Source organism: Lithobates pipiens, unplaced genomic scaffold, assembly GCF_037356315.1.
Source record: "Lithobates pipiens isolate NorthernLeopardFrog02 unplaced genomic scaffold, aLitPip1_a1.2 Scaffold_8, whole genome shotgun sequence".
Lineage (NCBI taxonomy): Eukaryota > Metazoa > Chordata > Amphibia > Anura > Ranidae > Lithobates > Lithobates pipiens.
In genome coordinates this window covers 8,442,918-8,587,096 of record NW_027507903.1, presented here as the reverse complement: position 1 = coordinate 8,587,096, position 144,179 = coordinate 8,442,918, and the positions used below count along the sequence as shown (strand labels likewise).

The following is a 144,179-nucleotide window of genomic DNA, read 5'->3' as shown; positions in this document are numbered from 1 at the left end:
TTTTAGAATTTAGGGGGGCCAGACTGTGGTAATTGGGAGGAGAAAATGTCCCAGCATCAGTTGGAGTAAACAATGCCCTATCTTTAGTGTCATTGAGAGGAATTGTACCCCATCATTGGCATCTTGGGCCCCATTGTTTGTGCTATTGGGAAGAACTGTGCCCGATCGTTGGTGTCAGTTTTAGGACTTGTGCCCCATCGTTGGTGTCATTGCACTCCGTTGTTGATGTTATTGAGAGGAGCGGTGCCCCATCGTTGGTGTCATTGGTAGGAATTGTGCCCCATCATTGGTGTCATTGCGCTCCATTGTTGGTGTTATTGGGAGGAACTGTGCCCCATTGTTAGTGTCATTGGTAGGAATTGTGCCCAATTATTGGTGTCATTGAGAGGAATTGTGCCCCTTCGTCGGTGTCAGTGAATTAAATAGTTCCAGATAAAAGCCAGATAAAAGCAAGCAAAGGACCGCATCCGGCCCCCAGGCCACAGTTTGAACACCATTGCCTTAGACTGTTCAACACCCACTATTCCTCAAGGAGATTGTCCTCTGATCCTTAATTGCCATTTGCCACAAGTTTTGGAGTATCCCACGCCCTGTTCCCCTCTTCTGTTAAAGTTCCTCAAGCAATAAACTACAAAAAAAATAGACAACTTCTAGACCAGTGTTTCTCAACTCCGGTCCTCAAGGCAGCCCAACAAGTCATGTTTTTAGTCTTACCATTATTTTGCACAGGTGATTTGCAGCTATTTTATCTGAGGGAAATCCTGAAAACATGACCTGTTGGGGCACCTTGAGGACTGGAGTCGAGAAACCCTGCTCTAGACTGGTTCATAGAAGGTGGTGTGTATGGACTGGTGTTTGGGTGACTGACAGCCGCTGTACTGTAAGGGAAGATCCAGCTTTTACCTGCGGCCCCTATGGAGGTAGTGCTACTTATAGCCTCCGAGGGGTCGTATCGGACCTTTGCCACAAGACCACTGCTTCCACACAGAGAGCCTGTCTCTACAACATGCTGGCACGGGACAGCCTTTTATACTCGGGATTTAACTAGTTGCAGACTTTAAGCATGCCACACACACCCAAAAAACATCCTCATTGTACAAAGAGTGTGTTTAGCATGTCCAGTCCTCTGCCATGCTTCTGGGACCCCTCCCAGTATACCAACTCCTTCTCATGGTACAGTAATACCTCGGATTGCGAGTAATGCGTCTAACAAGCATTTTCGCAATACGAGCTATTATTTTTTTAAATCCTGACTTTGCGAGTGTTGTCTCCCAAAATGAGCAAGATTCAAGCCTCTGCAGTACCGCATTTGGCCAGAGGTGCAGGGGCGCCGGTGACGCTCGGAAATACTTAGTTCCCGAGTATTTCCAAGCCTTTCCAAGTGCATCCGAGCCGTCTATGAGTATTTCTGAGTCTCTCTGGCACCCCCCACCTCTGGCCAAATGCGGTACTGCATACAATAGAAGTCAATGTGGAACAAATTATCTTCGTTCCCATTGACTTCTATGGGGAAACTCGCTTTGATATGCGAGTGCTTTGCATTAAAAGCATTCTTCTGGAAGGGATTGTGCTCGTAATCCAAGGTCCCACTGTATATTTAAATGTCAGCATTACAGTATACTGAGAGAAGGTGTCACAGCTCTAGCTGTCAATAAAGCAGTCTGGATCAGTGTTTATAAATAACACTCTTCCAGATTATACAGAGATACAAAGTAACATTTTGTTACATCTGTATCTTTCTGTTTTTTGTTTTGTTTTTTAAATAAAATTCTCCTCTGTTTAACTCCTTTAATTTAATCAGCCCTAATTAACTCCTTAGTCTTCTTCTCTCTTCAGTTATTATTTTCCTGCTGATTTTCTGTTTGTTTCTATTTTATTACCTATTGAATTTTTTTTTTTTTGTTTTGTTTATTAAGGTTTATTAAGGTTTTTACATGTTTAACCACTTCCCGCCCGCTGGCACCGGCGGCCCTCCAGAACGATCGCTCTCTCTCGCACCCGTGGGGGCGCGCATCGTAGCAATTGGTGCTGAGGCGTGTCAGTCTGATACACCGCTACACCGATCTCAGTAAAGAGCCTCTGATGGAGGCTCTTTACCACGTGATCAGCCGTGTCCATCACGGCTGACCACAATGTAAACAGAGAGAGCCGTTGATTGGCTTTTCCTCACTCACGTCTGACAGACGCAAGTAGAGGAGAGACGATCGGCTGCTCTCCTGACAGGGGGGTCTGTGTTGATCGTTTATCAGTGCAGCCCCCCCCCCCCTCGAATCCCCACCCAGGACCACCAGGATGCCACCAGGACTACCAGGGATGGCCACCACACTGGACCACCAAGTATACCACCCTAGACCACCAGGGAAATGCCAATCAGTGCCAAGGCAGCTGCCAATCAGTGCCAAGGCAGCTGCCAATCAGTGCCCATCCTCAATGCCTGCCAGTGCCATCAGAGATGCCTAACAATGCCATCTATCAGTGCCGCATATCAGTGCCTATCAGTGGCATGTATCAGTGCCCAGCAGTGCCGCCTATCAGTGCCCAGCAGTGCCGCCTATTAGTGCAGCCTTTCAGTACCGTATCAGTGCAACCTTTCAGTACCGTATCAGTATCGCCTATCAGTGCCCATCAGTGCCAGCCATGAGTGCCCATCAGTGCCGCCTATCAATGCCCATCAGTGCTGCATATCAGTGCCACCCATCAGTGCCGCCTACCAGTGCCCATCAGTACCACCTATCAGTGCCCATCAGTGCCAACTCATTGTTGCCACCTCATCTGTACCACCTTATCAGTGCCTGTCAGTGCTGGCTTATCAGTGCCCATCAGTGAAGGAGAAAACGTACTTATTTAGAAAATTTTATAACAGAAACAAAAGTAAAACTTTTTTTTTCTAAATGTTTTTACTGTTTAGCAAAAAATAAAAAACACAGAGGTGATCAAATACCACCAAAAGAAAGCTCTGTTTGTGGGAACACAATTATAAAAATTCTGTTTGGGTACAGTGTAGCATGACCGCGCAATTGTCATTCAAAATGTGACAGCGCTGAAAGCTGAAAAATTGGCCTGGGGCAGGAAGGGGGTTTAAGTGCCTGGTATTGAAGTAGTTAACATATATTTACACTTTAACAAAAAAAAAAAAAGCACTTTATTTTATTTGTTAATAACTTTGCAATGCTTTTATCAGAATCATATTCATATTTTAGTGTCATTTTAAACAGGACAAATTACAGAATAAAATGTATATCTTCTATGTGCAGTAACACTATTTATTTAACCACTTAAGGACCGCCTCACGCCGATATACGTTGGCAGAATGGCATGGCTGGGCATAAGCACGTACCTGTACATTGCTTTTTAAGTGCCCAGCCGTGGGCCGGGAGCTCCGTGACCGTGGCAGGTGTCCCGTGATCAGGTCACAGAGCTGAAGAACAAGGAGAGGTCTGTGTAAAAAACCTCTCCCCGTGCTTCCTAATGTGGCTGTCACCGATCGTCTCTTCCCTTTTATAGGGAAGGACGATCAGTGACATCACATGCCAAGCCACGACCCCCTACAATAAAAAAAACGCATTAACATCATACACAACACCTACACTGCCCCCTAGTGGTTAACTCCTTCACTGCCAGTGTCATTCACGTGCATTTAAATAGCACTGATTGCTTTATAAATGACAATGGTCCCAAAAATGTGTCAAAAATGTCCGATGTGTCCGCCATAATGTCGCAGTCACAATAAAAATCGCTGATCGCCGCCATTACCAGTAAAAAAAAAAATATTAATAAAAATGCTATAAAACTATCCCCTATTTTGTAAACGCTATAACCAATCAATAATCGCTAATTGCGATTTTTTTTTAACCAAAAGTATGTAGAAAAATACGTATTGGCCTAAACTGAGGAAAAAAATGTTTTTTTAGATATTTTTTGGGGATATTTATTATAGTAAAAAGTAAAAAATATTGAATTTTTTTCAAAATTGTCACTCTGTTTTTTTTTATAGCGCAAAAAATAAAAACTGTTTATACCACCAAAAGAAAGCTCTATTTGTGGGAAAAAAAGGACGCCAATTTTGTTTGGGAGCCACGTCGCACGACCGCGCAATTGTCAGTTAAAGCGACGCAGTGCCGAATCGCAAAAAGGGGGCCTGGTCCTTTGGCTGCAAATTGGTCCGGGGCTTAAGTGGTTAAACGAACGCTGCTCAAAAAAAAGACAATATAATGAAAGGAAAGCCTTGTTTGTCCTTAAAAAAGCAATATATGTATTACTTCGTTATTATTAGTAATGACAAAGTTATTGCCAAATAAACAGGTCCAAAGCAGAAATGTAAAAATTGCTCTGGCCCATAAAGAAGGTATGAGAAGTGAAGGTAAAAGCAGATGAACTCTAAGCCCCCCATTCACAGCGGTGTGACTTGTCCTGCGGTTTGAGAGGTCCAGGTCGCACCCTATTGTCTGCAATGGAACCGCTCAAAATCGGTGCGACGCTGGCTTTGAGCATCTGAAAAAGAAGTTCCTTTTGCTGATTACAGGCGCGACTTGCATAGACATCTGTGCATAAAGTCGCACAGATGTCAGCCAAGTCGCATCTGAAGCCATGCGGCTTTGAAATTGCGAGATTTAAAGCGAAGTCGAGCCGTTTCAAAGTTGGATTTGGTGTGAATGGGAGGGCAGAATCAGTAGAAATCGGCCAGTTTTCGGCCAATGTGTACAGGTCCTTGTCCGGCAGAAAAGGATCTCATGACCGGCTTCTGTCGAAAGAGCAGGCTGGAAAACCAGCAGCTGATCGGCATCAGATCAACGGTCTCAGTCTCGCTGTGAACGCTGACTGGTGTGTTCTTGCGCGGGGGGGGGGGGGCAAATGCAACACAATGGCCATAGGTATGAGCAGCCTATTGCATTAGGGTGAGCATCCTAAGGCCGCGTACACACGGGCGGACTGTTCGCCCAACTTTGTCCGCTGAACAGTGTTTGGGCGGACAGTCCGCTCGTGTGTGGGCTTTCAGCGGACAGTTTCAGCGGACAGTTGGACGGACAAGGTTTTTCGGAATTTCCGAAAAACTGTCCGCTGAAACCTTGTTTCAGCGAACAGCCCGCTCGTGTGTAGGCTTGTTCGTCAAACAAAGTTGCGCGCATGCTCAGAAAGGATTTTCACGCCGAAAGCTATAATGCAGTGTATAGGACGTCGTATTTTTCGTCCCGTCGTACGTGCCGTTCACGTCATCGCGCACGGTTTCAGCAAACTGTTCGTCCGTCGTGTGTGGCCATGTCCGTCCATGCTAAGTTTGAGCGGACTGTTTGCCGAAACTGTTGGACGGACAAAGTTGGGCGAACAGTCCGCGCGTGTGTACGCGGCCTAATCCTCAAAAATAGGTGTGTGTGTGTGTGTGTGGGTATATGATATATGGCCCTGGCATATTGATCCCCTTGCCGACACGGTGAAAGAGAAGTGCATAAGTACTTCTCTTATGGCAGAGCCGGTAAGAAGGAAATCTTTCCTTTCCTGACGGCTCCATGTCAGCACATATGGGTATAGGCTCTGCCCCCCCCCCCCCCCCCCCATGCCTCCAGGACTTAAAGCGGAGTTCCACCCAAAAATGGAACTTCCACTTTAAGCACTCCTCGCCCCCTTACATGCCACATTTGGCATGTAATTTTTTTGGAGGGGAGTGGGGGCTTCGCTAGGAGGGGGACTTCCGGTCCCACTTCCTCCTTCCGCCCAGGGACCGCCAAGGCGACTCCTTCTTTTGCCTTAGGTGCGCCCTCCCTCTAGGCCAGGGGTGGCCAACCCGCGGCTCCCGAGCCGCATGCGGCTCTTTGCCCGGTTCCATGCGGCTCTTACGTTCATATTGTAGCGTTCTGCCAGACGTGCAAGAATGACGAGAAGTAGTCGAATGAACTGTCATTTATTGACAACAGCAGAACTCCATTACTGTTGGCCGTAACCACGCCAAAACAACACAAACAAAAAACAATCTTCGTTTCTCTTCCTTACTCTTTTCCAGTCGTTCGCCATCCGCTCTCACACACACCTCCGCTCACCCCTCACTCTCACTCCCCCGCCCCCTCGCTCTCACATCCAGGCAGACGCAGTCCAAGACCATGGGAAATCACAGAACTCTAACATAAACATTGTAACACTCAACATTACTACAGGGTCGCTAAAGTATTTTCGTCAAATGCGCATACGGGCAGTTTTTCATGTATGTATTGTAAATTGTTCTATTATTGTTTATGGATTTGGTTAAACAGAGTTTGTCTGTGTGAGAGTGCACACAGTGTTCATTGTTGAAAATGACTGGCCTGTGGTCTTTGTAGTGTTAAAAAAGTGTGTGACATTTACAATAAATCCAGCTGAGCAAAAGTATGTGTGTATGAGGAAGGGATGGGGTGATGTTCATGTGTGCCCATGCGTATGATGTGGCTCTTTGCGGTAACTTGGTAAAAAATGTGGCTCTTGGTCTTTGTCTGGTTGGCCACCCCTGCTCTAGGCGATCTTCTGGGACACGTTACAGGTCCCAGGAGATCGCCTATCCACTCAGGGAGCGCAGCGCGACTTGCGTATGCGCCGTGCGTGCCCGGTCGTGAACCTGAAAGCTGTCACGGCCGGGTGCCCAGAGTGGTAATGGAGGCGCCTGCGGAGAGGAGGGGGAGAGGAGCGACGCCCCGTTCGGCCGCATCGCTGGACCGTGGCACAGGTAAGTGTCTGTTTATTAAAAGTCAGCAACTACACTTTTTTTGTGGCTGACGACTTTTAATAAGCCTGGAACGCCACTTTAACTCATATAAATTTGAGCCCACCTTCCGCCTCGGCATTTTTCTTTTTTCCTCCTATGCCCAGGTGAAACCTCGAATTGTTTCCGAAATGGGATCTCCCATTGCTGTTGGACGTTATTGCATCAGATGCCTTCAATCACCCTGTGGTACCTTTCACTGAAAACTGCTTTACCGGTGGCAATATCATCAGCCAGAAGAGAGTGAGCATTGGTGGCCTTGGGGTTTAAAGAACCCATACTCGCGTACTTCCCAGACAGAGTGGTACTAATGCCAATGCTCGAATTTTGTGCCTGTGCTGACCTTCAGAGTCCATGTCACACAAGAGGTTGTCCTCCTACATTCTTTTTGGGGAGTACTCAAAAAAGTAGCCCATTGGATGTGGGCCAAGCTCTAAAATGTTTAATCAAGGCGACTTCTGTCATCGGGAAGTCGGAGCATCTGTTTGCCATTCCAGGTGGAACACATAACGATTTTATGGCTTCCAGCAAGATTATTGCCTCTTGGTTGGTAAAGCTCATCTCCTTGGCCTACAAGTTGAAAGGGTTGGCCGTCCCAGGAGAATCACAGCACCCTTCACTAGAAGGGTCTCGACCTTGAGAGTGGCAGCAGGCCGAGTGTCTGAAACTTTCTGCAAGGCAGCTACGTGGGCACCAAAATATTCATATTCATGGCTTAATGACAGTTGAGTTTGGCAGAGGCATCCTGGCTTCTGTTTTTTTAGTCAGAATTGAGGAGTGTGTAGCATTATCCTTGCCCTGTTTTGGCTAGGTAGTCCCCAGCTGTGCTGACAATTGAATTCAAATACTTACCGTAATTTCCCTCTCCTGACGAGCTCCATGGCAGCAGATCCCACCCAGCTTGCTAGGACTAGTTACAGAATTCCGAGGCTGTAGGTTGGCTCACATTTATATGAGTTAAGTCCTGGAGGCGAAGGTGGGACAGGCCTATACCCAGCTGTGCTGCCATGGAGCTCGTCAGCAAAGGAAAATTACAGTAAGTATTTGAATTCAATTTTCTGTTATCTTCCCACTGGCACACAAAGCGATAATGCTAATGTGCATAGGTTGATTAGGGTTGATTAGGGTGTGCCCGGGCACATCCGGCACACCCTGTGTGCATGTCTATGACAATGTCATAGCGGGGAGATCGCTATACAAACATTGCATAGTTAGTATATAAAAAAAAAATTGAAATCACCATGTGTACCAGGAATTAGACTTTGAGGCTCCCAAATTTGTATTTTGCCATTGGCTTTTTTTTTATTCTTTATTTAAGATTCAGCTCACAGGTACACAAATAAGCATTTATGGATTTCTCCCAGGTGCAACTGGAGATCTCAACAAAATGTAATTGGGCAAAAGAACGTTCCGTTGTGCACCTGCCATTCAGAGAACACTTTGCATTTTGTAAATCTTTTTCTGCAATGACAGTTATTTTCAGTCGAATCTAACGAGATATGAACATTAGGGCTGTTACTGATTAAAGCGGTAGTAAACCCGCAATTTATTTATTTTTTTAACCACTTGGGATCCGCGCTATTGCCAAATGACGGCATTAGCGCGGACCTACATTTCCGGGACTACGTCTATTGACGTCGTCCCGTGTACGAGCGGCCTGCGCGCCCCCTGAGGGGCGCGCGCAGCGCGCTCTGTGATCGGCGAGTCCATGAGACTCGCCTGATCACCGATCCGTGCAAGGGGTCGATCCCGACCCCTTATCACGTGATCAGCTGTCAGCCAATGACAGCTGATCATGTGATAGAACGGAGCCAGTAATCGGCTATTATTCCTCCTCGCGCTGACAGCGCGAGGAGAAAAAAAAAGCCGATCACCGGCGGCCGTGATCGGGACATCAGTCCCGATCACGGCCAGCAATACAAGGGACCACCTGCCACCTGCCAGTGCCCACCTGCCTCCCGCAGTGCCATCCTGAATAAAAGTAAGTGCCCCCCGTCAGTGCCCATAGTGCCCACAGTGCCACCCACAGTGCCACCCACAGTGCCACCCAACAGTGCCACCCCACAGTGCCACCCACAGTGCCCACAATCTGCCTCAAAGGTGCTGCACCCCAGTGCCGCCCATCAGTACCCAGCAGTGCCGCCCATCAGTGCCCAGCAGTGCCGCCCATCAGTGCCCAGCAGTGCCACCTATCAGAGCCACCTATCAGTGCCACCTATCAGTGCCCATCAGTCCCATCTATCTGTGGTACCTATCAGTGCCCATCCGTGCCACCCATCCGTGCCACTTATCCGTGCCACCCATCCGTGCCATCTTATCTGTGCCCATCTTTGCCCATCAGTGCCGCCTTATCTGTGCCCATCGGTGCCGCCTTATCTGTGCCTATTAGTGCCGCCTTAACTATGCCTATCAGTGCCCACCAGTGCAGCCTATCAGTGCCCACCAATGCAGCCTATCAGTGCCCACCAATGCAGCCCATCAGTGCCCACCAATGCAGCCCATCAGTGCCCACCAATGCAGCCTATCAGTGCCGCCTAATCAGCGCACTTCAATGAAGGAGAAAAATGACCCGTTTGCAAAATTTTATAACAAACTATTAAAACATGATTTTTTTTTTTGTTTGTTTAGCAAAAAATAAAACTCCGAGCTGTAACTAAATACCACCAAAAGAAAGCTCTATTTGTGGGAAAAAAATGATAAAAATTTCATTTGGGTACAGTGTTGTATGCCCGCGCAATTGTCATTCAAAGTGCATCAGCGCTGAAAGCTGAAAATTGGTCTGGGACTGAGGGGGGTTTAAGTGCCCAGTAAGCAAGTGGTTAAACCTGCAAAGCAAAAGGCATAATGAGCTAGTATGCACCACATACTAGCTCATTATGAAATACTTACCTTAGAACGAGGCCCCGACATCTGGCCCGATCCACGCCGAGGGAGCTGACATGGTCCCTCTGCGTTTCTTCCGTGTATCGCGGCTCCGGCGCTGTGAGTGGCCGGAGCCGCGATATCGCATGCGCGCGGGAGATTTCATTCCGGCCGGCCGGCCACTGCTGGATTTTCAGGCCGAGAATCCCCTTGTACGCATGCGCCGCTGCAGTCAGCGGCGCATACCGAGGGGAATATCTCCTAAACCGTACAGGTTTAGGAGATATTTTTTTTACCTACAGGTAAGCCTTATTATAGGCTTTCCTTTAGGTAAAAGTTAAAAATTTGAGTATACAACCACTTTAAAATTTCCGTGTTCGATTCATCGATTTTTATTTTAATAGCTTAACTGACTAATTTTGATTAATTATAGCGCACATACAGATCCAACTACTTTTAGCTGATCTCCTTGCATTTCAGCTTTGCATTAGTCAGTGGTAAATATGGTATACACTTTATACATTCACCAGACACTAGTTAGTTTCCACAATCCATGACTTAACTTCACAGTTCACACAAATACGTTTTAAATTCAAACTGTAGCACTGACGTAAGTCATTTTTTTTTCCCCACAGTAGCGCGACAATCCCTCCACCTCCGGTCTAACTAATCACTCTCACCTTATGGCATGGACCCCTGTGCAAACAGGTGGTCATGCAAGCGGGTATCAATACGGACCATAAACTTCTCACATCTCCTTAGATCTCAGCAAGGATGCCAGGTCAGGGGTAGAAAGAAAAGATCTAAGTGCTCACTGCTTAAGTATAAAATTTCATTTTTGTGTTCATACACAAACTACTCAAATAAAGATGATAAAAACACGGCACGTAAAGCCGACAATCGTGTTAGTTCCATAGGGCAGCAGCGGGTGACGTCATGCGTAGCTCCTCCCCCGTACACGTTACGTTCAATCAGAACTTCGACATCGCCGGACTCCTCCCCCCTTCCCTTCGTTAGCAGACCACTTGGGGAAGGGGGAGGAGTCCGGTGACGTCACGGACATCGACGTCACCGGATCTCTGACGGAACTCCCTGAAGACCCGGAAGCCGACGGAGAGGTGAGTACCGATCAAAAGAATTTTCGTCGATCAAAAAAAATTAATCGATTAATCGAGGAATTCATCTTTAATTTCCACAGCCCTAATGAAAATAAAAGTCGCATTGGCTACAATAAAAAAAAAAAAAAAAAAAAAAAAAAAAGGTTTGCACATTGAACCTACTGTATAATACTTACATTGGAGGTACTGTATATACCACTGAAGGCCTGTGTTAGTCATTACCGTGGGCTGAACTAGCAAGGCCTGGTAAACAGTTAGACTAGTCTAAAAATAACTGGATCTTCAGCTGCTACTGATCACATAGTGGATACTGCATTCTGGTAAGCGGACAGCTTGGGGCGAGATCAATAAATAGTGTATGTTTGGCGTTGGGCTAAGCTTTGGTTTAGTGCCTACACTGCGTTTTATCTGCAGCACACTGACGTGACACGCCAGCTGTATTATTTAGCGATAATGAATTAATTTGCTTTAGAAAAGAGCTGCAAGTCACGTACTCATCGCCCCGCCATAGTCAGCAAATCATGGCAATGTCATTACGAGACATGATAGGAGGCTATTACATGTCACAACAAAACGTGAATACCGCTCTACAGACAATTATATGCTAAACCTGCAGACCTGCATTAAATCAGGGGGCACCGTACCACCTGAACCACGTGAAGTCACATCCGCTCAACATCGTGCAAGCATCGGAGCGGCATTAACCACTTGCCTACCGGGGCAAATCTTCTTTTAACCACTTCAGTACCGGGCACTTTTACCTCCCTTTCCTGCCCCAGGCCAATTTTCAGCTTTCAGCGCTGTCACACTTTGAATGACAATTGCGCGGTCGTGCAGCGCTGTACCCAAATTCCATTTTTATAATTTTTTTTCACACAATACATTTTTTATAAAGTGCTGCGCAAACTGTTGGCGCAATATAAATCCTGTATAATAATAATAATCTGTGTATAGAGCACCACCAGGTTGCCATATTGGGTTTTACAGAAAATCACAACTCTGCAGGAAAGGAAAGGGAAAAGGAAAGGTCATTTTTAACCGCTGCGGCCCCAGAAGATTTTACCCCCTTCCTGATCAGAGCATTTTTTTTTTTTGCGATTCTCCACTGCGTCGCTTTAACTGACAATTGCGCGGTCTGTACACTGCCACAGCACACCTTCTGGCCAGAGGCAGAGCCCCCAGCACAGGGGTCTCCTCCACGCCTCTGGATCCTGGATTCTCTCCCCCCACATGGCGAGGCTCCAGAGCATTTATGGGCAAACTCTTAACCTTCTGAGCCGTCCTCATCCAGGGATTAGTAGAGTTCCCATAAATATTCAGGTTTCCATCTCCATCCCTCCGCCCACTAAGTTCTGGAACTTTCTGGAAGTTTCAAGAAGCCAGTGGGAGACCTATACTGATCTGACTCCAGTGAAGTGTATTTTGACACTTTAACCAGTTCACCCCGAAAGAATTTACCCCCTTCCTGACCAGAGCACTTTTTTTTTTTTTGCGATTCAGCACTGCGTCGCTTTAACTGACAATTGCGCGGTCTCTACACTGCCACAGCACACCTGGCCAGAGGCAGAGCCCCCAGCACAGGGGTCTCCTCCACGCCTCTGGATCCTGGATTCTCTCCCCCCACATGGCCAGGCTCCAGAGCATTTATGCTCAACCTTCTGAGCCATCCTTACCCAGGGATTAGTAGAGTTCCCATAAATATTCAGGCTTCCATCTCCATCCCTCCGCCCACTAAGTTCTGGAACTTTCTGGATGTTTCAAGAAGCCAGTGGGAGACCTATTCACACTATGTACACAGTGGGGGTGCAACAGAACATATTAATAGTATAACCGTTTTATCAGCCATTCCATCATCTGATTTAATCCTGTTACACTGTGACTAAAAGGCCTCTAACCATATCATAAACATTTCCAGGTTTAAAAAAGAAACCTCTCCAGCAAGTAACACTTCCACCCGCATTACAGACAATATATGTTTCACATGTAACAACCAATCAGAATCCATGTTATACTGATCTGACTCCAGTGAAGTGTATTTTGACACTTTAACCACTTTAGCCCCAGAAATAATTTACCCCCTTCCTGACGAGAGCACCTTTTTTTCGGCACTGCGTCGCTTTAACTGACAATTGCGCGGTCGTGCGACCAAAACAAAATTGACGTCTTTTTTTTCCCTACAAATAGGGTTTTCTTTTGGTGGTATTTGATAACTTCTGCGTTTTTTATTTTTTGCGCTATAAACAAAAAAAGAGCGATAATTTTGAAAAAAAAAGCAATATTTTTTACTTTTTGCTATAATAAATATCCCCCAAAAATATATAAAAAAAGCAAATTTTTTTTCCTCAGTTTAGGCCGATACGTATTCTTCTACATATTTTTGGTAAAAAAAAAAAAAAATTGCAATAAGCGTATATTGATTGGTTTGCGCAAAAGTTATAGCGTCTACAAAATAGGGGATAGTTTTATGGCATTTTTATTATTACATTTTTTTTTTTTTAGTAGTAATTGGGGGCGATCTGCATTTTTTTTTTATTGTGACTGCGACATTATGGCGGACACATCGGACACTTTTGACACTATTTTGGGACCATTGTCATTTATACAGCGATCCGTGCTGAAAAAATGCACTGATCACTGTGTAAATGACAATGGCGGGGAAGGGGGATAAACACTAGGGGGCGATCAAGGGGTTAAGTGTGTCCTAGGGAGTGATTCTAACTGTGGGGGGGGGGGGGTACCACTGACATTACAGCAATCACTGCTCCCGATGACAGGGAGCAGTAGATCCCTGTCGTATCAGTAGGCAGAATGGGGAAATGCCTTGTTTACATCTCCCCGTCCTGCGGCTCCGTGATACGATCATGGGACACCGGCGGACATCAAGTGGGGCATGGTCATGCTGTATGTGGTGTGTGCGTGCCCGCTAGCCCCGCCAATATAAAGGGGGCGTACAGGTACGCCCATTTGCCCACCGCTGTCATTGTGCCGACGTATATCGGCGTACAGCGGTCAGCAAGTGGTTAATCACTAAAATCTGACTTGTATCTTAGTGCAGACTTCTGGGAAAATCAAGCAGTAAATGACATTTCTGGGTGGGGGGGGGCGTTCTGTATACCATTTTAGATTGTAAGCCCTAGCAAGCAGGGCCCTCTGACTCCTCTTGTACCAAATTGTAATGTCTGCCTTCACTTTGTAAAGCGTTGTGCAAACTGTTGGCGCAATATAAATCCTGTATAATAATAATCATCTGTGTACAGAACGCCACCAGGTGGTCATATTGCATTTCACAGAAAATCACGACTCTGCAGATTGAAAAGGAAACGTTATTTTTAGTAACATTGAGTTACAATCTGACTTGTGCAGCAAATTATATACACTATATTATTATTATTTTTTTTACTTGATATTTTTTCCCCCACAAAAGTGGAGTTACCCTTTAACCGTTTAAGGACCGCCCCACGTACATATACTGCGGCAGAATGGCGATCTGCCCTGTTTACATAGGCAGATCCCAGCGGACATCGGCTCCACCGGACCTGCTGATTGGCTCCCGCTATGTCCAATCATAGCAGCGCGTGCCCCAGATCCAGACAAAAAAAACTACATGCATAAAGGGCCTCCGACGTCCATCGGTGTCACATCCCTCCCCCCCCCCCCCCCACATTTAGAAATCACTCCCTAGGACACACAGGATCCCCCCTAGTGTTTAAACCCTTCCCTGCCAGTGTCATTTACACAGTAATCAATGCATTTTTATAGCACTGATCGGCGGGTCCCAGCGGACATCAGCTCCACCGGACCTGCTGATTGGCTCCCGCTATGTCCAATCACAGCAGCGCGTGCCCCAGACCCAGACAAAAAAAACTACATACATAAAGGGCCTCCGACGTCCATTGGTGTCCCCTCCCCCCCCCCCCCCCCCACATTTAGAAATCACTCCCTAGGACACACAGGTCTCCCCCTAGTGTTTAAACCCTTCCCTGCCAGTGTCATTTACACAGTAATCAATGCATTTTTATAGCACTGATCGATGTATAAATGACAATGGTCCTAAAATAGTGTCAAAAGTGTCCGATGTGTCCGCCATAATGTTGCAGTCCCAATAAAAATCGCAGATCTCCGCCATTACTAATAAAAAAAAAATAATAATAATAAAAATGCCATAAAAGTATCCCCTATTTTGTAGACGTCATAACTTTTGTGCAATCAATATACGCTTATTGCGATTTTTACCTGCCCTTTACCTGTATGTGATTATTTTTTTTGTTTGTGTCTGGGGCGTGCACTGCCGGCGGCCCGCTCCTGCTGTGTTTGGACATAGCGGGAGCCAATCAGTGGGTCCGGTGGAGCCGATGTCCGCTGGGACCCACCGATCGTTCCAGAGGCAGACAGAACAGCAGTCTGCCTATGTAAACAAGGCAGATCGCCGTTCTGTGACGGAAGACAGAGATCTTGTGTTTCTGCTAAGCAGGATCTCTGTCTTCTTACAGTAGAAGCACCTCCCCCACACAGTTAGAAAGCAGCCCCCTGGGGACACATTTAACCCTTTGATTGCCCCTGATGTTAAACTGATTGTAAAGGTTTGTTTTCTTTATTTTATTTTTTTAAATGACAAACATGTCATACTTAGGGCCGGTTCACACTGCGGGCGATGCGAGGCGATACGACTTGCCTCGCCACGATCTGACAAGTCCCCCCCGTTCTGTACAATGGAACCGTTCTGAGAGGAGCGACTCGAGTCGCTCCGACTCAGAAAAAAGGTTCCTGTACTACTTTTGGGCGACCTCGGGCGACTTGCATTGACTTCTATACAGAAGTCATTTGCAAATCGCCGCTGAGGTCACGGCAGGTCGCGGCGAGGCAAGTCGGTGTCGCCTCGCATCGCCCGCAGTGTGAACCGGCCCTTACCTGCTCTGTGCAAGGGTTTTGCACAGAATGGCCAGGATCCTCCTCTTTTTCTGGGGTCCCCCGGTTGCGCTCCTGGCCCCTCCTCTTCATCGGGTGCCCCCACAGAGAGACGCTTTCCATGGGTGGCACTTGTGCGGGCACGCTCCCGAGTCCTGCTGCTGCGTCTATTGACACTAATTTAATTGACAGCAGTGGGAGCCAATGGCTCCTGCTAGTATTATTAACCACGAATGGCGACCACAGCGTGGACATGAATTTCCGGGAGGCCGTCATAGGACGTCCTCCCCTTTGTGCCCTCCCCGCATGCCCCCTGCAGGGCGCAAGCGGTGCGCGCTGTGATCACCGAGTCACCGAGATTCGGGTGATCACCGATCCAAGTAAGGGGGCGGCCCCGGCCCCTTACCACGTGATCAGCTGTCAGCCAATGACAGCTGATCACGTGTATAAACAAAAGCTCGGTAATCGGCTTTTTTTTTCTGCCTCCTCCTCTGTACACCTATCAATGCCCACAAGTGCCACCTATCAATGCCCACAAGTGGTGCCAATCAGTGCCTTATCAATGCCACCTAGCAGTGCTGCCTTTCAGTTTAACCTATCAGTGCCCATCACTGCCACCCATCAGTGCCCATCACTGCCAGCTATCAGTGCCACCTATCAGTGCCACTTCTCAGTGCCCACCAAGGCCACCTATCAATGCCCTTCAGTGCCACCCATCAGTGCCACCTCTCAGTGCCCACCAGTGCACCCTATCAGTGCCCATCAGTGCAGCCCATTGGTGCCCATCAGTGCAGCCCATCGGTACCCATCAGCGCAGCCCATCGGTACCCATCAGCGCAGCCCATTCAAAGTGCGACAGCGCTGAAAGCTGAAAATTGGTCTGGACAGGGGGGGGGTTTAAGTGCCCGATAAGCAAGTGGTTAATCAATCCAATGAGAATCCGAGACAGCGGCTGAAGCTGCTGCGCTTGTCGCTGGAACAATCGAGTTCAGGTAAGAAAAACGGGGGCTCTGCGGGGCACCTGCAGCACAGAAGGTTTTTTACATTAATGCATTGAATGCATTAAGGTGAAAACCCATAAGACGTTGCAACTCCTTTAACCCCTTCCCTACCAGTGTCATTAGTACAGTGACAGTGCATATTTTTCTGCACTGATCACTCTATTAGTGTTACTGGTCTCCAAAAAAGTGTCACTTAGTGTCTGATTTGTTTTCTGCAATGTCGTAGTCGTGCTATAAGTCACTGATCGTCACCACTACTAGTAAAAAAACAAATCTATAAAAATTTCAATAAAAATATCATAGTTTGTAGACACTATAACCTTTGCGCAAACCAATCAATATACGACTGTTGAGATTCGGCTTACCAAAAAATTTGTAGCACAATACATATTGGCCTAAATTTATGAAGAAATTCGATTTTTTTAAATCTTTTGTTGGATATGTTTTATAGCAGAAAGTAAAAAATATTGTTTTTTTTATTTTCAAAATTTTTTTTATAGAGCAAAAAAAAAAAAAAACGTACACAAACAAACAAATATCAGCCTAAACTCAGGGGAAATTTTTTTTTTTTTTATTTGGGATATTTATTATATCAAATAGTCAAAGATAATGTGTTTTTTTTTTTTCAAAATTGTCGCTCATCTTTTGTTTATAGCGATAAAAAAAAAAGCAAAACGCAGAGGTGATCAAATACCATCAAAAGATAGCTATATTTGTAGGGAAAAGAGGACATAAATTTTATTTGGGTACAACGTCGCACGACTGCGCAATTGTCAAATAAAATAACGCAGTGCCGTATCGCAAAAAAAAATTAAAATGGCCTGGTCATGAAGGGGGTAAAACCTTCCAGGGCTAAAGTGGTTAAGCAAAATACGGTCAAAATTCGGAATGGCTGAGCAAGTGCTTGTGGCATTGGTCCAGCAAGTTTTTTGTTTTTTTTCTATAAATAGCCCCCATCAGTTCCTAATTGTTGTGGTTTGACAAGGCACATCATTTTGTGGACTGCAATTACATTCAGTGGTGTCAGCCCTGCCCAGTTATTTTTTTGCTAGATTAGTAAATCCCTCCCTCTGTCCTCCTTTACACAGCGTAGGGAGTACATATTTTGTATACTCCAAGATCCGAACAGGGAGGGCTGATTGGGCGCCTTGTGATAACCGAGATCAACAAGTAGTTTTTTTTATTGAATACTTTGAATTTAATATGCACTTTTTATTTTGTTATTGTTGCAAAACTACAATTCCAGGACATATCCAATCACTGAGTACTACTGCATCTTATGGGGTCTATATAAAAAAAAAAAAAAACTCACTTGACGAATGTCATAATCATTTACCTAGCCATACCAAATTCTAGCCATATTTTGCCAAATACATTGATTTCTTATGATTAACGGCTCCATCTAGTGGCCATAATACTGTATTTCTTTGACTGAGGTGTTTCAGGAAAAATATCGCATTATGGCCACTAGATGGTGCTGACATTTATAGGAAATCACCATTTTAGGCAAAATACGGTCAGAATTTGTGACATCTGGGGCAAATGCTTGTAGCATTCGTCCAGCAACATCTTCATAAATAGACCCCCATAGTGTATGTCAGCTCCTATTTTTCTGCTGTGGGTCGACAACGCATAGGATCTTGTGGACTGAAATTACAAGCAGTGGTGTCAGCCCTACCAAAAGTTGTCCTTTGCTAGGTTACTAAATCCCTCCCCATCTCCTCCCTCTACCCAACATAGGGAGTAGGGATGGACCGATAATGGTACCGGTGCCGAAAACAAGCATTTGCACCAGTATCTGTACTTGCCCAATTGCTTAAGATAACAAAACCAATACTTTGCGGTGCGATTTGAGTCAATATAAAATGAATGGGCGCAAATCGCACTGAAAAGAATCTCATGCGATTTCCCCCACTGCTCCTGTGTGTATGTCAAAGGGGAAAAGCGCCATCTAGTGGGCAGTTTAAGAAATGTTAAAACTCACAGTACATAACTGGCCACATGCAAATTAATCTACATAGGTGTCCCGATTCGCCGATGATAGTAAATCACAGCCGCTAGGGGGTGCTCACAGGGCTGGAGGAGATGTAGAGCACTGTTAATTTCTTCACTGAAAACATTTTTCGTTAACGAACGAAAAGGAAACGAAAATGTGAGGTAGGAACCTTTACCCTTGTGAACTTACGGTTTTCATGGAGCTTCGGCTCCCAGCAAGTAAGCGAGTCGAGTCCATAGCGTGCTTTGCTTAGCAGCACTGTGCATCCAGCATTACAGGCCTCCGAGTCCTCAGAGGCCCATCCAGAGCAGAGCAGCACTGTGCATTACAGGCCTCCCGATGAGAGTCCCACTCCTGACGATGACCGTCCAGAGTAGAGAGCATTGTGGGTGTGTACATTACAATTACAGGCCTCCTCAGACCACCATCCAGAGCACTGTGCAGCATTACAGGCCTTCTCAGGCCATCGTCCAGATCACTGTGCAGAATTTCAGACCACTGTCCAGAGCCCTGTTAAGCATTACAGGCCTCCTCAGACCCCCGTCCAGAGCACTATGCAGCATTACAGGCCTCTTCAGTCCCCCGTCCAGAGCACTGTGCAGCATAAAAGATCTCCTGGGACCACCGGCCAGAGCACTGTGCAGCATTACAGGCCTCCTCGGATCACCGTGCAGAGCACTGTGCAGCATTACAGGTCTCCTCAGAGCACCGTCCAGAGCACTGTGCAGCATTACAGGCCTCCTCGGACCACTGTCCAAAGCACCCTGCAGCATTACAGGCCTCTTCAGGTCACCGTCCAGTCACTTTGCAGCATTACAGGTCTCCTCGGACTGCCGACTAGAGCACTGGGCAGCATTACAGGCCTCCTCAGATCATCGTCCAGAGCACTGTGCAGCATTTCAGACCACCATCCAGAGCACTGTGCAGCATTACAGGCCTCCTCAGACCACCATTCAGAGCACTGTGCAGCATTACAGGCCTCCTCAGACCACCGTCCAGAGCACTGTGCAGCATTACAGGCCTCTTCAGTCCACCGTCCAGAGCACTGTACAGCATTACAGGTCTCCTCAGACCACCATCCAGAGCACTATGCAGCATTACAGGTCTCCTCGGACCACCATCCAGAGCACTGTGCAGCATTACAGGCCTCCTCGGACCACCGACCAGAGCACTGTGCAGCATTACAGGCCTCCTCAGACTACCGTCCAGAGCGCTGTGCAGCATTACAGGCCTCTTCAGACCACTGTCCAGAGCACTGTGCAGCATTACAGGCCTCTTCAGACCACCGTCCAGAGCACTGTGTTCATTACAGGCCCCCTTTTAGACCATCCAGAGCAACTAAATCTGTGGATGTGAATTTGTTCAAAGTTTAAAACCATAAATAATAACATGATACTATATTTTTTACTCCAGTATATAATGAGTTTGGAAATTGTAGAAAAATACTTAACGACTTCAGCCCCGGGAAGATTTGGCTGATCAATGGCCAGGCCCTTTTTTGCGATACGGCACTACGTCATTTTAAATGACAATTGTGCGAGCATGCGACGCTGTACACAAACAACATTTGCGTCCTTTTTTTTCCCATAAATAGAGCTTTCTTTTGGTGGTATTTGATCACCTCTGCGGTTTTTATTTTTTGCGCTATAAACAAGGAAAGAGCGTAAATTTTGAAAAAAAAAAGCAATATCTTTTATTTATTTTATTTGTGATAATAAATATGCCAAATTTAAAAAAACAAAAAATATTTTTTTCCTCAGTCTAGGCCAATATGTATTCTATTACATATTTTTGGTAAAAAAAAAATCGCAATAAGTGTATATTGATTGGTTTGCGCAAAAGTTATAGCGTCCACAAAATAGGGGATTGATTTATGGCATTTTTTTTATTTGTTTTTTTATTCGTAATGGCAGTGATCTGCGATTTTTATCGGACTGCGATATTGCGGCGCAAAAATTGGACACTTTTAACACATTTTTGGGACCACTGACAATTATACAGTGATCAGTGCTATAAAAATGCACTGATTACTGTATAAATGTCACTGGTAGGGAAGGGGTTAACACTAGGGGCGGTCAAGGGGTTAACTGTGTTCCCTAGTGTGTGTGCTAACTGTGGGAGGGATGGGACTGACTAGGCGAGGAGAGAGATCGGTGTTCATACTTAGTATGAACACCGATCTCTCTCCTCTCCACTGAGAGAACGGGGATTTGTGTGTTTACACAGATCCCGGTTCTCGCTCTGTCACGAGCGATTGCGAGTGCCTGGCGGTCATCGCACCTGCCGGGCGTTTTAAAGGGCCAACGTACAACTACGGCGGCTCGCCCAGGGGAGCTATTCTGCCGCAGTATAACTGCGGCGGCCAGTCGGGAACCGGTTAAATAGCACATCACAATTTAACTAAACCCATTCCATTTTAGATGACTAAAATGTAGTGGGAATTTTAGTCGACTGAATACGACTAAAACAATTGCAGATGACTAAAATGGGACTAAAACTAAAATGCCATTTTAGTAAAAAAGACTAAGACTAAAACTAAATCAAAATTTGCTGCCCAAATTAACACTGATGTAGAGGCAGTCCGCCACCACCACCACCCCCCCCCCCCCCAAGCTGACATGACATCTGCCCTATACTAACGGGGGCTGGAACGTCTCCTCCAGCCCTGCGAGCACCTACAGCGGCCCTGATTTACTATCATCGGTGGACCGGGGCACCTATGTAGATTATTTTGCATGTGGCCAGATAAGTACTGTGAGTTCTAAAAAAAATTTCAACTGCCCCCTAGATGGCGCTTTTCCCTTTCTATACACACACAGCAGGGCGGCACAGTGGTGTAGTGGTTAGCACTGTCGCCTAGCAGTAAAAAGGGTCGCTGGTTCCTATTCCAACCATGACACTACCTGCCTGCAGTTTGCAGATTCCCCCTGTGCCTGCGTGGGTTTCCTCCCACACTCCAAAGACATGCAGGTAGGTTAATTGGTTTCTGTCCAAAAATTGGCCCTAGTATATGAATGGGGACCTTGGATTGTGGGCTCCTTGAGGGTAGTGAGTGATGTGAGTGTGCAATGTACAGGGATATGCACAATAGTAGACACTCACTCAGGTTGAACTGGATGGACTGGTGTCTTTATTCAACCTAACTAACTATGTAACTATGCACACAGATGGGAGCAGTGGGGAAATCGCATGCAATTCAGCCAGAAATCACACCACATTCCTGTTCAAATCACATACGATTCTTTGCAGTGCGATTTGCAGCAATTTCTTTTGTTTTGACGGAAATAGCAGTGCAAAGTATTGGTACTCGTACTCCCCAAAAAAAAAAAATAGTATCAGTGCAACCCTAATAGGGAGTAAATGTTTTGCAGTGCCAAGATGGGAACTGGGAGGGCTGATTAGGCTCCTTGAGATAACACAGGCACAGAACGGCTTTACATTTCTGACAAGATCAACAAGTATTTTTCTTGGCACTCTTTGGGGCAGATATAAAAACTAAATGTTCGCTGGTATATTTAAAAGAGCACAAGGAAGCAAATAGGAAAAGTTTATTGTTAGAGTAGACATGCGCTTTAAATACTTAATTAGAAAACCTCATATAAATGTCGAGGGCTTTGCCAAAAACGCAAAACGTTACACAGCAGCACTTATGGACTGGAGATGAGCCAGGATGGAGGAGCAGGCTTGTGTGAGCCAAATTGTAAAGCGGCTGATCCCCGGGGGTGATATGTAAATTCACCAAATATAGAGATCGGATCTTCTTCAAGAACAAAGATACTGTATGTCCTGGGAAAAAGAGATAAAATATACTGTATATATTATTATTCACCTGTGCTTTGTTCTTTGCTGTACGTTAGTTTCTACGTCTGGGGTTTGAGCAGATTCCTGCCTGTGTTCCTGTTGGAAAAATTTGCCCGCACTTCCAATTCTGGAGACTGGCGCCCCCTAGGACTGGTAGAGAAATTAACCACTTTAAGTCCACCCTATAGCAGTTTTACTGCTGCAGGGCAGCACCTGTGCGCATGATCACATATATACACTATATTACCAAAAGTATTGGGACGCCTGTCTTTACACCAGGGGTCTCAAACTGGCAGACTTTCAGCCCAGGGGCGGATCCAGGGGGGCAACAGGGCAATTGTACAATCAGTTCTAGAAAAATGCACTGATTACTGAAAAAATTTCACTGGCAGGGAAGGGGTTAACACTAGGGGGCGATCAAGGGGTTAAATGTGTTCCCTCTCTGTGTTCTAACTGTAGGGGGGGGGGGGACTTGCTAGGGGAAGAGAGAGATCAGTGTTCATACTTTGTATGAACACATGATCAGGTCTCTTCTCCCCTCAGAGAACCGGGATCTGTGTGTGTAAACTGCCGGTTCTCGCTGTGTCATGAGCGATTGCATGAGCCTAGCAGTCATCGCGCCCGTCGGGTACTCGCATCGGCTCTGGTGGGCACGCTCACCCTTAGTGGCCACAGAGCAAAGCGACACAACATAATGTTGTTTCGACCAGCCGTGCCCTTCTGCCGCAGTAAAACTGCGGCAGCTGGTTGGCAAGTGGTTAAAGTGTGACATGTTAGGTATCTATTTACTCGGCGTAACATCATTGTTTATATTTTACCATAAAAATCAGGGTATATTTTTTTTTTTCCCCCATTAATTAAAGTGTATAATTGTGTTTGAAAAACTGCTGCGCAAATAACGTGTGACATAAAAAAAAAATTGCAACGATCGCCATTTTATTTCCTAAGGTCTCTGCTAAAAAATTGTATAGACTATTGCCATATAATATGATGGGATTTTCAATTCACAGGCCGCCATGACTGGAAGTGATATGAGGAGACTGTATTACCATATAATATGATGGGATTTTCCAGTCACAGGCCACCATGACTGGAAGTGATATGTGGAGACTATTGCCATATAATATAATGGGATTTTCAATTCACAGGCCGCCATGACTGGAAGTGATATGAGGAGACTGTATTGCCATATTATATGATGGGATTTTCCAGTCACGGGCCGCCATGACTGGAAGTGATATGAGGAGACTATTGCCATATAATATAATGGGATTTTCAATTCACAGGCCGCCATGACTGGAAGTGATCAGAGGAGACTTTATTGTCATATAATATTGTAGCGGATGACATTTTGGACAAAGTGTCATTCATGTGTAAATTAAAATTTTTGCCTCAGAACGGTAATGGGGTTCTGAGGGTTAATTATGTAGGTTAACTTTGATATCTGTTTGGCTGGGCTGTGTTAGAGTTCTGCCTGGTCTTGTGTACAGTGGGTGCACATGACAGGCCAGAACCAGGCCTGGTTGGACGTTTTGGGTATCAGCTTCCTCTGGGTGTGCCGGGCCCCGCTGAGGAGTCTGGGGAGGGGTACTTAAGATGTTGAGGTCACATGTTATAGGTTGTTCGTTCATGAGGCCCTAGCGGTCTGTTTCTGATTCTGGACCGGGGTAGATCCACGAGGGGTCCCGGTCACAGGAGCGTTCGATGCTCCGCAACATGCTTCGGTTGGTTAACCCCTCTAGACTCGCCTGGTCTGGGGTAGGGATCCATCTGGTCCGAGGCGCAGTAACTGAAGGAAGATTCAAGGTGTCCGGCTGTGCTCTCGGCTTGGAGGGGCACCACAGCTCGTGAAAGTGACTGGGGGAGGACTCTTCGGAGGAGGGCCAACAAGCTGGCATCCTGAGAAGTGCCTGGTTACTGAGTTGGCACGCTTTTTCCAGTACTACCAAGGAGACAGGGAACGTTCCAGGTACTGAGGAAAAGGTTCCTGTTCATTTTCAATTACAACTTGTTGAAGGTCAGAGATTTCACAAGTTCTGAGTCAAAGTGCTGATTGCCATAATCTCTGGCTAGAGATTTGATCAGCCTTGAAGCACCCAGCTGCGAGTGGCTACTCTCTGGGTGGTACTAGAGACTTTGTTATATCTGCAGTTCAAGGTGCCTGAGTTCTTCACCCTTGCCCTCTGTTCCCATACGAGACTGTGTTGTTGGATGTTACCCCTGCAATATAAAACCTTTTAAAAGGACTTTATTGGTGTCAGCGTCCAAAGTTGTTGGTATCAACCCTGAGAGCCCCTAGACGTGGAGGAACAAGCCAAGCGGAGCTAGCCGGTGGGCCCAAAAAGATAAGGCCGCCCTGCAAAGGGTTATGGCCGCTACAATATGATGGGATTTTCCAGTCACAGGCCGCCATGACTGGAAGTGATATGAGGAGACTATTGCCATATAATATAATGAGATTTTCAATTCACAGGCCGCCATGACTGAAAGTGATAGGGATGAGCTCAGGCGTGTTCGCATGGTCCACGTGCAGAGCCCGCCAGGAAGTCGGAGCAGCGCTGCGCTAATCACAGGCAGTGAGACATTGGCCGATCTCTGCAGCCGCACATCGGGGCAATGTCTCACTGCCTGTGATTAGCGCAGCGCTGCTCCGACTTCCTGGCGGGCTCTGCACGTGGACCATGCGAACACGCCTGAGCTCATCCTTAGAAAGTGATATGAGGAGACTGTATTGCCATATAATATGATGGGATTTTCCAGTAATGGGCCGCCATGACTGGAAGTGATATGAGGAGACTTTATTGTCATATAATATTATGGGATTTTCCAGTCACGGGCCGCCACGACTGGAGGTGGATACTTGATTATTGTCATATAATATAATGGGATGTCTGTGTGGAACACTGGTTCTCCTCGCACACTGTTTTGCTGACACACACCGCCCTACTTCCCGCCTGTCTCTATGGCTACACTTTGTAAGTGGGCATGTCTCATGGGCGTGTCTTCCCGCCACGGACCAGCCGGTGCTGTTGTCGGGGAGCGGATTCAGGAAAGGTCCCGGCTCGGGGGCCTCACATGGGCCGCAACTATGCTGAGGAGGACGGAGCGGATCATCCACCTGAAAACCCAGCGGGGCCGGACCCTGCGAGCCGTCAGGGAGCATTATCTGCGGGATGACCTGAGCTGTGGGAGCCCGCTGTGTGCAGCCTGTGCCCGGGGTGAGGGGGGCTTCCATCATTGTGTGTTGTGTTGGGGGGGTCTCTGACATTTCTGGGGAAGCTGCTGATCAGACATGAGGGGGGCTTATATGTAAAATGTGACGGATAACTGTGCTGCTGTTCACCGCCAAGCTTTTTGTCATGTGATTCCCGAAGTGTGACAACACTAAAGATGAAGATTCCACCTATTGTCACTTTGTGTTGTCACCACCGCTTATGTGACACCCCATAGACTTAAACTCTTTGGCCGCTGTTATTGTGTGCTTCCATGCATATATGTCGCTAATAATAAATATATATATTTATATCTCATGCATAGCTCTCAACTGTCCCTGATTTCGAGGGACTGTCCCTGATTTGGAGCAATGCCCCCCTGTCCCTAATTTGTCCCTCATTTTGGTCTTATCTATATAGCTGTGTATAAAATGCACTTTTTATCTATCAGAAAGTGTTTCCAGCGCTAATCCTTTCATCTGATTTCTAAATTGCTACGTTTGTAAATTCCAAAAGCCAATATAAAGGTACAAAAAAAAGCCCTTGTGGGGTTAAAGTGGTTGTAAACCCTTACAAACCACTTTGACCTACAGGTAAGTCTAGATTAAGGCTTACCTGTAGGTCCAAGAAATCTCTCCTAAACCTACATGGTTTAGGAGATATTTGCCCGAAGACGGGCACCGCTGTCTAGGGCGCATGGGCCGTAGACAGCGGTGCACTGAGCGTGGCATACTCGATAACGAAGATGCCGCGCGTCTCGGCTCCCGTGCGCATGCGTGGGAGTGACGTCATCGCGGCTTTGCCGAATGACAGCGGCGGACCTGCGAGACCCACCGAGAAGATGGATGCGACGGACTACAGGGGACAGCGGTGACTTCGCTGGCTCCTGTGTCAGGTAAGTGACACCTAATGGACTACTATGCGATGCATAGTAGTCCATTATGCTTTACCTTTGCAGGGAATGAAAGAGGAAGTAAACTCATCAGGGTTTACTTCCTCTTTAACTAATCTTGTTTTTTCTTTTTGTACAATTCTCCTTTAAGGGGGCGTGGCAGGGGGGTGTGTCCTATGCCTGCATACTTTTGCTGATAGGTGTTCCTCATTCCCATCTCAAAAAGTTTGTGTGTGTGTACACCCTCCTTGCTCCCTTTTGCCTTCGTTCTTCGTGGCGTAGAAGAATGATGCTTTCATTCCTCCTGGCGGGCGTCCTATGACGTCCTACTTGTTTTCGGCGCTCCTGTGCGCGGCCGACCCGGGACACAGCCCATCCCCGATCAGGGTAAAGAGCCAATGAAAATGGCTCCCAGATTGCCCCCAAAATAAAGCGGACCTGTCTCCAGCCAATCAGAGTACCCGAGTACTTAGAGCTGCACGATTCTGGCTAAGATGAGAATCACAATTTTTATTTTTGATTTTTTTATGCTTAGAATAAAGATCACAATTCTCGCGGCGTAACATCATCTTTCACATTATACACACAAATTGGGCTAACGTTACTGTTTAGTTTATTTTTTTAAATGTATTAACCGCTTAAGGACCGCCTCATGCCGATATACGTCGGCAGAATGGCACGGCTGGGCACAATCATGTACAGGTACGTTGCCTTTAAGTGCCCAGCCGTGGGTCGCGCGAGTGCCGCCCTTGCGACCCGGTCCTGAGCTCCATGGCCGCGGGACCCACGGACCCGATCGCCGCTGGTGTCCTGCGATCGGGTCACAGAGCTGAAGATCGAGGAGAGGTAAGTGTAAACAAACCTCTCCCCGTGCTTCCTACTGTGGCTGTCACTGATCGTCTGATTCCTGTTGTAGGGAAAGACTATCAGTGATGTCACATGCCAAGCCACGCCCCCCTACAGTTAAAAAAACACACACTTAACCACTACAACGCCCCCCAGTGGTTAACCCCTTCACTGCCAGTGACATTTTTACAGTAATCAGTGCATTTTTAATCTCACTGATTGCTGTATTAATGACAATGGTCCCAAAAATGTGTCAAAATTGTCCGTGTCCGACATAATGTCGCAGTCCCAATAAAAATCGCCGATCGCCTCCATTACTAATAAAAAAAAAAAAAAATTATTAATAAAAATGCCATAAAACTATCCCCTATTTTGTAGACGCTATAACTTTTGCGCAAACCAATCAATAAATGCTTATTGCGTTTTTTTTGTTTTTTCCAAAAATATGTAGAATACGTATCGGCCTAAACTGAGGGAAAAAAAATGTTTTTTTTTTTTTATATATATTTTTGGGGGACATGTATTATAGCAAAAAGTAAAAAATATAGCATTTTTTTCAAAATTGTCGCTGTATTTTTGTTTATAGCGCAAAAAATAAAAACCGCAGAGGTTATCAAATGCCACCAAAAGAAAGCTCTATTTGTGGGAAAAAAAGTTTTTGTTTGGGAGCCACGTCGCACGACCGCGCAATTGTCAGTTAAAGCGACGCAGTGCCGAATCACAAAAAGGGGCCTGGTCCTTTAGCTGGAAAATGGTCCGGGGCTTAAGTGGTTAAAGGGTGATTTTATTTTTTATTTTATTTTTTTAGCAAAACAAATACTGATTTTAAATTTGTAAGCAACAAGTGTCAGGTAAAGGTTTAGTCTTCAGGGGAGTTCCAGGCTTTTTATGTTTATTAAAAGTGTAGTTGCTGACTTTTAATAAACAGGCACTTACCTGTTCCACTGCCCAGCGATGTGGCCGATCGGAGGGCCACTCCTCTCCCCCTCCTCTCCACCGGTGCCTCCATTGCCACTCTGGGCACCCAGCCATGACAGCTTTCGGATTCACAGCCGGGCACACACGGTGCATGCGCGAGTCCCGGAGTGGACAGGAGATATTCTGGGACCTGTCACGTGTCCCAGGAGATCACCTAGAGGGAGGGGTCGCCTAAGGCGAAAGGAGGAAGTGGGACAGTCAAGTATTTTGTCAATATCAAAAAGTTCCTCTCAATACTTTGTTATATATCCTTTGTTGGCAATGACAGAGGTCAGACGTTTTCTGTAAGTCTTCACAAGGTTGTCACACACGGTTGCTGGTATGTTGGCCCATTCCTCCATGCAGATCTCCTCTAGAGCAGTGATGTCTTGGGGCTGTCGTTGGGCAACACGGACTCCATGAGTCCGACCGCAGGTCCCGCGGACTCGATGTCTGTGGGGATACCCACGATCGGCTCAAGCAGAGGAAGAACGGGGAGATGCTGATGTAATCAAGCATTTCCCCGTTCTGCCTAGTGACAGGACACTGATCACAGCTTCCTGTAATCAGGCACGGTGATCAGTGTCATGTCACGCAGCCCACCCCCCCCCCCCACACACAGTTAGAATCACTCCCTAGGACACACTTAACCCCTACAGTGCCCCCTCCTGGTTAACCCTTTCACTGCCGGTCACATTTACACAGTAATCGGTGCTTTTTTTTAATCGCGCTGATCTCTGTATGAATGTAAATGGTGCCAAAATGGTGCCAAAAATGTCTGCCATAATGTCGCAGTCACGATAAAAATCGCAGATTACAAAGAATTACCGCTCTAAGGTAATGACTTCTCCCAAAACCGCTGTCTCCACAATCCCACAGGGTGCTGGCTCTGTTTCTCAACAGGAACTGAAGTATAGGGCTGAAACGATTAATCGATATTATCGATAATAATCGATAATGAAAATCGTTGTCAACGATTTTCATTATTGATTAGTTGGTCCGCACCATGCGATCCGCGGAGTGGGCCGCGGCCTTAGGAAAGTACACCCGGCGGCGGCGAGCTGCGCGCTGACGTCACCCCCAGCGCGGCGTTCAGCCTGTGTCAGTCCAAGTGAAGGAATTCTGGAGGAGTCACGCTGGATGCCTTGCCTGCCCTCATTCAAAACTTCTATTATGCAGGTACCACTACATTTATTACCTAATCTAACCTAATAACTAACTACTATCTATTAGATAGTAGTTAGTTATTATCTAATCCTATCTATGCCTTTCCACTTGCTTGACACAGCCACATTGTTGATTTAAATAAAAAGGCACAACACTATCTCTCCCCCCCCCCCCCCCCCCCCCAATAAAATGCAGCTTATGACAAGCATAAAAACATAGCATATCACTGACGATTTGCGCCAATAGGCATCCCAGGACTCATCACGGCGGTCTGTTTGGAGGAACTTTGATCAGTGGTGAGCTTGGCGCAAATAATCAGTGATATGCTGACTATGTTTTTATGCTTGTAATAAGCTGCATTTTATTGGGGGGGAGATAGTGTTATACCTTTTATTTAAATAAACAATGTGGCTGTGGGGGGCGGGGATAGTGTTATTTTTTTTTGCTGATCCGAAAATTTATCAGATCCGTGACTCTGATGCGAGGAACGATCCGATCCGTGAGTTTTTTGATCCGTTGCACCCCTAGTCTGCACCTTCCCCCCTGCCGGTCCGTTTAGAATCCTGTGTATCCTCCCGTGTGCTCCGCATGCACCACGTCCATGACCACGCAGCTACGCCTGCTTGCATTCTCCACCCAGCTGACGTCCCGCCAGCAACGCGCCTGCGATGCTTTCGGCTCCTCCTCCCCCCTCTATCCAGCAGCCTTCCGATAGATCCACCGCAGAGCGCAGGAGTGTTAAGACCTCGCCGGGCCGCTTTCCAGCGCTGCCGTGATTGGAGGTTGTGCTCTGCACATGCGTGCATCCATCTCCCGGCTTTGGGGTGCCCTTCGCTCCATTTGGAGGAGTCGGCCGAGTCACGTGTGGCGGGTCCGGACTGAGACTCCGCCCCACACCACCCCGGCACACCGAGGAGGAGCCGCTGTCGCCATGAAGGGGTGAGAAAACCCGAGACACCGGAGGGGGGGAGGGGCGCACTGAGAGGAGGTGGGGCAGTCTCACCAGAGAGAGGGGAGGAATGTGTCATCTATACTGGGGGGGACACGTGTGTGTGTGTGTGTGTGTGTGTGTGTGTATATATATATGTATATGTGTGTGTATGTGTGTGTATATATATATATATATATATATATATATCTATCTATCTATTCTCTATCTAATCTCTATCTATCCCCTTTTTCAGTTTTGTGTTTTTTTTTTTTTTTTTTATCTGATTAATCGATTATGAAAATAATCGTTAGTTGCAGCCCTACTGTAGTAGAAAAGATGTAGCTGGAGATAGCCGCACTACGAATTCAACTTTATTTCAAAAATGTAATTAAAATCATAGCATCTAGGCTGGGAAAACAGACTAACTGCACAGCCGCTGACATGTTTCACACCAAACGCGGTGCTTAGTTAAAGTTAAAAATCGCAGATTGCCGCCATTACTAGTATAAAAAAAAATTAATAAAAATGCCATAAAACTATCCCCTATTTTGTAGACGCTATAGCTTTTTCGCAAACCAATCCAATAAACGCTTATTGCGTTTTTTTGGGGTTTTTTTTTTTTTTTAGTTTTTTTTTTCAACCAAAAATATGTAGACGAATATGTCTCGGCTTAAAATGAGGGAAAAAAATGTTTTTTTGTTTTTTTAAATATATTTTTTGGAGATATTTATTATAGCAAAAAGTCAAAAATAATGTTTTTTTTTTTTTTTTTTCAAAATTGTATTTTTTTTTTTTTCTTTGTTTATAACGAAAAAAATAAAAACCGCAGGGGTGATCAAATACCACCAAAAGAAAGCTCTATTTGTGGGGAAAAAAAGGACGTCAATTTTGTTTGGGAGCCACGTCGCACGACCGCACAATTGTCAGTTAAATCGTCGCAGTGCCGAATCGCAAAAAGTGCTCTGGTCTGCTTCGGGGGCTGTAGTGGTTAATGAGACACCCAGGATCTAATAGACACCAACCCCCCCCCCCCCCCCCCACATGTCTCCCCTGTGCTCCACTGAATGTAATGCAATGCACATCGCACCGCATTATATTCTTTCCTGGCCTTGATGGTTGGGGAAACTGTCACTAGGGACATGGAAGTGATGTCACATATCACTTCTGGGTCAACAAAAAAAAAAATGGTGTAATAATAAATAAAAAACATCCCCATCGCCTGTGCTTGCATTCTTAATTCGCGCATGCATATGTAAATGATATTCGCGCCACACATGTGACGAGTTATCGCCGTGGACCTTATAATGAGAGCGATAATTCTAGCACCAGACCTCCCGTGTTTTTTTTTTTTTGATCTTTTGCTTTTAAGGGTAAAGGAGGAGATTTGGGGTGTTCTTGACCCCGATCTCCCCATAAAGAGGACCTGTCATACTTATTTCTATTACAAGCAATGCTTACATTCCTTGTAATAGAAATTTACGTGATTTAAAAAAAAAAAATTAAAAGGGGTTGTAAACCTACGTGTTTTTTTCACCTTTAATGCATCCTATGCATGAAGGAGAAAAAAACACCTGCCAGTGACCAGACCAACTTACCTGAGCCCTGGAACTTCACACACGGGGACGAGCGGTCTCTCTGCCCGAGGGAGTTCTCAGCTCTTGATTGGATAGATTGATATCAGGGCAGCCATTGGCTCCCTCTGCTGTCATTCAAATCCAATGACACGGGCGCCAGGGCCAAGTTATACATTCGTGTCTGTGGATGCCAAATGCTGGACTCGGGAGCGCGCCCGCAAGGTAACTTCCTGAGAGAGCGGCTCTCCTAGGGGGGTCATCTGATGCGGGGAAGAGGTGCCGGGGACCCCAGAAGAGGATGTTCGGGACCACTCTGTGCAAAACGAGCTGCACAGTGGAGGTAAGTATAACATGTTTGTTATTTAACCTCTTGCCACCTGCCATATAACAAAATGACATTGGCAACGTGGTTGGGATTATCCTATTATCCTGACCAGACGTCATATGATGTCTTTCAGGATATCAAGCATCGCGGCCATCCTTGTTGCAGCGTGCCAGTCTGACACACCGCAGCTCTGATCTAGGTAAAAAGTCTCTGATGGAGACTCTTTACCACGTGATCAGCCGTGTCCAATCACGGCTGATGTTGATGTAAACAGGAAGAGCCGTTGATCGGCTTTTCCTCACTCGTGTTTGACAGATGCGAATAGAGAAGAGCCGATCGGCTGCTCTCCTGATTGGGGGGGAGGGGGGGGGGGTCTGTGTTGATAGTTAATTTTCCCATAAAGAAAAAAAAAATCGGCGCAGTCCCTCCCCCCCGCCCCCTCGAATGCCCACCCAGGACCACCAGGGATAACCACCAATCGGTGCCCATCCCCGATGACTAGCAGTTAAATCTATCAGTAAAGGAGAAAACTTGCTCATTTATAAAATTTTATAACAAAAACAAAGAAAAACTTTTTTTTTTTTTTTTTATTATTAATTTAGCAAAAAATAGACAGCAGAGGTGATCAAATACCACTAAAAGAAAGCTCTCTTATCAACAAATTGATAATAAAAAATAGTAGTAGTAGTTTGGGTACAGCGTAGCATGACTGCGTTGTCATTTAAAAAGTGACAGCGCTGAAAATTGGCCTGGGCAGAAAGGTGCGAAAGTACCCGGTATTGAAGTGGTTAAAAAAAAAGTATTTACAATAGAGGTCGACCGATATGGGTTTTTCTCTGGCCGATGCCGATATTTCGAAATCATGGCGGCCGATAGCCGATATATGATGCCGATTTTTTTTGGGCCGATATGTTAGGCCGATTTTATTTTATTTATTTATTTTTTTCCTTTTTTATTTTATTTTTTAATCCCCCTTGATCTAACACACCTTTCCCACTGGGGCGTTTTTCAGGCGCTTTTGGGCTAAAAATAGCGCCTGTAAAATGGCTCCCCTGCAGTCTGTGTGAAACTTTCACACTGAGGCGATGCGCTGGCAGGATCTTAAAAAAAAAAAGTCCTGCAAGCAGCACGTTTGGAGTGGTGTATACCGCTCCTCCACCACTCCTGCCCATTGATATGAATGGGCACCACTGCTGAAGCGCATGCAATGCGATTTGGCAGCAGTGCTTCATGGGCGCATTTAACCTCTTCCTCGGCCGCTAGCTGGGTTATATGTGCCCCACTAGCAGCCAAATAGCACCGCTAAAATGATGGTAAAGAGCCGCTAAAACTTGCGTTTTACCATCAACGCCTGCCCGCTCCAGTGTGAAAGCGGCCTTCATACGTGATACAGAAAATTTCTTACATTTAAACATTTATTAAACAAAACAAACCTCCAATCAGTTTACTTGTATGTATGATTTAGATAAAAAAAAAAAAAAAAAAAAAAACCTATATATTAAATAAAAACAGGTAGTCAAAACTTTTGTACGAAAAAAAAAAATGGGCTAACTTTACTGTTTTTATTTTATTTTTATTTTTTAAATAGTGTATTTTTTTCCTAAAAAAAAATGCATTTGAAAGACCTCTGTGCAAATGCCGTGTGACATAAAATATTGCAACAACCGCTATTTTATTCCCTAGGATCTCTGCTAAAAAATATATATATATAATTTTTGGGGGTCTAAGTGATTTTCTGGCAGAAAATACAGGACTTTTACTTGTAAGCAACAAGTGTCAGAAAAGATTTAGTCTTTAAATGGTTAAACTGAGAACTTCTACACACAGAGATGACTTCATTCATTGAAGTGTAAACATTGTATCATTCTGTTCTTTTCTTGGCAGCCCAGAGAGGAGGAAAGTGTTTCTATGAGGACTCAGGCAACTTACACTGACTGAAATGACTTCTGTAATAGAAAAGTCCCCCTGTAGTTCTAAATCGGCTTTTTATCAGCTCAAATCGGCCGATGCCGATTATTTAAAAAACGGCAAATATCGGCCGATATATCGGTCGACCTCTAATTTACAATCACATTAAAAGGACAGTGTAAAAATAAAATTATAAGAAAATTTAAAGGGGCCACCACCCCTTCGTGCTCACGCGCAGAAGCAAATGCATACGTAAGTTGCGTATGTAAACGGTGTTCGCGCCACACGTGAGGTATTGCCACAAATGTTAGAGCAAGAGAAATAATTCTAGCGCTAAACATCCTCTGTCGGCCCTTGTTCACATTGAACGCGGCTTTGAAATCCTACCACTTCACTTTGAAATGGCACAGTTTCAAAGCCGCATGTGAGTGCGACTTGGAAGACATCTGTGCGATTTCAAACCCAAAATCCGCCAAAAGTAGTGCAGGAACGACTTTTTCAAATCGGCGTGGCGCCGCAAAGTCGGTGTTTTGCGCCGATTTTGAATAGTGCAATTGTCGGCGATGGGGGTGAGACTCGTCGGGTCAAATCGCATGACCAGTCACTCCAATGTGAACGAGGGCTATCTAAACTGGTAACCTGTAAAGCCTTTTTAAAGCGTCGCCTATGGAGATTTGTAAGTACCGTCGTTTGGCACCATTTTAAAGCGTGACAATGGGCATCTATTTCCTCAGCGTAGTATCATCGTTTTTATTTTACCAAACAATTTAGTATTATTTTGTGGGCGTTTTTTTATTATTATTTATTTTATTTTTTTTTTCATTTCAAATTCATAAAAGTGTATTTTATTTTTTAAAGTTGCGTTTGAAAAACTGCTGTGCACAATTTGCAACACCCATTATTTTATTCTCTAGGGTCTCTGCTTAAAAAAGTAATTTTCTAGGAAAACAAACAGGCTTGTCGGAATTGGCTTGGAGGTTAATGAAATGGAGTATAAGAGGATTGGTTTCATAGTAATGTACATCCCCCGCTCCTTGTACTCGCTAAAATAAACGGCTTATTTATTTTTCGCAGCCTTTCTTCTCTCTGCCTCTCAGCCCCCCCCCCCCCCCCCCCCCCACCCCGGTATGTTGGCTGTGAAAGAATTGGCAGAGCGTCCAAAGTACACAGCGTCTTGTTTGACAAGAAATTTACTTCCATTTGTTACTGAGGAGTGCTTGTGTTGTGGAAATATTACAAATAAAGATATTTATGTTTTGGGTCGGATGGAGAAAACGCGTGGCTTGCATTGTGCCCAATTTAGGATGCGGCTTGGATTTCTAACAACCACATTTCCAAGACTGGCCAACATTTTTCATTGCGTGGACTTTACTACTTGCCTCTAGCTGTTGGCAAATGTATATAAATGTCAGCTGTATGGATAAACCCCTATACCTATCGTACCCAATCAGATTCCACCATGCAAATTTTCTATTTTTTGCAAATAATATTTTTATGAAATAATGTTATTTCAGATCCCTATTTTTTTTTTTTTTTTTTAAGACTTGTGGTTAACTTATTTGTAAGTTTTATTAAAAGTCACCAGCTACAAAAAGTGCTGACTTTTTTAATAAGCACATACTCGCCTGTCCCGCGATGCCGAAGCCTCGCTCCTCCCTGCGGCGCAGTAATTGCAAGTGTGGGCTCCCAGCTGTGACAGCTTGCGGGGGTTCACAGCTGGGTGCCCGCTGCACATGTGGCTAGTCGCGCTGCACTCTTAGTGGCCAGGCAATCTTCCGGGACCTGTGACGTGTCGTAGAAGTTTGCAGAGGAGGAGCGGCTGCCTAGGGGGAGAGGAGGAACTGGGTACCCACTCGCTCAAAAAAAAAAAATGACATGCCAAATGTTGCATGTAAGGGGGCAAAGAGTGCTTAAAGGGGAAGTTCCACTTTTGAGTGCAACTCTACTTTAAGCCTTAAAGTGGTTGTAAAGGTTCAATTTTTATTTATTTTAAAACAACCAACATGTTATACTTGCCTGCTCTGAAGCATCTCCCCTTACGTTGGTCAGTGGGAAGTGTCCCCCCCCCCCTTATATTGGGGGTCAGTGGGAAGTGTCCCCCCCCCTTATATTGGCGCTCAGTGGGAAGTGTCCCCCCCCTTATATTGGCGCTCAGTGGGAAGTGTCCCCCCCCCTTATATTGGCGGTCAGTGGGAAGTGTCCCCCCCCTTATATTGGCGGTCAGTGGGAAGTGTCCCCCTCCCTTATATTGGGGGTCAGTGGGAAGCGTCCCCCTCCCTTATATTGGGGGTCAGTGGGAAGCGTCCCCCTCCCTTATATTGGGGGTCAGTGGGAAGCGTCCCCCTCCCTTATATTGGGGGTCAGTGGGAAGCGTCCCCCTCCCTTATATTGGGGGTCAGTGGGAAGCGTCCCCCCTCCCTTATATTGGGGGTCAGTGGGAAGCGCCCCCCTCCCTTATATTGGGGGTCAGTGGGAAGCGCCCCCCCTCCCTTATATTGGGGGTCAGTGGGAAGCGCCCCCCCTCCCTTATATTGGGGGTCAGTGGGAAGCGCCCCCCCTCCCTTATATTGGGGGTCAGTGGGAAGCGCCCCCCCTCCCTTATATTGGGGGTCAGTGGGAAGCGCCCCCCCCCTCCCTTATATTGGGGGTCAGTGGGAAGCGCCCCCCCTCCCTTATATTGGGGGTCAGTGGGAAGCGCCCCCCCCTCCCTTATATTGGGGGTCAGTGGGAAGCGCCCCCCCCTCCCTTATATTGGGGGTCAGTGGGAAGCGCCCCCCCCTCCCTTATATTGGGGGTCAGTGGGAAGCGCCCCCCCTCCCTTATATTGGGGGTCAGTGGGAAGCGTCCCCCCTCCCTTATATTGGGGGTCAGTGGGAAGCGTTCCCCACCCCTTATATTGGGGGTCAGTGGGAAGCGTTCCCCACCCCCCTTACATTGGAGGTCAGTAGGAAGAATGCTCCTTAGGGTTGCACCGATACCATTTTTTTCTCATATCGTCTTCCAGGACAGCCTTTGAGATATAGGGCTCCTCCCTCCGGGACAGGAAACACATCAAGCCAATTAAATAAAAGGTGTGGTCCTCCAGGCCCTCCTCAGTTTTTGTGTTTCCTACCGGACGGGAAGGAGCACGTTTGGAACTGGTAAGGGGAGCTCCTTCTCAGGGGTTTTGCCTGGGGAGAGCACCTTGATGGACCTGACCCTTAGCACCCCTCGGTCCGTACGAAGGGAGGAGAGGGTAGCTTTCAGTCCCCGCTGCCATTTAAAACGTTCGGAGAGAACGGGACCCCGATGCACGGCAATCTCCCCCTCGGAGCGCTAACCGCTCGTACCTGTCGGTCGGATGGCGGCGGGAGACGTTCGTTCCACCGACCGGCGTCCGGGTACTGTGAGCGGTGCGTTCGTAAGGAACGCTCGGCGTCGGGGTGGAGTCTTTGCGCTCTGGCGTACGGAAGTGGGAGAGACGCACTTCCGCCGGATTTGCGTCATCAGGGGGCGCCGCAGGATCTGTTCCAGTCCTTTGGGCGCGGCGGTGTGACTACAGGGTTGCCTGGAGCGGTGTGAAGGCTCAGAGAGACTGAGTGAGACACAGGAACCATGGAGAGTGCAGTTGTGCAGGTGGACTCCGGTTCAACAGGCTCCAGTACCTCTCAGGTAAGCTTGGTGAGGGCAGACCAGGACTTACACTGGGGGGTGGGGGGTCACTCTGACCCGTAGTACCTTCCCGGGGTGGAGAACCTGCTGGTGAAGGGGGGCACTTCCTAGACAGACCCTAGAAGCACAGTGGTGTGGTCAGGGGTGGTATTTTAATGGGACCCTGTTTTTCTTTGTTTTTAGGTTAAACAGGACAGAGCCCAGATACCTTTGCCCAGAAGGAAATGTGCCGTGTGTGGGGCTAAGTTAGGCACCGGTTGGGAGAAGCCGCTTTGCCCGGATTGTGTCAGTAGCCTGGTGAAAGAGGACTCGGTGGCAGCTTGTCACAATGTTTTAACATCCGTAAAGGATGAGATTGCATCCACTTTCCAATCTTTCAAAAACATGATGGATAGGATGCAGGGTCCCTCTGTCCCTTTACCCAGGGCCGTGAGTATGCCTTCCTTATCCGAACCAAGTCAGGAGGAGGAGGTGGATAGGGAGAGGTTACCCAGGTCATTAGCCTCCTCTAGGACAGAGTCTACTTCTGAATCTGAGGGGGAGGAAGAGGCCATTAGATCAGCCAGATACAAGCTGTCTTTGGATGATGTGGGTGACCTCCTCAAGGCTATATATGACACTTTGGAGATCAGGGAAGAACAGGTCCAGCTTTCAAAACACAACATGATGTATCAGGGGTCTAGTGTAATGAAAGACAGGGTATTCCCCGTCCATAAGTCGCTAGTGGAGGCGATTCTGCTGGAGTGGGAACAACCGGAAAAAAGGCCATTTTTTTCAGGTAGCCTTAGAAGGAGGTTCCCTTTTGAGTCGGATGCGGTGCATCCCTGGAACAAGGTTCCCAAATTAGATGCTCCCTTGGCTAAAGTCTCTAAGAAGACAGATTTGGCCTTTGATGATATGGGTTCACTCAGGGACCCTATGGATAAGAGGGGAAATGTGCTGCTTAAGAGAGCCTGGGATGCCTCTTCCATCGGGCTTAAACCGGCCCTAGCAGCTACCTGTGTGGCCAGAAACTTGGAGTGTTGGCTTACACAGTTACAATCGCATATTTCTGCGGGTACTTCTAGGCAACAGCTGTTGAAGTCCTTTCCGCTACTGTTCAAGGCTGTGGGCTTTTTAGCTGATGCCTCTGCAGAATCAGTCAAACTGGCTGCTAGATCTGCAGCACTAGTGAACGCTGCCAGAAGGGCCGTTTGGCTTAAAACCTGGTCAGGAGACACAGCTTCAAAATTGAAGTTATGTGGATTACCCTTTTCAGGGGATCATTTGTTCGGGCCCGGCCTGCAAGAGGCGTTAGAGCGCACGCAGGATAGGAAGAAAGCTTTCCCAGAAAGGAAAAAGAGACCTGAAGGGAAGCGCCTTTTCGAAGCCCCAGGCAGCAGAACCTGCAGGAAAGGGAGGTTCGCCCCAAAAAGCATTGGACAGGTCACAAGGGAAGAGGCAGAGGAGGAATCTTATTCAATCCTCCTCAACCCTCCCCTAAAACCCAGTGACTCCTGCGTCCCGGTGGGAGGAAGACTGGGGAAGTTCCTCCCACAGTGGGAAGCTTCAACCGAAAGTCCGTTCATTCGAGATGTAATAAGGAACGGCTACAGGTTGGAGTTTGGTTCAGTTCCCCTCCCAAATTTTCAAGTAACAAGGTTACCAAGGGACCAAGAGAAAGCAGAGGCTTTGGCTCTTCTTCTGGGGGATCTGGTGGACCAAGAAGTAATGGTGCAGGTGCCTCAGGAGGAGCGAGGCTTGGGGGTTTACTCCCACGTATTCGTGGTAAAGAAACCTTCGGGGAAGTTCAGGTTAATACTGAATCTCCGCCCCCTGAACAGATTTATAAAATACAAGCGGTTCCGGATGGAGTCAATCTTCTCGGTAACCAAGTTCCTGTTTCAGGGCTGTCACATGGCCACAGTGGATCTCAGGGATGCATATTTGCATATCCCGATTCATCTGGAATCTCAGAGGTTTCTCAGGTTGGCGGTGAGGTTGAACACTGGTGTGTTACACCTCCAGTTTCGAGCTCTCCCCTTCGGGCTCTCAGCCTCACCAAGAATCTTTACAAAGGTTCTGACAGAGGCACTGGCCCCATTAAGGCTCAAGGCTATAACAGTGATCCCATATCTGGACGATCTACTGTTCATAGCCCAGTCGGCCCAACAACTGCAGAGGGACATACAGGAGGCCTTGGTTTTCCTGCGCTCACTGGGGTGGCTGATAAACCAGGAAAAATCCCAGCTGACCCCCTCACAGGAGGTCCTGTATTTAGGATACAGGATTTCTTCGGTGGAAATGAGGGTATTTCTTCCGGAGGAGAAGATCTGCAAGCTAGAGCAGGCAGTAGCCCAGCTTCAATCTGGTCGGGAAGCCCAGGTAAGGGAGGTTATGAGAGTCCTGGGGTTGATGACATCATGCTTTCCAGCGGTGGCCTGGGCAAGGCATCATCAGCGTCCTTTACAGAGACTCATGCTCCGTTATTGGGATGGCAGGCAGGAGAACCTGGATCAGGTTATGCCCCTATCCTCGGCAGTCAGGAGGTCTCTTTGGTGGTGGCGGGCCCAGGTCAACCTAGACAGGGGTCTTCCCTGGTCCCCACAAGCTACGGTGGTGGTCACGACCGATGCCAGTGCGCTAGGTGGGGTGCCCACCTAGAGGGAACCTTAGCACAGGGTTCCTGGTCGGACCTAGAGACAGGTCGTTCCTCAAACCAGAAGGAACTTCTGGCAGTTTGGAAGGCTATAGAAACCTTCCAGTCCCAGTTATATGGCAGGGATCTGCAGGTTCGCTCAGACAATGTGGCAGCAGTAGCCTACCTGAACAAGCAAGGGGGAACCAGAAGCCCTGCACTCCAGGTAATTGCGGACAGAATCTTCTGCTGGGCAGAGAAGAACTTGTCCTCAATATCAGCCATTCACCTAAAAGGGAACGCAGAATTTACTGGCCGACTTTCTCAGTCGCCAGTAGATAGGTCAGGACGAGTGGTCCCTCAACAAGGAAGTGTTCGAGGAGATTGTGTCATGCTGGGGAAGGCCAGAAATAGACCTATTTGCAACAGAAGGCAACAGGAAGGTGACGAAATTTTTTTCGGTTCACCCACAGGATCGGGCCAGGGGGATAGACGCCCTTGCCAATCCATGGCTGTTCGGCCTGTGTTATGCCTTTCCTCCCGTAAGGATGGTGGCGGAGGTCCTGCAGAAGTTCCGTTCGGAGACTACGGACCTCATTTTAGTAGCTCCTTTTTGGCCAAGGAGACCCTGGTTTGCCAGCATAAAGAAATTGGCCGTCCATCCTCCGCTGTTTCTGCCAGTCAGGGAGGACTTACTTTCCCAGGGGCCGATCCTGTGCCCTCAGATAGAGAGGCTCAAGCTTGCGGCCTGGTATCTGAGGAACAAATCTTAAGGTCACAGGGTTTCTCAGAAAGAGTGATTAAGACCTTGTTAGAATGCCGTAAACCAGTTACTAGGGCAATTTACGCCAAGGTAGGAAAGAGGTTTAATTCCTGGTTGCAAGAACAGGGAATTGCAAGCCCCGGGGTCCCGGCAGTCCTGGACTTTCTACAAGCAGGGGTAGAGCTGGGCCTATCTATCAGCACTCTAAAGGTACAGGTGGCGGCCTTAAGCGTTTTCCTTCAGTCCTCCCTTCAGCAGAATCCATTTGTCAGGAACTTCTTCAAGGCTCTATCTAGATCCAGGCCTGTGAGAATGAAGTCCTGTCCTACTTGGGATTTGGCCTTGGTTCTTAGGGCTTTGACCCAAGATCCATTTGAACCATTAGAGGGAGCATCACTTAAGTGGATGGTACTAAAGACTGTGTTTTTGATAGCGATCACGTCAGCTAGAAGGGTCAGTGATCTGCAGGCGCTCTCGGTCAGAGAGCCATTTCTGTTAATCTTAGAAGACAGGGTAGTACTTAAGACTGACCCTAGTTTTCTTCCTAAAGTGGTGTCCACTTTTCATAGGACACAGGATATTATTTTGCCAACTTTTTTCTCAACCTCAGACGAGGACGAGGCGAGATCTTTAAGTTTGTTAGACGTCAGGAGAAGTCTATTAATTTTTTTAGAAGCCACTAGGGTCTTCAGGAAGTCGGACTCACTTTTTGTTAAGTTTTCGGGCGCCCGCAAGGGCTGCAAGGCGTCCAAAGCGTCTATCGCCAGGTGGATACGAATGGCGATAGTTAAAGCCTATGAGTTAGAGGAGAAGCAGGCACCCTGAGTTAAGGCACACTCTACAAGGGCGGTTTCTGCATCATGGGCAGAGAGGGCTGGAGCCTCTCCGGAGGAGATCTGCAAAGCAGCAACGTGGTCCAGCTACTCAACGTTCGCAAGACATTACCGTCTGGATTTATGGTCTGATAAAGAGCAGACTTTTGGACGTAAGGTCCTCCAGGCAGTGATCCCGCCCTGACAAGGTGAGCTCCTTGCTTATCATCTCAAAGGCTGTCCTGGAAGACGATATGAGAAAACCGGAGTTAGACTTACCGGTAACTCTTTTTCTAGGAGTCTTCCAGGACAGCCTGGCTTCCCACCCAAAGTTGTTTAAATTGGACTAAGTGGTGAGGATGTGTATTAACGGGATTGTTAGTGTGTTATGTCTTTCAGAGCCTCCCGGCGGTTCTTGGAGTAAAACTGAGGAGGGCCTGGAGGACCACACCTTTTATTTAATTGGCTTGACGTGTTTCCTGTCCCGGAGGGAGGAGCCCTATATCTCAAAGGCTGTCCTGGAAGACTCCTAGAAAAAGAGTTACCGGTAAGTCTAACTCCGTTATTTTTTATCGGCGAGTAGAAGTACTGATACTTTGCATTTTGTGATCTGCATCAATACAGATTATGGTTCCATTCACGCTCATGCGATTTACCATACCACTTTGGAACCCAAAGTCACATAACAAGTCACACCCTATGTTTCCCTATGATAACCTTTCATATCTGTGTGACTTCAAGTTAGTTCCTGCACTACTTTGGTCCAACTTTCAAAAAAACGACCCTTTGGGTCTGGTATGGATTTGGAGGGGAACCCCATGCCAAAAAAAAAAAATCCTCCCAAAACCCTTACCTGAATTTGCAGCCCACTTAGTCAGGAAAGGGAGGGGACGAGCGAGTGTCCCCCGCCCCCCCCCCCCCCTCCTCAATCATACCAGGCCACATACCCTCAGCTTTGCATCTTGGTGATGGGGACAAGGGCCTCTTCCCCACAACCCTGGTCTGTGGTGCCCCCCGTGAATGGGTAGGGGGTGCATAACCCTACCCATTCACCAAAAAAGTGAATAAAGACAGTACAATTCCTTTTGTTTGTTTTTTTAATAATGTCCCCTTTGTAGATCCATTGTCAATCACGATGCTGCCACCCCTGCTGGACCCGAAAAAAAAAATGTGTTTGACAACTGCTCCCACGGTCTGCCTGCTCCGCCGTGACATTTCTTAAAGCGGGAGTCCGCCGGGACTCCGCGTTTTTTTTTTTTTTTTTTTTTTTAAAGTCAGCAGCTACAAATACTGCAGCTGCTGACTTTTAAAATAGTGACACTTACCTGTCCAGTGTGCCCGCGATGTCGGCACCTGAAGCCGATCTCTAGATCGTCACTCGAGTGCTGCCGCCGCCATCTTGGGTATGGGAATCAGGAAATGGAGCCTTTCGGCTTCATTTCCCGGTTCCCTACTGCGCATGCGCGAGCCGCGCTGCGCAATGAGGACGGTCCCCGCTGCCTCTGGGATCTGTGTGTTTCCCAGCAGGCAGCGGGGCACTTGCGGAAGGGGGCGGGCACTTGCGGAAAGGGGCATAATCTACGCCCCTTTCTGCAGAGAGCTAGCCCGGAAGTGGGTGCAGTTACCTGGATTATCAAGGTAACTGCACCCCCTCCCCCCTGAAAGGTGCCAATTGTGGCGCCGGAGGGGGGGGGAGGATTCCGATGAGAGGAAGGTCCATTTTAGGGTGGACCTCCGCTTTAAATAGCTATGGGGCGGGGCCACCCGGCGACGTCACCGGCTGGGAGCAGCCCAGCATGCACCGGTCGATGACTTCACGGGGGGGGTGGGTGTACACCCCACACCATTTATTTTTTTTTTCTACATTTTGGCGTGGGGTTCCCCTCAAAATCCATACCAGACCCAAAGGGATTGAGGGGGGACCCCACGCCGTGTTTTATAAAAAAAATAATAATTGTCAAAAAAAATAAAAATGTATTATTATTGCCGGCAATTCTTGTGTTTACATTCAGCTGTCAGCGAGGAAGCCTGCAAAACACACACAAAAATGCATGTGTGTGAATGCAGGGTAAAGAACTCTCGAGTTCCTCGGAGCTCTGATTGAGAAAAGTTGCTCTACACAAATATGACGGATAACATTTTATTTTTTCACAGAAAAGATCTGCAATTAATAACTATCGTTGGGCACATCGGTTTATTGACTCCTGAAATTTTAGCTGTGAATTAGGATGTGCAAACAGGATTTTATCATGTGAAGATATCTTTCAGCATAGCTGCAGGCATAATCTGGTTTCTTGGACGATCTGAGCATGCGCAGTATGTTTTATGCTGCAGAGCTCAGGCAGATACATTTTAGGTGGAGGCAAATTTTTACCCCAGCACTTGCAGTTTTTTTCAACTTTTTCAATGCTGCTGGCTCCTGCACTCTCTGCTGCTTCCCTGAACTATTCACAGGAAAGAGTTAAAAGTGGGCAGTGCAGTCTCAAGCCAGTCTTGGTTTGGAGAATGTAGGAGCAGGGAAGTGCCTTGCCGCCCTTGGGCTTTGGGGCTGTGTGTTTCTGTTGTTGCACACAGTGTAGGGAGATGAATGCAAGGGTGGTGCCAGAGGACACTGCAAAAGGAAGGAGCCATCCTGAAAGGGGGAAAACTGGGGGCAGCGATACTTTCGCTTAAAGTGGTGTTGCCACCAAAAAAAAAAATTTTTTTTAAATTCATTAAAAAATAAAAAAATAATTGAAAAAAAATATTTTTACTCGCCTCTAAATGCCTGTTGCTAGGGGGTACCTTGTAGTCTGCCTCCTTCATTGCCCTGGGCTGGTGACATCACTTCCCCTCGGTCCCAGATGACTGTGCGGTGTATCACGGTGTGCGGCGCCGCTTGCGCATGCGCAGTGGGTGCCCGGCTATGAAGCCACAGCCGGGTACCCACACTAAGAATGCCGGCGCCGCGAGCGGAGCGGGGAATGAGGGGGGGACTTCGTTCCCCCACATGGATGGACCCTGGGACAGGTAAGTGTCCGATTATTAAAAGTCAGCAGCTGCAGTATCTGTAGCTGCTGACTTTTTTAATTTTTTATTTATTTTTTCTTAGGGGGCACCCCACTGTAAGTACTTGCCGATACCGAGTATCAATACTTTGCTGTTCCGATTTGCGTCAACACAAAATAAATGGGCGCAATTTGCACTGCAGATAAATCTCATGCGATTTAGAGCAGGAGTGCGGTGCAATTTCTGTCTGAATCAAATGTGCTTTTCCCCCCAATGCTCCCGTGTGTGTATAGAAAGGGAAAAGCGCCATCTAGTGGACATTTTATTTAAAAAGGTAGAACTCTCATTAAAGGAGAAGTCCAGCCTGAGCTTGTTTTGGCTGGGCTTCTCCTATGGGTTACAGGAAGGCAATTCGTTTTGCATTCCTGTGACCTGTCTTCAGCTGAAAGCGGTCTCAGCTGACATTGCACAGATCAGTCCAGGCACCACATCAGCCCAGCTCTAGAGGTCTGGATCTGCTAGGTACCTGGACTGATAGTCCTCTCAGTCTCTCAGCGAGCCGCTCCCGCCCCTCCACAGCTCAGTGAGCGTGGAGGAGCAGGAGAGCTGCTGCCTGTCAAATCAGCAGCTCTCCGCTCGACGATCTATGATTATGAGATGAAAAAGAATCCCATACTTCTCTTTTACTACATATCTGGTCAATCTACATAGGTGTCAGCCGAGGCAATCCTACAACATCACTGGATAGAGATGGAGCTAGGGGGGTAAGTATTAGATGGGCTGCTGCACACAGAAGGATTTTTATCTTAATGCATAGAATGCAATCACATAAAAAAAAAAAACTGACTTTAAACACTACAAGCCCCTTTTTGCGATTCGGCACTGCGTCGCTTTAACTGACAATTGCGCGGTCGTGCGACGTGGCTCCCAAAAAAAATTTGCGTCCTTTTCTTCCCACAAATAGAGGTTTCTTTTGGTGGTATTTGATCACCTCTGCGTGTGTTTTTTTTTTTTTTAATAAACAAAAATAGAGCGACAATTTTGAAAAAGAATTCAATATTTTTTACTTTTTGCTATAATAAATATCCCCAAAAAATATATGAAAAAAAATCAACTTATTTTTTTTCCTCAGTTTAGGCCGATACGTATTCTTCTACATATTTTTAGTTCAAAAAAAAATCGCAATTGGCGATTATCGGTTGGTTTGCGCAAAAGTTATAGCGTTTACAAAATAGGGGATAGTTTTATAGCATTTTTATATAATTTTTTTTTTTATTTTTTTTTTTTACTAGTAATGGCGGCGATCAGCGTGTTTTTTTATTTTTTATTTTTATTTTTTTTAATTTTTTTTTTTTTTTTTTGTGACTGCTACTTTATGGCGGACACATCGGCCATTCTTGACACATTTTTGGGACCATTGTCATTTATACAGCAATCAGTGCTATTTAAATGCACTGATTCCTGTGTAAATGACACTGGCAGTGAAAGAGTTAACCACTAGGGGGCAATTTAGGTGTTATGTATGACGTTATGTGTTTTTTTTGTTTTTTTTTTTTTATTGTAGGGGGGGCGTGGCCTGGCATGTGACGTCACTGATCGTCTTTCCCTATAAAAGGGAAGAGACGATCGGTGACAGCCACACAGGGAAGCACAGGGAGAGGTTTGTTTACACAGACCTCTCCTCGTTCTTCGGCTCTGTGACCCGATCGCGGGACACCAGCGGCGATTGGGTCCGCTGGTCCCGCGGCCACGGTCACAGAGCACAGGACCGGCTGGGCACTTAAAAAGCAACGTACAGGTACGTGCTTGTGCCCAGCCGTGCCATTCTGCCGACGTATATCGGCGTGAGGCGGTCCTTAAGTGGTTAAGTACAGTTCAAATGTCACGGCCGCTGGAGGTGAAAATCCGGCAACCCTTGTGGGTATAGGGTGAAAGTGATGTTAGCTGGAGGGTGGACCACCTCTACATCTCCAGTGGCCATGATTTTCTATCATCGGGGGGACCAGGACACCTATGCAGATTTTTGCATTTGAACTGTACTTAAAGTGTTCGTAAAGGTCAGAGCAAGCGCAGTCTGTGCGACCCCCGCTCGCTCTGTGATCAGAGTCTGAGACTCGGCTGATCACAGATCATAGTAAGGGGTCGATCCCGGCCCCTTACCACTGGATCAGCTGTCAAAGGGCGGCTGATCACATGATGTAAACAGAAGCTCGGTAATTGTTTTTTGTTTTTGTTTTTTCCCTCACGCTGTCAGAATGGGGGGCGGGGAAGCCGATCACCGTCTTCTGTCAGAGGGACATCGGTCCCTCACTCAGAAAGCTGTGACTGTGCCCACCAGTGTCACCTACCAGTGCCCAAAGTGCCACCCATCAATGCCTGCCAGTGCTGCCAATCAATGCCCATCATTGGCTAATAATCAGTGCCAATCAGCGCACATCAGTGAAGGAGAAAATTGACCTGTTTTCAAAATTTTATGACAAACTATGAAACTTTTTTTTTTTTTTTTTTCAGAATTTCGGTCCCTTTTTGTTTATCAAAAAATAGAAAAAAAAAAACAATAATTCATTACCACCAAAAGAAAGCTCTATCTGTGTGGAAAAAAAAAATTGAATTTGGGTAAACTGTAGCATGACGGCGCAATTGTCATTCAAAGAGTGACAGCGATGAAAGCTGAAAATTGGTCTGGGCAGGAAGGGGGTTTAAGTGCCCGGTAAGCAAGTAGTTAAAGTAGAAGTCCAGCTGAAGCCTAACAAGTCTTAAAAATGTCTCCCCCCCCCCCCCCCCCCCCAACACTTATGGTGACCAACCTGTGTGAAAAAGCCTGCTGCGGTCCGGTCACATGATCCGGCTCCCCTGTGTCGGTCAGCAGTGGCTGCAGGGGAGAGCAGGGACCGCCAACAACAACTGCACTATGAGAGCCTATGGGTGACGTCATGGCTCCCAGCTCTCTCTCTATCTCTCTCTCTATCTCTCTATCTCTCTATCTCTCTCTCTATCTCTCTCTCTCTCTCTATCTCTCTCTCTCTATCTCTCTCTCTCTATCTCTCTCTCTCTATCTCTCTCTCTCTCTCTATCTCTCTCTCTCTATCTCTATCTCTCTATCTCTCTCTCTATCTCTCTCTCTCTATCTCTCTCTCTCTTTCTATCTCTCTCTTTCTATCTCTCTCTTTCTATCTCTCTCTTTCTATCTCTCTCTTTCTATCTCTCTCTTTCTATCTCTCTCTTTCTATCTCTCTCTTTCTATCTCTCTCTTTCTATCTCTCTCTTTCTATCTCTCTCTTTCTATCTCTCTCTTTCTATCTCTCTCTTTCTATCTCTCTCTTTCTATCTCTCTCTTTCTATCTCTCTCTTTCTATCTCTCTCTTTCTATCTCTCTCTTTCTATCTCTCTCTTTCTATCTCTCTCTTTCTATCTCTCTCTTTCTTTCTATCTCTCTCTATCTCTCTCTCTCTATCTCTCTCTCTCTATCTCTCTCTCTCTCTATCTCTCTATCTCTCTCTCTATCTCTCTCTCTATCTCTATATATATATCTATCTCTCTCTATTCCCCTACAGCCCCCTCACAGGATCACGTGACCGGAGTCGGCTTTAGGCCATGAAGAGGCTGGAGCCTTGTTTCAGGTCAATAACTGTCTACAGAAAAGGATTAAACAAATGTCTGAGCAAAGAAAGAAGTCAGATTCTCCACTCTGCATGGAGGAATAAAGGGAGATCCTGGATGATTTGGGCAATAGGAATAGTTCATCGTTTTAGACTTCTTATCTCTTTCATGTCACCTGTTGTATAACCCGAGGCTTTTTCTTTCTTCCAGAAGGAAAGCTTTTATCGGAGGATCTGACACACTATGTTGTCCCAGACTGCCAAGTGCTGCAAGATTACCAAGAGGTGCTGGAGTGTTCAGAGATCCAGGGGGTCATCATCATGCAGACAGCATGTCACACCGTTCAGCATCAGAGAGGACGCCGGTGAGGTTTCAGCACTTTTTTACTTTTTAGAATGATTTTGATGCAGGATAATGCAAGGCTGTCTGTGTAAAGAGAACCTGTCACTAGTGCCAAAACGAGTTTCTCATTACTTCTCCTTTAGTAGTTCTGAAGCTTTAAAATGAAGTGGAACATTACTCAGAAAATGAAGTTCTGCTGGATGACTTCAGGCCGACCCCCCCCCCCCCCCCCCCCACCCCCTTTTTACAGGTATAGCTGTGTAAAAAATAAAAAAATTAGAGCTGCACGATTCTGGCCAAAATGAGAATCACAATTTTTTTTGCTTAAAATAAAAACATCCTGATTCTCACGGCGTAAAATCTTTCACATTATACAAAAAAAAAAATGGGGCTAACTTCACTGGTTAGTTGTTTGTTTGCTTTTAATTAACCACTTGCCGACCGCCGCACGACGATATACGTCGGCAGAATGGCACGGGCAGGCATATGGGCGTATATATAAGTCCCTGCCTTCCCGCGGGTGGGGGGCCCGATCGGGCCCCCCCCCGGTGCCTGCGGCGGTCGGCATTTCTTCGAGAGCGATCCGGGATGAGGGGGCGGCCATTCATTCATGGCCACCCCCTCGCGATCGCTCTCGACGAATGGAAATCCCCTGTGACATCACTTCCTCTCCTGTAATGTAAACACAGGAGAGGAAGTGATGTATTCTCTCCTCCGTGTCGGTGTTTTCCGTTCCGACACGGAGGAGAGCGGATCGGTGAGTTGCACCAACACTCTACACACACAGTAGAACATGCCAGGCACACTCACACCCCCCCTTTACCCCCCGATCACCCCCCCAATTACCCCTGCCCCCCAGTCACAGTGACACCAATGTAATTTTTTTTTTTTTTTTTTTTTTTTTTTTGCATTGGTGTCATTTGTGACTGTAATAACTGTTAGGGCAGTTAGAGTTAGCCCCCTTTAGTTCTAATGTACCCCCCTAACCCCCCCAATAAAGGTTTAACCCCGTGATCACCCCCCGTCGCCAGTGTCACTAAGGCTGGGTTCACATTGCAGCGGTTTATGAGAACGAATGTGATTCGCACCGCACTGCAGTGCAAATCACATCCGATCTCTGTGCGATTCGAGTTCAGCCATTCGCCGCACCCGCCGCACCCGCCACACCCGCCGCACCCGCCGCAAATTCGCACGGGACCCTTTTTTTGGCCCGCAGCAGAATCGGATCGCATGGGTGTTCACACCATGCGATCCGAGTTTGCAGATCGCACTGCGATATGCGAACTGATCTGGGGGTGTCAGTAACATTTCACTGACACTCCCAGCAGTTCGCATAGGGCAGTGTGAACTGCCGCCGGGAGGCATGCGATGCGGGAACCCGCCGCGGATTCGCGGCGTTTCCGCATCGCTCCAGTGTGAACCCAGCCTAATAAGCGATCATTTTTCTGATCGCCGTATTAGTGTCACAGGTGACGCTAGTTAGGCAGGTAGGTATTTAGGTTCGCCGCAGCTTTTTATAGCGCCAGGGACCCCCATATACTACCGCATAAAGCCCCCTGATTGCCCCCTAGTTAACCCTTTCACCAGTGATCACCATATAACTGTTACAGGTGACGCTGGTTGGTTAGTTATTTTTTTATAGTTTCAGGGCACCCGCCATTTATTACCTAATAAAGGTTTAACCCCCTGATCACCCGGCGGGTGTCATTTGTGACTAATAACTGTTAGGGCAGTTAGGGTTAGCCCCCTTTAGTTCTAAGGTACCCCCCTAACCCCCCCAATAAAGGTTTAACCCCGTGATCACCCCCCGTCGCCAGTGTCACTAAGGCTGGGTTCAGATTGCAGCGGTTTGAGAACGGATGTGATTCGCACCGCACTGCAGTGCAAATCACATCCGATCTCTGTGCGATTCGAGTTCAGCCATTCGCCGCACCCGCCGCAAATTCGCACGGGACCCTTTTTTTGGCCCGCAGCAGAATCGGATCGCATGGGTGTTCACACCATGCGATCCGAGTTTGCAGATCGCACTGCGATATGCGAACTGATCTGGGGGTGTCAGTAACATTTCACTGACACTCCCAGCAGTTCGCATAGGGCAGTGTGAACTGCCGCCGGGAGGCATGCGATGCGGGAACCCGCCGCGCATTCGTGGCGTTCCCGCATCGCTCCAGTGTGAACCCAGCCTAATAAGCGATCGTTTTTCTGATCGCTGTATTAGTGTCACAGGTGACGCTAGTTAGGCAAGTAGGTATTTAGGTTCGCCGCAGCTTTTTATAGCGCCAGGGACCCCCATATACTACCGCATAAAGCCCCCTGATTGCCCCCTAGTTAACCCTTTCACCAGTGATCACCATATAACTGTTACAGGTGACGCTGGTTGGTTAGTTATTTTTTTATAGTTTCAGGGCACCCGCCATTTATTACCTAGTCTCACTAGTGTACCCCTAAATTTAGGGGTGTCTACTTTCCAAAATGGGGTCATTTGGGGGGGGTTTGTGCCATCTTGGCATTTTATGGCCTTCAAAACTGTAACGCCCTTAGAAAGCCTGAAGGCGGTGCTTGGTTTTCGGGGCCCCGTACGCGGCTAGGCTCCCAAAAAGTCCCACATATGTGGTATCCCCGTACTCAGGAGAAGCAGCAGAATTTATTTTGGGGTGTCATTTCACATATGCCCATGGCATGTGTGAGCAATATATCATTTAGTGACAACTTTGTGAAAAAAAAAAAAAAAAAAAAAAAGTTTGTAATTTTCCCGCAACTTGTGGCAAAATATAAAATATTCCATGGACTCAACATGCCTCTCAGCAAATAGCTTGGGGTGTCTACTTTCTAAAATGGGGTCATTTGTGGGGGTTTTGTGCCATCTTGGCATTTTATGGCCTTCAAAACTGTAATAGGTAGTGAGAAGTGAACTCAAAAATTTACGCCCTTAGAAAGCCTGAAGGCGGTGCTTGGTTTTCGGGGCCCCGTACGCGGCTAGGCTCCCAAAAAGTCCCACATATGTGGTATCCCCGTACTCAGGAGAAGCAGCAGAATTTATTTTGGGGTGTCATTTCACATACGCCCATAGCATGTGTGAGCAATATATCATTTAGTGACAACTTTGTGTAAAAAAAAAAAAAAATAATTTTTTTTTGTCATTATTCAATCGCTTGAGGCAAAAAAATAAAATATTCAATGGGCTCAACATGCCTCTTATCAATTTCCTTAGGGGGTCTACTTTCCATAATGGGGTCATTTGGGGGGGTTTTGTACTGCCCTGCCATTTTAGCACCTCAAGAAATGAGATAGGCAGTCGTAAACTAAAAGCTGCGTAAATTCCAGAAAACGTACCTTAGTTTGTAGATGTGACAACTTTTGCGCAAACCAATAAATATACAATTATTGACTTTTTTTTTTACCAAAGACATGTGGCTGAATACATTTTGGCCTAAATGTATGACTAAAATTGAGTTTATTGGATTTTTCTAATAACAAAAAGTAGAAAATATCATTTTTTTTCAAAATTTGCGGTCTTTTTACGTTTATATCGCAAAAAATAAAAATCGCAGAGGCAATCAAATACCATCAAAAGAAAGCTCTATTTGTGGGAAGAAAAGGACGCAAATTTTGTTTGGGTACAACATTGCATGACCGCGCAATTACCAGTTAAAGCAGCGCAGTGCCAAAGTGTAAAAAGACCTCTGGTCATTTACCAGCAAAATGGTCCGGTCTGAAAGTGGTTAAAGTGTATTTTTTTTGTTTTTTTTTTACCAAAAAATTGCATTTGAACGACTGCTGCACAAATACAGTGTGACATAAAATATTGCCACAACCGCCATTTTATTCTCTAGGGTCTCTACTCTGTCACCACTGTCCCCTCTTCCACGGAGCGTCCATCTTCTTTCCGGATATCGTGGCTCCGGCGCTGTGATTGGCCGGAGCCGCAATGACGTCGCTCCCGCGCATGCGCGCGGGAGCCGCCACTAACGGTATCATCGCCATTAGCAGCGGCATGCTCAGTGCGCCTGCTCGCCGATGTATACGGCGCATGAGCCGTATACAGCGGTGCGTGTCTTTTTGCCAATATCTCCTAAACCGTGTAGGTTTAGGAGATATTTCTTGGACCTACAGGTAAGCCTTAATCTAGGCTTACCTGTAGGCCAAAGTGGTCTGTAAGGGTTTACAACCACTTTAAGTTCCACTACTAAAGAATGTTTTTGATTCTTGGCAGGCTGCCTTTTTTATTTTATTCCCTCCCCCCCCCCCCCCCCTTTCTTTTGACAGCTGTTGGCTTCAGAGTAGAGAGAATTCTTTGCAAAGAAAGAATCAGGAAATACTTTGTCAAGATCGCAAGGGGGGAAAAAATAAATTGCGATAACGATTAATCTTGCAGCGCTATTAAATACAAGTGCCTATACTGTTTAAAATCCAGTAAAACAGTGTCTCACCCTGCTCTGCACATGCTCAATCGCTCTCTATTTTTGGCATTGTACCAAAAATCTGAGCCACTTGAGGCCAATCTGCTGACAGCCTAAAGATTTACTGCTGCTCATGGGCTCTGGGCTTCAGCAAAAATGGCGGCCTCCAGGGAAAAAAAGAAACGGGAGCAATGCTGAAGGCAATTTTCAGCACACACTGATTTTGGTTGTATAATTATTAATGTGGAATGTAATTTTCTTGCTAAAGAACATTTTTGTTTTTTTATATCAAGTTGTTATTGGTAAAGTTACACTTTAACCTGTTTCCACCCACGCTATAGCTGAAAGACTGCTACAGTGGGGGCTTGCTTTGCTGGGAGGGCTTCCGTGGACATCCTCCTGTGATTGTGCTGTCCGTGTGCCCCCCTGTGATAGCGGAGTCCTTCAGACACAGATCGGGGTAAAGGGCCAATCACAGCGGTCCTTTACCATGTGATCAGCTGTGTCCAATGATGGCCGATCACGGATGTAAACACAAGCCGGCTATCGACTTTCTGATAGTCAGCACTGATAATCAGGGCAGTCCCAATAGGGCTACCAATCGGTGCCCACCAGTACCACCCATCAGTGCCGCCTCACCAGTGTTCATCAGTGCAGCCTCATCCACCTCATTTTTTATAAAAATAAAAAAAGTGATTAAATACCACCAAAAGAAAGCCTTTTGTGTGGAAAAAAAAAAAATTGTCGTATAAGTTCAGTGTTTCATGATTGCGTAATTGTCTTTTCAAAGTGCAACAGCGCTAAAACCTGAACATTGGCCTGGGCAGAAAGAGGGTGAAAGTGCCCGGTGGTCTTGATCTGCAGCCGCTCTTCCTGCCTCTCTCTGGTATGTTCCGTGGCTGTGTAGAGCCTAAAAGCGGTCCATTGTCTTGAGGAACATTTATCAGAGAGGGGACTAGGGGTGCAATGGATCGTCACGATCCGTGATTCGAACGGGTCACCCTGTTCGGATCGACACACACCGCGGAGCACTCTGCTGCCTCGGCCTTAGGAAAGGCCATGGCTTCGGCCTAGCTCCCGGAGCGGTGGCCATCTTTGTACACCCGGCGGCCGTTTACAATGTGATCGCTCCGTCCAATGACGGAGCGATCACTTGTAAACAAACCGGCGTTATGTTATGACACCGGTTCCTCTCTCCCCTCTGTGTACTAATCTGTACAGTGGAGGGGAGAGATGGGATGGAGGCAGCACTGTGTGGGCTGGATCTGTAGTGACCACAGCGCTGCTCTGTGACAATTGCAGTCACAGCCATCCCTCCATACTCTGCCAATACTCTGCCTATACTCTGCCTATACTCTGCCTATACTCTGCCTATATTACAGTGGGGGAGATTGTGGATATTACAGTGGGGACTATATGGTGGTGGAATTTTCACAGGTTTTTTTGCAAATTCAATTATTTGCTGATCCGAAAAATGATCCGATCCGTGACTCTGATCTGAGTAATGATCCGCTCCGTGAGTTTGTTGATCTGTTGCACCCCTAGAGGGGACTGATAACACACATAGGTTGGACTTGATGGACCTGTGTCTTTTTTTTTTTTTTTTTCAACCTCACCTACTACCCTGTTTCCCCTAAAATAAGACCTAGTGTGATTGTCGGTGATAGCTGCAATAAAAGCCCTACCCCCCAAATAAGCCCTAGTTAAAGTCCTTGTAGGTCTTCTTTTCAGGGTAGGGCTTATTTTTGAGGAAACAGAGTAGGGCTTATTTGGGTGGTAGAGCTTATATTGCAGCCAACACCGACAATCACGCTAGGTCTTATTTTAGGGGAAACTGGGTATGTATGTAACTGACTGTTCTCCTTGGGGGAAAAAAAAGACAGAATAAAAGCATTCTTTATATGTAACTAATCCAGTATTGATGACGTTATTGCAGTCTGCTTAAAACAACTGAACACATATAGGTGGATGCTGCTTGTAATGTTTTATATTGTTGATTTTAGTCTGTGTAGAAAAAGTTTGACTAATCTTTTATTCAATAAGCCCTAATGCGCTTTATATTCAATGCCGAATTAAAACCAGACTGATGGAAACTAAAGCATTGATCAATATGTGAACAGACACTTGTTGTTCATTAATGAAGTCCACAATCTGATTGCAGTTATTTTTTAGTGGCACTCATCAGCTCACTTTACCCGTGTGATTTACTTGTTTAGGTCTCATTCACACAGGCGTACTTAAAGTGGAATTCCAGACTATACCTAACTAATCTTATGCTCCCTCTCCTCCAATAACTTTTATGCTGACTAACCTGTGTAGGAAAGATGTAAAAACTTACCTAATTTCAGGCCACACCAATTCGGTCACCTTATCCATCTCCCCTGTGTCAGCCAGTGGCGGCTGCAGGGGGGGGGGGGACATCACTGTTCCCAGGCATTACCAGCCAGTTTCAAGCGCAGTCTCTCCTATCCCCTGCAGCAGCTGTTGGCTGACACAGGGGAGATCACGTGACCGGACTGGCCTGAAAACAGGTAAGTATATACACCTTTCTTACACAGGTTAGTCCAGGGCTTAACAAAACCAAGGTGCCGGATCACAATGGCGACTGAAAATTGCATCCTGGGCAACACAGCAACAGCAGTCTGGATTCCTCCCATGTGCCCCCCCTCACGGGGGTGTGACCTAAGGTCCGGCTGGACGATAATCGAAGCTGCAGCTTTGCGGCCTGCTGGAGTGAGATGCACATTCCTTTGTGCGAATCCATCGCCCTCCTCTGGTGGGCAGTTCTGTGATGAGCACAGCTTGCTCTCCCTGCTCGCCCACCTCCGACATCATCTTCCCAATTTGACAGCGGGGGTTGAGGTTGCGGGTTTGATCGGTCGCCCTTTCCTTACCTTCGCTGAGTGGATGGGGAGTGCCGCCTATCGTGCCACTTCATCAGTGCCCTCTAGGGTTGCACCGATACTAGTACCACCTTTATCAATGCTCATTTGTGAAACCTCATCAGCACATATCAGTAAAGGAGAAAAAATACTTATTTACAAAATATTTTTCTTTTTTTTTTCTTTTTCTTTTTTTTTTTTTCCAATTTTTCATTTTTTTGGGCTTTGCACCAGGCGTGGCAATTCTTATTGCCTGGCTCACTGGGCAACTGATTTAAAAAAAAATGGCTCCTAACTTCTTCTTCTTTTTTTTTTTTTTTATACCTGGCTCCTAGATTCTAAGCAAATTTGTCAAGCCCTAGGTTAGTCAGCATAGGTGTTAGAAGGGAGGAGGAAGCATTTTATAATAATAGTTAGGTATAGCCTTCCACTTTAGCATTCTGCTTTAAGTGTACATCTGTGGGTGGGGGGGGTGTTCGCCTGCACAGGTGTTCAATGCATCTGCATACAGGCTGCCCCATTCATGTCTATAAGAAAGCGGCTGCACAGACACAGCTGCTGCTCCCAATTTGTGTATAGATATAAAAAAAAAAATATTTTTATTTATTTTATTTTATAAGTGATCACATCCCCTCTGTTCTCAGCTGCATAAGAGCTGGGGGGAGGGGAAGCAGCAGCACGCTGAGCTTCCCATTGAATGGCTGTACAACGGGCATGTGTCAGGAAAAAATCTGATCATTGGAGAACACACAAAGGTCCCATCGCAGCTTGAGAACTGACCATGTTGGGCTCTCCTGCTTAGTGTGGTCAGTTTTTTTTTAGTAGGAGGGCAAAGGGACTGGCAGGAACACCAGGGATCTCGCACAAAGGAAGCAATACAAAGAGAACAGGAGACTTTTCTCATACTAGTACATGGTACAGCAGACACATATCTGGAATATCAAATACTGAGGCAACAAACGCTTTGGGGACACAGTTGGATGGAGGCAACAAATTACAGGTAAGGGGGGGGGGGGGGGGGTGTCCAGAGGCCAGTGTGATCTGTCCATGCAGTGATGGAATCGCTATGGGTTTTCATCACCTAGTTCACTAGAGGGTTGGGGTTGAGCTTGTGGCGGAGATGCAGATGAAGCACATCTTTGTGGCTGGTTATCTTTTCAATCACTTAGAGTGAAGGAAATCAATACTTACATCAAATAGAAGTTAAAAGGAAAAATGAAAAAGGATGGCGACCTCTCCATTCATTTGCTCAGGAAATAGAAGCATGCTGGTGATGGAGGTCATCAACAATGACTTGATGTGCATTAGGTTAGGCTGGGAAATATGGAGACTATGGAGATGAGGATAGCCAGTTTAACATGTAAAACACACGCTGTGTCCTTCAGGGGATGTTCATTATTTAGTGTGTGCTAAATCCCAGGAAGGAATAACATTTCCTTTTTAACAATCAATTGCCTTTCATGTTGATTAACGGAAGTGGTTTAAGATCGATTCTAAGGTAAGAACAATTCTCTAAAGATTCAGATCTGCCACAAAGATACGATCAATCCATTTTTGCATCTAATAAATACCTTGGCAAACCCAGATATTGCCTTTTATAAAATGTAATGTTCAAACCAATAATCACAAATACATTGAAATAGAAAATGTAATGGTGACATCACTGCTGTGCTGTATGTAGCCTGTGCAGAGAACGGAGCTGTGGGAGTGGCCCAGAGGCTCCACCCACTGCAGCAGTGATATGCAATTGGTGGACCTCCAGCTGTTGCAAAACTACATCATGCTCTGCCTCTGGGTGTCATGCTTGTGGCTGTCAGTCTTGCAATGCCTCATGGGACTTGTAGTTCTGCAACAGCTGGAGGTCCGCTAAGTGCACATCCCTGCACTACAGTCTGCTGTATGTAGCCTGTGCAGAGAACAGAGCTTTGGGAGGGGCCCAGAGGCTCCACCCACTACAGTCTGCTCTATGAAGCCTGTGCAGAGAACAGAGCTGTGGGAGGGGCCCAGAGGCTCCACCCACTACAGTCTGACCTGCAGAAACCTACCGGAGGGGGTGGAGACAAAACCGGTCACCCTGCACAAGGAGAGGGCGCAGCAGTGAGTGGTCTTTATTACAGGATATTATTTTTTGCACAAATGCAAAGTGTGTTGGGGGGGGGGAGGTGGTTGCTTCATAATATCTAATTTACACATACAGTAGTACCTTGGATTATGAGCATAATCCGTTCCAGAAGAATGCTTGTAATCAAAAGTACTTGTGAATGTGTGTGTATATATAGTGTGTGTGTGTGTGTGTGTATATACATATATATGTGTATGTCTTCGCTCGCGCTCTCTCTCTTGCTCTCGCCTGTGTCTGTCTCTCGCTCTCACATATATATATATATATATATATATATATATATATATATATATATATATATATATATATATATATATATATATATATATATATATATATATATATATCTCTATATATATCTATATCAGGGCTCGACAAAACCCGGGCGCCAGGTCGCATTTGCGACTAGAATTAGCGACCTGGCGCCTGGGGAAGCACCGCTGAGGATATCCTGTCTCTGTGGACCCCCCCGGCGTGATCGCGTCGGGCCGCGCCGCAGGCGGCCGGTAATTGAGCCGCCGGCTTTGAGGCCTTCTGTGATCCTATGGTTCCTCCTGGAATCTGGCGCCCTCTTGTGGTGGCTGTTGGAATTACAACCAGCAATGCTAAGGCTGGCAGGCAAGCTCCATATCTCCTTCCCTTTACTTAGAACCCCTAAACAAAAAAAATAATATATATATATTTATATTAAACTTTTTTATTTTATTTATTCTAACACCCTAGAGAGTAAAATGGTGGTTGTTGCAATACTGTCTGTCACACCGTATTTGCACAGCGGACTTACAAGCGCACTTTTTTGGGGGAAAAATAATTTATTTAATAAAAAAATAAGACAACAGTAAAGTTAGCCCAATTTTTTTTTTTATATTGTGAAAGATAATGTTACGCTGAGTAAATCGATACCCAACATGTCATGCTTCAAAATTGCGCCCGCTTGTGGAATGGCGACAAAATTTTACCCTTTAAAATCTCCATAGGCGTCGTTTAAAAAATTCTACAGGCTGCACGTTTTGAGTTACAGAGGAGGTCTGGGGCTAGAATTATTGCTCTCGCTCTACCGATCGCAGCGATACCTCACATGTGTGGTTTGAACACCGCTTTCATATATGCGTTCGCTTCTGCACGCAAGCTTGGCGGGACAGGGCGCATTTTAAAATTTTTATTTTATTTTTTTTTTTTTTTTTCTTATTTTAACTTTTATTTTTATTTTTTTCACTGTTCTTTTAAAAAAAAAATGTGTGTCACTTTTATTTCTATTACAAGGAATGTAAAAATCCCTTGTAATAGAAAAAAGCATGACAGGTCCTCTTTTATATATGAGATCTGGGGTCAGAGAGACCTCACATCTCATATTTACACTAAAATGCAATTTTAAAAAAATTTGTCATTTGAAAAAAATAAAACAAATAAAATGTCCCTCTAAGAGCTATGGGCAATGACTTGGAGACAGGTGGGGGGCTGGGGGCGCTATCTTCCCCTCACTCGTCTCCATGTCAGGCCAGGGACAGGTCCAGATCGCCGTCACGGACCTGGCTCCTAACTTTTTAAGCTGGCTCCTAGATTCCAAGCAAATTTGTCAACCCCTGATATATATTATCTATCTCTAAAATATATATGTGTGTGTGTGTGTGTGTGTGTATGTATATGTATATATATATATATATATATATATATATATATATATATATATATATATATATATATATATATATATATATATATATATATATATATATATATATATTTATTTATATATATTATCTCTCAAAGCGAGTTTTCCCATGGGATTCAATGGAAACTCATATAATCCGTTCCAGTGTCACTGCTATTGTATGCAGTACCGCATGTGGCCAGAGGTGGAGGAGGGGCGCAGGAGACACTCGGAAATGGAGTGTCTCTCAGTAACATCGGCGCCCCCGCACATCTGGCTACATGTGGTACTGCACACCCCAGAGGCTTGAGTCCTGGTTGTCTTGCGAGACAACGCTCACAGACCGAGTCAGGACTTTTTTTTTTTTTTTTTTTAACGGCTCATATTGAAAAACGCTCCTAAACCGCGTTACTCGCAATCTGAGGTTTTACTGTGTTTGAGGAAATACATTATTCATTATTTAGTATCTGTCCAAGAAAAGCAATTAACCCCTTGTCTACCAAGGTACATTTATAAACTTCTTGGTACTCAAAAGGTTGCTGCAGTCGTGAGCTTGATATCCATTTTTTAGAGCCGGTGAAAAGGCTTTCAGTTAAGTGATCTGTTCAGTATCGCCGAGCCCTGAAGGTGCGTGCTCATAACCCCCTTCCTGCCAGCAGCACACACGTTGGCCTCTGGGATATCTCATTCCTCCAGGGACCTCTGTAAACTGTCATTCGCCGCCATACCCCCCCCCCCCCTAAAAGACTCCTGATGTCTCCACCGCCTGCTTCCACTCCATGAATCTTGCACTAGCAAGCAGCGAAAGCAAACCTATTCACTTAAATGGATCGCTTTCAGAGGGCGCTATGCTGGCACGGGGTACAATTCCTGCAGCGGCATGCCGCTGGCCTCTGCCAGTTAAAGGTGTAAGGGGGGTAAAAGTGGGACTCGATCACGGGTGTTTACCACTATGCCCACACTCCAAAGGTTAATTGCTCATTTATGTCTAGGGGAACAATAAAAGAAGATCTGCTTTCCCACCCCTCCCTATAGCTAGACTGGCCCCCCTTGCAGTCTAGGGTCTTGATGTCATCAAGACCAGAGCAGGATCCATAGCCCTGCTTTGGATGAGAGGGTGCTGAGGGCCGGTCCACCGGGCGGATCTTCGAGGAGCGCCGCCTGTCGGGGGGGGGGGGGGAGCGGAAGATCAGGAAAGTAAAATGGTTTCCCCTCTCCCCTAGACAACGTGAGTTATTGACTCTTGCTAATTTTTATCTATGCAGAGTTGGGTTTTAACTGCTTGCCAACTATATAACTTACATATATGGTGGAAAGACTGCTCTCCTGTGCCAGATTTTGTACTAGGTACGTGATCTGGCATGTCCGGGGAGGGGGCACACAGGTCGCCAGCAAACAGCGTGTGCTGTGATTAAACAAAGCCGATCAGTAGGTTCCGGCCAATGGATGGCGCCTGCCACCCGCCAATCATCGGAAATTCACACAGGACAGAATGCTTCCTATGTAAACAAGGCAGAGCTCTGTCCTTAGTAAAAGCAGCGCACACAGTACACAAAAACACTGGCTAGACACCCTGTGATTGCCCTAGATGTTTAACCCCTTCCCAGCCAGTGTCAGTACAGTGACAGTGCATGTATTTTATCACTGTATTAGTGTCACTGGTTCCCCCAAAGTGTCAACTTCCCCACCATAATATCGAAATCCCGCTAAGTCGCCAATCGCCGCCATTACTAGTATTAAAAAAATAAAAAAGTTCTAGTATCTATAGTACCATAGCTCAGTGTTTCTCAACTCCAGTCCTCAAGGCACCCCAACACGTCATGTTTTCAGGATTTCCCTCAGATGAAACGGCTGTGGTAATTACTAATGCCGGCCATACATGGTTCGAATTTTTTTTCTTTCGAAAATCGTAACGTAGGAGTTTCGCACCATTAGTGGGGCTGCATCCACAGCCGATTTTTGTGCAGCAATCAAATTTGAGGAATCGGTCATGTTGGAAACTTTTTTGAAAAACTAACAATTTTCTAATCGATGAGAGAAATGTAATAAGAAAATGCGCATTTGCAAGAAAAGAAAATTTACAGAGAGAAAAGAAGATTCCCGGCCACGAAAATTCTTTTCTGTAGCAACATGAGGTGAAATTGAAGGCTTGGTCAGACGAATTTCGAAAATCAATGGTGGCGTCATCAGATCACAAAAAAAAAAAAATTAACTTTCTGATTTAGAAAAAATTATTTGTTTGAGATTCGACCGTGTATGGCCTGCATTAGGCAGTGAAACTGATAAATCACCTGTGCAGAATAAGGGCAAGGCTGAAAACAAGACCTGTGTTGGCATGCCTTGAGGACTGGTGTTTAGAAACACTGGTATCGTTTGTAGACACTATAACTTTTGTGCAAATCAATCAATATTTACAATTTATTTTTTTATTTATTTTTTACACTAAAAACGTGTAGGAGAATACATATTGGCCTAAATTGATGAAGAAATTTTGATATATTTTATTATTATTTTTTTTATTAAATATATTTTATAGCAGAAAGTAAAAAAAAAAAAAATTATATATATATATATATATATATATATATATATATATATATATATATATATATATATATATATATATATATATATATATATATATATATATATATATATATATATATATTTTCAAAATTTGTGTTTTTTTTTTTTTTTGTTTTTGTTTTTTTGTTTATAGCGCAAAAAATAAATACCGCAGGGGTGATCAAATACCACCAAAAGGAAGCTCTATTTGTGGGAAAATAAGGACGTCAATTTTATGTGTTCAGTCGCATGACCGTGCAATTGTCAGTTAAAATAACTCCGTGCCCTGTTACCTGTACATGTACTATTCAAATATTTACAATGAAAATTTTATGTAATAAGAAAAAAATAACTCTGTGCCGTATCGCAAAATAAATGGCCTGGTCATGAAGGAGGGGGGTAAATCTTCCAGAGGTCAAGTGGTTAAAAATCCTACGGTGCTTGGCTTTAATGCAGAATGGGTTAATTTGACAGGTAAGTGCAATGAGCCCCTGTAAGCCAGGACCCACTGGAAATTTTTTTTTTTTTTTTTTTTTTTTTTTTTTTTTTCCTCTTTCTTCCCCCTGAAGGGCCAGAGTCAGACAAACACAATTAACATCCATTATGTACTCCTCTGACAGGGTTTTATCCAAAGTGGCTATAAGAATGATAAATCTGCACTTTATCTCGGCAACAAATTTGATTTGTGTAACGATTTCCATTCAGATATGGCGATCAGCGCACCTCTCGGCGCTCCTATTTCATACGCTTTGATGGACAGCGTCCAGTGTCAGAGACGTGCTCCCAGGAGCCTTCCCTACCCAGCCATTATTGAGCCCTGCTTTCTCTGCCATGATATATATATATATATATATATATATATATATATATATATATATATATATATATATATATATATATATTTTTTTTTTTAATTGATTGAGAGTTTCAATCAAGTGCTTTTCACACAGATTGCCCTATTTCACAATGGGGAACATGGCCGGCTTCCATATTTGTTTTACCTCTGGGGCTTTCTACCCAGAGAAGTGTCAGATGAAGTACAAATCCAGCCTAAACTTTATTTTATTTTATTTTTTTTTTGATAGTTTTTTATTTATTTATTTTTGTCCAGAGGGATTAAAACTGCTGTCCTTTTTTTTTTTTTTTATTATATATTATTTTATATTATATTATTTATTATTTTTTATTTATTTTTACTGCTATTTCCCCTCCTTACTATCCTGGTGACAGCAGCGTCACAAGATGGGAAGTGAGGGGAAAATCTCCAGCAATGACCCACACAGAGGAAAGACATAGAACAGATGTTCAAGGAATGAATATAAAAATGCTGCGCTCTACACATAAAATATAGCAGCCAGCTCTACAATCTTAACCACTTCAGCCCCGAAAGAATTTACCCCCTTCCTGACCAAGCCAATTTTTTTTACGATACGGCACTGCGTCACTTTAATTTGCGTGGTCGTGCGATGTTGTACCCAAACAAATTGGATGTCCTTATCTCCCCCCCCCCCCCCCCTCCACAAATAGATCTTTATTTTCATGGTATTTGATCACCTTTACGGTTTTTATTTTTTGCGCCATAAACAAAAGAGCGACAATTTTGAACATTTTTTTTTTTTTTTTTTTACACTTTATGCTATAATTAATATCCCAAAAAAAAAAATCTTTCTCAGTGTAGGCCAATATGTATTCTTCTACATATATTTGGTAAAAAATAAATCGCAATAAGCGTATATTGATTGGTTTGCGCAAAAGTTACAGCGTCTACAATATAGGGGATAGATTTATGCCATTTTTAGTTATTTATTTTTTACTAGTAATGGCGGCAATTTTTATCGGCATTGCGGCGGACAGATCAGACACTTTTGACACTTTTTTTTTTTTTTGGGGGGGAACCATTGACATTTATACAGCGATCAGTGCTATAAAAATGCAGGGAAGAAGTTAACACTAGGGGGGCAATCAAGGGGTTAAATGTTCCCTCGGTGTGTGTTGTAACTGGGGGAGGAGACCGCTCATTGTTCCTAAGCATTAGGAACAACAGATCTGTCTCTTCACCCTGACAGAATGGGAATTTGTGTGTTTACTCACACAAATACCCATTCTGGCTCTGTCAGGTGCAATCGTGGGTGCCCGGCGGGCATGCAAGGTGGCTATGGCAATTTATGCAAGGTGGCTATGGCAATTTGCGCAGGGGAGCCATTCTGTCACCATCAAGCCGTTTAAAGTGGAACTTCAGTCATTTTTTTTTTTTTCTTTTCATCTTTTTAAATCTTCTGCCCTTGTTTTTATCTTTTGGATAGTAAAACTTTTTTTTTTTTCTGTGAGTAAATACCTTTATATAGACCACTTCCTGTTTCTTGTCTGGTTAGCTTACTACCATCCGCCAATACAGAGATTGAACTGTTTACCCCATCCCCATCCCCCAGGTCGTTTATGAACAATATACATAGGATTGGTCCCAAAATCAGGCATGTGATATCAAAAGGTCTGGATAGCGAGTGGTGCAATTCCTCCTCCTCGGCTGAGCCACCTCAGGCAACTTCGACCCGGCATGTGAGAATATGGATCAGGATGGCAATGTATCACATGGTAACCACAGCACCGTTTGGCAGATTTATGGGTAACAGCATCCATAAACAGCCTCCACATAGTGAAAAAACATATGGTTACAGGTTCATTTGGAATAAAAAGGCTTTACATAGATTCCAAGATAAATTGCTTCAAGTAAAAAAAATTTCTGTGATCACAAAAGCAAAAAATTCAAAAAGGCGAACTGGCATGGAAAGGATTAGTTCAGATCCAACGCGTTTTGTCTACAAAGACGTCAACGGGGGTATCAGATGTTTGCTTATCACTTCTGTCTGTAACCCAGCTTTTCCCTTCCGTCTTCTGTCCGTCTGTTAAAACAACTGTCGACTATAAGTGAGGGTAAAGCTGTCTCATGGACCCCCAGAGAAAGTAAAAACCTGACAGGGTTTCATTCCCCATTCTCCAAAAAAAAAAAAAAAAAAGTGCGGCTTTGAAATACAGCTACTTCAGCGCAATTTCAAAGCAGCACATAAGTGCGATGTTTGCCCTGCTGATTTAATTGCGACTTCATTTAACAGAAGTCTATATGCAAATATATTAAATTCTGGGATATGCAAATCCATTCATCATGTGTATTCTATTTGAATCTCGGTGTGCTTATTGTATTTCTTCCAGATCTGTGCAGTAATCTAGTGTCTCACCTGCAACCAATTTGAGTGGGGGGAATAATTAATGAGTTGACAATCCATATCTATATCTCTATATATCTCTATCTCTCTATCTCTATCTCTCTATCTCTATCTCTCTACCCTCTCTATCTATCTCTATCTATCTCTATCTATCTCTATCTATCTCTATCTATCTCTATCTATCTCTATCTATCTCTATCTATCTCTATCTATCTCTATCTATCTCTATCTATCTCTATCTATCTCTATCTATCTCTATCTATCTCTATCTATCTCTCTATCTCTCTCTATCTCTATCTCTCTCTATCTCTCTCTATCTCTCTCTATCTCTATCTCTATCTCTCTATCTCTATCTATCTATCTCTCTATCTCTCTCTATCTATCTCTCTATCTCTCTCTATCTCTATCTCTCTATCTCTCTCTATCTCTATCTCTCTCTATCTCTATCTCTATCTCTATCTCTCTATCTCTCTCTCTATCTCTCTATCTCTCTATCTCTCTCTATCTCTCTATCTCTATCTCTCTATCTCTCTCTATCTCTATCTCTCTCTCTATATATATATATATATATATATATTATATATATCTCTCTCTCCTGTAGTAGGTGGAGCCTGTTGGGTCCCTCCCTCAGCTCTCTTCTTGTGCAGGGTGATTGGTCTTATCTCCGCCCCCTCCTATAGTTTTCTGCAGGCAGTCTGTAGTGGGTGGAGACTTGTTGGGCCCCTCCCTCAGCTCCGCTACGCTCTCTGCAATAGGCTATGTACAACACAGTGATGTCACTGCTACTTTTTATAATCTGGATTTGCAGAGACCTTTAATTTTTTTTTATTTTTTTATCCATTGTTTCTTTTGAGGAATATATTTAAATGAATGTAAGGTAAGTTCAGCTAAAACTTTGTACTTCTTGACAATAACCCATAGTTTATAGAACATGCTTTCCTCCATATTGGAATGCATTTTTATTGTTATTCCTTTCCTCGTATTTTTACAGGCAGTACAAGAAACTTCGGACCTTACTTCGGGATGCCCGCCATGATTGTATCTTTTCCCAAATGAGTTCCAGCTCGATGCTTATCTCCCCAGGGAGATGGGTGAAGCTGTGGAAGACTGGCAGTCCAGGTACGATCTTTCTGTGCTTCTGTTTATTACACAAATGCGTTTTCGCTGTTAAAAAGCTAAATCCTCTGTTCACTCCAGTTGGAGGAATTAAGCTAGGATTAGATTTTTCCCTACTAGAATTCCCCACAAACCACCAGTATGTTCCCGGGGGCAGGTTAAGAGTTGGGGGGGCCTTGTTGGGGGCAGGTTGAGAGTTGGGGGGTGGGGGGGGCCTTGTTGAGAGTCGGGGGCCTTGTTGGGGCAGGTTGAGAGTCGGGGGGGGGGGGGCCCTGTTGGGGGCGGGTTGAGAGTCGGGGGGGGGGGGGGGCCCTGTTGGGGGCGGGTTGAGAGTCGGGGGGGGGGGCCCTGTTGGGGGCGGGTTGAGAGTCGGGGGGGGGGGGGGCCCTGTTGGGGGCGGGTTGAGAGTCGGGGGGGGGGGGGCCCTGTTGGGGGCGGGTTGAGAGTCGGGGGGGAGGGGGCCCTGTTGTGGGCGGGTTGAGAGTCGGAGGGGGGGGGCCTGTTGGGCGGGTTGAGAGTCGGGGGGGGGCCCTGTTGGGCGGGTTGAGAGGGGGGGCCCTGTTGGGCGGGTTGAGAGTCGTGGGGGGGCCCTGTTGGGGGCGTGTTGAGAGTCGGGGGGGGGGGGGGCCTGTTGGGGGCGGGTTGAGAGTCGGGGGGGCCCTGTTGGGGCGAGTTGAGAGTCGGAGGGGGGGCCCTGTTGGGGGCGGGTTGAGAGTCGGAGGGGGGGGCCCTGTTGGGGGCGGGTTGAGAGTCGGGGGGGCCCTGTTGGGGGCGTGTTGAGAGTCGGAGGGGGGGGGCCCTGTTGGGGGCGGGTTGAGAGTCGGGGGGGGGCCCTGTTGGGGGCAGGTTGAGAGTCGGGGGGGGGGGGGCCTGTTGGGGGCGGGTTGAGAGTCGGGGGGGCCTGTTGGGGGCGGGTTGAGAGTCGGGGGGGGGGGGCCTGTTGGGGGCGGGTTGAGAGTCGGGGGGGGGGCCTGTTGGGGGCGGGTTGAGAGTCGGGGGGGGGGGCCTGTTGGGGGCGGGTTGAGAGTCGGGGGGGGGGCCTGTTGGGGGCAGGTTGAGAGTCGGGGGGGGGGGGGGGCCTGTTGGGGGCGGGTTGAGAGTCGGGGGGGGGGGCCTGTTGGGGGCGGGTTGAGAGTCGGGGGGGGGGGGCCTGTTGGGGGCGGGGTTGAGAGTCGGGGGGGGGGGGGCCTGTTGGGGGCGGGTTGAGAGTCGGGGGGGGGGCCTCTTGGGGGCGGGTTGAGAGTCGGGGGGGGGGGGGCCCTGTTGGGGGCGGTTGAGAGTCGGGGGGGGGCCCTGTTGGGGGCGGGGTTGAGAGTCGGGGGGGGGGGGGGGGGGCCCTGTTGGGGGCGGGTTGAGAGTCGGGGGGGGGGGCCCTGTTGGGGGCGGGTTGAGAGTCGGGGGGGGGGCCCTGTTGGGGGCGGGTTGAGAGTCGGGGGGGGGGGGCCCTGTTGGGGGCGGGTTGAGAGTCGGGGGGGGGGGGGCCTGTTGGGGGCGGGTTGAGAGTCGGGGGGGGGGGTCCCTGTTGGGGGCGGGTTGAGAGTCGGGGGGGGCCCCTGTTGGGGGCGGGTTGAGAGTCGGGGGGGGCCCTGTTGGGGCGGGTTGAGAGTCGGGGGGGGGGCCTGTTGGGGGCGGGTTGAGAGTCGGGGGGGGGCCTGTTGGGGGCGGGTTGAGAGTCGGGGGGGGGGGGCCCTGTTGGGGGCGGGTTGAGAGTCGGGGGGGGGCCCTGTTGGGGGCGGGTTGAGAGTCGGGGGGGGGGGCCCTGTTGGGGGGGGCCCTGTTGGGGCGGGTTGAGAGTCGGGGGGGGGGGCCCTGTTGGGGGCGGGTTGAGAGTCGGGGGGGGGCCCTGTTGGGGGCGGTTGAGAGTCGGGGGGGGGGGCCCTGTTGGGGGCGGGTTGAGAGTCGGGGGGGGGGGGCCTGTTGGGGGCGGGTTGAGAGTCGGGGGGGGGGGGGGGTCCCTGTTGGGGGCGGGTTGAGAGTCGGGGGGGGGGCCCCTGTTGGGGGCGGGTTGAGAGTCGGGGGGGGCCCTGTTGGGGCGGGGTGAGAGTCGGGGGGGGGGGCCTGTTGGGGGCGGGTTGAGAGTCGGGGGGGGGCCCTGTTGGGGGCGGGTGAGAGTCGGGGGGGGGCCCTGTTGGGGGCGGGTTGAGAGTCGGGGGGGGGGGGGGCCCTGTTGGGGGCGGTTGAGAGTCGGGGGGGGGGGGGGCCCTGTTGGGGGCGGGTTGAGAGTCGGGGGGGGGGGGGGGCCTGTTGGGGGCGGGTTGAGAGTCGGGGGGGGGGGGGCCTGTTGGGGGCGGGTTGAGAGTCGGGGGGGGGGCCTGTTGGGGGGCGGGGTGAGAGTCGGGGGGGGGGCCTGTTGGGGGCGGGTTGAGAGTCGGGGGGGGGGGGGCCTGTTGGGGGCGGGTTGAGAGTCGGGGGGGGGGGGGCCCTGTTGGGGGCGGGTTGAGAGTCGGGGGGGGGGGGGGGGGCCTGTTGGGGGTGGGTTGAGTCGGGGGGGGGGCCCTGTTGGGGGCGGGTGAGAGTCGGGGGGGGCCCTGTTGGGGGCGGGTTGAGAGTCGGGGGGGGCCCTGTTGGGGCGGGTTGAGAGTCGGGGGGGGGGGGCCCTGTTGGGGGCGGGTTGAGAGTCGGGGGGGGGGGGGGGCCCTGTTGGGGGCGGGTTGAGAGTCGGGGGGGGGGGGCCCTGTTGGGGGCGGGTTGAGAGTCGGGGGGGGGGGCCCTGTTGGGGGCGGGTTGAGAGTCGGGGGGGGGGGGGGCCTGTTGGGGGCGGGTTGAGAGTCGGGGGGGGGGGCCTGTTGGGGGCGGGTTGAGAGTCGGGGGGGGGGGCCTGTTGGGGGCGGGTTGAGAGTCGGGGGGGGGGGGCCTGTTGGGGGCGGGTTGAGAGTCGGGGGGGGGGGGGGCCCTGTTGGGGGCGGGTTGAGAGTCGGGGGGGGGGGGGCCTGTTGGGGGTGGGTTGAGTCGGGGGGGGGGGGGGCCCTGTTGGGGGCGGGTTGAGAGTCGGGGGGGGGGCCCTGTTGGGGGCGGGTTGAGAGGTCGGGGGGGGGCCCTGTTGGGGGCGGGTTGAGAGTCGGGGGGGGGGGCCCTGTTGGGGGCGGGGTTGAGAGTCGGGGGGGGGGCCCTGTTGGGGGCGGGTTGAGAGTCGGGGGGGGGCCCTGTTGGGGGCGGGTTGAGAGTCGGGGGGGGGCCCTGTTGGGGGCGGGTTGAGAGTCGGGGGGGGGGCCCTGTTGGGGGCGGGTTGAGAGTCGGGGGGGGCCCTGTTGGGGGCGGGTTGAGAGTCGGGGGGGGGGGGGGGGCCCTGTTGGGGGCGGGTTGAGAGTCGGGGGGGGGGGGGCCTGTTGGGGGCGGGTTGAGAGTCGGGGGGGGGGGCCTGTTGGGGGCGGGTTGAGAGTCGGGGGGGGGGGCCTGTTGGGGGCGGGTTGAGAGTCGGGGGGGGGGCCTGTTGGGGGCGGGTTGAGAGTCGGGGGGGGGGGCCTGTTGGGGGCGGGTTGAGAGTCGGGGGGGGGGGGGCCTGTTGGGGGCGGGTTGAGAGTCGGGGGGGGGGGGCCCTGTTGGGGGCGGGTTGAGAGTCGGGGGGGGGGGGGCTGTTGGGGGCGGGTTGAGAGTCGGGGGGGGGGGCCTGTTGGGGGCGGGTTGAGAGTCGGGGGGGGGGGGGGCCCTGTGGGGGGGTTGAGAGTCGGGGGGGGGGGGGGCCCTGTTGGGGGCGGGTTGAGAGTCGGGGGGGGGGGGGCCCTGTTGGGGGCGGTTGAGAGTCGGGGGGGGGCCTGTTGGGGGCGGGTTGAGGGGGGGGGGGCCCTGTTGGGGGCGGGTTGAGAGTCGGCGGGCCCTGTCGGGGGGGGGGGGCCTTGTTGGGGGGCGGAGAGTCGGGGGGGCCTTGTTGGGGCAAGTAGGAGAGAGGTGTTGAGAGCAGGGGAGGGGGGTGAGATGATGGGGGTCGGGTGCAGTGGTGAGAGTTAGCGGTTGGTGGTCTTGTAAGATGCAGGGTGGTGGGGTCGGCTGCACAAGTGAGAGTGCTTGGGAAGGAGTTGTCATGAAGGCGCAGCGGTGGGAAGATTTCAGGCTTGGTGGTGAGAAACTTGTCTGATTCCTTTTTGATTTGTCTGCAGATGCATTTACAATTCCACAGTGTGGTATTATCAGCACTGCCAAGCTAAAATACCCATCATTATGGTGACTGAGAATGAAGAGGCGATCCAAAAGTACATCAATGAGACTGAAGGGGTCTACGTCTTGTCATTTAAGACGTCTTGTCATTTAAGGTCAGTGAGATACCGGGTGACATCAGTACACCCAGCAAGACACTGCGAGGATAGAAAACCCTTCAAATGTTTGTTTAGATTACCGTATTTGCCGGTGTATAAGGCGACCTGGCATATAAGACGACCCCCTAATCTTACAGGACAAAAAGGCTTTTAAAACTGTACTTACTGTATAAGACGACCCGGCTTTCGAGGCTTCCGAGGCTTCATATTTCTTCCTTCTTCCTGTTTCTGCTGGAGCCAATCACGGCGAGCGATGTATTCTATTAATGAATACAAAGCCTGCTTGGATTGGCAGAGGCTGTAACATCATCAGCCCGCGCCTCTCTGACTCTCAAAGCCAATCAGAGGTTATTACTCCAATCCGAGCAGGCTCTGTATTCATTTGAATACATCGCTTACCAGGATTGGCTCGGCGGTATATACTGTATGTAGCCGAAGCTACATACAGTATTACCGAACACCCAGCCGGCATCTGAGGGGCTGACCCGGCGTATAAGACGACCCCTGCTTTTTGGCCAGTTTTTTTTACATGTAAAAGGTCGTCTTTATACGCCGGAAAATATGGTATGAATTTTTTTTCCTAACCAGAGGGTTTATCCGATTCCTGCACTTGTATGTCTGTTATTTGGGAACACTACTGAACCTGAATGCAAAAAACAAAATAGTCATGTATTCGTTAGGAAATCGGTAAACGGATTTTATTTTTATTTTTTTAAATAACAAACATGTCTGTACTTACCTGCTGAATGCAAGGGAACCTTCTCTGCTCTGGTGCTCCTGGCCCCTCTTCTTTGTCCGTTGCCCCCACGGGAAGATGTTTCCCATGGTGACACTGCGTCCATAGACACAGACAGCGGAACTCAGCCCCACCCCTACTCTCTCATCAATGGCTTTGATTGACAGCAGTGGGAGCCAGTGGCTACCCATGTCTCATCGAAGTGAGGGTAGAGAAGAGCTGCAAATTTGCACAGTGCTGGATCAAATGAGGGCTCAGGTAAGTAAAAAGGGGGTGGGGTGTGAGGGGCAAATACTGATGCGTAAACATATTATTATTTTATTTTTTATTTTTTTACATTAATGCAAGAGTTGCATTAGACCCCTTTCCCACTGAGGCGGTTTTCAGGCGTTTTGGCGCTAGAAATAGCACCTGAAAAACACTTCCCATTCACTTTTTACACTTTGGCGGTGCGCCTGTGGGACGTTAGAAAAAGTCCTGCAAAAGCAGCATCTTTGGGGCGGTTTGGTAACGCTGTATTCAGTGCTCCCAAAGTGCCCCTGCCCATTGTGAAATGAATGGGGAGCGCTTCCAAAGCGCCTGAAAAGTGTTTCGGAAGTGCCGCAACACGTGCGCTTTTAACCCCCTCCTTTTGGGGTTAAAAGAACCCAGCTAGCAGCAGAAAAGCGCTGCTTAAACATCACTAATGCTCCGCTAAAATGAGCCGCGGCCTCAGTGTGAAAGGGGACTTGCGGTAAAAAATGTTTAGGCTTTAGAACCGCTTTAAAATGTATCTAAATCCAAAAACAAACACAGTGGGATTTTTACACATGCACACAACTGCTGCCAGCTTTAGGAAGATTGCCACTATACCGTCCAGCAGTGTTTGTGTGCATGCGGCAACTTAGTAGCACACTGCCTTCTGGGATTGCTGTGATGTAGCAATCCCAGGAGACCGCAGGGCTCAGCCTTGGCACAACAAATGGCTACTACGGGAAGAGATAAAGTAAAAAAAATAAAATAAAAAACAGTTGCAGTTAGTTTAAATCCACTATACTCTGTGAAGTGACTGGCCTCAAGTGATACAGAGAGGAAACAAAGTCTCCTACATATGTTGTACCTGTTTATCTGCCTCTCCTCTTCTCTACATCTGTTCAAAATCCAGAATTGTTAAAGCTTGTCTGAGCTGTCAGAAGTGAGGCTGGGATCTGGAATTTGAATTTGCAGAGGAGAGCTGATTGGAGGGGAGGGAGGGAAGGGACACCCCATAATTGCACATAGGAACAGAGCTAAGGCTGTCAACCACAGGCTGTGTGCTGGATCTCCCTCCCTATCACCTTTTTATCTCACGTGACTCATGCTTATAGCAGAGGAAGGGGGCACAAGATAGAAATTACACTTGGTGCTCTGGACTGAGACAAGTACACACTATAGAGGGATACAACCACTTTAAGGCAGTCACATTGTCGGCACAGTGGTGTAGTGGTTAGCACTCTCACCTAGCAGTAAGAAGGGTCACTGGTTCAAATCCCAACCATGACACTACCTGCCTGGAGTTTGCATGTTCTCCCTGTGCCTGTGTGGGTTTCCTCCGGGTACTCCGATTTCCTCCCACAATCCAAAGACATGCAGGTATTGGCTTCTGTAAAAAATTGTCCCTAGTATATGAATGGCGGACCTTGGATTGTGGGCTCCTTGAGGGTAGAGACTGACATGAGTGTGCAATGTACAGGGATAGGGACAATTGTAGACACTCTCTCAGGTTGAACTGGATGGATTGGTGTCTTTATTCAACCTAACAAACTATGAAACTATGAAACATTGTACGTGATGTGATGTTTGCAGGCAGTGTAGCCAATCTGAGGATTGGGCCTCATTCACGTGGGGATGAGGCCTCTGTTTATCAGCCTGCACCTGCCCAGAGCTGCTCGCATGCAACCTATGTAAGTGACTGCAGACGCAGTGGCTGTACAGGTTCCCCCACACAGCAGAGTTTGACAGGGGTGTGTGTGCATACTGTCTGCATTTGGCCTGCAGCCTGTCAAACTCTGCGCCAGGCACAGAAGTAAAGGCCTCTGTCTCTGCGCCCATGTGAACAAGGAAATGAGCAAGCATCAGCTTTATCGACAGAACTTTCTACAATTTTTAACAAAATATTTTTAACTATTCAGTACTGCAGTGGAGAGTTACAGTATTTGAGTTGGGGATGAAAGTGGTGCAGAGTGGGATTGTAGCAGTCTGTGTGATTGTCACAATTCTTGCTGTCTGTCCTGTCTATCGTTGTGCAGCCAATGCCAAATGTTGTGTTATGTGCATCGATCCACATAGAGTTTGAGTTACATATTGATGCTTCCACGTGACATGTTTCACTGAATTTGTTACGCAGCTTCTTCAGGAGTAAAGGCATCAATCTAAAAAGCAGTAGACCATTCATAAGAAATTTTGTACAGATATTTTTTTCATAATCAAACTTTTTTTTTTTTAATCATAAACAAAACACTACATGCATTTGTTTATGAAAAAAAAAGTTTTATTATGTAAAATCAGTACAAATTTCTTATGAATTGTCAACTGCTTTTTAGAGTGATGAAGAAGCTGTGTAACAAATTTGACGAAACATGTCGATTGGAAGCATGAAATGGGATCTATGTGTTTGTTGAAGCCCATCAGTTTTATCAAATGAATTTTAATAAATATTCAATTTCTTTTAACATAATTTGTATTTATTCGCACCTTTTTAACCACTTCCCACCCGGCCAATGCATATATACGGCCGGGTGGGAGCCGTCTACTCCTGATAGGACGTTCAGGAACGTCCTTCAGAAGTAGCGGGATCGCGCGTGCCCGCGCAGCGGCGCGATCCCGATGTGCTCGTGTCACCCGGACACAGCACATCTCAGATCGGCAGGAGGGCTCTGTGATTGGCCCTCCTGATCACATGACGGCCGTGTCCAATCACAGCCGTCATGTGATATAAACAAACAGCTGGTTGCTAGGGCAATCGGCTCTCCTCTCCTCACACGGAAGTCATCGCTGAGGAGAGGAGAGCAGAACGCTGCAGTCGGCTGATGATCAGTGAGTATGAGCTGTTTTTTACAGCTTTTTACTCACTGATCATCAGTCTAGTGTCAACACACAACACACTACACAGTACAAACACAATGTCCCCACACATGTCCCCAAAACATACATGTCCCCAAAACATACATGTCCCCAAATAATAAAAACACATGTCCCTAATAATAAAAACATGTCCCCCACATATGTCCCACTAAAATCACATGTCCCAATGATTATCTGCACACATATGTATGTGATCACCTGCACACATATGTACATGATCATTTGCGTACATATGTCCATGATCACACAAACCAATTATTATACACTTAACAATAATGTTTTTTTCCAAATTTCCGCTTTTTTTGCGCTTATATCGCAAAAAATAAAAAACAGAGTCGTGAATAAATACCACCAAAATAAAGCTCTATTTGTGCGAACAAAATGATAACCATTTCATTTGGGTACAGTGTAGCATGACCGCGCAATTGTCACTGAAAGCGTTAGAGCGATGAAAGCTGAAAATTGGGCTGGGAAGGAAGGGGGTGAAAGTGCCCTGTATTGTAGTGGTTAAAGTCCCCCAAATTCTTTTATATTTTCTCAATTCAAATTCTTTCTTTATTTAGAACTTAAATGGTAGCGGCATTGAGTTACATATTGTACAAGGACAGAGCTGTAGAGCGTTCTCCTAGTGTGAAGCAGACTTGTTTTACTTGGCTTTCACTATTCTGACAGCCACTGAACTCGGGGACAATGACACCATAATATCACTATTGTACCTGAAATAATCATTTCTTACTTTGCATAGAAAGCACCAGATATGATCACCTGGCACAAGTCCTTTTCTGTAATAACAGAGGGATGAACCAGGTGATGACATCGGGCAGTGACTCCTCTGTTGCCTCTCCTGTAAATATGTAGAAGACAGAAAAGTAAAGCTGACGCTTATTATCTTGCATATGTTAGCGTTGGGAACCATGAATCGAAGGAGGCCGAAAATGCAGTTACCCACTTAAGGACTGAGCCTATTTTTTTGCACTTGTTTACAAGTTAAAAATCAGGAATTTTTTTGGTAGAAAATTACTTAGAACCCCCAAATATAGATATAGAGAGATGAGGTGTGTGTGTGTGTGTGAGGGATGCCTAGACGGTACTAGGTAATCCTGTTACCTGGCTTGGGGGCTTGGGTGTTGTATGTAGACTTTACTGTAAATGTTTGTCTCTAATAAACATTTATTAAACAACAGCATCTTCTCGTTCAGCCGGCCCGTGAGACGATCACGGGTATGCCCGCGGTGATTGAGTCCACGGGACCCGCGACCGCACTCACGGGGGTCCCGACTGGCACGCGAGCGTGAGGGCGGAATTTAAAACTGGACGTACAGGTACGCCAATATGCCTGCCCGTGCCATTCTGCCAACGTACATCGACGTGCGCCGGTCGGGAAGTCGTTAAAAAAACACAAATTGCTGCAAAAACGCATTACATGCTTTTCTGTAGCTTCTCCATTGAAGTATATTGAACCAATAAAGCGCCATTTTGCATTTAAAAATCCCTGACCCTTTCAGTTGTGAACGTGTCCCATAGAAAACCATGTAAATGAACTGTAGTGCATTTCTGCAAAAAGCACCAATAAACACATAGATGTGAACCAGGACTAAGATGTTTAGTAACATAATGGGGTTAAAAAAACTAAAATGAGAAAAAAGCAGATAATCGCTACTGTGAGGGGTTAATTTTTTGCAAGTAATATTTACAGTAGCGATTATTTGCTCTTTTTGTACTATAAAGGGCTCATTTTAGTTGTTTTATTTATTTTTTAAACCCCATTATGTTACTGGCGATTAATCGATTATGAAAATAGTAATCGATTCATTTCATAATTGATTAGTTGTTTCAGCCCTTATATATATATATATATATATATATATATATATATATATATATATATATATATATATATATATATATATATATATATATATATATATATATATATATATATATATATATATATATATATATATTTTTTTTCAGACACCCTAGAGCAGTGATGGCGAACCTTGGCACCACAGCTTCTTTTGGGACTACATTTCCCATGATACTTAGCTACTATGCAGAGTGCATGAGCATCATGGGAAATGTAGTTCCAAAACTTCTTGGGTGCCAAGGTTCAACACCACTTCCCTAGAGAATAAAAAGAAAAGAGTAAAGTTAGCCCATTTTTAATTTTATTTATTTTTATATTGTGAAAGATAATATCACGCGCGCATAAATTGATACCCAACATGTCACGCTTCAAAATTGCGCCCGATCATGGAATGATGACAAACTTTGACACTTAAAAATCTCCATAGGGAAAGTTTAAAAATTTTCCATAGGTTACTGTTTTGAGTTGGAGGAGTTGTTTTGCTAGAATTCGATCTGATCATGGCAATACTTTACATGTGTGGTATGAACACTGTTAACATATTCAGGCCCACCTTACGTATGCGTTCACTTCTGGGTGTGAGCACGGCGGGACCGGGCACTTTCAATTTTGTTTTTGTAATACACCGTTGCATTAAAAAAAAAAAAAAAAAAAAAAAAAAAAAAAATATATATATATATATATATATATATATATATATATATATATATATATATATATATATATATATATATATATATATATATATATATATATATATATATATAAAAATTAATTATGTATGTTTTTGGTAACTTGTGTTCCTATTATAGGGAATGTAAACATCCCTTGCAATATAAAAAAAAAAGCATGACAGGATCTCCTTTAATGTGAGATCTGGGGTCTAAAACATCTGCCTTCCACAGTGATCCCTCAGGTATGAGATAATCCATACTTGCATTGGACCTTGCTGGACCAATATAACTATACAATACAGATCCTAACTAGACTTTTGATAAATACACTCTATAGCCTAATACATAATAAATTATCTCTTCTCTCCCCCCCCCCCCCCCTTCACATAGGAATACTTGGAGACTTTTTGGCCACATCTGAAAGGAGCCCTGGAGTTGTACAGCTCAATCCGAGAGGCTCTTCAGGAGCGTGAGACCGAAAGCCGGGAGAGTAATGGCAAGGAGTACCAGGAGCATCTCCCGCTGGAAATTCTGGAAGCTGGAATTAAGTCCGGTAGATATAAGCAGGTAAGTCGGTAACAAATTTAAATGTGTTACAGAGAGAAGCTGCGTGATCACACACTGACCAGTCTTTACTCTGTGCAGGGTGTACTCAGCGTCAACAAGCATCGCTCTCAGCTCGAGGCCTTTGTGCGACTTCAGGGTCTGGGAGGCAAAGACTCCGGTATGAAAAGGCTTCTTGATTCTGTAATATTTTCTCACTCTATGGGGGGGGGGGGGGGGGGGTTACTAAAGTTGGAGAGTGCAAAATCTGGTTCATTGCTGCATAGGAACCAACCCGCTTCCAGGTTTTATTGTCAAAGCTTAAAATGATTGTAAGGGTTTTTTTTTTTTTTTTTTTTTTATAACAAACGTGCCATACTTGCCTCCACTGTGCACCTCGTTTTACACAGTGTCCCTGAACCTCGTCTTCTGGGGTCCCCCGGCGGCTCTCGCAGCTCCTCCCCACATCGGATAACCCCCTAGGATAGTGATGGAGAACCTTGGCACCCCAGATGTTTTGGAACTACATTTCCCATGGTGCTCTTGCACTCTACAGTGTATTTGAGCATCATGGGAAATGTAGTTCCAAAACATCTGGAGTGCCAAGGTTCGCCATCACTGCGAGAAGCTCTCTCCCGAGGGGGTTACCTTGCAGTTGAGCTCCCGAGTCCAGCATTTGGCATCCATAGCTGCCGAATGTATGACTCGGCCATGCCCGTGTCATTGGATTTGATTGACAGCAGTGGGAGCCAATGGCTGCTCTGCTATCAATCTATCCATTTAAGAGTAGATTACCCCCTAGCAGGAAGATGGTGCGTCCCCGCGGGTCAAGTTCCAGGGCTCAGGTAAGTAAAACGGGGGGGGGGGGGGGGGGGGGGCTGGGGAGCCGGTGACTGCCAGGTGTTTTTTCACCTTAATGCATAGGAAGGTTTACAACCCCTTTTAATTGAACAAGCTGAAGTTAGACGCTGATTGGCTACCATGCAGAGCTGCACAGATTTTGCACTCTGCAGTTTTAGTAAATCAGTGTGACTCTGAGAGTGGCTCTGAATGGACCTGATCACAGCCCTTGGTTTGACAGGAAAATTCTATGTGATTGGAAGGATCTCCAGTTTTGGGCTTCCCTAAAGGGTGAGAAGGAGTGCTTATGACACCTGGAATCACTTGTTATAGGGGATTTTCCAACACCTTGGACTTGTCAGCAGTGTCTTATCCCATATTAACCGCTTGCCGACCAGCTGCCATCATTATACTGCGGCAGGTTGGCACGGCTATGTGAATCAAGAGCCAAAACAGGGATCTCTGTAAACAAACAGATCCCTGTCGTTCTGACAGGGGAGGGAAGAGGGAGATCAAGTGTCCAATCTGTCCGTCGCAATGTTGCAGTCCCGCTAAAAATTGCAGATCGCCATCATTACTAGAAAAAAAATGTAAATAATAAAAATGCCATAAAACTATCCCCTATTTTGTAGAGGCTATACATTTTGCACAAAACAATCAATATACGCTTATTGTGATTATTTTTTTAACCAAAAATATGTAGCATATTGCCCTAAACTGATTATAATAATTATAGCAAAAAGTAAATATTTGTTTTTTTTAATTGTCAGTCCTGTTTATATCGCAAAAAATAAAAACCGCAGAGGTGATCAAATACCACCAAAAGAAAGCTCTATTTGTGGGGGGGGAGGGGGGGGGGGACATACATTTTGTTTGGGTGCAGCGTCACACTACCGCGCAGTTGTGAAAACGATGCAGTGCTGTATCGCAAAAAAATGGGCCGTCATTAAGGGGGCAAATCTTTCTGGTCCTTAAATGATTAAATTATTATAATACAGGATTTATTTAGCGCCAACAATTTGCGCAGCGCTTTACTGTGTAGAGGGGGGACAGTACAATTACAATACAGTTCAATACAGAAGGAATGGGAGGGCAAATGGCTCAGTCCACATTTTCACTTCGAGATGAAGCAGTGACTCGGGGCAGGCAGCTACTGCTGTGCTTTCTCTTAACCACTTGGCCTCCGGAAAGTTTTGCCCCCTTCAGGACCAGGGCTTTTTTTTTTTTTTTTTTTTGCTATTCAGTACTGTGCTACTTTAACTGCCACTTCACCGGTCTAGGGGATTTGAAATCCATGCAGCTTTCTCTCCTCTCCTAGCAGTACCCGCTAGATGGCTTCTGATTGGAAACCACATACATTTCGAATAGGAATCGCACCGCATTTCTGTTTAAATTGCATGCAATCTTTTGCAGTGCAATTTACTCGCATTCGTTTTGTATGGACACAAACAGCATTGTATCGGTTTTGGTATTGGAAGCATTTGGAAGTACTTGTGAAAATACTCTTATCGGTGCATCCCTAAAAATTTTGGGGAAAAAAAACTGTAAGGAGGCACTATCATCTGGTCATTCAAAACAATAGTGCTTCCTGATAGCCCACCCCTTCCCCCCAGCAAGGTATACTCCCCTGTCTACATTCCATTTGCTGCTTTTACAGCTGCAGAAGTCCATCCTGAGTAAGCTCAGCTGTCAGAGCATTTCTGGGTTTATGGTGTAGTTGCCCCCTCCATTCCCCATGACTTAGCTGTGTGGGTGGAGTGAAAGGCATTGGGGGCGTGGCCTGGTTGGAGCTTGGGCTGAGGCTGTCGTACACCACCTTACGAGGTTTTGCACAGATGTGCGACTTCCACGACTTTTCCCTTTCTCATTAGTTAACGAGAGCTGGGAGAAGCTCTGTCCTTGTCTGCACTCCAAAGGGTTGCCAACATAAGAGGACCCGGTGGAGCCTTGAGTGGCACCTTTCAATTTGGTTTGGGTCACAGTTGCCCCCACCATGTCACAGTGATTGGGCCTGGCGATTTTAGCCATTTAGACCATGGGTGTTCAACCTATGGCCCTCCAGCTGTTGCGAAACTTCAACTCCCATCATGCCTCTGCCTTTGGGAGTCATGCTTGTAACTGGTAACAGCTTGCAATGCCTCATGGGACTTGTAGTTCTGCAACAGCTGGAGGGCCACAGGTTGAGCACCCATGATTTAGACAATCTCCTAGATTGTAAGCTCTAACGAGCAGGGCCCTCTGATTCCCCCTGTCTTGAATTGTATTGTAATGTCTGCCATAATGTTGTAAAGTGCTGCGTAAACTGTCGGCGCTATATAAATCCTGTATAATAATAATAATAATAATAGACCCAAGCACTTTAACATGGCGGATGTCACATTGTTCCCTATACCCTGAAGCCATACTGCATTAGGGGGGCAAATGGAGCCAGGGGGAGGGGTGAGTTGAGGCAGTGTGGCTGGGTGAGTATACCTTGCTGGAGAGGTAGGCTGTCGGGAGGAGATTTCATTTTGCCCTCAATGGAGAAGGATAAGGCTGCTTTACAACAAAGAATATGTTTCTTCTTTGTACCTCCTTTTTGTTGCACGTTGACATGCATGCTAGTTGGTGTTGGTGTTTTGAAGACCATTTTGAACATTTTATTCTTGCATGCCAATACAGACTTACAGAGCGATGTTCTGATCCATGGCACCAAGTCACGGAACAGAGCGATCCACGGAGATATAGTGGCCGTAGAGGTTCTGCCCAAGTCTGAGTGGAAGGGGAGAACAGGAGCTCTGTGTGAGAACGAGGCGGAGGAGAGAACTGGAGAAACACAAAGTGAAGTTATGATGACCGGTGAGCTGCACGGGAGGGACTTTGTTGTATGGTGTGCGCTGTATAGTTGCAGATCAAAGTGTGCTCTATGAAGGGTGAGCCTTCGGATCTGCATTCATGTTTTTGTCTGCACCCAGGTCGTGTGGTGGGAGTGTTGCAGCGGAATTGGAGAGATTATGTGGCTACTTTCCCATCCAAAGAAGATACCCAAACCCAAGGAAAGAACGCACGGAAGGTGCTTGTGACACCATGGGACTTCAGAATTCCCAAAATCCGGATCAGCACGCAGCAAGTGGAAGCATTACAGGTACGTCCATGGACACATTTCTATTCTTGTATACCGTATTTTCCGGCGTATAAGACGACCTTTTACACCTAAATTACACAGCCAAAAAGTGGGGGTCGTCTTATACGCCGGGTATGAAGTGGCCGCAATGGATTTCAGCCCGCCGAGTGCTCGGTAATACTGTATACATACAGTATGCACAGCTCAACCAATCCCGGTGGCCGATGCACTCTGTTGATGAATACAGCCTTGCTAAGCCTGCTCGGATTGGAGTAACAACCTCTGCCAATCCGAGCAGGATACAGTACAATGAGAGCGGCGCGGGCTGATGATGTCACAGCCACTGCAAATCCGAACAGGCTTTGTATAATCAACAGATTAGTAAAATACATTGCCTACCATGATTGGCTTAGCGGTGCACATTGTATGCACACTGTATTCTGCAGTGTTCCTGGCCCTACTGTACTAAAACAGCATCATATACTGTGTACCTGGCGTGCTACATATTAACAAAGCATCCTGTACTGCACATCCAGCTCCAGATCTCCCCAAAAATACAGGTATGATTTATGGTGCTTTGGAGGAGAGGATTCATTGTTGCTGCCTGCCAATTGTGGGATCTCTGGGACTTGTAGTTCACAAGTTTTTTCTGATGTTAAGTCTGATGTGTTTTTTTTTTTTATGTTTCTGATGTTTTTTTTTAAATGGTGTTGCCTCCGAAGGGGGGTAGTCTTATATGGTGAGTATAGCCCAAAACCTAAGTTTTCACTGGCAAAATAGGGGGTCGTCTTATACGCCCAGTCGTCTTATACGCCGGCAAATACGGTAAGAAATTGAATTGTACGGTACTGGCATTAAAAACTGGAGTTTGAGGTCTGTTTTTAATAGGGCCGAAACAACTAATCGATTAATCGACAACTAAATCGATTATGAAAATAATCGATTACTATTTTCATAATCGAGTAATCGGCCACTAACATAATGGGGTTAAAAAAAAAAACTAAAATTAGCCCTTTATATTACAAAAAGAGCAAATCGCTACTGTAAATATTACTTTCACTGTCCCATAGTAAAAAATGAACCCCTTATCCCGCGTACACACGATCGGAATTATCGTCGGAAAAAGCTCTGATGGTTTTCCCGACGGAATTCGGCTCAAGCTGTCTTGCCTACACACGGTCACATTAAATTCCAATCATTTATATCGCGGTGACGTACAACACGTACGGCGTGACTAGAAAAAGGAAGTTTCAATAGCCAGTAGCCAATAGCTTCCGTCTCGTAGTTGAATCTGAGCATGCGTGATTTTTGGCGTGTCGGAGTTGCATACACACACGATCGGAATTTCCAATAGAAAGTTTTTCCATTGGGAAAATTGAGAACATGCTATCAATCTTTGGCTGGCAGAAATTCGGACAGCTAAATTCCGATGGAGCGTACATACGGTCGCATTTTCCGATGAAAAGCTCTCATCTGTCTTTTTCTGGCCGGAATTCCGATCGCGTGTACGTGGTATTACAGTTGCGATTATTTGCTCTTTTTGAACAAATTTTAGTTTTTTTAACCCCATTGTTAGGCCTGGGTCACACCACCTGTGTTTTTTTTTTTGGTGCTTTTTGCAGAAACACAGTTAATTTACATGGTTTCCTATGGGACATGTTCACATCCATGATTTTTTTTTCAGCTGCTGCGTATTTGGAAAAGACATAGACTTTTTTTTTTTTTTTTTTTTAACGCAAGATGGTGCTGTTTTCGTTTTCCGGTTCAATATACTTCAATGGAGAAGCTGCAGAAAAGCATGTAATAACACAATTTGTGTTTTTTAATCTGCCCAACAACAAGTTGGCCAAAAAAATATGTAAAAAATGCAAATCGCAGCAAAATTACTTTTTTTGTTTTTTTGTTTTTTTAAGGTTATTAACCGATTAATCAAAACAATCGGCCAACTAATCGATTATGAAAATAATCATTAGTTGCAGCCCTAGTTTTTAATGCTCCTTAACCACTTCCCGCCCCAACCCTCATATTACTGGGCAGGAGTGGCGGTTTCCTGGTTACTGTTGCGGTGATCCCTGTGATTGGTCACAGTCATTACATGGCGCACACAGGGCCAATCACTGGGCACTGTATCATGTAGCTGCTGCCAACCAGTAATTCCAATAGTACATAATGGCGATGAATGGATACCATTCATAAAAGTAATTACTTACAATAGTGATCATCACTGTTGTAAGCAATCGTAGGGGGAGATTTACTAAAACTGGTGCAACTGAGCATGGTAGCCAATCAGCTTCTATCTTCTGCTTGTTCAATTAAACTTTTGCAAGAACACCTGCAAGTTGATTGGTTTCTATGCAGCGTTGCACAAGATTTTGCACTCTCCAGTTATAGTAAATAACCTCCAATCCTCTCCACAAAACAGCTACCAGATATATTTGCAAATGTGTTCAACTAAAAATCTCTGTTTTTAACATTAATTGTTTAACCACTTGCCGACCGCCGCACGCCGATGTACGTCGACAGAATGGCACGGGCAGGCATAAGGGCTTACATGTACGTCCTTGCCTGCCCGCCGGTCGGGGGCCCGATCGGGCCCCCGCCCGGTGCCTGCGGCGGTCGGTATTCGTTCGGGAGCGATCCCGGACGAGGGGACGGCCATTCATTCATGGCCACCCCCTCGCGATCGCTCCCGACGAATGAAAATGTCCCGTGACATCATTTCCTCTCCTGTAATGTAAACACAGGAGAGGAAGTGATGTATTCTCTCCTCCGTGTCGGTATTTTTCGTTCCGGCACCGAGGAGAGAGGTTCGGTGAGTTGCACCAACACACCACACATACAGTAGAACATGCCAGGCACACTCACACCCCCCCTTTACCCCCCGATCACCCCCCAATTACCCCTGCCCCCCCAGTCACAGTGACACCAATTGCTTTTTTTTTTTTTTTTGCATTGGTGTCATTTGTGACTGTAATAACTGTTAGGGCAGTTAGGGTTAGCCCCCTTTAGTTCTAATGTGCCCCCCTAACCCCCCCAATAAAGGTTTAACCCCGTGATCACCCCCCGTCGCCAGTGTCACTAAGGCTGGGTTCACATTGCAGCGGTTTATGAGAACGAATGTGATTCGCACCGCACTGCAGTGCAAATCACATCCGATCTCTGTGCGATTCGAGTTCAGCCATACAGATAGTATGGCTGAATTCGTGTCGCACCCGCCGCGAATTTGCACGGGACCCTTTTTTTGGCCCGCAGCAGAATCGGATCGCATGGGTGTTCACACCATGCGATCCGAGTTTGCAGATCGCACTGCGATATGCGAACTGATCTGGGGGTGTCATTAACATTTCACTGACACTCCCAGCAGTTCGCATAGGGCAGTGTGAACTGCTGCCGGGAGGCATGCGATGCGGGAACCCGCCGCGGATTCATGGCGTTCCCGCATCGCTCCAGTGTGAACCCAGCCTAATAAGCGATAGTTTTTCTGATCGCTGTATTAGTGTCACAGGTGACGCTAGTTAGGCAGGTAGGTATTTAGGTTCGCCGCAGCTTTTTATAGCGCCAGGGACCCCCATATACTACCGCATAAAGCCCCCTGATTGCCCCCTAGTTAACCCTTTCACCAGTGATCACCATATAACTGTTACAGGTGACGCTGGTTGGTTAGTTATTTTTTTATAGTTTCAGGGCACCCGCCATTTATTACCTAATAAAGGTTTAACCCCCTGATCACCCGGCGGGTGTCATTTGTGACTGTAATAACTGTTAGGGCAGTTAGGGTTAGCCCCCTTTAGTTCTAAGGTACCCCCCTAACCCCCCCAATAAAGGTTTAACCCCGTGATCACCCCCCGTCGCCAGTGTCACTAAGGCTGGGTTCACATTGCAGCGGTTTATGAGAACGGATGTGATTCGCACCGCACTGCAGTGCAAATCACATCCGATCTCTGTGCGATTCGAGTTCAGCCATACAGATAGTATGGCTGAATTCGTGTCGCACCCGCCGCAAACTCGCACGGGACCTTTTTTGGTCCGCAGCAGAATCGGATCGCATGGGTGTTCACACCATGCGATCCGAGTTTGCAGATCGCACTGCGATATGCGAACTGATCTGGGGGTGTCATTAACATTTCACTGACACTCCCAGCAGTTCGCATAGGGCAGTGTGAACTGCCGCCGGGAGGCATGTGATGCGGGAACCCGCCGTGGATTCGTGGCGTTCCCGCATCGCTCCAGTGTGAACCCAGCCTAATAAGCGATCGTTTTTCTGATCACTGTATTAGTGTCACAGGTGACGCTAGTTAGGCAGGTAGGTATTTAGGTTCGCCGCAGCTTTTTATAGCGCCAGGGACCCCCATATACTACCGCATAAAGCCCCCTGATTGCCCCCTAGTTAACCCTTTCACCAGTGATCACCATATAACTGTTACAGGTGACGCTGGTTGGTTAGTTATTTTTTTTTATAGTTTCAGGGCACCCGCCATTTATTACCTAGTCTCACCAGTGTACCCCTAAATTTAGGGGTGTCTACTTTCCAAAATGGGGTCATTTGGGGGGGGGTTTGTGCCATCTTGGCATTTTATGGCCTTCAAAACTGTAACGCCCTTAGAAAGCCTGAAGGCGGTGCTTGGTTTTCGGGGCCCCGTACGCGGCTAGGCTCCCAAAAAGTCCCACATATGTGGTATCCCCGTACTCAGGAGAAGCAGCAGAATTTATTTTGGGGTGTCATTTCACATATACCCATAGCATGTGTGAGCAATATATCATTTAGTGACAACTTTGTGTAAAAAAAAAAAAAAAAATTTTTTTTGTCATTATTCAATCGCTTGAGGCAAAAAAATAAAATATTCAATGGGCTCAACATGCCACTTATCAATTTCCTTAGGGTGTCTACTTTCCAAAATGGGGTCATTTGGGGGGGTTTTGTACTGCCCTGCCATTTTAGCACCTCAAGAAATGAGATGGGCAGTCGTAAACTAAAAGCTGCGTAAATTCCAGAAAACTTACCTTAGTTTGTAGATGTGACAACTTTTGCGCAAACCAATAAATATACAATTATTGACTTTTTTTTTACCAAAGACATGTGGCTGAATACATTTTGGCCTAAATGTATGACTAAAATTGAGTTTATTGGATTTTTCTAATAACAAAAAGTAGAAAATATCATTTTTTTTTCAAAATTTGCGGTCTTTTTACGTTTATATCGCAAAAAATAAAAATCGCAGAGGCAATCAAATACCATCAAAAGAAAGCTCTATTTGTGGGAAGAAAAGGACGCAAATTCTGTTTGGGTACAACATTGCATGACCGCGCAATTACCAGTTAAAGCAGCGCAGTGCCAAATTGTAAAAAGACCTCTGGTCATTAACCAGCAAAATGGTCCGGTCTGAAGGTGGTTAAGTGGTTCTAAAGACTGAAGGTGCATTCTACGTATGAAGGTAAAAAAAAAACTGTGTGCTGCTTCTCCCTGAGCCCCCTCTCCATCCAGCGATGTGCACAGGATCCTCGGCTGTCCCCGGTCTCCCTCTCCTTTTGGCTGAGACACAGTAGCGGAGCCATTGCTTCCCATTGCTGTCAATCGCAGCCAGTGAGCCAATTAGGAGAGAGCAGGGGGCAGGACGTGTCTTATGGACACACAGAGCGGGGCTCAGGAGTGAGCAGTGCCCCTATAGCAAGCTGTTTTGCTATTGGGGGGGCACTGATCAAGGGTGGAGGAGCCAAGAGCGCTAGTGGGGGACCGGAGAAGAGGAGGATTGGGGCTGCTCTGTGCAAAACCATTACACAGAGCAGGTAAGTATAACTAATTTTATATATGCCCTTAAAATCCATTTATTTAATTTTTTTTTTTTTTTTTTTCAAATCTTTACAAGCAGCAGGAGGGGACATCTTATAGACCCCAGATCCCTCCATAAAGAGTACCTGTCACGTCCCTACATGACAATCCCACCACCGTTTACGATGCGGGCTTACCGGACGTATTTGACCCAAACTAATGTATATTTTGAAGGATCACACAGGCTTGTGTAGTTTAAATAAGTTCACATTCACAAGGTTGAACTCGCCAGGGAAACTTCAGAAACAGTCACTCCACTCATATAATGAACAATAGGTTATCTCCAGCTATATGATCCAGCTCAGATTGTTGGACACATGTAAAAAGAAAATGGGGCCATATAGCGTAATTCCATTTAAAAAAAATGTAATAAAAGAAATGGTAATAAACTCACATTTGTACAGTGAATCAAGCGCTTTTTCAATTAAAAATTCGGCTGCAGTAGAGTCCCGACGCATTTCGTTCCTCATAGACGTTGTCTGGGGTGATACTCCACTGCAGCCACACTTACTTTTATACCAAAGTCAAATAGGAGAAATTCTGTCTGCCTGTGTCACCGCACTTTCGGTTCAAACGTGACCGCCGGGCATGCGTTCCACGCCTCACTATCATATTATCACACTCACACTCACATTCTATAGGTGTATATTATATCCCCTTATAAAAAGATGGCGATATATTATGCATTAAAATGCTTGCTACATAAAGTTATAAGTTGGGGCGCCCATCAGTAAGGGAGCGACGCCGAAGAACTTGCGTCAATTCCGGGCAAATACCCCCATAGAGATGGATGGTACCGTACGCTCGGTTCCCATAATGGTATAATTATATGTGTGAATTGCTTCTATTTTGTACGATTTCTAATGATTGTTTTATATAATATAATACTGGTGTTCATTTAGATTTATGTTCTTACTATAAGGAACACTGTTGCGTTTTGAGAGGTGGCACATGAGGTTATGTCACTTAGTTTATGTAACCTTTGCAGAGTTTTTAGCGCTATACTTTTGTATTGAATGTATATGGTTCATCCAGAGAGATTCATTTATTTCGTTTTCAGAATCGCCAACAGAGGTACAGGCACGGTAGATGTGAAGATACTTGGAATATTCAGACGCCTTCATAGGACCCAGTTCCTCCTGTCATAATTTAGCCCAAAAAAAAACCCTTCCCTAAGGGCACTTTCACACGTGGGTGTCGGTGGTTTACTGACGTTTTTAGCAGTGCTTTGCTGTCGTTTTTAGCGGTGCTTTGTCTGTGCTGCCAATTGTTTTCAATGGGCAGGGGCACATTAGGTGCTGTAAAGATGCTGCTTGCCAGACTTTTTTGAACGTTCCGCAAGCGCACTGCTCCAGTGTGAAAAGAGATGGGCTTATTTTTAGTTCTATAGCGCCTGTAAAGCACCTCAGTGTGAAAGTAGCCTAATACACACAACACACACACACACACACACACACACACGCGCGCGCGTCCCCAATGGGTAACAAGGACAAGTAATCTAAAACAAAATGAAGTATTTAGGTGTGTATCTCACCTCTAAACCAACGTCACTTTTCTTGCAAATTTTTTGCCCGTTCTTAACACAATCAGAGTAGATTTACAAAGGTGGTCTCAAGCTGCACACTCCTGGTTGGGAAGGATTAGCGTAGTGAAGATGAGCATTCTACCCAGGCTGCTGTTCCTGCTCCAGATGCTCCCAGTTGGTATTCCTGCTGGCTTCTTTACATTAATCAATTCAGCGATTGGCAGATATGTGTGGAACAGAAGACACCCTAGATTGTCCCGAGCTCTCCTAGGCAGAACTAAACTGCTAGGGGGCTTGGCCTTGCCCAACATTAAGCATTACTTTTTGGCTATAGTCATGAATAGAATATCGGACTGGAAGTACCACAAGGATTCTAAATTGTGGGTTAATCATGAGGTGTCGCTCAGTGGCACAGATCTCTTCACCCAAATATTGATCCCTAAGAGACATAGATCGGTGGCTCCTACCACTTCACCACTCACACATTCGACTCTTATGATTTGTGTAAGAAACATAACTGGCCACATAACTCCCCTATTATGCCACTAACTGGTCATAACTACTTCCCTCCTGGAAACATAGACCCTAGAATACAAACCTGGAGACTGGGCACTATACCTCTTTTGCATCAATCACAACTCAGACAGGTATCGTACCCCTGTCTCAATTACTATCCAATTCAGCGGCGTCACCCATGGATCAGTGGACTTATCGTCAACTGGCGGCTTTTGTTCACTCTCTCCCGAAACCGCTACGTTCTACAGCTGAATGAACACCTATCGAATCTGCTTTTTCGGAAGAACAGCCATCGGAGAGACCAATATCCTTTTTCTACCAGGTATTACATTCCATTTCAATCACAGGACATCCCTCTTTCCTGGCAAACTGGGAAAAGGACCTCCATAACGAGCTGAGGGAGGCACAGAAATCTACTATCCTCTCCATGGCCCACGGCCTCTAAAACGGCGGAAGTGAATTATAAGCTGTTGACGAGATGGCACTATGCCCCAGGGGTACTACACAAGACGTTTCCACAAACATCACCCCTATGCTGGAGGGGATGTGGGGAACAAGCCACACATGTCCACATTTGGTGGTACTGTCCGCTCATCCGCCCCTACTGGCTAACCTCTCTATACTGGGTGAAAGAGATCCTAGGTTATGAGATGCCCAATGACCCATGGGTCATACTCTTCCATTGTATAAGCTCACCAGTAGGAACTTATAAAAAATCAATAACACCACACTTGCTTAACGCAGCAAAAGCACTTATCCCTCGCTATTGGAAACAAACAACCGTATCCCCCCTACGTCAGTGGTTGTCGGAGGTAGATCGCACATATAATTTGGAAGATCTTGCTACCTTCGGAATAAGTCAGATCTGGTAAAGAAGATAATTACTGCTAAGTCAATGGCGGATATGTCTTCCACGCCTTGTGAACCGACAGTTGTTGTTTCTGTCTCTCATTTTATTTATTACAAGTAATCTGATTGGCCAGTTTTATTAGGTCTTTGATATGCTTTTGTCCTTCTGGATGACAAATAGTGCCTCTTGGCCATGGACAGCTGCAGTTATGAAAAAAATCCAGAAATGTTCCGATTTGCATTCTTTTACTACTAATTCTATGAACAGGTTACCATTTGAAGAATGTTATTTTGATGTTCAGTTATCTTGCATTCATTGTCTTTACGATTCCTTCCGCGTTTGACCCGACAAATTTTACATTTTACAATCCCCTGTAGGTAACTGCTTTGGCCTTTTTTGATATGTAAAATGCAACTTGTCTGCCAGCTGTGTTAAGTCCCATACACACCTAATGTACACATTAAAAAAAACTGTGTGAAGTATTCTACATAAATTGGCCAACAATGTATTGTGTGTTTTTGCATTAAGATTGAAAGTGTATTTATTTATTGTGTGCAAATACTGTGACATTAAAAAATTCAAAACCCACCAATTTATTCTCTGCTTTAAAAAAATGTATCAACTTTTTGGGGGTTCTAACAAAAACAGATTTTTACGTCAACAAAGTGCCTGCTCTTCAAGCGGTTAAAAGTATGGAGTTTGGCTTTTTTTCAGAATCCTACTTGCTTAGCTGGATGCAGCATCGGTCCCCCCTCGGCTCGAACACTGAGAACCGAGCGATCAAATGCTGCTGATCGCTCGATTCTCAGAGCTCCATCAGCAGAGTGACTGACGGTCAGCAGCTCTCTGATCTGCCCCTCCAGCGCTTACTGGGGTGTGGAGGGGACGAGAGCAGCCGATCCAGGCATGTAGGCGGATCCCGACCATATGGTTGCAATCCTTCCCGTGCCTGGTTTGCCTTAACGTCAGCCGGCTTCAGAATAAAAAAGGGGGAATCCCTATAGCTGCACATCCGTGTAGTCCCTAGAGGTGGCAACCTCAGCCTGAACTCAAGCCAAGCCCCGCCCTCCAATGCATTTAGCCCCACCCATCGAAGATTAGTCATGGGGACTGACTGCTGCTGTCTGCTGAAAACGAGTCACGGGAATGGAGACTGAACTTCACTTCTGTGATCCACAGGAAAAGTACAGCCAGTCGAGCTTTGGCTGTACTTCTCATTTTTTTTAAACCCCCAAACCACTAGGGGCAGTAAGTGCTTCTTTGGCTTTTCACCCTCAGTCCGCCGATCTCTAAGACTGTGACCTGGTCATCTGTAGATTCATAAGCTCTACATCAGGGATCTGCAATTAACAGACCTCCAGCCATTGCAAAACTACAAGTCCCATCATGCCTCTGCCTCTGGGTGTCATGCTTGTGGCTGTCAGTCTTGCAATGCCTCATGGGATTTGTAGTTCTGCAACAGTTGGAGGTCCGCTAATTGCATATCTCTGCTGTACACGGTCTGTGCATCTGCCTCCACAGGCTGTGTTCCTCAATGGACCCCAAAAAAAATGTTTTTATAGTGAGTGCGAAAATCCTTTCTTTTTTTTTTTTATTTTTTTTTATTATGCAGCTACAGAATTTTGTGGATTTCAGCATCTCTGTCATTTGCAATGAGTGACAGTTTTTTCTTGGCACGGCTCAGCTCATTGTGAAAGGTTTTGTAGACAAGCTGCTGAGCAGTCTGTATTCTGTTCCTTTCTGCTGCTTGGGATGGGAGTTGGGTGGGGGGGGGGGGGGGGGGGGTTTGAGTAGTCTGATAATGCTTTAGAGTGTGCCTCTTGGGACTTTGATTTTCATTTTTTATTTTTTTTTCATTACTGGAAAGGCTCTTTCGGAGGGACTTTAAAGTGTATGTAGACCCTAACAATGAAGTCCTCCTGATTTTGCTCCCTTTTGGTGTGTTAAATACGCCATTGAAAGTGTTTTTGTTATATCTGTTTGATATATGCAAAATAACCCAATGAGAACAGTGGCTAAGTGGTGAGCACTTCCGCCTAGCAGCACTGGGGTCATCGTTTCAAATCCCAACCACAACACTACCCGCCTGAAGTTTGCATGTTCTCCCTGTGCCTGCGTGGGTTTCCTCCGGGGGAATTTGGTTTCCTCCCACACTCCAAAGACATGCTGGTAGTTTAACTGTCTCCTATCTGAATTGGCCCTAGTATGTATGAATGTGATTTAGGCTGCATTCGCACCTGAGCGTTTTCAGCTCATAAAATGCTTGTAAAACGCCCAACAAGCAAAATCCCATTTATTTCAATGGCACCTGTTCACATCTGAGCGTTTTGTCGTCTGAAAAACGCCCTAAGCTCAAAAAAAAACATGAGCTTCTTTGGGGCAGATTACAGGCGTTTTTCTACTTTTTACATTGGTGACCTGTGCGTTTTTTTTACCACGATCTTGTATGACTTTGAAACATTCAGGTGTGAATGCAGCCTTAGGGATCTTAGATTTTGAGCTCCTTTAGGGCAGGGTCTGATGTAAAATGTACCATATATGTGTAAAGCGCTGCGTAAATTGATTGCTCTTTATAAGTACCGTAATTAATAAATCTTGACAGGAATTTGGCATTGCCCGGTGTCCTTTGCAGACTTTCCTGTGTTCCCCCAAGGAGCCCAGCTGGTTCTTATCATGGACTACAGAATGATCAGCCTTTATCTTGTAGACATCTGCAGGGGGAGTGGCCAAGTAGTTTAGCAAAAGACACTGGGAGGGCTGACAATGATTACGTCTTAAAGCGGAGGTCCACCCTAAAGTGGGCCTTCCGCTCATTGGAATCCAGGTATCTGCACCTACTTCCGGGATAGCTCTCTGCGGAAAGGGGCATATATTACGCCCCTTTCCGAAAGTCCCCCGCTGCCTGCTGGGAAACACACAGATCCCAGAGGCAGCGGGTCCATCCTTATTGCGCAGCGCGACTCGCGCATGCGCAGTAGGGAACCGGGAAATGAAGCCGAAAGGCTCCACTTCCTGATTCCCATACCCAAGATGGCGGCGGCAGCACCCGAGAGACGATCGAGAGATTGGTTTCGGGTGCCGACATCGCGGGCACGCTGGACAGGTAAGTGTCACTATTTTAAAAGTCAGCAGCTGCAGTATTTGTAGCTGCTGGCTTTTAAAAAAAAAAAAAAAAGCGCGGACTCCCGCTTTAAGGCTGGGTTCACACTGCTGCGATGCGGGAACGCTGCAAATCTACTGCGGGTTCCCGCGTCGCATGCCTCCCGGCGGCAGTTCACACTGCCCTATGCGAACTGCTGGGAGTGTCCGTGAAAAGTTAATGACACCTCCAAATCAGTTTGCATATCGCAGTGCGATCTGCAAACTCGGACAGGAATCGGATCGCATGGTGTGAACACCCAATGCGATCCGATTCTGCTGCGGACCAAAAAAAGGGTCCTGTGCGAGTTTGGGCCGGATGCGATGCGAATTCAGCCGTACTATCTGTATGGCTGAAATCGCATCACACAGAGATCGGATGTGATTTGCAATGCAGTGCGAATCACATCCCATCTCGTACACCACAGCAGTGTGAACCCAGCCTCAAAAAGCTGTGTTGCCAGCCCCACAGCAGGACAGTAGCTGAGTGCAATTCCGACAGATCAACAGTTATTTTTCTGTACTTGCAGTGTCTTTTAAAGGGATAAAAAAAAAGACCGAGAAATGTGCGTACATTGTAGAGATGTATTTCATATGTTTGTTTTATTTTGCCATGATATATGCTTTAACCACTTCACCCCCCCCCCCCCCCCCCGGAGTGACACCATATGACGTAACAGACTTTCAGTGGTGATATCTGAATGATGGGTGCAGTTACAGGCATCATTCAAATATCATTTTTCTCAGCCGGCAATTCCCTGTACCATAAGAACACTCATAGCATAGCGTCTGAACGTTTAAGCGTTCTTATAGGTGGCGGGAACGGGCGTCATCCCCCTCCCGTCACCCTACGATGCTTCTACCAGCTTTCCCGTGCAAGCCAGAGAAGGAATCCGCCGGCGCCAGAAGTTTACCATAGAGAATTCTGCGGGCCAGATGGCCTTTCCGAGGTCGGGCACGATGTTATGTCATGCCAGGCTCTACATTTGAAAAAATGCCGCGGCTGGGGAGCCGAAATTGTCTTTTTTGTTTTTTGTGTGTGTGTATTTGTTTATTATTATTTCAGGCTTCCCAGCCTAGAGGACTTATAGACCCCAGACCTCGCTGTAAAGAGGACCTGTCATGGCCCATTCCTATTACAAGGGATGTTTACATTCCTTGTAATAGGAATAAAAGTGAGCCAAATAAAAAAAAAAAATGTAAAAAAGTATCAAGATAGAAAAATAACAGTAAAAAAATAAAAAATAAAAAGTCAAGCGTCCCCGTGAGCGCATACATAGGTCACGCCCACATATGTAAACTGCGTTCCAACCACACAGGTGAGGGATTGCCGCGAACGTTAGAGCGACAGCAATAATTCTAATGCTAGACCTCCTCGGTAACTAAATGGGTAATCTGTTAAAAATTTAAAGGGTCCCTCATGGAGATTTTGAAGTACCGAAGTTTGGCGCCATTCCATGAGTGTGTGCAATTTTAAAGCGTAACATGTTTGGAATCTTTTCACTCGGCGTATCATCTTTCACATTATGTAATAACATTGGGCTAACTTCATTGTTTTTTTGTTTTTTTTTGTTTCAATGCATGAAAATGTTGTTTTCTTCTTTTTTTTTTTTTTTTTTTTTTTTAAATGTGTTTGAAAAATTGCTGCGCAAATACCATGCGAGATAAAAAGTTGCAATGACCATCATTTCATCCCTAGTGTCTCTGCAAAAAAAAAAAAAAAAAAATCTTATAATGTTCAGTGGTTTTGAGTAATTTTTCTAGAAAAAAAAACTGTCGGCTGTGGAGGCCAACAGTAGATGTAGTTCATTCATTTGCAAAACTCTGTGAATGAATGATGCAGCTGTGTGGGTGAAGCCCTACACATGGTTGTGACTGCGGATATGGAGAGGGAGGAGCTGGAACATGTTACAAAAAAACGTACTTATCCTTTTAGCCTTGCCACTTTGTGGGCTTGCTGTGGGGGCATTTAGTGGCTGGAAGACCACAAATTGCATAGCTGAGGCTGAATAATATAACAGGATTAGTCGGTTATTGCAAATGGTCGTAGAATTGCAACACAGCGAAGGAATAAAACCAATTGATATAACCGTGTCTCTTGATCTGGTGGAAATTTATTCCATTACCAGCAGAAGTTTAAAGAGAAGACATCTGTGCTGATAGAATATTATTATTGTATTTTTATTTCCATCTTCATCTACACAGGATTGCCGGGTGGTGGTACGAATCGATTCCTGGGAGTCTACCTCTCTGTATCCTAATGGACACTTTGTGAGATCATTAGGACCCATTGGTGACCTGGAGACGGAAATTCAAAGTATTCTGGTGGAGAATAGTATTAGTGTGAAGCCCTTCTCCGAAGCCCAGGTCAGTTCTAATCACGAATGGTTGAGTTATAACCTTCACAGTGTTATATAATAGTTTGTTTCAAATTTAGTAGATTATAATGCCGAAATATGTAAGTCGCTGTATGGCCCCGTTCACACGGGGTGATCGCATGCATGACTCGTGCAGGGCCATGTTTTACCAACGCTGGGCTGGGATGCACAGGTGTTGCATGCATCCCTGTGCTGGCAGCCCCATTGTTTTCTGTTGGGACACGTGTGTCTGTGCAGCCATTGTGTCCCAATATGACATCCGTGTGGGTGTGAATGCACACACCCTGTGTACATTTGGGGACCTGCACCCACATGGATGTCACATTGAGTCACATCAGCTGTGTCCCAATAGACCACAATAGGGCTGCTGATGCACTGAAGCGTGCAATACCTGTGCATCTCTGTTCCCGTAAAACATGGCCCTGCATGGGGCACACGTAATCACCCCATGTGATCAAGGCCTATGTCAACGTTTAGCAGAAAGAAAACTGTGACTGAGGCACCCCTCCCTCAGTCCATAGTTTGTAAAGTTTATAAGAATTATGTTGGTTCAGAGCCAACGGTGTCACTAAGTTGGTGTCGCATGGTGCGGGATAAAACATGGGGAACCACCCCCCCAGAATTACAAAAATTACATGTTTTTGTAAAAATAATTTTTTCAGTATTTATTTATTTTTTACAAAGTTAAAAAGTTTTTCTATTTTATTTACATTTTTTTAAGTTGTAGTAATAATAATTTTTATTTATTATTCTTCTGCTGTATATAATTTTTTTTAATTTTTTTTTCAATGCTGTTTGGCGGGGTTGGATGAAATGTCAGTCTGAAAAAACCCTTAACATCTCACCGTTGAGACAAAGAGAGGAATTGAGGACACAGATTCTTCAGTTCTCTGTGGCCTCAGCTACACTAAAGATGAATGAACCGGAGATAGACTTCTGTTCATTCATAAACTGAAGTACAGTAAACAGTTTACTATGCTCAATTATTAATGGACACCGGAGCGATCCATACCGATCACTCACTGTTTCCAATTCAGAAAAAGAAGGGGCCAGTAAATACATATTTAAGGACATACATAGGGCCCAGGAGTGCCTCCCCTATTGCCGGCCCTGGTGTCACCCTTCTGGCAGGTGCCACCTGGGTGCGGTCCGCACCCCCATAACGACACCAGTGTTCAGAGCTTTACACTTTTGCCATTGCCTCTCTCTCTGCAGCTGTCAGAAATGCCCACAAACAGTCCAGAGAACCCATGGCGGGTGGCACCAGAAGAAGGAGATCGACATGATCTGCGCAGCACTCATTTGGTGCTCAGTATCGACCCAAAGGGCTGCGAGGATGTAGATGATACTTTGTCGATTCGGGAACTCAAAAATGGGCACCTGGAGCTGGGTGTTCATATTGCAGACGTCACACACTTTGTGAAGCCGAACTCTTACACTGATATGGAAGCAAAAGCAAGGTCAGTAGAAGTAAAGCATCGTTGTTACCTGGGTATACGTTACAATGGGTGGAGAAGCTTGTCCAAATATTAGTGGCACTATCCCCTATTTTAAACAGCAGAAAATTACTCAAAATATCTCAAAATGAAGAGACCCTGGGAATAGGGCTTGTAACCACTTCCCGCTGACAGTATACATATATGCGGCCCTACTGAACTGGGCTTTTTTCTGTGGGGCCGCATATTTGCTTATCTGTCTTTGTGCTGGAAGCACACAGTAGTTGTGATCTGTACGGTTTTACTGACGCATGTTAAAGTTGCACGATTGTGTTCAGGCATAAACATTTGTTTTATTGAGGGGTTAATGTGCCCAAACAATCAAAAAGGAAAAAAAAATAAAAAATCATAAAAAATATTTTTATTTTACCATTAAGAAAACATTTGTCAGTAGCTACATTTCCAGCATGCAGAATACAGCATATAACCGCGTATATAGAGAGCGAAGAACAGGTGGATCGACACGTTTCGCCCGATAAGAGATTCCTCAGGATCCACTTCAATTTTAAATCTTTAAAATATTTTAACCAAAGGTGCTCATACAAGAAAATGGGAAGAGAACTCCGTTCCGCCACCTGTAGAAGTGATTGGGTGGCTCTATAGCCACTCAAATCATTTCTACTGTAAATGGAATCGCCAGCTGAAAATGTTAATACTGAGATGATGCCTGCAGCTCCAACCCTATATTATGTGACGTGGTGGTTAAAGGGTGAGGGGGAAAAAAAACAGATTTTTGGTGTGATGCTCCCAAAGGGAAATCTTGTCTAAAGGGATGCAGACCCTGCCACTTAGTGACCTGCAGGTGCAGCAGCTGATTGATAATTGTGGAATCACTCTCATTAGATTAACTGTGCAAAAGGGCACACAGAAACACGCAGCTAATGCTACAGAAAAACAAAAGGTAGAAATCTGCAACAAAGTTTGTAAAAATCCCTGCAATGTACAGAGATCACCCAGAGGGGGAGGGTTTTTTTTTTTTTTTTTCTCAACAAAACTGGAGTTACTCTTTAAGTTAGTAACTGTAAGGTTGGGTAGATTCATTACAGTATTTAAGTAATTGGTCCACAGTTATTTGATGGGGCACTATTTATGAATTTATGAGAAGTCCCTAGGTGGGAATATATCAACTTTTCATGTTTAAGAGTATAATTCCATTCAGATAAAGATGGGGAATGTGGGGACTTCCAATGAATGGATGGGGGGGGGGGGGGGGGGCCTGAAAAAGGGTGCTCAATATTCCTATTGTAATGTTGGTGTATGTTACATAGTTTATATAGTAGGTGGTGTAGAAAAATAGGCGCAAGTCGTCAAGTCCAATCATGCAACACTGTATCCAAATGAAATGTATATCTTTTTTCTTTTTTTCCCCCCACACAAACAGAGCTTTTATTATTTTGGTGGTAATTGATCAGCTTTGGATTTTTTTATTTTATAAACTAATAAAGACTGTGATAAAAAATAATAAAATATATATATAGAGAGAGAGAGAGAGAATATTATAATCTCTATCGGTGAGGCCGATCTTCACTTTTTATTTTTTTCAAGAATTGGTATGGGTCACATACTTACTGATTATTGCTTCAAGGCGTTGTACCGGGGTGATCGCTGCAGACATCACCCCGGTACCATTCTTTAGAGCGGGCGGTCAGCTTTCTTGTAAGCACAACCGATACGGCTAAGCAGCCGCTCGGCTGTTGGTACAAGCAGAGGGAGGGGTTTTGAATACTTTCAAGTGCAGAGGAGAGATTTTGGGGTCTTATAGACCCCAGATCCCTCCATAAAGAGTGCCTATCACTGCCTATTACTGTCGCAAGGGATGTTTACATTCCTTGTGACTGCAATAAAAGTGATTTAAAAAAAAAAAAAAAAATTAAAAGGACTGTGTAAAAATAAAATTGTTAAATCTACAGAATATCGGGAACCCAATATCAGCCTGAAAGGCGGCTGAAAAAATCGGTATTTCCTTGATAAAAAAAGATATTGGTCGACCACCTATCAAGAACGCATCAAAAAAAACATGTAGAATCGGTAGACACCTTTAATGTGTGAAGCAGAAGCAAGTGTAAATGAGCCCTAACAATGTGTAATATGCGCTGCTTTTACTTATCTGGCTGTTTTTTCTCCCTGCTTTTCAGGGAGAAGAACCAGCCAGGATGCTGTTCCTATGCAAATAAGTTCTGTGTAAACAGAACTCGGTGTGTGATTGGACACAGCTGATTAGCAGGTGTCAGCCGAAATTATTGACTGAAATCTACTGCCAAACTCATGCCGTGTCTGACAGGTTGGCAGGGGGGCACACTCATGCTTTCCCTAGATCTGGAAGAAATGCTCGAAGTACAGGCACGTGATTGTGCCTGTTCCTGCCCCCAGCTCACCGTATATTTACAGGGTGGTCAAGGATTGAGTAATGCAATACCCCCTTTTCTCCCAATAGGTATGTCCTGGCCTTTCTATTTTTGTCTTTATCTAACATTGTATCCAATATGATTTTTCTTATTGTACAGAGCTACAACATACTACCTCGCCGATCGTCGCTATGACATGCTGCCTTCTATCCTGAGTGCAGATCTATGCTCCTTGCTTGGAGGTGTTGACAGGTAATGTGGAGTTCACCAAAGTATAGCATTATTATACACACTGTACACAGATTTCTCTGTAATAAAGTCCCTGACCTTCTGAACTTTTTGCCTGTATAGAGTTCCTGGTGCCAAAGCTGCAGCCCTTTGGTACAGGATGTGCCACCCTTGAACCTCAGCAGTCTGTAGTGTAGTGTTACCTCCATGTAACATAGTCCCAGCTTTGATTGTCTTCTGCAGCATCTCCCCAGCCAACAATGTATCCTGTCCTCACTCCCCGTCCCTCATTTCCTCTATTAGGTCTGCAGTCTCTGACAGTCCTCTAAAGCAGGGATAGGCAATTAGTGGCACCCTCCAGCTGTTGCAAAACTACAAGTCCCATCATGCCTCTGCCTCTGGGTGTCATGCTTGTGGCTGACAGAGTCTTGCTATGCCTCATGCGACTTGTAGTTCTGCAACAGCTGGAGGTCCCCTAATTGCATATACCTGCTCTAAAGCATTACATATATTTTGGTCGGGCTTTTAGTAATGTCAGGCGCCGCATTTGAGGCATTCTTTGGGGGCCAGCCACTCTCTCAAGTTATTATTGCTGTCTGTGCTCTTGTTGGGGAGATTCCCCCTCTCTATTTTCCTAAAGACCAGTTGTCAGGGAGACAGAAAGTGAGTGGAAATTCATTATATTAAAGCAAGGGTCTCCAAACATTCTAAGCAAACGACCAATTAACTGTCATTCAGGCTGAGCTCCCTGGTGTCATTGGGAGGAATAGTGCCCCATCACTGGTGTTGGTGGGAGGAATATCATCCCATCATTGGTGTCATTGGGAGGCATAGTGCCCCATCACTGGTGTCGGTGGGAGGCATAGTGCCCCATCACTGGTGTCGGTGGGAGGCATAGTGCCCCATCACTGGTGTCGGCAGGAGGAATAGTATCCCATCATTGGTGTCGGCGGGAGGAATAGCGCCCCATCATTGGTGTCGGCGGGAGGAATAGCGCCCCGTCATTGGTGTCGGTGGGAGGAATAGCGCCCCGTCATTGGTGTCGGTGGGAGGAATAGTGCCCCATCATTGGTGTCGGTGGGAGGAATAGCGCCCCATCATTGGTGTCGGTGGGAGGAATAGCGCCCCATCATTGGTGTCGGTGGGAGGAATAGCGCCCCATCATTGGTGTCGGTGGGAGGAATGGTGCCTCAAGGGCCAGATAAAGGCAAGCAAAGGGCTACATCTGGGATGGTTTTGGAGACCCCTGTATTGGTCACCACAGCAAGGGGTAAGAGTAAATCGTCTAATGGGGACACATTTTTAGTTGTGTAAGATGGGAATTTCTATTGGGAGATGTTTCCTGTTGCTTCTCCAAGACAGAAAGTAATGGGAAATATCCTACAAAAAAATAACCTGAGAGGAGTTTTGACCCTTCCCTACTATGTAAAATGTACAAAAAAAACTTTGTAAAGTATAAGTGAAGGATTTATAGGTATATTTAGGTTTATTCAATAAAGCACAATAAAAGGCCGCGTTCCATAAGATGGAACCTAGTAAGAAGTGAAATCCTAGTTGTCACGAGTTACTTGTCTGTGATAATTTCGCTTTGATTAATTCAGTTTGTATGTTTCCCATCAGATTACAGTTTCAGCCACGCTTTTACCTGATTAAAAATGCGCCTGGTATTGCTTTCTTCAATTAAAATGCTAAAAGCTACAGTAAAAAGTCATTTGACTAATCTTCCCCACCCCCATGTATTCGTAGAACCCCTTACTCTGCTTTCATGTTACCATTATGATTTATTTGGGGGAAATGATTCCCTAATTATCCAGCTCTGCTTGTGACAGGATTGCTGTAATAGGTTCTCTATTAGATTATACAGTACTTTCTGTCGTTTTTGATACACAGCCAGCGCGATGCTATGTTGGTCATTCAGCACCAGTTTGCATTTTGATTGGACAACTGTGTTCACTGATATTACCACTTGGCTTTATTTACAGCATAAACTGTAGAACGTGCTGCAGCTGTTATTAAACACCGAAATACCTATTGATGGCAGTAGCACCCTCTACTGTCACAGACTGGTAAATATTTCTCGACTTGTTCATTTTTTTTTTTTAATTCAGTGTAAACTCCACCTGCAGTTTCTGCATCACAGTTCTATTTCTAAGGGCTTGCCCCCATGCACAGCACTCGTCTAGGCAAATGATGTGCGCTTGGCCTACTGTGTATAGGAGGCATAGACCTTCATTGATTAAAAGGGGTGGCGTGGCCAGGCAGCTCATTATCCAGAAGCCCCTGGCTGAACCTAGACTAGCCAACATCTTCCAGGTGACGCCACCAAAGAAGATGGTGGTGCAGGACTGAGCGGGAGACAGAAACGTTGGATCTACTAGGCTGGTGAGTACCTTCTTAAAATATGTAGGACCTGCAACCAGGTAAGCAGGGGTTACAAAAAGGGGCAGAGATCCATTTTTAAAGTGCAAGTTTAACTTTTCAGAAAAAATGAAAAGGTGGCCTAACACCATACACCCTTCCCACCCACCTGATCCCAGCTGTACTTTCCCCCCGTGGGTGACTAGCTGTCATTTCCCACACAGCCATGCAGTAGTCCAGTCGCCGCACAAGAGGACATGACGTCCTGCTCTTACCAGTGTTCATTTTGGCATCAAATTTCGATTTTAGTTTTAGTCTTAGGACTAAAATGGCATTTTAGTTTTAGTCCCATTTTAGTCTTCTGCAATTGTTTTGGTTTTTAGTCGTATTTAGTCGACTAAATCCCCAGTACATTTTAGTTGACTAAAATGTCCTATGTTTACAGTCGACTAAAATCTCCAGTACGTTTTAGTTGACTAAAACTAATTTTAGTCATCTAAAATCTAATGGGTGTAATGGTTAAGTTGTAATGCGTTAGTTAACATTTCTCTGCAATTTCAAAACTCATTATATAGTGCTGGAGTGAAAAATCGAATGTTATTATTTATGGTATTGAGTTATGAACATGCACTACAGACCAGTGTTCATTTTGAAGTCAAATTTCAACTTGGTTTTTGTCTCAGTCTTTTGAATAAAATGGCATTTTAGTTTTAGTCCCATTTTAGTCAAGACTAAAATGCCATTTGGTTTTAGTCGTATTTTAGTCATCTCGGTTGTTTTAGTCGACTAAAATAGTATTCATTTCGTCGACTAAAATGTTTTAGGCGACAAAATTAACACTGCCGCTTATGGCCCGACTGGAACAGATATATGCTTAGTACTTAAAAAAAAAAAGGCACTATATAAAAAAACTAAAAAAAATCCAAAAACGAGAGGTGGTCTTTAGACCACCTTTCAAAAGTGGGTGGAACTCCAGCTTTAACCTCCGCTCCTTAGATGGCCGTCATATGACGTCCTGGAGTTTAAGTGGTTAAACCTGAATGATGGGTGCAGCTGCAGGCATCATTCAGAGCTCTTAGTTTTCTGCCGAAAATTCCCTGTCATGTAAAAAAAAAAAAAAAAATCGTTGCGGCTGCTCAGCCGCTTGATTGATTGTTTTTACAGGCGGCGGGAGGGGACGTTCCCTGCCGCCCTCTGATGCTTCTACTGGCTCGCCTGTGCGAATAGTGAGCTGGAGAAGGAATCAGCCAAGCAGCGGAAGTTTACCATAGAGCTAACCAAGGACCAGATGGTCCCCGGTCATCTCTCTGACTCTCTTGTAAACACTGCCGTGTATTCGGCTGGAGAGACTCATATTTTTTTTTTTTTTTTTATCTCATGCTTTCCAGCCTAGAGGAGAGATTTGGGACTTATAGACCCCACATCTTTCCATAAAGAGGACCTGTCATGCTATATTCCTATTACAAGGAATGTTTACATTCTTTGTAATAGGAAAAAAAGTGATAAAAATAATTTAAGGGGAACGTGTCAAAAATTAAAAGTAAAAAACAATAAAAAAAAAAATTTTTTTAAAGTGCCCCCATCCCCGCGTGCTCGCACGCAGAAGCGAATGCATATGTAAACTGACATCTGTCAGTTTTTATTGCTGTCTCCGTCCCCCATTAGGGAGATTCCCCCTCTCTTTGTGCCATTTACCATTTTCGTTGAAAGTGAAAGAAAATCCCAAATTGTGGGTTGCCACCAGAGAAGTAATAGAGGGGAAATCTTCCAATGAGGACGTTGGTTCTGGTAACCAACGGTTAAAGGGAATTCCTTAAATTATAAAGTGTTAAACTTGCAGGTAGAATCATTGTGTTCATATAAGTTTGCGTTTCTGTCTTCTGATGTCATTTTTTTTTTTTTTTTTTGGTTGATGTTTGTATTGTCGGTACGTAGAATGTTTGTTTTTATGTTTTTATTTTTTTTTATCTTCTCGTTTTGTCCTAGGTATGCGGTGAGTGTAATGTGGGAGTTGGACGGCACCACGTATGACATCAGAAGGGTGTGGTATGGCAGAACCATAATCCGCTCCCGCTACAAGTTGAGCTACGAAGTGGCTCAGCAGCTGCTGGATGGAGATCTGGAGCCGCTAAATACTGACCCTGAACTTCAGCCGGTTTCTCAGGACTCCAAAAAACTGGACCGTCTCCTGTGGGCGATACGTAAACTGACAGAGGTGGCTCGAGCCGTCCGGACACGGAGAGATATGAGCGGAGCGCTGGAACTGGAAGGGGTCGAAGTTCGGGTCCAGTTGGGGGTGGAGAATAGCATTGATGACTTGGTTCCTAAGCAGCCTTTACAGGTGCATGAGACTATAGCAGAATGTATGATCTTAGCCAATCACTGGGTAGCCAAGAAGATCTGGGAGAGCTTCCCTCAGCAGGCGTTACTCCGACTTCATCCACCCCCACGTCAGGAATTCTTTAAAGAACTCAAAGCGTGCGCACAAGCTAAAGGGTTTCATATAGACACTCGGTAAGTAGGATTTCTAAGTACATCATTTTAAAGTGATTCTAAAGGTTTATAGTATTAATTTTTTTTTTAGCCACCTCCTGCCCGGCCTATTGCAAAATGATGGCTGGACGGCGGTTCCGTTATCCTGACTGGACATCGTATGACGTCTGTTAGAATAACAGCTGGCGCGGCGTGCCAGTCTGACACACAGCAACACCGATCTAGGTAAAGAGTCTCCGTAAGAGATCATGTCCAATCACAGCTGATCATGGTGTAAACAGGAACAGCCATGTATCGGATTTTCCTCACTAGCAACAGACAGATGCGAGTAGAGGAGAGTCGATCAGCGCTCCCCTGGCAGGGGGAGTCTGCGCTGATTAACAGCGCAGCCCCTCCAGGATGACCACCACTGATGACCACCAGGGATGCCAATCTGTGCCCAAAAATCATGCCAATTTGTGCCCATCATTAATGCCTGGCAGTGCCACCTATCAGTCCTGCATATTAGTGCCTATCATCGGTGCCACCTCATCAGTGCCCATTTCTGAAGGATAAAACTTGCTTTTCTTTCTCGTACATCATTTGACAGAGTCTCAGTAATCACTGATGGGTTATATAGGGTATCACTAGGTAATTGAACACTGGCACACCCTTGCAAAATTTTATAACAAACTAAGAAAAACTAAAAAGCGACAGAGCTGAAAATTGGCCTGGGCAGGAAGGGGGGTAAGTGCCTGGGATTGAAGTTGTTAATTACAAACATGTTATACTTGCCCACTCTGTGTAATGGTTTTCCCCCTCCTGAGTGCCCACCATAGCAAGCTGCTTGCTATGGGGGCACTTGCGTGTGCTCGCTTCCGAGCCGCCTTTGTGTGAGTGTCCATAAGACAATCATTTCAGAACTATTCCCATCTTTAATGTGACCTATATACTGTACAGCTCAATTGAAAAAGTAACTGAAATCAGTGGGGGAAGTAAAAATAAAAAACATAAAATGGTTGCATAAGTGTTCACACCCTCTTATAACTGGGGATGTAACTGTGTTCAGAATTAAGCAATCGCATTCAAACTCATGTTAAATAGGAGTCGGCACACACCTGCCATCATTTAAAGTGCCCCAGATTACCCCCAAATAAAGTTCAGCTGTTCTAGTAGGTCTTTCCTGACATTTTCTTAGTCGCATCCTACAGCAAAAGCCATGGTCCACAGAGAGCTTCCAAAGCATCAGAGGGATCTCATTGTTAAAAAGCATCAGTCAGGAGAAGGGTAGAAAAGAATTTCCAAGGCATTAGCTATACCGTGAAACACAGTGAAGACCGCCATCATCAAGTGGAGAAAATATGGCAACAGTGACATTACCGAGAACTGGACGTCCCTCCAAAATTGATGAAAAGACTAGAAGAAAACTGGTCAGGGGGGCTGCCAAGAGGCCTACAGGATTAAAGGATCTGCGGGAATATCTGGTATGTACTGGCTGTGTGGTACATGTGACAACAATCTCTCCTTCATATGTCTGGGCTATGGGGTTGAGCGGCAAGACGGAACCCTTTTTCTTATGAAGAAAAACCTCAAAGCCCGGCTAAATTTAGCAAAAACGCATCTGAAGTCTCCCAAAAGCATGTGGGGAAATGTGTTACGGTCTGATGAAACCAAGGATGAACTTTTTGGCCACAATTCAAAAAGATATGTTTGGTGCAAAAACAACACTGCACATCACCAAAAGAACACCATACCCACCGTGAAGCATGCTGGTGGCAGTATCCTGCTTTGCGGCTGTTTTTCTTCAGCTGGAACAGGGGCCTTAGTCAAGGTAGAGGGAATTATATAAACAGGTCCAAATACCAGTCAATATTGGCACAAAACCTTTCAGGCTTCTGCTAGAAACCTTAAGAGGAACTTCATCTTTCAGAATGACCACAACCCAAAGCATACATCCAAATCAACAAAGGAACGGCTTCAGAAGATTAAAGTTTTGAGATGGCCTAGACCTGAATCCCATTGAAAATCTGTGGGGTGATCTGAAGACAGCTGTGCATAGGCGATGCCCTCGCACTCTGACAGATTTGGAGTGTTTTTGCAAAGAGTGGGCAAATATTGCCAAGTCAAGATGTGCAATGCTGATAGACTCATACCCAAAAACACTGAGTGCTCTAATAAAATCAAAAGGGGCTTCAACAAGTATTAATGTAAGGGTGTGCACACTTATGCAACCGTATTATTTTAGAGGGGGGGGGGGGGGTTACCTGGTCCTTCGGCATATTTGTGCCTAACAATATGTTTTTGTCTTTTTGTTTTTTCCTCTCCCAGGTCTAATAAATCTCTGGCAGATTCCCTGGATGAGGCAAATGACCCTTCTGACCCTATGGTGAATCGGCTGCTGCGATCGATGGCCACACAAGCCATGTCCAACGCTCAGTATTTCTCCACCGGATCGTACAGCGAGGAGGAATTCTATCACTATGGTGAGCGCCACAGTGCAGTAATGTGTGCCTTTCCTTTCTCATCACAAATTGTCAATTGGTGTGGTTAACCACTTCAATACCAGACACTTTCACCCCCTTCCTGCTCAGGCCAATATACAGTTTTCGTGCTTTGAATGATAAGTATACGGTCATGCAACACTGTACCTATATGTACCTTAGTTTCTGTTATAAAATTTTGCAAATAAGCAAGCAGCACTGATAGACAGTGGCACTGATGAGGAGGCACTGATAGGTGGCACCACTAATAGGCGGTAGTGATGAGGAGGCACTGATGGGCTCTGAGGGGGCACTGATGGGCCCTATTGATGCAGCACTGATAATCAGGGCACTGAATGTGCTGACAGGCTTGCCAGTTAACAGCAATATTTTCCTCACACAGAGCATGTGAGGAAAGGAGAGCCGATAATAGGCAAATCTGTTTACATGTGACCAGCTGTGATTCGACACAGCTGATCACATGGTAAAGGGCCGCTGTCATTTGGCGCTTCATCTTCCAGTGCTGCGGGGGTTAGTACCAGTTGTGGACCTGCGACATAGGCACAGACTATGCCCCCCCCCCCCCCCTCCTCTATTCATTGAAGCTTTATTATTATTTTTATGAATGAAAAATTATTAAAGTATACAACTTTTTTTTTTTTTTTTTTTTTTTTTTTGGATGGAGTGGAGAGGGATTAGAACCCCTGTCAGTTTTTATTGCTTTCTGTGCCCCCCATTAGAGAGATTCACCCTCTCCTATTGTCCTGTTTATCATTATTGAAAATGAAAGTAAAAGGAAATCCCTAATTTTGGGTTGTCCCCAGAAAAGTAATAGAGGGGAAATCTTCCAATGGGGACACTAGTTCTGGTGACCTGGGGGTCTCCAAGGGATTGCCTTCATTTGCAGGGATTTCCTCTCACTTCCTGTTTCGCTATGGGACAGGAAGTGAAGGGAAATCTCTGCGATGGGACACAGATGGCAAAAATGGACAGGGGTTATAACCGTGCTTTACTCCAAAATTAAAGAAATAAAAAGTTCTACTTTAATGAACGGAGGAGAGGCGGATAATTGAAGGGTTTACCTGCTGCATACATAGATCAATTTTAATTCGTAGAAACTATATAATACAGATTATGAATTGAGAAGAGAGGAGGAAAGGTCGGGCATAGTTGACACTCTTGTTGAGTGCCCTTCACGGGTCCAGTGCTGCAGGGACGTGAGGTGAGTGGCTAGTATCAGAGCCAGATACACACAGATTATATACGCTGCAATTGTTAGAGCGAGAGCAATAATTCTAGCACTAGACCTCCTCTGTAACTCTAAACATGTAATCTGTAAAAAAAAAAAAAAAAAAAATTAGAGTTAGAGATTTTTAAGCACTGAAGTTTGGCGCCATAAAATAAAAGTAGAAAGCTGTCTTTTACCCTGTTATTTAGAGGAAACTCTTGTGTGTTTTTTTTTTTTACTTTGTATCATTTTATGTGTCTTGAATTTTGTATGATTTTAGGTTTGGCCCTTGACAAATATACCCACTTCACCTCACCAATCCGCCGCTATGCTGATGTTGTTGTGCACCGGCTTCTCCTGGCTGCTATCCACAAGAATACAAAAGATCATCAGCTTGGAAACAAGGACCTGGATGAGCTGTGTCGTCACATTAATAATCGCAACCGGGTGAGCGATTTACAGGCTGTGCAGGGGTGGTTGACCTTTCAGGACGATGTCCACAGCCAGGCGATTTCTGTATGTTCCCCCACTTTCTCCTTCACCCTGCGGTGGAGCTCACAGACGCAGGATACAGCACACACCACAAACCTCCCACCTTTGGTCCTGGTGCCCAACCTGCGGCCCGAGGGACCTTGTGGTATATAATGTGCTTCCCTCAGCAGTCTGTAGTGGGAACATTGATTAGGGTAATAGCGATGATCTCTACCAGCCTCACGTAAAATCTTCCCAGTTTTGTATTGTCTTCTGCAGCATATCCCCCGCCAACAATGTATCCCGTCCTCACTCTCTGACCCTCGTTTCCTCTATTAGATCTGCAGTCTGACACTCCTCTACAGCATCGCGTATATTGAACATTACGTGGTGACGTCAGGGGCCGCATTTGAGGCCCCCTTTAGTTGATAACTTGCCAACCGCTGGCCTGTGGCCACGTTTCTAACGCATTCTACCCATGACAGGGCTCCATGAGACAATCTATAGTTGTTGGGGTAGAGGTGGGATAGGCATTGTGACGGAATGCCTGGCACCCAGCAGCCACCAAGATACAGCTTCCTTGACTTGAACCAGGTATTATAGCTGAGAATTGCACCCAAGAACTAGACGACACTAGCTTAGATGCAAACTAGAACTGACTTTTATTGTAAATTCACACAGAATATATACCACACAAAATCGGGTAAGAGCCTAATCACATTATCCTAAACAATGCAAGCTGTTGTAAACAGTAATATGAGTACATCTAATGAACAGCTAACATAAACCTCCCACAATAGTTTGGTAACAAAGGTACAGAAAAACAATAGGTGACTCAATTAAAGTTGGGAAGGCACACAATGGGGGGGGTTATACTAGACATGTGCACTGACAAAAAAAAAATGTAGTTTACGTTTCATTCGTTTATTTTTTTGCTTTTTTTGGCAATCTGAAAATTCGGATTTTCAAATTACAAATATTCAGAATTCGATAATTCGGAAATTTGAAAATCTGAAAAGAAAAAATCAGTGAAATCAAAATAATTTCTAACTAATAATAACTATTAAATTGTAGGTATTGGCATTTCCTTTCAAATTTGGCCGTTTGTGAACGTAACGAATACAAATTTATCTGAAGTTACGAATTATCCGAAATAAAGAATGCCGCATCTAAACAAATGAAATGGAACAAATGAATAATAAATAATAATAAAGAAAAGGTTTTATTATAATCGTTTATTATTATTAGATTGTTGCGTTCCATTCCCTGAGATGCAGCATTCGTTATTTCGGATAAATTCGTACTCGTTATATTCATTAAAGGCCAAATTTGAAAATAAATTTTAATACCTATAATTTAATATTCGTCGTTAGTTTCAAATTTTCCAGTTTTCAGATTTTCATTCTTATTTTTGAATTGTCAAATTTACAAATTTATGAAATTTCGATTTTTTTTTTTTTTTTTTCCATAATTTTGAATTTGTCAAACGAATTGCACACGTCTAGATTATACCATGAGAGAAAGACGCCTTAATAAACAGATTATAGCAGAAGATGTCAGCATTGGGTTCTTTTGAGCTGATTATATTAACCTCTATTCTGGGAGGGGGGTGAAGCAGTCATTGCTGGTTTGGGCATAGAGTCCCCAAATCTGTATCCAGGTCCTAGGTTCCCAGAGTCTGTATTTTCAGGGAGGCATGGACCTGAATCTGAAGCAAAACTACTCCAAAGGTCCCCCAGGCACACACCTCCCAAAGAATAGAACCCCTCAAAAGCATAGTCAATAGGCAAAAGGGCTACCCTGTAGTCCTCTCCAAATGCCCTCGTCGGGTCTGTCTCTGGCCTCCCTAAGGAGATGAGTTTTCAGGGATCACCTAAAGGTGGACAGGGTAAGAAATAGTTGTTAAAGATTGAACAAGGAGTTCCAGAGAAAGGGAGAGGCTCTTGAGAAGTCCTGGAGGGGAGCGTGGGAGAGACAAAGGAGCTGGAGAGCAGAAGGTCTTGAAGGAGTGAAGAGGGCTGTTTGGGTGATATTTTGAGATGAGGTTGGTGATGTAGCTGAGAGCGGAGTTGTGGATGGCTTTGTAGGTCGGTAATATTTTGGATTTGAGTTACCGGAAGCCAGTGTAGGGATTAGCAGAGAAGGGTGGCAGACGCTGAGTGGTTGGTAAGGTGGATGATGTGATTGGTGCAGAAATGGATTTTATTGGGACCTAATGTTCCCTTTGCACTGTTGTAGGCCGCACAGCACTGCCAGAAACAGTCTACAGAGCTCTTCCAGTGCATGTTCTTCAAGGACAAGGACCCGGAAAGTGACCAACGCTGTACTAGTGACGCCATTATATACTCAATCCGCACGAATGGAGTGTTACTCTTCGTACCCAGGTAGGAACGTGTCCACCACCTAGATGGGGGGGAAATGCAGGATACTATTATTTTCAATACCCTTTGATACTAACTATGATATTTTAGCCCCCATTCCCACTGGTGCGACTTGTCATGCAATTTGACAAGTTCAAATCGCATAAGTCGCACCCTATTGTCAGCGGTGTAACTGTTCAGATTGCTGCAACTCTGACTTTGCGGTGCTACACTGATTTTGAAAAAAAAAAAAGGTTCCTGCAATCCAATGACGCGGCGCGAATGGACACAGATGCGGAACTCGGGAGCATGCCTGCACGGTGTCCACCAAGGAGAGCGCTTCTCCAATGTGGACACTTGATGTGGGGAGGAGCCACCAGCGCCGCTGTGGGAGCCCAGAAGAGGAGGTTCGGAGCCACTCTGTGCAAAATGAACTGCACAGTGGAGGCAAGTATGATATGTATGTTAGTAAAAAATAAAAAAAATGAGGGTTTGCAACCCCTTTAACTGGTAAATGCACGGTCATGGAAGACTGTATGCAAATGACATTTATATATTTTGACAAATAGAGCTTTCTTTTGGTGGAATTTAAATGGCACTGTTTTTTTTTTTTTTTTTTTTTTTGCTATATAAAGAAAAATACAGAAAAAAAAATCTTTTACAATTCTGTTATAAGATTTTGCAAACAATTAATCTTTCTTCATCAGTTTTGGCCAAAATTTGTTCTGCTACATTTTGAAAATAACCTAAATAAATTTATATTATTTAGTCTGTAGGAAAGTTTTATAGAGTCCAAAAACTATTGATAAATCCTAATGTACTGATTGCCGATCTCCTTTCTAGAGGCCCGAAAATGCCAGGACAATACAAATACCCACCAAATGACCCCTTTTTGGAAAGTAGACATTCTGAGATATTTTAGTAAAGGCATGGCGAGTTTTTTGAAGGTGTAATTTTTTTATTTATTTTTTTTGTCCCAATTTTTGGAAGTTGAAGCCCATTTGGCACCTTTTAAGGGGGGGAGCGGGTACCTGGTTTGGACAGATAACCTTTCACACTTCCTGCTGAGTTTGTCGCGGCGAACTCCGCCAAAAGTTCGGCCCTTGCCGCTGCCAGCCTATTGAGAAAGCATAGTGTGATTCGCACATGCACCGTAGGTAAACCAGCTGTGAAGAGCTTGGGTGAGGACATCGCGGGATCCCTGGACAGGTAGGTGCCCTAATAATAAAAGTAAGCAGCTACAATATTTTTGCTGCTGACTTTTTTTATTTTTTGGTGGGGGGGCTGGAGCTCTGGTCTTTAAATAAAAAAAACTAAAAAAAAGTTCACAACTTAATTTTTTACATACGGTCACCAGTGCAGTACAGCCTCATCATGTAGCTGGTGACAGTTTAAAAAAATAAATACATTTTTATTCAATCTTTTTAAACATTTATTTTGTTTTATTTTTATTTATTTTTAACATACGGTCATCAGAGTAGTTCAGTGTCACTGTAAAATTCTGGGGGATGATCAGGGAATTGTAACAGCAATCGTTTGAACTGTCTTGCATAGCGTTACTATTGAGATGCTGTAATTGGCCCACTACTATCACATGGTACAGGTTGCTGTGATTGGCCCAGGTACCATGTGATCACTGGTGATCATACACACATCACACACAGTAGTAAACCGCAATGTAATGAATGGATTCGCAGTGTGCATGAGCATTCGCATTGTACTGGTACATTGCGGTGCCTGGAGAAGCCACCGATCAGCAGCAACAATACTGGTGGCCTGTCGGCACGTGGTTAACCACTTGAGGACCGCCCATCGCAGATATACCGCGGTAGGACGGCTCTATTGTGCGAAACGACCTACCCATACGTCGTTTCATGTAATAGATACTGTGGGTGTGCAGTGGGAGCCAATGTGTGGGTCTGGCGGCTGCAATGTCCACCGACCACCCACAATCGCTCCACAGAGAGGCAGAACAGGGATCTGCCTATGTAAACAAGGCAGATCCCCATTCTGACAGGGGAATACAGAGAGATTGTCTGTTCCTAGTAATCGGGAAGAGCGATCTCTATGTACTCCCATCTGTCCATCCCCCCACACAGACAGCACCTCTCTAGGATACACTTAACCCTTTGATTGCCCCTGGTGTTAACCGCTTCCCTGCCAGTGTAATTTTTACAGTAATCGGTGCATATTTTTTTTTTTTTTGGCACTGATCGCTGTATTGGTGTCACTGGTCCCGAAAAAGTGTCACTTGGGGTCATATTTGTCCGCCGCAATGTTCCAGTCCCCCAAAAAAATCGCAGATCCCCGTCTGTCTTTTTTTTGGTTTATAGCGCAAAAAATAAAAACCGCAGAGGTGATCAAATACCGCCAAAAGAAAGCTCAATTTGTGGGAAAAAAAGGCCGTCCATTTTATTTGTGTACAGCGTTGCATGACTGCGCAATTGTCAGTTAAAATAACACAGTGCCGTATCGCAAAAAATGGCCTGGTCGTTGAGGGGGTAGAACCTTTCCGGTCCTTAAGTGGTTAAGAAAAGTATCACCAAAGGTTACAAACCCTGACCAATCTATCCAATCTATGATAAAATACCTGACCCATATAAGTATTAATAAGCCTATTTTATTTTACTGAACAATCATTTTTCAGTGGGTTCATCTAATCCAGAACATATTTATACCACAGCCAGCCCTGTTGCTGATTTTCAGTCTGTGCATCTTCCTAAGTGTTTACATCGTATTTATTATGTATTGTTCCAGGTATGGTATAAAAGGAGCTGCGTATTTGAAGAACATGGATGGCTTAGTCTTGTCCTTTACTGATAATGGCTGTAATTGGATCTCTGGATCACTGCAACGTCTCCCGGACCGCATCACAGTAATAACCGATGGGGGACAGCAAACTTCATTCTGTCTGTTTGATCATGTGACAGTAAGTAACAAATGAATGACCACCAAGGGAAATATGTTATAAAAATACAGTCCCATTGCAAGAGAAATAAAGCTGGAAGTTTAGCAAAAATCAAAAATATAAAAATCAGCTCAAGGGACATAACTTACAGTTAGCATGTTGTGTCCCTTGTGCTGATTTTTCTAGTTCTTTTTCTTTCTTTCTTTCTTTCTTTCTTTCTTTCTTTCTTTCTTTCTTTCTTTCTTTTTTCTTTTTTTCTTTTTCTCTTTCTTTATCTCTTTCTTTCTTTCTTTTTTTCTTTTTCTCTTTCTTTATCTCTTTCTTTCTTTCTTTTTTCTTTTTTCTTTTTCTCTTTCTTTTCCTTATTTTGTTTTTTTTTTTCTTTGTTTCTTTCTTTTTTTTTCTTAGTTTTTTTGTGCTGATTTTTCTAGTTCTTTTTCTTTCTTTCTTTCTTTCTTTCTTTCTTTCTTTCTTTCTTTCTTTCTTTCTTTCTTTCTTTCTTTCTTTCTTTCTTTCTTTCTTTCTTTCTTTCTTTCTTTCTTTCTTTCTTTCTTTCTTTCTTTCTTTTTTTCTTTTTTTCTTTTTTTCTTTTTTTCTTTTTCTCTTTCTTTATCTCTTTTTCTCTTTCTTTATCTCTTTTTTCCTTTCTTTCTTTCTTTCTTTCCTTTCTTTTTTTCTTTTTCTCTTTCTTTTTTTTTTTCTTTCTTTTTTCTCTTTCTTTTTCTTATTTTGTTTCTTTCTTTTTTTTTTCTTTGTTTCTTTCTTTTTTTCTTTTTCTCTTTCTTTATCTTTTTCTTTCTTTTTTTCTTTCTTTCTTTTTCTTTCTTTCTTTCTTTTCCTCCTTCCTGCACACACCCCACCACCACTGCAGTAGTTTTCCTGTATGACGGGGTTAATGTAACTAAACAGCTGTAAGAAGCTCTCATTAAGAGAGTTTGAGAGATTGCCTGCCCTTTTCTGCCAGATATAGAAGTCTTATCGCAGCTTCTGTGAATGACATCGCATCTATGAATGGAGGAGCCAGAAATTGTCAGTCACCTGCCCCTCCCCCATTCATAGATCATGTGCGGAAGATCTTGGCAGTTTGCTGGAATGCAGACAGCTCAGGGTACAGTCTACAGGGTATTTCAAACTGGCATGTGAGTATTTTTTTTCGCAGAAGAGACACAGCGTGTCTTTTCTGCAGGAAGGATCCTGTCTGTTCGCAATTTTTATTTTTGCAACTTAAAACAGAGTTCCACCCTGAAAAACATATTTTTTTTACATTTTCACAGTTCTTTCAGTATTAAAAAGATATGGAGTGAAAATATTTTTTTAACTGACCATAAATGCCCTGTTGCTATGGGGTGGCTCCTAATCCGCCACTTCCGGGTCGGCGGCGCTCTGCATCACTACCTCCCTCGTCAGTGTTCCTGGGAGATGTGAGTCGTCATTTCCACGGAGTCAGTGGGCAGGAGTGTGAGAAAAAAATTGCGTTATTTCCCGACAGGAAATGACGTGATTTTAAGGCAGATCACATCACCATCTTGGTTGCCATCCCAACAGGGTGGGCACTTTCGACGATGCCGCCCATTGTGATGGCAACATGAGAAGTTTCCTTCTCCGCTTGTGCGAGAATAGCGGGTGCATGCTGGTAATACCGCAGCACCATATCCCGGAAGTTTTTATGCTTGTGGCTTGTGGCCTTCACCTGCCCGCCCGAACAGAAATAATATAAGGTAACTTTTATAATAAAATAGTAATAAAAGCAGCGCTATTTACTAGACTAACCAATGTTAATTAAACATTATATGATAGAAAAAGAAATCTAAAAAAACAAAAATCATATATGTGGTTGGAACTCCTCTTTTAAAATTCTGTTCCATTTTAACAGACCAAGGTGTCCAACAAAAGTGGAAGTTAAGAAGGGTTGAGACAAACTATTTAACTCTGACAGCGGTGCTGACAATGAGCAGCTTTTCATTTAAGTAAAACCTTTAAACGCCCACATATGTAAATGGTGTACCGTATTTTGTCGCCATGCCACGAACATGCACAATTTTAAAGCATAACATGTTGGTTATCTATTTACTCTGCGTAATATTTATCCTTCACATTATACAAAATAAGTGGGCTGACTTTAATTTTTTTTGGTTCACAGTCCTGGGGCATGCTGGGAATGTGATGTCATAAGGGGCGGGGTCATCGGGTGACATCACCTGATGACCCCGCCCCATGCCTATATAAGTCGTTGCGCACCGTGTAGACAGCATTACAGCGGGACAGAGCGTCGTGTCAACATCAGAAGAAGACAGAAGAGACCAGGCCACCGCTAGCAAAAGAGCAGAAGATGGCGGAGGAGCCCAAGAGAAGAGGGCGGAGAGAGTGGTGGAGTCGGAAGAGACCCCCGAAGATAGAAGAGACCCCCGGAGCTGCCTAATGAACTACTTTAACAACCTGTCTAGTGTGTGTTTTTTATTATTTTTTTATTAGATTTTCTTTCCCCCAGGTGAATGGGTAGGAGTATGATGTACCCCATACTTATTCACATAGGGTGGGAGGCCGGGATCTGGGGGCCCTCTTATTAAAGGGGGCTCCCGGATTCTGATAAGCCCCCGCCCGCAGACCCCGACAAGCAACGGCCAGGGTTGTCAGGAAGACGCCCTTGTCCTCCTCAACATGAGGACAAGGTGCTTTGGGGTGGGGAGGCCTGCAGGGTACCCCCCTTCCCCAAAGCACCCACCCCCCATGTTGAGGTTCAGGAGGGTAGTGAGCGCTTGCTCGCCCCCACCCCCTTTCCTAACCAGCCGGGCTGCGGGCTCAGATAAGGGTCTGGTATGGACCTTGGGGGGACCCCCACACAGTATTTTCGCCGTAGGGGGTTCCCCTTAAAAATGTATGTGTGTATATATTTTTTATAATATAATATGTGTGATCCTGTGCACAGCTGCGGCCCTGTAGCAGGCAAACTGCTACAGGGCGGCCAGCAAGTGGTTAAGCACAGTTTGCCGTGCCTGTCTTGTATGTATGGTTTCGTTTTACCTTTTATTATAAAAAGAATCAGATGCTTTCATTTTTTTCTCTCCTAGGTACGAGTTCGAATACAAAGCTCCCGCTTCCACGCAGACAACATACGCTTGGATATCATTAGTAATAAGCCCCATATCTCCCAGGAGGAGCTGCCCTCCAACGCCGGCTCCAATCTCGGCAGGACGGAACTCGTTAGGGAGGTGACCCGCACAGCAATAGAGGCTCAGCTAGCTAAAGAGGAGGAGGCGGCAGAGAAACAATTTGGGTTACAAAATCGGGAATATAGACAAACTCGGGGGAGGAGCCTGTACACCTTGCTGGAGGAAGTGCGTGACCTGGCATTGCTTAGTCTGTCCGAGGAATGACCTCCCCGGGGCCGCATCTCTCTCCATTGTGTGTGTGAATGAGGAGGAATGGACCTCGATAACGCACTTGAAAAGTTTTAGGAGTGAATGATGAACAGTATTTCTTACCAGTTGGTAATCCTTGCAATCAGTGGCAGCTTTGTTTTTATAGTGTTTATAATTTTATTTTTTTAAGTGATGGTAGAAAACAGGATGTCGATTTTATAAAAATCTGCCGTAAAGTAAAACTAGTATTCATGCAGGTTATCTTCTAATTTAAAGTAGAATTCCAGCCTAAACCTAACTATTCTTAAAGCGGAGGTCCACCCTAAAATGGACCTTCCGCTCATCGGAATCCTCCCCCCCTCCGGCGCCACAATTGGCACCTTTCAGGGGGGAGGGGGGTGCAGTTACCTGGATAATCCAGGTAACTGCACCCACTTCCGGGATAGCTCTCTGCGGAAAGGGGCGTAGATTACGCCCCTTTCCGCAAGTGCCCGCCCCCTTCCGCAAGTGCCTCGCTGCCTGCTGGGAAACACACAGATCCCAGAGGCAGCGGGGACCGTCCTTATTGCGCAGCGCGGCTCGCGCATGCGCAGTAGGGAACCGGGAAATGAAGCCGAAAATGCTCCATTTCCTGATTCCCATACCCAAGATGGCGGCGGCAGCACCCGAGTGACGATCTAAAGATCGGCTTCGGGTGCAGACATCGCGGGCACGCTGGACGGGTAAGTGTCACTATTTTAAAAGTCAACAGCTTCAGTATTTGTAGCTGCTGGCTTTTAAAAAAAAAAAAAAACGCGGAGTCCCGGCGGACTCCCGCTTTAAAAGCTCCCTCCCCTAATAACACCTATGATGACTAACCCGCGAAAGAAAGGTGTATATACTTACCTTTTTTCAGGCCTGGCTGGCCCAGTCACATGATCCAGCTCCCCTGTGTCAGCCAGCAGCGTCACGTGATATCCAGCTGTCACATGACCCAGCTCTCTTCCAGCCTGTCTGCATGGAAGCACAAGCAGTAGGAGCTTCTAGTCCTTGGCTGCTGGTCACATGTTCAAATAAAAAAAAAAGCCTTTTGGAATACAGAATAAAAATAATATCAATAAACTGTTTTAAACTGGAATACAAATATATATTTGACAATAACATGGAGTGGGCGGATTTCTGCCAGTCACAGATTGTGTCACGTCCCCTCCAGCCTGTGTCTTAGAATAAGAGGGAGGTGAAGCCTCCATTAATCTACATGTAATATCCTGCCCCCCCCCCCTTGTGTTTAGCTGGTTAGTTGGCGTGAAGGAGAAGGGAGGGAGTGGCTTGTCATTTTCCGCTGTGTATACGCCCCCACATGTGTGACTCTATAGTAACACAGGCTGCTCAGATGTGATAGGGAGGAAATACTCAGCATAGAAACTTACTAAAAACTGAGCATGTGCAGAGTTGCCACCACAGTCCTGCAAAATCCCTAGCTGAATTGGGGACATGGACAGAAGGGGGAGAAAGAGCAGCAGGATCAGCCAGGTTTTTTGCAGAATATAGAAAAGCAATCTCATATATTGAACAGCAATACATCATTTATTATGATGTGGGTTTAGTGACGCTTTAAGCTTAAATTCTACTTTTAAAGAGGCTATTCAGACCTTTAGAAGAAAAAAATAAATGGCCTAAAATACTGAAATTGCTGACTTTTTAAAATGTGTGTGTGTGTGTGTGTGTGTGTGTGTGTGTATATATATAATTAGTATGTATGTGAGAGAGATGTATATGTGAGATAGATAGATATCTATCTATCTATCTATCTATCTATGTGAGAGATATATAATTATAGAGAGAGAGAATATAAAACTGCTATAGTGTTAAGAGGATGGGGGTGGGAAATGAAGGTCTGCTTTTAAATGGCTGCAATTTATTGCTCTGCTCCAAATATACACATGCCAGGGCCAATTTGTTTTACGCTCCATTCAAACTTGTACAACCCTAAAGTCGCACGACTTTGGAGTGCAACTTCAGATGGGTGGGACTTTGGCTTTGACCAATGATAATATACATCTGTTGCACAACTGTCACATTTATAACATTCAGGTGCGACTGAGGGTTTACATTGCAGTCCATGGCACTTAAGTCGTATGAAAGTCGAATCAAAGTGGTGCAGGAACCTTTAAAGAGTCACTGCGACTTTAAGACCCCCCCCATTCACACTTGTGTGACTTGTCATGTGACTTTGGACATCAAAGTAGCATGACAGGTCCCCCCCCCCCCCTAATGTTTTCCAATGATAACCATTCATATGTGTGCGACTGCAAAGTAGTTCATGTACTACCCTGGTCTGACTGTTATGCAACTTGAGGACCATAGACTGCAATGTTAACCCTAAAAAGTTGCATGAAAGTCTTACCTGAATGTTTTACATGCAACGGTGGTGCAACAGTGGGGTCCGACTTTGCAGAGGGACAAGAAGTCGCATTCAAGTTGCTCCCATCCAAAGTTGCATCAACGTTTCTCAACTGGAGTAGTACAAGTGTAAATAGAGCCTTATGCCCCGTACACACGATTGGAAATACGGCCAGCAAAAGACCGATGAGAGCTTTTGGTCGGAAAATGCTCAATCAAACTTTTGCTGGCCAAATTCCTGCCAGCAAAAGATTGAGAGCAGGTTCTCAACTTTTTTTTTTTTTTGGTCGGAAAAGGTTTCGATCGTCAATTCCAATCATCTGTAGCAATTCCGACGCGCAAAAGTCCTACGCATGCTCGGAAGCATTAAACGTAATTTTCTCGACTCGTCGTAGTGTACGTCACTGCTTTCACGGTCAAAAGTCGAGAGCGAACTTTGTGTGACCGTGTGTATGCAAGGCAAGCTTGAGCGGAATTCCGTCAGAAAGACCATCCAAGATTTTTCTGACAGAAAATCCGCTCGTGTGTACCCGGGTTGTCCATTTAAATACATGGGGGGGGGGGGGGGCATTTGCGGCTTTAGGATCTAAAGTCGCACGCGTGTGAATGAAGCATCAAGCTAAATGGTCCCACCAGTATAATTATGGAGGAAAACCATTCAAGTACATAGAAACTTCATGCAGACGGTGTCATTGGCAGCAGTTAAACCCATATCTTACCTGGCATGCCATAAAGCAGTTGGGCATTAAAGAAAACATGTCATAGAAAAATGGAGACTTATCATTTTGGACGTCTCCTCTAAATGTGAGCTGCCATGCTACTTATGTTAGTGCTTTGATACCCTGAACAGCCGGGTAGAACTGTTGACTCCGCACATCCACGTATTTGTTCGGGGCGAGTTGCTTAGAAACATTGCCATTGGCAAAGCAGACAGAATTCAGGCCCATGTCAGTCTATAACAGTGATGGCGAACCTTGGCACTCCAGATATTTTGGAACTACATTTCCCCATGATGCTCCACTACACTGCAGAGTGCATGAGCATCATGGGAAATGTAGTTCCAAAACATCTGGGGTGCCAAGGTTCTCCATCACTGGTCTATAAGATTCCAACTGGCATACTTGTAATGCAGGCCGAAAAGTAAAAGCCACCTTTTTGTTTGCATGGGCAGCCCTCGGGTTTTATTTCTAGAAATCACACCCGGTGTGTGTCTCTGCTCTCAGCATTCAGCATCCGCTGGACCCGAGTTTGGGGTATTATGGTTACTGGCTCTGAAACAGGTTTAAAAAAAAAAAAAAAAGGTATTCAAGCACTTTACCGTTAACAAGAAATTGGGGGGGGGGGGGGTGAAAAATCTGGTGCAGCTCTGCAGTATAGCCATATGCGCGGTTGTGACAAGTCGCACCCGATTGTCGGCAATGGATCTGTTCAAATCAGTGCGACTTTGGCTTTGCGGTGCCACACCGATTTGTAAAGAAGAAAAAAAAGGTTCCTGTACAATTTTTGGCGATTTTCAAGGTGTGACTTGCATAGACATTTGTGCATGAAGTCGCACAGATACCAGGCAAGTCGCACCTGAGATTGCACTGAACTGCAGCTTTGAAATTGTGCGACTTCAAGTGAAGAAGCATTGATTTCAAAGTCGCATTCAGTGTGGATGAGGGCTTATTCTCAAATCTTAAAGCGGGACTTTAGTTCAGAAAATGAAGTCCTGCTAGATGACCTCAGGCCGGCCCCTTGCAGGTATAGCTGTGTAAAATATTAAAAATACGTTTCTATACTGTGGTATAAAAAAATCCCGTAACACACTGCCTCACCCTGCTCTGCACATGCTCAGTTGCTCTCTATTTTTAGGCACTGCTGAGTTTGTAGAGGCCGATCTGCTGACGGCCTTAAAGCAGAAGTACACCCTCCTATTGTTTACAGCCAAGGAAGCTGCTTCTGTTTGATCTGGAACTGCCATGGTGCTTCACATGTGATCAGTTATGACTCCAGACATTTCATGGTTTGACAGTTTGGTTGAGGACACAATCAAATCAAACAGTTTTTTTGAAACTGGTAAATTGATTGGTGTAGTCCTGCTTTATGATTTACTGCTGTTCAGGGGGCTCTGGGCTTCAGAAAAAAATATCTGCCTCCAGCAAGAAGAAACCGGAGGCAGTTTACAGCACACACTAATTTTGGTAGCATAATTCAATGTGGAACGTATGTTAAAGAGGGATTCCACCAAAAAAAAAAATATTAAAAGCCAGCAGCTATAAATACTACAGCTGCTGACTTTTAATAAATGGACACTCACCTGTCCCGGGGTCCAGCGATGCCGATCGATCGCTCGGCTCTCGGCTGCTGTAGTCACCATTCTAGGTGAGGGAATCAGGAAGTGAAGCGAATCGGCTTCACTTCCCGGTTCCCTACTGCGCATGCGCGAGCCGCGCAATAGGAAATCTCCGCGCTGTCACTGGGACCCGTGTGTGTCCCAGCAGACAGCGCGGCAGGGCAGGAAATGGCGTAGACTCCCACGGGAGTCTATGCCCGGAAGTGGGTGAAAATACCTGTCTTTGACAGGTATCTCCACCCCCCTCCCCCCCTGAAAGGTGTCAATTGTGACACCGGAGGGGGGGAGGGATCCGATCATCGGAGGTTCCACTTTAGGGTGGAATCCCGCTTTCATAAGAATATATAAGAACATTGTTTATCAAGTTGTTATGGGTAGAGTTCCACTTTAATTGAAGGTAGAATCTGATTGGCAGAGCTACCCCACCCCCACCCCATTGTTTTATAGACTGCCTGAAAAAAACTAAAGAATATTTTTATATAAGAAAGTGTAGTAAATTGTTTTATTTTCTTTTATAGACTTTGTATATTTTGCTGCTCTAATTTTTGGTCTTACATTCTACTGAAATATTTGTTTACATTTTGTGTTTATCAGACATCATGTATGTAAATCATAAGACGGGCTGACCGGAAATTCGAGATCATTTGGCAAGTTAGATGATTCACAGATGTATTTCAAATGTACGAGGGCTGAAAGTAATGCAGAAGTGGGCGGGGCTTTATTAACTTCCATCGGTTGTTCAAATTTCACATGTTGGTATCTCTTCCTCTTTAGGAACTCCTCCTCCTCCTCCTCCTCCTCCTCCTCTTTTTAATTCCAGTGCATTGCAATGGATTCCAAGGAGAAGCAATGTGTTGTCATTGAGTTCTTGATGGAGGAGGGGCACAGGCTGTCCAACATTCACAGAAGGCTACAGAATGTTTAAAGCGATGAGACCATTGAGGAGTGCGATGTCTCCTCATTGGTGACTCTTCTCAGTGGTGTCATCCCTGTAAACATTCTGGAGCCCTCTGTGGATGTCAGACAGCCTGCGCCCCTCCTCCATCAAGAACTCAACGACAACACATTGCTTCTGCTTGGAATCCATTATTTATCTATAATGGAAAAGTAGAAGAGGTGTTACTATAGAGCAGGGGTAGGCAACCTTTCAGAGGTTGAGATCTACCCTCTATAGCTGGTTTCCCTGTTGCTCCCAACACAAAGCTGTAGGTACAGTGAGATGGGAAAAAAAGTATTTGACCCCCCTGCTGATTTTGTACGTTTGGCCACTGACAAATGATCAGTCTATGATTTTAATGGTCTGTTTATTTTAACAGTGAGAGACAGAATAACAAAAATATCCAGAAAAAAACGCATTTCAAAAAAAGTTATAAATTGATTTGCGTTTTAATGAGTCCAAGAAGTATTTGACCCCTTCACAAAACATGACTTCGTACTTGGTGGCAAAACCCTTGTTGGCATTCAGAGGTCGGATGTTTCTTATAGTTGGCCACCAGGTTTGCACACATCTCAGGAGGGATTTTGTCCCGCTCCCTTTTGCAGATCATCTCCAAGTCATTAAGGTTTCAAGGCTGATGTTTTGTAACTCGAACCTTCAGCTCCCTCCCAGAAATTTTCTATGAAATTAAGGTCTGGAGACTGGCTAGGCCACTCCAGGACCTTAATATGCTGCTTCTTGAGCCACTCCTTTGTTGCCTTGGCCGTGTGTTTTGGGTCATTGTCATGCTGGAATACCCATCCACGACCCCATTTTCAATGCTCTCCCTAAGGGAAGGAGGTTCTCACCCAGGATCTGATAGTACATCGTCCCTTTTGATGCAGTGAAGTTGTCCTATCCCCTTAGCAGAAAAACACCCCCAAAGCATAATGTTTCCACCTCCATGTATGACGGTGGGGGATGGTGTTCTTGGGGCCATAGGCAGCATTCCTCCTCCTCCAAACACGACGAGTTGAGTTGATGCCAAAGAGCTCACTTTTGGTCTCATTTGACCACAACACTTTCCCCCAGTTCTCCTCTGAATCATTCAGATGTCCATTGGCAAACTTCAGATGGGCCTCTACATGGACTTTCTTGAGCAGGGGATCCTTGCGGGCGCTGCAGAATTTCAATACTTTGCGGCGTCGTGTGTTACCAATTGTTTTCTTGACTATGGTCCCAACTCCCTTGAGATCATTGACCAGTTCTGGGCTGATTCCTCACCGTTCTCATGATCATTGAACCTCCACGAGGTGAGACCTTCCATGGAGCCCCAGACCGAGGGAGCTTGACCATTATGTTGTGTTTCTTCCATTTGTAAATAATCACACCAACTGTTGTCACCCTCTCACCAAGCTGCTTGGCGATGGTCTTTGTAGCCCATTCCAGCCTTGTGTAGGTCTACAATCTTGTCCCCGACATCCTTGGACAGCTCTTTGGTCTTGGCCGTACTGGAGAGATTGGAATCTGATTGATTGCTTCTGTGGACAGGTGTCTTTTTATACAGGTAACAAGCTTAGATTAGGAGCACTCCCAAATCTCAGCACGTTACCTGTATAGAAGACGCCAGAAATCTTGCCGATTGATAGGTGACCAAATACTTATTTCACTCATTTAAAATGCAAATCATTTTATAACTTTTTTTTGAAATGCGTTTTTCGGGATATTTTTGTTGTTCTGTCTCTCGCTGGTAAAATAAACCGACCGTTAAAATTTATAGACTGATAATTTCTTTGTCAGTGGGCAAACGTACAAAATCAGCAGCCGATCAAATACTTTTTTTCCTTCACTTTTTAGCTCTTTTCTACCTTTACAGCGGCTGTACATCACAGAGGAGGGAGAGGCAGCACGGTGCTGAATGGAGGGCGGGACCAGGAGCAGCTTCAGTTAACTTTTTATGAAGATTTAGGCTGGCCATGCACCATACAATTTTCTTATTCAATTTCCTTTAGATTTACCTTCAACTGTGTAGTATAAGGGCCTGCCTGATTGCATACTTATAGAAAATGTTTAGATTTGACAATTTGGTTTTGGTAAATCTAATGGAAATCTATAGATGGAAATTGCATAATGTATGGCCAGCCTAACTCTACCAACATATCAAATTTGAATGACCTGTGTAACTTAATAAAGTCAGGCCCACTTTTGTATTACTTTCAGTACAGCCTTCATATCTTATAATTTTTTATTTTGCTGCCTAAAGTTCTGCCTGTGCCCGTGTTCAATTAGAATACCAGAAATGACTTTATCAGAGGATCTCTACTGCTTGGCACGGATCCCACCGGCTGTTTCAGGGCCATTTGAAGACGTCTCGGACATCGCAGAGCTGCACTGATTCCGCTTTAGCCCCAGAGACACATCTGGGCCCCTTCATAATCGCGGCAGTGCGCTCGCTTGTTTAATTTTGTGCTGAATGTGTAATGTTGTAGATACATTTTTCATAAAACTTTTTCAGGGATTGTATTGCTTTGTGTGGCTGTATTATTTATTCTGCTTTCCAAAAAAAAAAAAATGTCCCATGAAAATATAACCATCACCATACACATTACAATCTGACACCGCCTCCTTTAGAGCGGCTACTGTCGTGTAATGCTGTATCTGGGGTCTCCAAACTAAGTGCCAGTTTACTGTCCTTCAGACTTTAGGGTGGCCAGTGAGAAGACGTCCCAGCGTCAGTGGGAGGAATAGTGCCCTATGTTTAGTATTAGGGAAGGAGTAGTGTTCTACCTTTTGGTGTTAGGGGGAGAAATAGTGCCCCAAGGGCTGAAATAAAGGTAAGCAAAGGGCCCACAGTTTGGGGACCACTGCTTAAGGAGGTACATAAATGGCCAAAACCTATAGCAAGACCATGATTCAACTGTATTCAAAGCTGCACAGTTTAGCTACAGGTGCCCCTTACCTGCATAGGCAAAAACTATTTTCTCCTATATTCACTGACCAACACAGCTCCTCTCTTAGCCATTGGGTTGTTTGCCCTATTACTAGGAGATACTAGGCATTAGTTTTAACACAACACTCAACACAAGTGAAGGAGAAGGACGGGGCGGCACAGTGGTGTAGTGGTTAGCACTCTCGCCTAGCAGTAAGAAGGATCGCTGGTTCGAATCCCAACCACGACACTACCTGCCTGGAGTTTGCATGTTCTCCCTGTGCCTGCGTGGGTTTCCTCTGGGTACTCCGGTTTCCCCCCCACAATCCAAGGACATGCAGGTGCAAAGGTCCTTGCTCTGTTGGGTGCTCGATTTCCCTCTTCCTATCTTGCCTAGGCCGTGGTCTGGATGAACCTGGGAGTCCCGTTCACCGGTGAGATAATCAAGGCACATACACGAGATGTACGTGAATAATGATTACATTTTAATGTTTTGAATACAACAGGTTATATGCTGAGACAGTTGGGGCGGCACCCTGTGGAGGAGCCAATCAGGGATTCCCATTCCCCTTGTAGTTATACACCAAACTTTTCCTAGTAACAGGTTTATTGACAGAACAAGCAGAATAAGCAGAAATCATGTCTTCATGGCAAAGCACATCATTAACCTTCACACGAGATAAGAGTGAGACTACAATATTCATCAACATCGTGCTGGTAGCCTGTGATCCAGACGTTCTAGGTTACAGACGCAGTTAAAGATATGTGAGATGACCGCAAGTCTGGCTTTCTTTGCACAAACTCTCGCGGCCAAGGGCATTCTAAGAAAACAGCATATTTCCCAGATAGAGAGCAGCTATGTCTTAGTACTTAGAATTCTAACTTGGTCATACAAAGTTTAAAGATGGAATACAGTATAACAAAATGGAGACTCGATAATCCTTATAATCCCTCCTGTGATCATAACTTTGGCACGAAGTTATGATCATCCTTTATACCAGACATCCTTAGAGAAAGCCATAAGTGCTTTCTCTTCGTCATTGGGCTTGGTTGCTATTGTTAGATGGGAAACCTTGGAGGCTGCTAGGCAGCAGCACTTGGCGATCACATAGAACATTACTATCAACAACACTATCATTACTAATACGAGAAATATTTTCTTGAAAAATCCCAGTATGCCCCCCCAAATACCTCCAAACCATCCTCCCATACCCGAGAAAAGGTTCCAATCATCTCCCAAGTTCTTTGCTTCCTGTAGGAGGGTCTGTCTCTGGGCTGAATGACTTTTGATAATATCGTGATAATCGGGTACCGACAGACTTTCCACAGGAACAGTGAAGTTGTGTATGAAGGTGCAACACCTCTCCGAATTGGCCATGAGGTTACAAATCCCAGTGATAGCGGCCAAAAGTTGTTCCTGCCTCATTTTTATCAGTTCCTGCACAGTTCGGATCTTCCGAGTTTCTTCGTTTAGCAGAGAAACATCTCTGGAAGTAGAATTCACTACCCCAAAGATTATTTTAGCGAAAAGATCTATTTTATCTAGGGCATTCCACATTCCCGGGCTTCCAATGGAGGCAGCTAATTTTTCCCACCATGATGTTACTTGTCTCTTAGCCCTCCCGAACTCTAAATGCCCAAGGGCAGGGGTCATTTTGATATACTGATTGTCCGAAGCTATACCCATATATGGTACCATCCTGGCAATGGTGCACCAACCACCTGTAGAGGAATCTAGAGGGTAAGGTATGGTAGTGTGACATATTAGACCACAACACACCATCCATCCATGAGGCAGATGAGGTGCTGGTATTATATCAGGGGGTTGGGATATGCCTGACCTGAGTCCAACTAGGCATAACCAATCTCCTAAACTTGGGGTGCTATTGTACTCTAATAAAGCATCATCCATGTGGTAGGACTCTAACCATTCTTTTAGGTCGGTATCGTTAAATGTTTCTGAGGATAGTACACAGTCCATTATGTTATATAAAGACATGTTCCCTATCCTTTCGTCACTATCTCCAATGGTGGAAGTATTCAACCCCTGGATGTCAAACGTCCCATCCTGCAGAAACGTCCCTAAGTCTCTCAGGGTAAGATTTACTAGTGTGTTTCTACAGAATTGGCCATTGGGGATCTCCCCATTTTCTTTCCAAGCTCCATTTAGGAAACAGAAGGATGGGGGTTGTGTGAAACCGGAGAAAATAAGGGGGGAGGGTCTGGTCGTTATATTGGCCATATGGTCTTGTCGTCTCGTTAAACAGGTCCTCTACTGGGAGGGGGATTCCCACTACTGGAATTTGATTCCTACCCGTTCCCATGTGGGAGCACACCCAACAGGGTGCCCCTTTTCCCATTACTTGACCAAACGCGTATTGCCATAAAAAATGATGTGGTATTGTTGGGGCTAAATAAAACGTTTTACTGTCCTGGGGGGGTAGTTTGTTCCGTGCTACCTTTACTCCTAAACCTTTGTTGTTATTATGATTACTGGGCCTTGGAACTAATGCTCTTCTGTCTAGCGGTCGGTTCTCAGTACCTTTTGGGCTTCTTGTAAACCCACATGACCCTGTCATGATACATGTCATCATGACTATAGAAAAAACCACAAAAGTCAATACTATCGACCAGAGCAAAATGGTGTGTAGTACATACTGATCCTCTAAGCCCCTGTCTTTCTTTTTGCAAAGACTTCAGTCCGAGCTGGTGGGAGGAGGAGGAAAGTCCAGGGAGATTCTGCCGAACTGTTCCTGGAGGGTCTGTAGGTTCGTCTCCGGGGTCCCTTCGGTGGTGGCGTCCTCCTGTTGGTCTTGGGCAAGTGTCCTCTGGGGGTGTTCTGGAGTCGGTGGAGGTTCGGGGCATTTTTTTAGTCTGCTGGCATGGATCCACTGAGGGGTGTAGTCTGTGAGGACAGCAGTCCTGGAAACCTTCTCCACCTTCCATGGACCGGAGTAGATGGGCCCCACGTGCTTCCGTTGGGCAAGCTGCTTGATCAACACTTTATCCCCTGGGATGAAGGGGTGAGTATGTTCTGTTGGAAGAAGAGAGAAGGTGACAGCAACTTGTTCATTATGTTCTTCTATTGTACTTACCAGATGTTTCACGTACTCTTCCTGTAAAGAATATAGGTTAACGTCAGTCTGTGCATCTAATGCTTTTAGTTGGGTTTGTGCTGGGACACCCATTAGGATTTCGAATGGTGACAAACGTGTCCTAGAGTGGGGGGTGGTTCTGATTTGGAACAATATTCCTGGAAGGAAATCTATCCAGTTTTTTAACGTTCCTCCTGTGGCCTTTTTTAGTTTGTCCTTTATATTCCTGTTCATTCTTTCTACCACTCCTGCGCTTTGGGGATGATAGGGAATGTGAAGTTTCCACTGTATTCCCAGGCACCTCGCCAGTTCTCGTGTCATATCTGAAGTAAAAGCCGGGCCCTGGTCTGACCAAATAGTGGCTGGTATGCCAAACCTACATACCCAATGATTAAGAAGAGCCCTTGTCGCTATTTTAGCTGTTTCCCCAGTGCAGGGTACCGCCTCCACCCATCCTGACCATTTGTCAACGATAACGCACAGGCATTTGATGTTTCCCTTTTGTTTGGGCATGTGGGTGAAGTCTATTTGTAGGTCCTGTAGTGGGCCTAGGGGTGGGGGCAACTGGCCGTGTATACCATGTCGCTTACCCTGCGTGTTGTTTTGAGCGCATGTAAGGCATGACTTTGTTAGGGTCTTTGCATGGTTCTTTAGATTAACTGTGCAGAAGGTTTTTTTAATACAGCTGTTGCAAAGGTTGGGACCCTATATGTCCGGGACCATGCAGGTAGGAAAGGATGAGGGCCGAGCTGGCTTCGGGGATCCCAATGACCCCTCCATTTGTCCAAAGGCCTCCTTGGTCTTTGGACAATCCTTGTTCGACCCAGAAAAGGACATCAGCGTCTGTGGCCATGGATTGAATTTGGGCTGCAACTGAGGGGAAATCTGGCGCTGAAAAATCTTGTTGGAAAAATATTGTGATAGGGGCGGGTGGATGTGTGGAGGAATTTGCCGCCGCTCGAGCGCATTTATCTGCAAGGGAGTTGCCTCGGGCAATGTAGCTACCAGCGGTGGTGTGAGCCTTGACTTTAATAATTGCCAAATGTTTGGGCAGTAATATAGCCTGGAGAAGGGCCAGGATATGCTCCTTATTGGCTATAATTTTGGTATCAGCCGTTCTAAACCCCCTGTTAGCCCAGATCACCCCGAAATCGTGAACCACGCCGAAGGCGTATCGACTATCAGTGTAAATATTGACATCCCTATTTGTGAACAGGATGCATGCTCTGGTGAGGGCCACCAGTTCCGCGACCTGTGCCGAGGAAGGCGGAAGTGGCTTAGCCTCCAGAACCAGATCTGGGAGTTATACTACCGTGTATCCTGTCAGGAAAGTGGAATCTGAAGGACGCGAGCAACTGCCGTCCACAAAAACTTCCTCTGCACCGGCCAGAGGTACGTCTGTTAAGTCCTTTCGTGGAGAGGTGACTTGGTCCAACACCTTTGTGCAGTCATGCATTTTGGATGGTTCACCATAATTCATGAGTTTGAGCAGAGAATGTAATAGCCTGAGGATGGGGGAGGTGTGTTTGATGGTCAGATTGGAGGTGTTTAGAAGAATGATTTCATACCCGCTTGCTCTTTGGGTGGTCATATGTTGTGTATTGAGGTTTTGTATAAGGTGAGTGACTGAGTGGGTGGTGTATACAGTTAGGGGGTGTCCCAGAACCAACTTGTTGGCTTCTTGGATGGCCATGGCACATGCAGCCATGTTCTGGAGGCAAGCAGGCATGCCCTGGACCTGAAGTGGGAGTTTCTTTGAAAGGAAAGCCACCGGTCGGTAAGAATTACCGTGTTCTTGGGCAAGAACTGCTGCAAAGGCAGATCCATTAACTACACAATATAGATGAAAAGTTTTCCTGTAGTCCACTAGTCCTAAGGCCGGGGAGGAGGCAAGGGAGGAGAGGAGGGTGTTAAATGAGTGTAACATTTCCTCCGTCCATTCCACCACTTTTGGCGCAGTGGAGAGCGTGGCCCTCCTCAGGATGGAGTCATGAAATGAGCAGTCAGGGATCCATTGCCGGCAATAGACGATTGCTCCCAGGAAAGACAAGAGGGCGGCCTTGTCCCTGGGTGGCTGCAGAGCGTTAAGGGCTGCGGCACGGTGGGGGGAAACACTTCTCTCTCCCTTATTGAGGATGCACCCCAAGTACTCTACAGTAGGGGTAACCCACTGTATCTTTTTCCGTGAGGCCAGGTGACCTGCCTTAGCTAGGTCAACCAGCAAGTTTTTTGAGTCTGCTTCGCAAGCTTCTGGGGTAGGGCTGCAGAGAAGGAGGTCATCCACATATTGGATGAGTACCGACCCGGCGCTCGATTGCCAGGATTTGACTGTCTCATTCAATACCATAGAGAAGGCTGCCGGGCTGTCCACATAGCCCTGCGGTAGGCGGGTCCAAGTCAGTTGCCCCTTCCCCCCCCCAAGAAAAAGCAAACATGGGCTGGGCCAGTGGATCCACAGGGATGCTAAAGAAAGCGTTAGCTAAGTCAATTACCGTGTAGGCCACAGAGTTCACCGGTATGCAAGAAAAGATAAAGGCAATGTCTGAGACCAGAGGGGGGATGGGAACCACCATCTTGTTGACTGCCCTGAGGTCCTGTACCAAGCGCCATTCCCCGCTTGCCTTTCTCACTGGGTATATGGGGGTGTTCCATGAGCTAATGACGGGTGTCAGGATGCCCATGGCTACATACCTATTGATGAGGGGTGTAATTCCCTGAATTTTGTCAGAATGTAGTGCATACTGTTTTTGAAAGACAGGTACTGAGTCTGGGCGCATTTGGGGGGTGTAAGGGGTACATGGGATGAAACCCACACTCGCGTTATTCTCTGCCCAAATAACATGGGTTTCCAGGGAGGCAGGTAAGAGTACAAAATACCCTTTTTGGGATTGTCTTTTTGGTCCTTGTAAGTCACAGAGTGCGGAGCTGGCAGTTACTGCTCCCTGTGGATCAAATTTGATCACCACTCCCAGTTTGGACATTAAGTCCCTTCCCATCAGGGAGACTGGGCATTGGGGCAGGATGGCAAACCGTTGTTGGCAAAGTAGCATCCCCTCCGGGGTGGTTACTGATAAGGGTGGGGTTACATAGTTACATAGTTAGTCAGGTTGAAAAAAGACACAAGTCCATCCAGTTCAACCAAAAATAGGGTGGGTAACAGGAGTCCCATTAATACCTATGGAGCTTCCCTCAGAACATTGTGGCGTGTCAAAGGTCACATCATTGATGGAGCTAGAGGTGGCACCAGTGTCGATGAGAAAACAAATGCGTTTTCCATCTACACCCAGGATCACCTGGGGTAGGCTCCTCCAGGACACATTGTAACATACCAGGCTGAGGGAAGGGACATACTCCAGGCAGCCCTATGTCCTGCTTGAGGGTTGGGTGGCAGGCCATTGCATGGGAATAGGGGCCGGTGGGGGTGGTGGAACACGTAGGGCGGTATTGTTAGGTGGAGGGGGTCCTCGGGGTCCTTGCTAGGGCTGGTGATATCTGGGGCCTGACACTGGTCCTTGGTAAGTTGGGGGACGTTGATGTTGTGGAGTTGAAGGAAAGGTGTTAGGGTAACGCATTCGTCCCTTTCCCTTCCCCCAAGGTCCCGTCTGGCCCCTACGGTAGGGACAATTGGACTTCCAATGTCCCATTTGACCACAGTTGAAACAACCCTGGTCTGGTGGTCGGGGGGCATATGGTTGGAGTGTTATTAAAGGGGTTGGGGGTTCAAATGTGTTATAAAATAACCCCCCTTTTTGTTCAAAAACCCCAGAAGTTTCCCTGGAGTGGGTGTCTGACATGAAATCTTCCGGGGGTTGGGTAGCCCATTTGGGGTTAATTAATTTTAGCAGCTGTACTACTTTTGGCTCCCCTCCGGCCATTACAGTAGTGGTAAAAAGGGACCCATCCGCCCCATCTACCGCTTTCCAGAGGTTGTATACTCGGGTGCAAAAATCATAGAATTTTTCCTTCGGGGCTTGTTTTGTTTGGACCAGATCTTGCAGTGCTGTGACCCCTTTGTAAAGGGTGCTCCAATGTTGTCCTAGGGCAGTGATGGCGAACCTTGGCACCCCAGATGTTTTGGAACTACATTTCCCATGATGCTCATGCACTCTGCAGTGTAGTGGAGCATCATGGGAAAGGTAGTTTCAAAACATCAGGAGTGCCAAGGTTCGCCATCACTGTCCTAGGGTTTTCCAGAAAACTGGCCAGCCCCCTTTTCCCTGGACATGGGCATTAAACAGGTCTTTTACCTTTGGGGGGTCGGGGCAGTCGGGGTCTAGAATATGTATTATACTCTCAAGATCAATCGGGTCCAGATTTGACCCGGCGCACTGGCGCAACAGGAAGGTGGCAGCTTCCCTAGGATGTTTTCTGGGGGATGGACAGAGTTCTTTGAGTTTTGTCAGTGTGCCTAGGGGCAGGGGTAGGTGAATTTCTGTGTTACCAATGGTCATAAGGGGAGCCCTAATATCGGGGGTGTCCTCATCATCCTCGTCAGTAACTACGGGGGTGGCCATAGGTGAGATAATGGGTCCTGGCGCTGGTATGGGTACGGGTAGTGGTTTCTCGGTAGCCAACTTGATTTTGACCTTACTCCTGGTGACCACCCCCATCTTAGAGAGTTTTTCCATGGCCCGATTGTCGTCGGGACTCAGGATTACAACCTCTCCCTCAGTGGGATCACTCCTTTGGGGGATTCCCGGGCTCTGGTCCGGGTCTCCCTCTGTTTCTCATTTTGTTTGTTCTAGGGCGGCTCGGGCTTAACTCAAAATTCTATGTCCCTGTTCTATTTTACCTCTGGCTGCCTCTACTTCAAGGGCAAACCGTTCCTTCTCTTCCCTAAAGTCTTTTTGCTCAGGGGTCTCCCTCGCCCTCTCGTCGGCTTCCACTCGGTCCTGGTACTCCTGGCCCTCCCTGTCTCTTTTGGCTTGGGATTCCCTGTCCCATTGTTGTCTTTGGTGCGGGGTGGAGGCGTTGTACAGTGCAGCGGATATGGCAGCCATGTCTACCCCAAGGCTGGGGTAGATGGCCAAGGCCTGGGCAACCTTGCCCTCGTCAGTTTTGACGAGGACATAAGGAGGGGGTATTTCTGGGGCGTTCAGGGGTGTAGTTATAGGTGCCGAGGGTATTGGTTTTCCTTTTGTGAGGGCATGATTTTTGGCATGTTTTTTTTTTTTTTATAAATTTTTAGAGGGGCTTCCCATATCTTGCAAGATTTTTTCATGTAATCTACATCCCACTTTCCGGGGGGGTATGAGTGCTTATGTAACTGACAAATCTTTTTTACTACATTCCAATCTTCTGTGTTGCAGGGGCCCGCGGGACCTATATCATGGATCCCTAATTGCTGGCACCTTTCCCTTACCTGACTCCAAAATGGTTCTACATAGGGACCGGGCACTATAGTCTGCACATACTGATAGGGAGTAGGTTGTTCATGAGGGGTCCCGTCTTTGCCTACAGCATTCCCCATTATGGGGGGGTGTTATGAGATGCTTGGTAAGGGGGCAGAGGTGATAGCAGCCAGTGGCACGAATCACCTGTTGTTGAACTTCTTCCAGGGAAGATTCAGCAAGGAGGTGGGATTCACTGACTGGGCTATGCAGGTTTATTCTGACTAGCGTGACAATTATAAGGATTATCGAGTCTCCATTTTGTTATACTGTATTCCATCTTTAAACTTTGTATGACCAAGTTAGAATTCTAAGTACTAAGACATAGCTGCTCTCTATCTGGGAAATATGCTGTTTTCTTAGAATGCCCTTGGCCGCGAGAGTTTGTGCAAAGAAAGCCAGACTTGCGGTCATCTCACATATCTTTAACTGCGTCTGTAACCTAGAACGTCTGGATCACAGGCTACCAGCACGATGTTGATGAATATTGTAGTCTCACTCTTATCTCGTGTGAAAGTTAATGATGTGCTTTGCCATGAAGACATGATTTCTGCTTATTCTGCTTGTTCTGTCAATAAACCTGTTACTAGGAAAAGTTTGGTGTATAACTACAAGGGGAATGGGAATCCCTGATTGGCTCCTCCACAGGGTGCCGCCCCAACTGTCTCAGCATATAACCTGTTGTATTCAAAACATTAAAATGTAATCATTATTCACGTACATCTCGTGTATGTGCCTTGATTATCTCACCGGTGAATGGGACTCCCAAGTTCATCCAGACCACGGCCTAGGCAAGATAGGAAGAGGGAAACCGAGCACCCAACAGAGCAAGCACCTTTACACCAGGTAGGTAAACTGGCCCTAGTATATGAACGGGGACCTTGGATTGTGGGCTCCTTGAGGGTAGGGACGTGTGCGTGTGATGCGAGTCTGCAATGTGCAGGGATAGGGGCAATTGTAGACACTCGCTCAGGTTGAACTGAATGGACTGGTGTCTTTATTCAACCTTACCAACTATGAAACCTGGGAACCCTGCGGGCCCATCGGTCCCTGTGTTTTTTTTTTTTTTTTTTTTTTTTTTTAGATATGCAGAAGCGTGATTTATTTATTTATTTTTTTTTGCAAAAGATGAATGATCCTGTGATCTACTATCACCAGCCGGCTGGGTGACAGGCTGGATACTCTTATCCTTGTAGTCTCCCCAGTCCGGCCATCGAGCGTGTGCAGGCCGCAGCTACGTGCACGGCAGGCCACGACGAAACCTCAGCTCCAGAGGTGGTCGTGAGCTTTTATGCTCCAGGGCATACATATGACCGGGTTACTGATGTCTGCGTCACAGTAGGCCGGGCCAGCAGCCACCCTGTACTGATCAGTGAGTGGGTCTGTGATGGAATGTCTCCCAGCTCTTCAGGGTCCTGGGTCTCATGGTAGCCTCCTGCGAGGCAGTACCTTATGCCCAGTTCCACACCAGAGTCCTGCAGAAGGAGATTTTGACAAAATGGGACAAATCTCTGTTGGCCCTGGATCATAAGATCCAGGTGAGCCAGTCAGTCAGAGACTCACTGATCTGGTAGCTGAGGTCCCCAGTGATTCAGTCCGGGAAATCGTTCCTGCCTCTGAAGTGGACAGTGATCACAACAGACGCCAGCCTATCCGGATGGGGTGGAGTGACGGGGGTTCAGTCAGCTCAGGGCTTCTGATCAACGGAAGAATCCAAGTTGCTGATAAATCTGCTCGAGTTGAGAGCGATCAGGCTATGCCTCTCCACATGGTCGATGAGACTTCAGGGGTGTTCGGTCAGGATCCAGTCAGACAGCGCCACAGCTGTGGCATACGTCAATCACCAAGGGGCAACAAGAAGCTCAGCCGCTGCACGGGAGGTCGCTCACATACTTTGGTGGGCAGAGCGACATGTACCGGCCCGGTCTGCCATTTACATCCCGGGAGTGGAGAACTAGCAGGCAGACTATCTTGAGTCGACAGACGCCGGACCCAGGAGAATGGGCATTGCATCCCGAGATATTCAGGTTACTGTGCCTGAAGTGGGGCACACTGGACGTTGATCTTCTGGCCTCCCGTCTCAATCTGAAGTTGCCAAGATTCGTGTCCAGGATAAGAGATCTGTGGGCAGATGCGCTGCTGGCTCAGTGGGCTCAGTACCAGCTGATCTACGCCTTTTCTCCACTAAAACTGTTACCACATCTGCTGCGCAGAGTGGAAACCGAGGGGATCCCGGTAATACTGGTTGCCCCAGATTGGCCTCAGCGTCACTGGTATGCAGACCTGGTGCGTCTGGTGGCAGATGCTCCCTGGCGACTGCCTTTGCGAGAGGACCTTCTGTCTCAAGGTCCGATTCTCCATCCTGCTTTACCATCGCTGGCTTTAATGGCATGGCTATTGAGAGCCAACTGTGTTAAGGGCGTGGAAGTCTTCTTCACGGAAGATATACCATCGTACCTGGAAGGCCTACATCTCCATGTGTGAGGAGGAAGGATGGCATCCGCACTCCTTTTCTATATCCAGGATCCTGCTGTTTCTTCAGCAAGGAGTAGATCAGAAATTGGCATTAAGCACCATTAAGGGGCAAATTTCAGCCTTGGCTGTCATTTTGCAGCGACCCCTGGCGTCTCACTCATTAGTGAGTACTTTCGTTCAGGGGGTATGACATGTAGTCCCTCCGGTGTGTCCACCGTAACCCCCATGGTATTTGAACCTGGTGTCGGCTCTTCAAAAATCGCCGTTTGGAAATATCAGGGAGATTCCCCTGTTCACTTTTTTTTTTTTTCCCCAGAAAGTGGTCTTTCTAGTAGCCATCACATCGGCCAGGAGGATTTCGGAATTGGCCTTGTCTTGCAAGTTGCCCTATCTGGTTATCCACAATGATAAGGTGGTGTTGCGTCCGTAACCGTCTTTTCTACCGAAGGTGGTCTCGGCTTTTCGTATCAATGAGGATATTGTATTACCATCTCTGTGTCCTAAGCCAAAGCACCCTAAGGCAGTGGCCCTTCACACTCTGGACGTGGTTCGGGCTCTGAAGGTGTATTTGTCTGCCACTGCTCCCTTTCAGAAGTCACTCACTGTTTGTTTCGATGGCTGGTCCCAAAAAAGGCATGGCGATCTCGTTGGCCACCATTTCCAGTTGGATCAGATTGTAGTACAAGCCTACGCCTTGAAGGGGCAGGTGCCCCCCCCTTTCCGGTCCCGGCCCACTCCACAAGGGCAATCGGAATGTCTTGGGCCTTCCGACACCAAGTGTCTGTCGCTCAGGTTTGTAAGGCGGTGGCGACCTGCTCGTCTGTCCATACATTTACCAAGTTCTACAAGGTAGACGTCGGTACAACAGCTGATGCCTGTTTTGGCCACAAAGTTTTGCAGGTGCCCGTATAGTTGCAATTGGATATGCAATATATATTTACATTTTTTCCTTTTTTTTTTTTTTGTTAAAAACACAGTACCATTAAGCTAATGCGCTGTTGCATTACATTCTGCAGTTTTGGTGCGGCTATGGGTAGTCACGCCTGTTAAAGGTTCCCTGGTTTTTGTGGTTTTTTTTTGTGGGTAAAGTTTCACTACCGACTTGCCACGGTGGATGAAGCTTCACAATTGCTTAGAGAGGTGCTGTGTCGGGCGCTGAATATAAGAGAAAATAGGATTTCTTTTTTTTTTTTTTGTACGCGCCATACAATCCTTTTCTCTATAAAGCTACAAAGGCACAGAAAATTTGGTCAAAATTCACAGCAAGATGAATGCAGTATGTTATCAAAAAATACTGGAGGAACATTTGAATTCATCAGCCAGGAAGCTGCAAACGGGACGTACTTGGACATCCCAACATGACAATGATCCAAAACACAAGGCCAAGTCCACCTGTCATTGGCTACAGCAGAATAAAGTGAAGGTTCTGGAGAGGACATCTCCGTCTCCTGACCTCAATATCATTGATCCACTCTGGGGAGATCTCAAACGTGCCGTTCATGCAAGACAGCCCAAGAATTTACAGGAACTGGAGGCTTTTTGCCAAGAGGAATGGGCAGCTTTACCATCTGAGAAGATAAAGAGCCTCATCCACAAATACCACCAAAGAATTTAAGTTGCAATTTGTGTTAAAGGGGGCAATACACGGTATTAAGTAAACTTTTGATCAGGGTCATTTGGGTAGTTTTTCTGTTGCCATTACGATTTAAAGAGTAAACACAGTTGATTGATAATAAATGGCTTCAGCCAAACACAAACCATGAGTGAAAGAAAAGTTTGTGTGTTTATCATTCATATTCTCTGAAAAATGGCCAAGAAATCAAATTCTGCCAGGGTATGTAAACCTATGACCACAACTTAAAGCGGTGCTTCAGCTATATAAAAAAAAAAAAAAAAGTAGCTGCTGACTTTTAATAAGGAGACTTACCTCTCCAGGGTGCCCGCTACGTCGGCCGCCGAGGCAGACATGGCTCTCGGGTCCCAGCGCCGCCATTCGTACTAAGGGAAAAAGGCAGTGGAGCGTTGCGGCTTCACTGCCAGTTTCCTACTGTGCATGCGCAAGTCGCGCAGCGCTTTGTGAATGGGACGCGCTTTGTTAGGGAACACAGCGCGCCCCATTACTCAGAAGACCGAAGATCACCGAGGAGCAGGAAGAAGGCAGATTAGGAAGACTGCCTAGCAACAGTGATTTCTGACCAGGTAAATTTTTTATTTATTTATTTTTAATATTAATGCTTTTTTCAGGGTGGCCCTCCACTTAAAATAAAAATAATAATTATTAATAATTATTATATATACACACACAAGTCTGTGTGCTCCCCTATGGAAGAGAGAAGGGAGCAGCTGATCCTGGGGCAAAATAATAGCAATTGGCCTGGAAAATTCATCCATACACAACCGACTTCTTCTCTCCATCCCTACTATGGTATACGTATGGATTATTTTTAGCAAGACAGAAGTGATCACATTTTCGGCATTAAGACAACTTTTTATGAAATAAAATAGTTTATTAAAGAAAAAAAATATATATATATATACACATGTATGTATAAACCATCAATCATCGTCATCTTGTACTTCTGAGTTTGTATCATTGGATTGCGTTTCTGCTGTTGAGGTCACTATTGGACTGGCCGCTGGCTGTGTGCAGCTTTCCACTACACTGTCTACTTCTTCCAACAAATCTTCATCAAAATCCTCCGGAATCTCATCGGGATCAGCAGGCGGAGTCTGAGACACAACTGGTGTCGAGGTCACTGCTGAAAGAGCAAAAAGGAGACTTTTTACACAAACAGCCGTAATCTAGAGACAGGAAAAAAAAAAATTTCTTTTATTTCCTGAGCGACTTACCACAAGGCCCACATCCAAAGGTCATCATCTGTTTTTGTGCTTTTTACGTTTACTCAAACTGATTGCTACATACATGAGAACATTTCCCCAAATTTTTTTCAGCAGAATGTTTTCTACAGAAAGATTTAAATAGAGGAGCCGGTGTTTATGACCGCAGAACGCCTCTCATCTATGAGACAACTGTGCAATCTATGTACTTAGAAAAGTGAACTTGTAGTTTCATTTTCTAATTTATCACAATTTCTCCCCAATTAAACTTAGATCTGAACACGAAGCCCCCTGGGATCAAGTTGGAACAGCTGCAGCGCCCCAAGGACAGCGGAGGGTTGGCGGTACCCAACCCTTGGCTGTACTATGTTGCGGCCCAGTTGCAACATTTGGTGAGCTCCATGTCGCATGAACCGGCGGGCTCCTCAGCGAGGCTGCTGCTTCATGCGTCGGGGGCAGAGACCATCCCTATGGGACTGGAGGTCCAGATGTTTAAGGGCTCCAATAAACTAACCCCTACGCTGTCCATGATACAAAAAATATGGAACAAGAGTAGACAGTTGCAGGGGGTGCAGGGATTCACGGAATATAGTCCGATATGGGGTAATCATACGTATGTAGAGATCGCTAAAATACAGCCTGACCCTAGATGGAGTGCCCATAACGTAAAAATGCTGTCCCATATATTTCAGGATGGAAAGCTTCTCTCCTTTGCAGCCATGCAGCGAAAATTTAACCTTACGGAGGCTATGATCTTTCCCTACTTGCAGCTAAGGCACACGGTGGCCGCGCAGGGGGACTCGGGAGAATGGGTATTGTCGCCCACCCCGTTATACCATGCGTTGCACTCTGCGGACGGCACGAAGGGCATAATTTCACAATGCTATCAGATGCTGCTAGCGCGGCACCTGCGTGACCACCCATGCAAAGCACTGCCGCTTTGGGAACAGGATGTAGGTACACTCACGGGTGAGCAGTGGGAGGAGGCCATGCAGGCCATCACCTACTGTTCACTGAATGTGGCGCGGTTAGGCTGTGTCGGATGGGTGGGACGGCTGACCCCCTGTGCGGTAGGTGCAGGCAACACGAGGGGGATCTTATCCACCTCCTGTGGCGTTGCCCGAAGCTCCACAGATATTGGAAGGAGGTAGTGGACACTGTCAATATGGTGTTTCACACACCGATACCTTTGGATCCCATATGTTGTATTCTAGGGGTACTGGAGGATGTGGTGTCTTTGGAACCAATCAGGGTGGCAGTCTCCAGGGCGCTATTCCAGGCTAGGAAACTTATTTTGCTGGGCTGGAAATCTGCAGAACCCCCAGCAGTGGCGACCTGGCTAACCCATATGGACAGGACCCTTATCATGGAGAAATACATCTATCAGCACAGGGGATGCCCGGGAAGGTTTGAGCGCCTGTGGTCACATTGGCTGGATACACCTGGGCTAAGTCCAAACGAATTAATATTGTCCAGATTACTGTAAGATGTGTGGCAAAGGGCGGACAAGGGATGCTTAGCCCGGAAATGTTATACCTGCTGGGGAACTTTGTGCGATTATGGGGCGGAGGGAGGAAGTCCTGGGCTGATGTATTGCTGGTATGTACATTGACAATTGTGTATCAAGCGGATGTAACTGTGCACTGGAAATTGCTGTATACCTGTAACTTCAATAAACACCTTTTTGATTTAAAAAAAAAAAAAAAAAAAAAAAAAAAAAAAAAAAATAAACTTGGATCTACTTTTCGACCAGCTGGACTTCACCCACTTCTACCTGGAAGATGCCTGTGGCAGGAATCATCCCGGTGCTGTTTGTTTAGGGGCGGCGGTCGGTTGTAAAAAGAAATCCTAGCGGCTCACTATTCGTTGGATTGCTTTTACTAGCCTCCCTCTTCCACAGCTCTCTTGAGCTCTCCCGTCCCACCAGAAGACCCAATCAAGCAGCATGTCGCTGGCTGAACAGACAAAGAAAGAGCCAGGATTGGCTTTGATCGGCTCTCCGATATGGTATTATTATACAGGATTTATATAGTGCCAACAGTTTGTGCAACGCTTTACAATATGAGGGCAGACATTACACTTACAATACAGGAGGAATCAGAAGGCCCCGCTCGTTAGAGCGCCAGACCTGACATCACGTCCAGTTTACCTGGATGTCAACCGTGCCGTTTAAAGAAAAAAAAAAAAAGCATAACAAAAAAAAACACAAATGGTTTTTAAAGGGCAGGAGAGGGATTTGGGGTCTTTATAGACCCCAGATCTCTCCATAAAAGAGTATATGTCACATGGATTTTTTTTTTTTTAACCCCTTGCCACACAGGCTTATTCTGGCACTTCGCTCCTACATGTAAAATTCATAATTTTTTTGCTAGAAAATTACTCAAAACCCCCAAACATGATGTTTAAGAAGAAACCCTAGAGCAGTGATGGCGAACCTTGGCACCCCAGATGTTTTAGAACTACATTTCCCATGATGCTCTGGCACTCTGCAGTGTAGTGGAGCATCATGGGAAATGTAGTTCCAAAACATCTGGGGTGCCAAGGTTCGCCATCACTGCCCTAGAGAATAAAATGGTAGTTGGTCGTTGTAATCTTTTATTTCACATGGTATTTGCCCAGCAATTTCTCAAACTTTTTTTTGTCTTGTTTTGGGGGAGGCGGGGATTGTTTCATGCATTAAGAAAAAAAAAAAAAAAAAGACAACCCAATTTTTTTGTAGAATGTGAAATATGTTACGTCGCGTAAATAGATACTAAACATGTCATGCTTTGGGGGGCGTGTCCGGATGTAACGAGAGCAGGACGTGTTTCAGTGGAGCTCCGCCATCCTGATCCCATCAGCATCCATCCTGGGCCCTATTCTGCAGGACAAGTCTCCACGCTACCACTACCTGCCGCCCGTAGCCATCTGCAACAGCCCTGGTGATTATTGCCCCGCTCGGCCGCCGATCGGTGCATTTTACAGGGCCGTGTCCGGCCGCCTCCTCTGTGGATCCGCCGCCATCTTGCGGCCTACCTCGCTGCCGTCCCCCCCAGGCTCCGATACTGCTCTCTGCGGGAGGAGAGGCAGTGCACTGCAGCGCACACACATTGCGGTCGCCCCTGGGACAGTGTGCGGCGGTGTGGGGGCTGGATGGACCAAATAGATCCCGCAGAGCCGCTCCGGAGTGCTCGAGGCCGCCGCCATCTTGCGGCCCTGCAATCGGCCGCCATCCTCTCCCTGGGACTGCCTGGGGACCCTCCTGTTAGCCTCCCGGGACCATCGGAGGTCCCCTCCACCCAATCCAGCTGCTATTTACGGGACCTGACCGGCGGATGAGGTCTGGCGAGACGGATTGGCAAGTAGGTCCTAGCGGCCATCTTGGGGCCTGCTCTACATCCATCATCCGCGGCCTGGGGTTCCGCTGTCTGCGGGAGGCGGGACACCGGCTCTCTCTACGCCCGCAGGAGATTCCAGGACGAAGGTTGGTCAGGGAGGGGGCCGGGGGGAGAGGAGGGGGATCTCTTATAATCGTCACTGCAGCATCATAGTGTTGCCCCCCCTAGAGACTGCCGCTGTGTCCCGGAGGTGACTGTGCCACCCCCCCCCCCCCCCCCCCGTGTACCCAACAGCACAGGTACTGCTCTGCCCCTTGTGTCTCCCCCTGCTGAAGTTGTGCCCTGCTGGAGGCCCGGACCCCTAAGCGAGTAGCTCACCCACTCCTATCCTGATCTGCAAAGAGAACCTGGGTGCTTGCTGCCCCTTCCAGTTGGTGACGGGCTCTTCACCGTAACATCCCCCAGGATCCTCCCTCACCGCAGGGTGAACCTCGGATGG

At 46.0% G+C, this 144,179-nt stretch overlaps 2 protein-coding genes across 3 annotated transcripts in view; one reads left to right on the top strand and one right to left on the bottom strand.

The window, feature by feature from the left end:
• Window positions 1–25,335: 25,335 nt before the first annotated feature.
• LOC143962714 (DIS3-like exonuclease 1) lies at window positions 25,336–119,672 on the top strand. The gene is given in 18 exon segments (XM_077472099.1): window positions 25,336–25,625; window positions 48,861–49,014; window positions 66,825–66,874; window positions 66,877–66,952; window positions 71,044–71,200; window positions 77,969–78,145; window positions 78,224–78,302; window positions 81,623–81,799; window positions 81,916–82,085; window positions 96,126–96,287; window positions 97,514–97,758; window positions 100,299–100,391; window positions 104,712–105,239; window positions 107,526–107,680; window positions 109,186–109,352; window positions 111,615–111,760; window positions 114,494–114,665; window positions 117,713–119,672. Coding segments are annotated over 18 exon segments (3,312 nt in total). The 5' UTR covers window positions 25,336–25,369; the 3' UTR covers window positions 118,061–119,672.
• A 20,320-nt stretch (window positions 119,673–139,992) lies between these two features.
• LOC143963327 (TIMELESS-interacting protein-like) overlaps window positions 139,993–144,179 on the bottom strand; it is a 57,397-nt gene continuing 53,210 nt past the window's right edge. For both annotated transcript variants that reach the window (XM_077472930.1, XM_077472931.1), the window contains exon 8: window positions 139,993–140,284. In XM_077472930.1, coding sequence (XP_077329056.1) covers window positions 140,082–140,284 — 203 coding nt within the window. In that variant the 3' untranslated portion in view covers window positions 139,993–140,081. The remainder of the gene's footprint in view (window positions 140,285–144,179) is intronic.